The 144,179-nt window shown below is 37.3% G+C and overlaps 1 protein-coding gene and 1 non-coding gene across 2 annotated transcripts; both read left to right on the top strand.

Moving 5' to 3' along the window:
* The first annotated feature begins 40,457 nt into the window (after positions 1 to 40,457).
* LOC149262823 (callose synthase 5-like) lies at positions 40,458 to 123,451 on the top strand. The gene is made up of 43 exons (XM_089425310.1): positions 40,458 to 40,773; positions 41,299 to 41,592; positions 41,687 to 41,787; positions 43,082 to 43,203; positions 43,332 to 43,428; positions 43,588 to 43,698; positions 43,908 to 44,036; positions 44,177 to 44,269; positions 44,376 to 44,467; positions 44,685 to 44,811; positions 44,994 to 45,131; positions 45,237 to 45,313; positions 45,543 to 45,630; positions 45,727 to 45,855; positions 45,957 to 46,074; positions 46,467 to 46,801; positions 47,018 to 47,070; positions 47,548 to 47,608; positions 47,729 to 47,810; positions 47,923 to 47,972; positions 48,180 to 48,266; positions 115,491 to 115,613; positions 115,748 to 115,842; positions 115,997 to 116,081; positions 116,169 to 116,329; positions 116,600 to 116,723; positions 116,821 to 116,915; positions 117,059 to 117,197; positions 117,428 to 117,579; positions 118,224 to 118,333; positions 118,441 to 118,566; positions 118,687 to 118,755; positions 118,844 to 119,033; positions 119,389 to 119,500; positions 119,633 to 119,752; positions 119,859 to 119,974; positions 120,107 to 120,190; positions 120,860 to 120,972; positions 121,089 to 121,318; positions 121,482 to 122,279; positions 122,380 to 122,430; positions 122,629 to 122,814; positions 122,917 to 123,451. Exons 2-43 carry the CDS (start codon positions 41,424 to 41,426, stop codon positions 123,145 to 123,147), a joined length of 5,769 nt encoding a protein of 1,922 aa, XP_089281436.1. The 5' UTR covers positions 40,458 to 40,773; positions 41,299 to 41,423; the 3' UTR covers positions 123,148 to 123,451.
* Positions 118,684 to 118,761, top strand: LOC149262824 (small nucleolar RNA J33). The gene has a single exon (XR_016261407.1). It is a non-coding gene; the product is annotated as a small nucleolar RNA J33 (small nucleolar RNA).
* Positions 123,452 to 144,179: the final 20,728 nt, after the last annotated feature.

Raw genomic sequence — 144,179 nt, 5'->3', positions numbered from 1 at the left:
GCATCCGGAGTCAGTTTTAGAAACCATAAGAAGCATTGGAAAGCTGGTTCAGAGATATTCCTAGTTATAGGGGTTAGAATTGCTTGTGTACAATGTCAGTCTAAAAAAATCATTGTGTAATCAACTCCTTTTCATTCCTAATAAAAACAGTCGTCCATCTTGAAAGCGGACCCGAAGACGTAGTCCATCAGGGACGAACTCTTTCATCAATCTCGTTGTCTGGTATAACTGTGTTTTTACTGTTTTCACTTCTATTATGCATCTATCTTGTGTTTAATTAGTTGTCATAAAGTCTTCTTGTCAAGCAATTCTTTCATGATTTCCGTGCTTTGAGCTAACATTCAAATCATTAATGGTTAATCAATTCTACATTAGTTTAAGTCTATGATCACATTCAGATCACAAAAGGGACCTATTCAACTCATTTTTTTATTTCTCCATTCATTATCCTTCGCCATTCCACCATTCCTTTCATTTTTTCACTCATTTGACTCAGTTTGCAATGGTTTTTCGTTTTCTACAGGATTCCCTATAACCTACAGGATCCCCTGAAAACCTATAAGATGATCCTGTAGGAATTACAGTGGCTTGGGAATCCTAAAGGAAGTAACCCTAGGGAAAGGAAATGACCTGCCCATGTCAAAAAAATAAATTCCTACATCACCATCTCATTACCATACCACTCTCCACCTTGATCACCCCTGCATTCATCATTAAAAAATCAGTTTTCAATTTTTTTTTACAGTTTTCAAGAAAAAAACACAGAGAAGAAAGATGAGACAGAGAGCAAGGGAAACAACACCTGAAGGTTCTTTTTCATTATTCACACACCCCTAAACCTCCTCTCTATCCATGTTCATCATCCTTAGGTCCTAGCAGTGGAATATGATTAAAATTTTTGAGGGAGAAGTAGCTACAGGACATCCTGTAGGAAATCCTGTAGCAGCCTATCCCACCAAACAAAAATCATAGGTTGCAGCAAGTTTCAAGCATGGAGGTCCAAGTGCAGAAGAAGCTCCTCCGAAGCAGCAGCAACATCATTGAGCAGTAGCAGCATCATCATCCTCAACACCAGGTACCTTCACATCAAGAAAATCATCAAAGGACAATATATAAAAAAGGAGAGAGGGAGAAATCACATGCAGCCAACATACAACAAACACCTCATTTCTTCAACAAATTGCAGCAAGGTATTATTACCACAGGTAACATCTCACTTCATTCTCTCATTTTCATAATGTAATCAAAAGATGTAAATATTGTGAATGAGTTGGTTTATAAGTGAAAGGTGGCCAATTATCTTGGCCACCTTCATTCAGTCAACAAGGAAAAAACAATTAGTCCTCACACACGTGGCAACAGTCAAGTCAAAGAAAAGGAGGATGAGGTCATAAGCAGTTAAGACTACAAATTACTAAAGTGGGAGTTGATTATGAGGTGAGGGGAATGATGATGTGGTAGTGGGGACCAATGGTCCAAAAATAGAAATTCGTACCTTGGTTGCCAACATACCACCTCACTCAACTCGACCATAAGAGGAAATAAACATTGATCCCCATGCATACATGCATTCATCTTCTCGAAGCTCACTTTAGAAACTTCACTCTCAGCCCTCGAGCAACCTATAGGAGAGGGAAACTTCATTTTTTCCTGCGCAGGACCTCCTACAATATCCTACAGGATTGGCAGTGAGAAATTTCAGAGGAGAAAACACAGGGGTTGGCTACATCAAGCATTGTAAGGAGGTAGGCTCTACATTTCCTCCCATTTTTCCAAGTGAAAGGAACAAATAATATTCTAGTTTGATTGAAATTGATAGCTATGTAAGGGAATTTTATCCACGGAAATTTCAGTCCCATTTCCTCCTTCATTAGAATTTTGTATCATACATCTCTGCTCCTCCATTCACCAGAAAAAATGATAGGGGGTTTAATAGAAGGGAGCCCATCAACATTGTGAGTATTCACCAACACCCTCCTGTGCTAGAAATATTCACAAGGAATAATTGGATGGGGTACTTTGAGAAATTGACGGGGTATGATGATGAAGTAGCCAGATATTTTTCTCTCTCCCTCATTCCATTGACTAGGACCCATGCCACTGTTGTGGTGAGAGGCCTTTCCATAGATATCACTCCTAAACTCATAAGTAGAATTACCACACTTCCCTTAGGAGTGACTTGGAGAAAGGAAGATAAGGTAAATAGCCAAACTACAAAGAAGAAATTCTTTCTAGAGGGAGAGGAGGCCATGGAAGACAAGAATGGAGTGAGAAGAGCAAGCCTACCATACCCCTGGAATGAAATAAGCTACCACCTTATCAAATACATATCATGTGAAGGTAGGTATAGTGTGGTATATGGATACCACTTTAGGCTTCTTGAAGAATTGAGGTTTGGAGTAGATACACCTCCTCACCACAGACTCAACATACCCTACTTCCTTCTTCAATCCTTGATAGATATGAGCATAAAAGTGAAGGAAGGAAACTACCAATAGCTGGCCCATCATGGGTTAATTAGACTCATCATAGAATATTCCCTCCACAACCTTAGAATTCCTATCACATGGGAAACTTTCAGAGACATACAGATAGAGGAGGATATAAAATCCCTCACATATGAAAAAATCCCTACTACCAGTGAAAGGGATGAAGAGGAAACTGAAACAGATGAGGATCTAGAGAGGGATGAAGAGGAAATAGATGAGGAAGAAGAGGAAAAGAAAGAGAAGGAAAGTGGTGAAGAAACAAAGGAAGATGCCAAAGAGAAAATTGATGAACAAGGTGAAGAAGAGGAGAAAGACAAAGATGAAAAGGGGAATAGAAAAGAGGAGGAAAAAGATAAGGAGGAGTCACCCAGGGTGTATCCGGAGCCCACTGAGAGAGAGGCAGTAGCTACCCTCACTTCCCTTAGCACCCCTATCAAAAAAAGAGGAAAAAGACAGAGACAAACCCCATTATACTTTAGAAAAAGAAAGAGTACAAGGATAAGGCAGGGAAAACCTCAAACTCCCAACAAGGTTCCCATTGTTATTGAAGACTCACCTAAACGGCAAGAAAGGATGGCTCCTCTTATTAAAAATCAAGGAGAAGGATCCTCAGCACAATCCTCCCCTATGTCTCCTATCACTTATGAGAGAAGGCCTATGACTAGATCTACCTCATCCAGGGAAAAGACATCCTACATGATACATAGCAGGACCTACAGGAAGCAGAGACAATCCTACAGGAAACTCTACTAAACCTACAGGACACTCAAAAATTTGATAAGGAATGGAGTATGCAACAAGAACCAAAGAAGGAGGATCCAGAGCTAAGGTAACCTAGTCCTCAACCTAACCTTGACTCCTACTACAGATTTATTGAAGGGGGCAGGGTCATTCCACAAAAATTTTCCATCCCATTAGTCTTTGAGCTTGAGAAAGAAAGAGCTAGAACACATAGATGGATGTAGATTTACAATTCCAAGGGAGTAGAGGACATAGGTCACATGGAGGAAAAGATCAAAGAGATGGGCAGAGAACTAAGCAACCTGAGGGATAGATATGCCATAATGAAAACTCAGTTGGAGGAAGAAAATGCATGGTTGAAAGGATAGTTGCAAGAAAAAGAGAATCAATTGGAAACCATGGCCAATCTATCTTTAGAGGCAATCCAGTGTAGGATGTTGTTGGTTAGGTAAATCCCCTCTGCGGACAGAGGCAATCCCACTAGCTTAAAACAGAACTAGCCACAATCAATCCACGCTGCCACGCAAGTTCCTAGTTGTACATTAAAGGTGAATTAAGAAGACCAACCTGGATTCCAACGCTATAGTCGAAGCAGAGTTGGTGTTCCCGCTCCCTCGCTCCGGCAGGTCACAATCCTTGCGATCCTTGCAAACGGACACCTGCACATGCAAAGGAAGAAACAGATACAAGCATAAAATCCACCAAGGCACAACTATATTTCAGTCAGAAAGGAAATAAATCAACATCACTATAATAGACAATGATATTGGAACTATAATGACAGTCGTTCATTAATTAATAATAGACAGGAAAAGTTACAACCAAGGTTCTGACGTTGAACCTTTCCTCTGGCTGGGCGAGCAGCTATATGCCTTGCAGTAGACTTCCTCTCTCTCGGACTCCCGGCAGCATAACCTCTCTAGCATTACTCCAACAACTCAAGAACTCAAAACTACAACACTTCGGAACTCATAAACTTGGAACTAGCTTGTCTAATGCATGAGGACAGGCTTTTATAGATGAAGAAGGGAGAAAGATTCAATGCACCAGGACACCCATTATGGAATGGAAACATCCATGAAAAGCTACTGCGGATAGATATGATGACTCTCGAGCTTTATCAGATGGATTTTTCCCTCAAAGGACTTCATGATCTGGGAGGAAAAATCATACAGTCATGCTTTTGGCAAAAAACATTACTAAACTCGACTGGCGCGGGCATTGTTCTAAGACAGAGCACCAATGGGCGCGCCCCTTTTTGAGGATCTGAGTTATTGGCGCGGGTCAGACATTGGGTACCTGCGCCAATGGGAAAAGGGCACTTTTCAGGGATAATTTGCAGAAGGTGTCTTGAGGGAACATGAAGTACATACTCAGGGGAACATAGTGCAAGTTTTTTTAGGCTATGTCACTGCTCACAGGTCCCGAAATGCATCCTCCAATGTACTGGAATCGGGGCGATAGGGACGGTGACCAACGGTGACAAATTACTATGTAACAGATGCCCCCAAAGCATGAGGCCCGAGCGAGAGAGAGGGGTGAAATGCTTTGCAAGAACACATATAGCTGCTGCCGAGAACCTGCATTGAGAGATACTATTGATAGCTCAAATACATGATGTACGTGGTATGGTCGCAGCCATCCATAAGAGAGTACATGATAATTTAGATCCATAGTATGGACGCAGCCATCTGGGTAGGATCAATGAATTGACTCAGGTATGGTCGCAGCCATCCAGTAAATGAGTCATGTATCAAGAATCACGCCTGGATTACAACAGACACAATCCAGGGTCTTGCGCTCCATCTCGACCCAAACAGAAGTACAAGTTCAAGCATGCGAATATGTGAGCTGAAGTCGAACATGCATGAACATCGTCTGATTACCAGTCAATATTTGGAACTGTTAACAGACGCGAGAGGTACCACCAATAATGACAATCGCCCTCAAGGTACTATCGGTACAATCTACGGAGTGCGAATTAGTGATCTAACGTCGAACACCCGTAGAATCATTCGATCGGAGGCCAGTGATGAAAACCTCGCGTCGAACACGAAGAACCTTCCATTGAGGCATGCAGGCTCCAAGGCACCGGAAGGGAGTCTCTAGGTCAGCTTCCTGGATAATGAGCTGAAGTCGACAGGAAGTGACCTTGATCGAAGGTGGGCCATAATGTTTCCCACATCATCGACACGAGACAGAGAGATGATGTTGTGAATCAAAATTGTATGAGCTATCAGAGGGAGGTTGTTTCTTTGCAGAGGTCAACTTCTCTTGAACATACTAGCGGCACTAGAGTGGAGTTGGCAGTATTTGACATCGACGGATCAGAGGTCATAGTGACGAGGCAATGAGCAGATGAGAGGTCAAATAGGATTACCCAATCTCACGGAGGCAAGTGAAAAATAAGATGAGATGTCCCCACCCAGACACGAAAGCAGAGGAGTGCCATGTTCAGGAGCGACATACTACCGACACAACAATAATTATGGTTCCAAAATTTTCTTTTCCCCCACCATTTCTGGCGAGTACCCCAATTATTTTTAACAAGCTTGATGGGGATAGCATATGCTTGTGGTGCGTCATTTCGACAAAATCCGATGTCATTAGGTTTTAACGAGTCTAACAAAGGAAGAACTCGACGTCTTTTCATATTTAGAGAATTTGAAAAGACAGCGAAAAGGAAACTCCAGGGGTGTCCTTTTTCGTAAAGTTGTGTCTCTCGGGCCCGAAAAAGTATAAAATAATGCCCGAAAGAACCGCCCGATCGTTACGATCGAGGAGTACTTTTCATAAATAGTGATTTCGACCTGAAAAAGTAAAAAAGTGATCAAAACCATGCCGTTTCGCAACCATTGACGAGTTTGAAACGACAAAAACCCGGTAATATTTTTAAGTTTTAACGGTCGACAAAAAGAACTTAAAACGACCACCCCTTATTTACGTTTAACGAGTCAAGGGGAGTAACTCGGCAATCTTTTCCTCTTTAAATGGCCAGAAGAGAGCTGAAAAAAGACTTTCAATTTTATTCTCTTTAACGAGTCAAAAAGGGAAAAATACTCAGCAATCTTTTCATATTTTACGAGTCAGAAAAGAGCTTAAAGGCGACTCGTCCTAGAGGAACGAGTGGTATAAAGGGTAGCAACTGGTTCCGGTAGTGGTGGAACTGCTTAAAACATGTAATGGTAAAGAGGCTGGCTAATAAAACCACTCATCGCTGCGGTTCCTCAGGAAAGGAAAACAACCAAGTGAGAGCATATGATCGGCCAAAGAGATGGTAGCAATGGAATGAAACAACCAAGGCTCATCTAGCGGAATTTAGCAGATAAAAGGCAATCACGGGATGTAAATCAGGTATGGGTTCATTTTTACACAAGCTTGAACCATGGAGAACTTTGCTTGGATTCGGTTTCATGTTTACACAAGCTTGAAACGAAAAACTATGCTTGCTACAAATTTGCATGGCCCCAGCATAATAACGCAAATCGAGGTACATGCCCCCCAAGCTTCATTGCATTCAACGAGGTGGATGGAATGAAGGTTCACTCTCGAGATCTGTGAAAGACTCGACTTGTATTTTACGAGATCTTAATCAAAAGACTCGATTTGAAAAGGGAGTTGTTTCATTTTTTAATGAGGTTGACACAGTAAAAGAACTATCCTCATAACCCTTGTTTCATTTTTTAACGAGCTTGACATAAGACAAGGAACTATGCTCCGCTCGAACTTCATCATAACGAACAGGAAGTCGAGGCTTCCGAGAGTGTCAGTCCCGATGGAAGGGAAACATCTTGGAAGTCAGGGCCCAATGCCCCCAGGACACTATGCACGACAGCGGCATCGCTGGTTACAGGCATGGGATATGTGGCCACGTAGTTGACCTGCGGTGGGGCAGATGCAACTGGTGGATGACAACCAGAAGGGGATGATGATTGCGCAGGGGGGACCTGTGGACTAACGAACGATAATTGATCGATAGTCACAATTCTTCCATTGTGTGGAAAGCAAACCACACGGAAAAGTGAAGAAATGAGGGCCCCCATGGCATAAACATAGTCACGACCAAGGAGAAGATTGAAATCTAAAGCACCTTGGGTAACCCATACGTCTATATAGACGGTCTTGCCTCCCAAAGTAATAGGGAACTTTGGAAGGATCCCTAATGGTTGGCTAGTTCCTCCGTTAAAAGCCGTCAGATTCGATGCTACGGGCACAAGCTGTGGGGAACCCAAAGCTTGCCAAGTAGTGGCAGACATAAGACTAACAGATGCACCCTCATCCAAAACAGTGCCAGGTATTGCCTTGTCATAGGCGTGTACCGTGACCCAAAAAGGCACATGAGATGGGAGGCGGAAGGTAGTCAAACGTCTCGAGTTGAAGGAAGCGACTGAACTACTTGGTGGGGGAATCGTATGATTGCCCCCCTGCTCGGAAGAGAGCGCAGTAGGATTCTCAGATGTAGGGGTATTTCCAGATGTTGGAGAATCTGAGGAGACGAGAAGAACATGAGAATGATGCTCTTCCGAAATAGAGTGGTCGGCGGGTGGTGAACTCGAGTCGACACTCTTTCCGACCAATGGTTGGCCTGGAACAGGATTGGTAGAGCCAGACTCAGGAAGAGGAGGCTGGACAAGAGAGGAATCTTGGTTGATTTCTTTGTTAGCAGGGGAATGTTCTGTAATTGCAGAAAGACGTTGATAACCAGCAGGAAGTTGAGTTGAGGGAGCTGTAAGACTTTCCAAGACAATGGAGGCTTTATCCATGAGTGGACAAAGGTGAAGGGGATGATTGCCTTCACAAAGTCTACAAGGGATTCAAATCTTCGCTTTTCCCTTACCATTTCCAGCTAATAGAGTAGCATCGTCGTGAGCTTCAGAGGACGATGAGGGGCGGGCCGGATCGTGAGACCATACTTCTAAAACCCTGGGAATGCCAGGACAATCGCGAAGAAGATGGTCCTCCTTGCACAACTTACAAGGAAATTTGACCTTCCGCGGAGGCGCAGAAGGTGGCTCGACTTGAGTTGTACTTTTAACCTCTCGTTTAGGAGTCTTCTTCTTCTTCTTCGTCTTCTTCTTCTTCTTCTTAGCCACCTGGTTACTTGAATCCAGAGTTTCACCAGGCGAAGTAGAAGATGAGGACGCAGCAATAGGCGAAGAAGGGACAGGATCCACCTTGGAATCAACATGATGTCGTTCGAGTGGAGGAGTTGGTGGTGGAACAGGAGTTATCACACTCGAGACCACCGAGTTTGAAAACAACCATACGGGCAAACCGATGGTTAACCCAGGCAAAGATAAAGTTGCGATATACTGAACACCGACATTTCCAACAGCAGGAAATGGACGAGGGTTTCCATCAAGGGGAACACCTTGGCCGGTGGGCTCAGGGAAGGATGCCATTTGAGTGAGGAAAAACCCTACTCAAGCTAACGCAAGCAAAATTTAACCGGGTTATATGTGATCGTGGTCAAATAAATTTTAAGACACTGAACTTTGAACTTGACCTTTTCACTTTTTAAGAGTCGAGAAAAGGACGAAAAGATGACTCTAGTCTCCTTCGAATATTTAATGAGCACGAAGTGACAAGACGCTCACAGGCACCTTTTCATTTAAGGAGTCCGAAAAGGATCAAAAGTGACTGCTCTGGAATTCTTGGTAGAGGGTGTGCCAAACTTTTCGCAAAACCACAGAATACTTTTTAGGGTACGGGTGGTCGATCTTCGTGAATGCTGTGTTCACTGCATTGCGAATCGTAGGGAGGCCAACACGGCTTCCTATGGATAAAAGCTTTATTCCTATAGGGGTCTCCCAATGTATACGCGACGGTACGTGGGAGCACAGTCCGTATTGGCACCTATCGTTTCACCGTGGAGGAATCACCCAACCACTCGACGGTAAGCTACCAGGTTTAACGACGCTGGAACACGTCTCTAACCTAGACCTCTAGAATGTTTGCGTTATGTTCCAATACGTTGTTAGGTTCATTGAGTTTATTTTATAGTTTATCTTCAATTATGTTTCAGTTTTTTGGTCCTACCGTATGTGGTCTCTCCAAATTTCCTAAATGCAATCTATATGCCAAAATTATATCGTTTCATTCGATGAATTCTACCTACAGAAGAGTAGAGTTTTTTTTTTTTTTTTTACACAAACAAAATGATCATCAAGCAAGTAACAAAGATCCTAATGCAGCTAATAACAAGAAATAAAAGTTTTTCCTTTTCTTTTTAAAAGCGACAAATAGCAATAAATGCTAACTAATATAATGCAAAAAGCTCTTTTGTTTTTTGATTTTTTAAAATGGCATAATGCATGTAAACAAACCTCAAGAGATATCCACGAGTACAAACACAATTCACTCAATGGACATAGAACCAATTTAGAAACATGAAGATGAACTGTCAAAGTAAAGGAAAACACGAAGACGTTCAATGAACCATGTGATATAAGTTCAAATGAAGTCAAGCAAGATCCAAGCAAGCTAGAAGTGAATCACTCGAAGCATAGAATACCAACTTTTAACAACCACTAGATGAGTGCGGAAAACAACCAACAAGCTGACTGGATAATCAAACCACAAGGTCCCACAGAAGGCTCGACATGCAAAGCCACTAGGTACTCTAGGGTTGGGATACAAAATCGATAGAAATAAGCAAACAACTGAAGGATGAAGGTAACAACCAGTCGCACAGAGGTCCAACACACTCCCAGAAGTAGCAAAAGATATGGAAAAACAAAAAATCCGAGTTTAAGGAGCTTTCAAGTACCAAACTGGCAAAATTCACAGAGCTGGCACGACTGTGAATCTGCAACTCGCGCTAACAGTCAATTGGCGCGAGTCTTTATGGAGCAACATGCGCCAACTGGCGCGACTGTCAAAAGAAAAAATGCGCCAGCCGTGTTCACTGACCCAAAAAATAAATATAACAACCCAGGGTCTGATTGACAGTGCCCAGCAGATAGCAATTTCAAAACTGACCCAGAAAGTTCATTAACTCAGGCAAGCGAGAGAAAACTAATCATGCAAGACAAACTCCAAATAGCTTCTCCCCAGCGGAGTCGCCAAATTGTTGGTTAGGTAAATCCCCTCTGTGGACAGAGGCGATCCCACTAGCTTAAAACAGAACTAGCCACAATCAATCCACGCTGCCACGCAAGTTCCTAGTTGTACATTAAAGGTGAATTAAGAAGACCAACCTAGATTCCAACGCTATAGTCGAAACAGAGTTGGTGTTCCTGCTCCCTCGCTCCGGCAGGTCACAATCCTTGCGATCCTTGCAAACGGACACCTGCACATGCAAAGGAAGAAACAAATACAAGCATAAAATCCACCAAGGCACAACTATATTTCAGTCAGAAAGGAAATAAATCAACATCACTATAATAGACAATGAGATTGGAACTATAATGATGGTCGTTCATTAATTAATAATAGACAGGAAAAGTTACAACCAAGGTTCTGACGTTGAACCTTTCCTCTGGCTGGGCGAGCAACTATATGCCTTGCAGTAGACTTCCTCTCTCTCGGACTCCTGGCAGCATAACCTCTCTAGCATTACTCCAACAACTCAAGAACTCAAAACTACAGCACTTCGGAACTCATAAACTTGGAACTAGCTTGTCTAATGCATGAGGACAGGCTTTTATAGATGAAGAAGGGAGAAAGATTCAATGAACCAGGACACCCATTATGGAATGGCAACATCCATGAAAAGCTACTGCGGATAGATATGATGACTCTCGAGCTTTATCAGATGGATTTTTCCCTCAAAGGACTTCATGATCTGGGAGGAAAAATCATACAGTCGTGCTTTTGGCAAAAAACATTACTAAACTCGACTGGCGCGGGCATTGTTCTAAGACAGAGCGCCAATGGGCGCACCCCTTTTTGAGGATCTGAGTTATTGGCGCGGTTCAGACATTGGGTACCTGCGCCAATGGGAAAAGGGCACTTTTCAGGGATAATTTGCAGAAGGTGTCTTGAGGGAACATGAAGTACATACTCAGGGGAACATAGTGCAAGTGTTTTTAGGCTATGTCACTGCTCACAGGTCCCGAAATGCATCCTCCAATGTACTGGAATCGGGGCGATAGGGACGGTGACCAACGGTGACAAATTACTGTGTAACATATGCCACCTAAGTCCTATGCATTATACCTTAGGGAACAGTGGTTGCAGTTCCAAATCAAGACCCTAGCACAGAGAGGCACTATGCCATTCCAGTATTATAGATAGTTCATTGATCTTTTTTATCAAATAACATTGGAGGATAGGGCTAAGATGCCTGAGTTATATTTGCATAACATGGCCTTGACAGGTCTGAATGTATGGGACCCTAATGCAAAACTAGGGGATTTACAGTTAATGGCCTTGGCATCATGGATGAACCATGAGGAAGCGAGGGCTGCAGAAATGAAGAAGATATTGGCAAGGGAACAAACAAAGCCTCTCATGATAAGAGCTAAGCAATCAAATTTAATGGCTATCATCACCACACATAATTTAATTGCAAATGATCCTCAACTTGCACCCAGGTATCTTTCTACCCAAGAGAAAGCAATTACACATTTTAAGGATATGTTCAGACTCTTAGGGGATGATAGCATGCAAGCTTTCCAAAGGAGATGGAATACTCTGCGATAAAGTTTGAAAATCAGATAGTACCATTCTCCTCAAAGAATGAGAGAAGCACTGAACAGGACACCCATGTACAAGCAAACCATCCAAAGGCTCAAAGTCAATTAGATTGGCTTGAGACTCAGTCCACCACTGCTCTTGGGGATGTTAGAAGGAATGAAGGAAGGAAGAGGAAGAAAGAAAGTAGTGGGAGGAGGTAGAAAGGAAGGCAAGATTCTATGCACAAGAATAAGAAACCACAGTAGAAGTATGGGATGTTAAGGAGGCCACCAGGGCTATGAAAGATATGGATATTGATTAAGTTGCTCAGAGGATGAGAAACACTTTCAGTAGAGGGTGATGATGAGCCTCATCATTGGGTAACTATATGGACCTTAATTCACCTCCTATCTTAGTCAAATCAACTCTTCTTGCAATTTATTATGTATTTTGATTATATTTTTTTATGAGATGAGTCAAAGTGAGATATTATGCCTAGTGGACTAATGTGCATTGAATGCTAGTTTGTGAGAGAAAATAAGGGACTTTTGGCAATATTAAAGGTTGAAACTCGAATGGGACAAGGAAGAGAGATTGTAGGAGGTAAATCCTCCTCATTTACTCCTCCTTCATTCAAATATTCCCCCATCAATCACACTAGCTCAGAGTAAAATCAGCCAAGTCATGAAGATCAATAGGCAGTCGAGCAAGTGACAGTCAAAGAGATATTTTATCTCGATTTTGGGAGCCGAACCTCCCAAGATTTAAGAAAGTAGTTGGAGACTTCAGTTTTATAAATAAAGAGGCCTAGAGCCTCATTAGGATTCAAATTTTTGTTGTAAAAATACTAGTTATTTTTTAGCTCTAGACTTGTGGAAGACATTGTTATGTAATTTTCTATTTTGATAATGAGAATGAAATTTTTCTTAATCCAGTACTGAGTTAACTTAGAGGGTTGAAGCTCTTGGGTTAGGGCCCAACCCTAGCAGCAAAGGTTCCTCTTCTTGTATATGTATTCTTAGATTAATTTCACAAATTCATGGTTAAATTGTCCTTAGAAGTATTTCATTGCAAGTGGTGTAGATCCGATTAGTTTGTTTATTAGTTTTCTTCCATTTATGCTTTACTTCAGCAATAGGTTAGAAGGGATAAAAGGAGCATCAAAAAATTTTCAGTAGGTGTATTGGCTTCACTCCTTCCTTGAGGGATCATGATTTGAGGAAAGGACCCCCATGCAGCCCCAAAAAGACAGAATTCTACTTTCTCATAGAATTTAGAGTTTACTATGTTTAAGCTAGCATTTTGATCAGTTTGAAAGTGTAGGATCTAGCTATCTTTTCTTCCATATTCAGTCTTATAGTAGATCTCATAAATGATTTCATCTTATTCTGCAAATTTTCCTCATGCATGAAGCAGACAGCTAGCTCATTAAACTATGTTTTTCTAGCTTATTGAAATTCTTCTTGGTTACATGATTTTTGGGAAAATATAATTTTTTGATGTAGTGCAGGTGTTTCATAAGTAGAAAGAGATCTCATATCAAGAAACCTCCTTCCAACTTCATCCATCCATGATCATTCCTCACTTTCACTAAGACCCTCACCAATTTCATCATCTTTCAAGGAAACTTCTCCAAGCATGTTCAACAAATCCAACCATCTCCCAACCTTGGTTTTGAGTTCTGAGTGATCCTAGGCATTTTCTCACTCCATTCCATCCACCAACCACCTTCCCTAAGTCTTCCATCGCCTTCACCACCCTTCAGTTTTCTCTCGGCTGTATCCTGTAGAAATACAGGGAATCCTGTAGGTTTTTAGGACATCCTGTAGTGGCCTGTTTTGAGGCTGAATTGATGGAAACCATCTAGAAAGCCACACAAGGTCACCTAAAGGTCTCCCAAACCTTCCAACCATCCACCAACATCCCTAAGCCACCTGCCACATCACCAAAAGGGATTAGCTTTCACTTGTTTTTCCATAAAAAGATAAAAAAAAAACATATTTGTTGTAGCTATTTACATGCACAGTAGTAGAATGTTGATGCTTTGAATTTACTAAGATAGTTGAACTTCATACATGTTAATCTAGCATTCTTTCTGAAACATAGTCTCTTAGCAGTTAGGCAGGAAATGGTGTGTTTTAACATTGGATTTCAGTCTTTTTCCTTACTGCAGTAGACAAGATTTCTCTTAGAGTAGATTTCTCTTTCCCTCATCAGTAATCAAGCTTCTTATGAATCCACAAAAGTCTAGCTTGAAAAGCCTAGTGGTCTCTCGCCAGCTGAACAGTGACAAAAGGCAAAACCATCACTTTTACTTGTGTATACAACACTGTCACCTCCAATTTTGTATGAACCCCGGGTTGATAAAGTAAAGTTGGTAGTCCCAGGAGCTGTAGCATTCTTGCTCCAATACTGGTGCTCATTGCTAACCATGTGAGTTTGTAATCCACTCACACTGGTTTCACCAGACATCATGGGGATATTTGGATCTTACCCCCCAGGCAGTGGCACATCCTGTCCACTCACTAGAGGGGTAGAAGAACTTACTGAGAACTGACCTGATATTGTCGGTTGAATCGGAAGAGTCAGTCAAAACGACAAGACAAGTTGAGACGGAATGGTAGGTTGAACTGGAACTGACATGACTACAGTTTATACAATCAGTCAAGAGGTCGTGTTCTGAACGAATGGACTTGATGTATGAATAGTGCCGGAAGACCAGATGAGGTTCTGATACAATGTCGAGGCACTAGGAGTGCCCGAAACCAATTGAGCTAGAGAGGTATAACCATGTGGAAATATGGGCACACTAAACTTACGATAAGAGAGAGATGGGACTCTTCTCGTAAAATGGAAACCTTCTGGAGGGATCTCGTATCCCTGCTCACCATCTACGTGAGGAGTGTGTGTAGCGAAAACTTTCGAATGACCCGGAGAGGAGTCTGGGATCTTGCCTTCTGACTCCATGGACAAAAACAACTGGAAATGAGGAACCAGAGATTTTCGAGGAGATAACTCCAAAGGAATACCAGGTCAATCGTACATACTATATGGACGTTGTGTAGATATCACAACAGGATCGAACAATGGGTTCGGTGGATAAACAATTAGTCTTGGTGGACTTTCTAGAGTCTGTGGACTCTTAGGTGTTTGAATGGGATTATCAGAGGAATCCGGATCAGATTCTTGTGGTGACCAGGAATCTGATGGAGGTGGGTGAGAAGACAAAGGTTGGATGCTCAGAACAATTCCAAGTTCAACACCTTGATCCTCAAGCGACTGAGGAAGTTATGGATGAACTCCTTTGGAGGACCCTTCAGTATTAGACAACGAAGGGGACTATGAGATGGACTCAATTGTTCAGCCATGATGGCTTCCCCTCAACAGTAAAAGGGAAAGGAAACAAATTGATTAAGGCTTTAACAATATTGAAATTAACAAGGAATTACTCAATTTGGTCTAAGAAGCAACAACTTGGGATTTCATGTTTACTGTGGGAAGTTATATTTTAGAAACAAAAACAATTCCTTTCCATATTCTAAGAGTCAAGAAAAGGGCGGAAAGGTGACTCTAGTCGCTTTCAATAATTTTGCGAGCGTGAAAGAACAAGTTGCTCGATGATCTCTTCAAATTTATAGAGTCATAAAATATCAAATGACTGCTCTAGTGAATCTAAGTAAAATGAGTACCAAGTAACCGTGAACTACAATATACACCTCAACCAATAAAATGACCAAGGACTTGACGTACGTGCAGACAATCTCCCAAAATGTTGTGTTTGGTGTATCACATTTATAGGGTGGAAGACTCATCTTCCTATGGATAAAGGATTGCAACTTAGAGGGGTCTCCCTTTATATACACGACAGTGTGGGGAGCACAATTCCACGCTAGCGTTGTCTAATGCCGAAGCTAATGACAACTACTAAGGTTTAAAGACGTCGAAAAACATCTCTAACCTAGACCACTAGATATGATCGTTAATGTTTCAAATGCTCCTTAAGTTAATTGGTAGATTTTAAAGTTGATCTTGTAACTATGTCTCAATTTCATGGTCTTAACGATGTCGTTTCTTCTTAAAATGAAAACTAGATGATGAAATGAAATCTTTCAATTCGATGAAGGCTAGCTATGTAGGGAAGAAAATCACTAAAATCATGCATCAAACCAAATGCAATATGCATCTATGACCATCTTCAAATGCAAAATGCAAAATATGAAATCTAATCCTTCATATGATGAGAAAAAGCAATGCCAAATCTTAAAGCAAAATCTCTAAGATATAATGATGGTTTTTCTTTTCTCTTTTCAAGATGCAACAAACGTAATCTAGTGCAAAGGGAAAGAGAATGCAGGAAAACCAAGAAGTATGAAAATCATTTTCACATCAATGATTTGAATGTAACGCAAAATGTTCCAAAAACTAAGAAAAGAATTTCACTTTCACTTTCAGTTTGGAACATAAACAACTTCAAAGAAAACACTTCCTTTTGATCCAATGAGACGACTGAATTGTAATCTATCATTCATCCAATGAAGCTTAAGAAACTTTCACTATATCCTCTAATGAAAACAACTTAAGTCACAAGAACCAAAAGTAATCTACAAGCACGTCTGAACACACAAAGACTTTTGAACACAGGCAAACAATTTGTGATCGGAAGACTAACGAGTGTACTAAGGTTGACCTAGAAGACCTAGAACCCTAAAAGGCTAATCAAACTTAAAAACACTCAAGCCAAGTCAAAAGGAAGTTTCAAGAAGACAATGAGAGAGCCAATGAACAAACACACTGGTAAATCACAAGGAGAAGACAACTGAAACTGAAAATCATAGAGAAAACCCTAAATTTCTAAGTTTTCTGCAATCATCACACTTGTCAGCAATAAAGTAGTGATCATCGCTACTGTAACTAAAAAACCTGCGATATCATCACGACTGTCATGCTCATATCCGCAATGGTCGAGGAAAAGGACAAATAAATCTAAAATTTTAAAAACTAGCTCAAGCTAACAATCTTCAGACATCTACCAGGTAATGACATTGACTACAAGCAAGCAATGAAGTCTAAAAATCAATGGTTGACCAAACTCGTCAAAAGACACAGTGAAGGAGATGAAGGAAAATGTCATAGGCTCCCCAGCGAAGTCACCATTTTTTTGTCAAGGTTAATCCTCTCTGTGGACAGAGACGATCCCTCTAGCCTAATGAGTGGGTCTAGCAACTTGAGAGGACAATCAACTAGACATCTTCCTAGATTATGATTGAAAAATAGAATAAGAGAGGAGGCCTACCTTGCTCTGATGCTAATCCGATTCCCTTTGTTGAAATCCACGAATTGCTTGTGTCAAAGTCTTGTTCCTACTTCTTTAAGTGCTTATGTACCTACACAAACAACCGAGAGACAACAAAGCATACCAAAACTGATAGAAAATCCAATAATAATCTATTTAGTTGATTGAGGAATGCCAAACAAATACATACATGAACATATATTGGGAAGATGAACCAACAGTTGTATTATTATTTAAATAATAAAGGGGAAGCTTACAACCATAGCCTTCATGTTGCAAGGCTCTCCTTGAGTGGTAATCCAAGTCCAAGCCAAGAAACTTTCCAACATTCCTTCTCCAAGTCTAATGAATGGCCTCTAGCATAAGCTCAGCAATAAGGGTGCAAATGGACATTAATCAACCATTTGGGAAAGGTAGAGGGGGAATTTATAGGCTGGGAGAGGGAGTTGGACCTCCTCCAAAGATAGGATTAGGCCCACATCTTAAGGAGGTAGCCCATAGGGATGAGACCAAGAGATCAAATTAGGAGTATTTAACCTCATCTATGCGAAATCACCTCCAGCTCACCACTTTGGAAGCTTCTCATCCTCTTTGGGAAAACTTCCTTTTTGAGACCATCATGAGTATGAGAGAGAATAGAGCGATTCCATTGCTAGCTTAACAAGGTGCAATAGGTGATCATCGCGGTTTTGAGCTTCATAAGGGCGATGATTCTCATTTTAGGGTTTCATGAGCTATTTCTTCGAGGAAAGCTCTAGATATTTTCCAGGCAAATTTAAATGAGGGATCTGAGTTGTATACATTGATGAGTATAATGTATAATGATCACGTTTCAAGAACTTAAGGGTATGTCACAAGGAAGCATAGGAGGTGTGAAAAAATACTGTGTAACACACCAGTAACCCTCCAATTGAAAGGAAAAGGTCTACTACAGGATCCCCAAACAATGCTATAAGAAGCGGTTGCAATGCTACAAGAAAGATAGAAAGAGCTACAGGAAAAGAAACAGGGGTAGAAATAAGGTAAGGAAGCAACACCATAGGTACAAGAGGGGGAAACTTATCCAAATACTTTTGAGGAAGATTTTCTAGAGTTGCAGGAGCCTAGCCAATAGCCAAATCTGAGCTCCTACTACAAGTTCATTGAGGGAGGCAAAGTGTTACCGTAGAAATTTGCAATCCCTCTCTTATTTGAACTTGAAAAATAAAGAGTATGGACACATCAATGCATGAAAATTGTTAAGTCAAAGAACATAGAAGATGTGGGACACATGGAAGAAAAACTCCTAAATATGGGCAGGGAGTTGAGTGAATTGAGAGATAGAGAGTACACCATGAGACATAGTTGCAGGCAGAAAACACATGCATGAGGAGGAAGTTGCAAGAAAAGGAGATCCAATTGACCACCATGGAAAGCCTCTCCATGGAGGCACTTCAATGCAGGCTTCCATCCAAATCATATGCACTATACCTCAAATATCAATGGATGTAGTTTCAAATCAAAACTTTGGCACAATAAGGGACCATGCGATTCTAAGATTACATGAAATTCGTCGAGCTGTGTGACAAGATAACCCTTGAAGACAAGGACAAATTATCTTAATTCTACTTGCACAACATTGACTTGACATACTTGAATGTGTGGGACCCCAATGCGAAGTTGGGGGAGTTGCAACTGATGGACCTTGCATCATGGATGAGTCATGAAGAGGCCAGGGCTGATGATCAGGTGATCAAAATTATGCTCAAAAATCAAAGTGTCATAATTTTGTTAAACTTAGCTTCATATCAAAGAGCTCATCATTCTAAATCCAACGATTCGAATGTCACTCAAATCTGAGCTCGTATGCAGAAGTTAGAGCAAGTCAAAGGTCAAGTTTGACCTATCCACATGGCAGGGTTGGATGACATGGCAAAGCCCTTCAGTGAATGAGGAGGCACCAAGTGCCAGTCCACCATTGGCCCCCCCATATATCAAATCACAAGTTGTAGGTAGGAAGGTGTTTAAAATCAGCCCCAACACAGCTAGGGTTGCGATGAGATAAGGCAATTGCATATTGCAATCGGTGAAGGGAAGTCATTTCAATAATCGGCCCCCGATAGGTTCAGGTTTCGATGCGATATCGCAGATCACAATCACACACAAGTTCTACATATTTATGACCACTGACAAGACTTCACCGATTGCGATGAGCGATGGGATCCCGGATATGATAAGTTATGCATTATGGTTAATAATCCCATTGGGCTCACCGATATCACAATTGCCACTTTGTTCAAAAGACCATCCGTTAGGTTTTTACACCGATTGTGATTCATGATACGACTGATAGGTTATGGCCTGCCACGCGGCGAAATATCCACCCAGTTAGTGGATTTTGGGGCTAATTTGTAGGATCATGCCAGTTTTGGAGAAAATTGTGGAACAAATAGTGGGAAAACTAGGAGAAGTCATAAATTCTTCAGTTTTTCACCAAATTGGATGCAAAAAGAGGCTAGATAGCCACATTTTAGTATTCTAGACTCATTGGAGTAGGTTTCAGAATCATTTGAGCATTGTAAACACATATGTTTACACTTTTGAGCATAATAGAGAGGCCCAAGCCATTAGAAGTTGGACCAAGGAGATGTAGACCAGGAGGGGTGAACTCCTTTATCATGTGCTTGTTCTAATGTGTTTTTTATGATGCTCTGTACATGTTTATGTTGTTGTTCAGTTTTTGGTGTATGTTAAATTGATCATAAAATTAACATAAAAACTCTCCATATCACTTGCAAAAATAAATGAATCCTTAAGCACAATGAAAACATTTTTTTTATATTTTGAGGAAGATCTTAGGACTACAAACTAATATTTTGAATCAAATCAAGTTTGTCTCAGAGCACTAGGTTTTTTTTTAAGGAAGGATTTAATTGTTTTCAAGTTTATGTCATGCTTACAAGGTTAAAACCCAAAAGAGGTGAAGGAAATTTGGTTGGAAGCCCTGAAGTTGGGTCAAGGGAAAGAAGAGCAAGGTTGCCACAATCTCCAACACTAGTTCAAACTCAAATTGCAGTTGAGTCTTCAGAGACCATGTCTCATGAAGGAGAACCTACCATGACAAAAGATTAGAAGACCTTTAGAAAGGCTTTCTTTGATATGACAGACATGGTGAAGGTCCTATATAAAGAGAGGAATAGCAAATTGCAATGAGAAATTTCCCAACCTCCCAAAGGAGAAGGCTCTTCGGGAGGAGGTAATGGAAAAGGAGGTAATGGGAATGGAGACAAACCTCCACCCTCTCCACCATCTTATTCATCTTCTTCTTCACAAGAATCTTCACACTCTTCCACTAATACAACCCTTACTCATACTCCTCATCAATCTTCAAAAGGAGCTGGAAAATCACCTCTACTAAAACTTGATGTTATATTTTGGTTTCCAATGTACAATGGAGAAGTTAATGCAAAGAAGCTTGATAATTGTATTCATCAATTCGAGGTCTATTGCAGGATTCAAAACCTTCAAGATGATGACATAAATATTCAGTTAACTTCCTTGAGAATGGAGGGTGCAGCACTTGTATGGTGGGAATCAAAGACCCAAGAGGAGATTAAAAAACATGGTAAGATCTCTATTACTTTATCTGATTTCATTGCTTCTATAAAGAGAAAATTATACCCTTTAGCTCATATGAAAAAAGCTATCATGAATTGGAAAAAATTCAGATAATTAAAAGGTCAAATTGTGCAAGAGTATACTCAAGAGTTTAGGAGAAGAGCTCTTATGCTAGGAGTAGACTTGTAGTCACAAGATACTTTGCTGACATACATAGGAGGTTTGCATAGCTATCTTCGACACACCATCCTTATGTTTAATCCCACGAATATTTATGAGGTATGTGTTTAGGCTACACACCTCGAAGCAAGAGGGAAAAATTGTACAAGAAGCAGAAGAAGAAGCCATTCCAGAGTGGTGAAAAAGGAAATAATTCTAAAGGAAAGTAGAAGAAAAATGCTTTTGTTAAGAAAGAAGGGGGGAAACTTGTGTGCAAGAATTGTTCCAAAGAGGACCATGATGAAGTGCATTGCTGGAAGCTTCATCCTAAATTAAGACCGAAGAAATTTAACAATAAAGGGAAACATAAGACAAATGTTGTTGTACAACAAGACTTGAGTTCCGACTCAGGTGATGAATCAAATATTGCAGCCACAGTCACTAAGGGAAAAGTCGTGGCAAAAACAAGCAAAGAGGAAGTTGTGGTAAGCACCAGCGCAGTAAATAACTCCAAAAATGCTTCAAATGAAGAAAATAGAATTGAGTTGTTCCATATTAGAGTTATTTCCAAACACACCAAGATTGATATGTTGTTTGACAGTGGATTCCAGGAAAATTGAATTTCTACAGACTTGGTCAAGAAGTTGAATCTGGAAACCTTGCCCCATCATAAACTGTACCCATTGGGTTGGATAACCAAGGATGCAAATCTTCAGGTCACAAGGAAATTCGTTTTCAGGTTTGCTATTACTGCCAATTTCGTTGATGAAGTCAAATTAGATGTAGTGTCACGGGATATTTCTGGAATTGTGTTGGGAAACCCTTATCTGTATGACCAAAAAGCCGTTTTCCATAGATTTGAGAACAAATATCATTTGTGCAAAGATGGAGTGGAGTATATTATGAGATCCTATCATAGAAAGCTTAATTTGTCTTTATCAAGCACAGGGAAAATGAAGTGACCGGTCAATTCCAGCAAGAATATCTTGATCCTTATGATCAAGCAGAAGAATGACATGGAGTGTGAATCCTTTGCAGGTCGTGATGTGAAGCTAATATCTAATTTGGTTGATGTGGTCAATCAATATGGAGATATGTTTCAAGAACCAAAGGGATTGCCACCAAAAAGGGGAATTCAACACGAAGTTTAGCTACAGCAAGGCTTTCCACTCCCAAATATTGGTATGTATCGAATGTCAATTCTGGAAAGTTTACAAATTAAGAAACTAGTCAAGGAATTGTTATATAAAGGTGTAATGTGCCCCTATACTTTGCCATGTGGTTCGCCAATTGTTTTGGTACGCAAGAATTATGGAATGTGGTGCATGTGTGTAGATTATCAAGCTTTGAATAAAATTACCATAAAGAATTGATATCCACTGCCCAAAATATATGATTTGCTAGATCAGTTGACGAATGCAAAATATTTCACTAAATTAGACTTGAGAAGTGGATATCATCAAGTTAGAATAACTGAGGAGGATATTTGGAAGACTACTTTTAAAACCAAATAGGGATTGTTTGAGTGGTTGGTTATGCCTTTCGGTCTTTGCAATGCTCCAGCTACATTCATGAGAGTTATGAATGATATTTTAAGATCCTTTCTTGATGGGTTTGTAGTTGTCTATTTAAATGATATTTTTTTATTCAAAAAATCACTAGAAGAGCATGTTAAGCATGTGAGGAAAGTGTTGGATGTCTAGAAAAAAGAACAGTTATTTCTGATGATATCTAAATGTGAATTCGGGAAAACTTCCTTAGTGTATTTGGGCCACATAGTTGGAGGAGGTGAGCTGAATATTGACCCCTCTAAAGTTTCGGTCATTATGAATTGGCCAATACCCAAATCAGTCACAGAAGTAAGGAGTTTTCTAGGAGCAGCGCAATACTGGAGGAATTTCATTGCCAATTTCTCTTCCGTAGCAGCTCCATTGCATGCTTTGACCAATGTGAAGGTTGTCTTCCAGTGGGGACGAAAACAATAAAAAGCATTTGATGATTTAAAACAAAAGATTAGTTCAGCCCCAGTTTTAGCATTGCCAGATTTGAAACGACCATTTGAAACGCAAACAGATTCAAGTGACTACACCATGGGTGCAGTTCTTTTGCAACATGGTAAGCCCATTTCATTTCATTATGAGATTTTTAATGGCGTTGTTATTAACTATCCTACATATGATAAAGAGCTTTACGCATTGGTGCAAAGTGTGAAGAAAAGGAAGCATTACTTAATGGGAAAAGAAACCATCATTCACATTGATCATCAACCCTTGCAATATCTGCAATCTCTATCAAAATTATAACAATTCCACTTGGTAATCAGGTGCAAGAAAGGTATTTATAACAGATTTGTTGATATGCTTTCTAGATCAGTTGTTAATGTCTCCATTTTACTCAAGAATAATTATGTTTTGCCTGAAAGTTACGTTGAACAATACGCACATGATGCTGACTTTCAAGAGGTATATTCAAAATTGAGTCAAGGCCACCAAGTTGAGGAATTAGACTACCATATATATGATAATTTGTTGTATCATTTGGGAAAACTTTGTGTTCCACAGGGAGAGGGAGTAAATGTAACAAGGGAAGTGCGCACTTCTCTTATTGTTGTACATTTCGGTGTAAGTAAAACATTAGCAAATATTTAGAGGTATTTTTACTGGCCTCATATGCTTGAAAGTGTGTCATGTTTTATCAGAGGTTATTCCTTGTGTGCAGTCAGTAAGCCTAGTACTAGGAATCTATGATTGTACACACCACTTCTAGTGCCTTCACGTCCATGGGAGAGTGTTTCTATGGATTTTGTAGGAGGTATTCCTTTACCAAGAAAAGGTCATGATTATTTGTACGTATTTGTGGATAGGTTCAGCAAGATGTGCATATTAATGTCTTGTAAAAAAAAAAATTACAATTGAACAAATAGGTCAATTTTCTTTCAAAATGTATGGGTTCATTTTGGATTACCTACTTCTATTGTAAGTGATCGTGATTCCCAATTTTTCGAGAAGTTTTGGTCAAATTTATGGAACTTGATAGACACCAAGTTGAAGAAAAGTACAACCTTCCATCTACAAATAGATGGTCAAACTGAAGTGGTTAACACGAAAATTGTTCATTTGCTAAGAGGATATTGCAACAAACATCCTAAGGTGTGGGATGAACAGCTGCATTATATTCAACATGCTTACACCCAAGAAAAACAATCTTCTACTCTAACTTCGCCTTTTGAGGCATGTCTTGGTTATTTTCCTAAATCGCCTTTGGATTTCATCTTTGAGAAAGATGTAGCTATAGATGGACATAGCGACATAGACAGAGCAAAGAAACTCATTGAGCAAATTCAGTTGATTCACTAAATAGTTCAAGAACAACTATAAAATAGTCAAGGCAAGTATAAGGAAGGCATGATAAGCATCGTGTGGATCATCAGTTTCAAGTAGGTGATGAATTTTGGATTTACATTAGCAAGGAAAGGCTTCAAGGTGAAGGTAAAAAGTTGAAACCAATCTGTTATCATCCATTTAAAATTCTAGAAAAGATTGGTAATAAATGCTTTCAAGCTTGATTTCCCTTCATATATGAAAATTTATTTTGTTGTTAATGTTGAAAATTTGAGATTGTGTGAGCCTCCTTTGATTGAAGATCAAGGAGAGAATATGCAGATTCCCTCTATTAAATATTTTTCTCCAAAATTCCTTGATGAGCTTCAACAAGACATTATACTTGACAGAAGAACAAGGACAACAAAAAGGGGAAGTATTGATTATTTTCGAGTGGGACTCAAGGGTACAAACCCTTCAAAAGCCAAATGGATGGAGGTTGGAAAGGTGGGGGAACTGTACCCTCACTTGTTGGCCACTTGAAAGTGATATTTTGGGGTCCAAAAGACTTCTGTGGGGAGGAGTGATCAGGTGCTCAAAATTATGCTCAAAAATCAAAGGGTCAAAATTTTGTTAAACTTAGGTTCGGATTGAATATCTCATCATTCTAAATCAAACCGTGTGAACAACACTCAAATCCGAGCTCGTATGAAGAATTTAGAGCAAGTCAAAGTTCAAGTTTGACTTGTCTACATGGGAGGATTAGATGACATGGCAAAGCCCTTTAACGAATGAGGAGGCACCAGGTGGTAGTCAGCCATTGGCCCTCGCATATCAAAAATCACAAGTCGCAGGTGGGAAGGTGTTTAAAATCGGCCCCAGAACAGCCAAGGTTGGGATTAGGCAATCGCATATCACAATCGCAATCGAAAAAGGGATGGCATTTCAATAATAGACCCTTGGCAAGTTCGGGTTGTGATGCGATATTGCAGATCACAATCACACACAAGTCCCACATATTTACGACCACTGAAAATACTTGGTCAATTGTGATTAACGATGGGATCCCAGATGCGATAAGTTATGCATTCTGGTTAGTAATCTTGTCGGCCCGTCGATATCGCAATCGCACAATCGCCGCTTTGTTGACAAGACCATTGGCCAGATTTTTATGCTGATTGCGATTTGCGATATGGCTGACAGGTTATGGCCCACCACGCCACGAAATATTCACCTAGTAGCGGATTTTGGGGCTAATTTGTAGGATCATTCTGGTTTTGGAGCAATTTGTGGAACGAATAGTGGGAAAACTAGGAGAAGTCATAACTTCTTCAGTTTTTCACCAAATTGGATGCAAAAAGAGGCTAGATAGCCATTTTTTAGTATTATATACTCATTGGAGTAGGTTTTAGAAGCATTTTATCATTGTAAACACATATGTTTACACTTTTGAGCATAATAGAGAGGCCCAAGCTATTGGAAGTTGGACCAAGGAGACATAGCCCAGGAGGGGTTAACTCCTTTATCATGTGTTGCTTGTAATGTGTTTTGGATGATGTTCTATACATGTTTATGCTGTTGTTTAGTTTTTGGTTTATGTTAAATTTATCTTAAAATTAGCATAAAAACTCTCCATTTCACTTGCAAAAATTGATGAATCCTTAAGCACAATGAAAGCATTTTGTTTATATTTTGAGGAAGATCTTAGCACTACAAACTAATATTTTGAATCAAATCGGTTGAGTAGATGAAGAGAATAGTAGAAAAAGAGGAAAGATAGCCACTCTACCTCATATCAGAACAAATAAATTCCATGGTTGTTATTAGTAACCACATCATCATTTCTAATGATGCTCAACTTGCACCAAGATACCTGGCTACCCAAGAATAAGCCATCTCCCATTTTGAGAACACTTTAAGATTGTTGGGGATTGAGAGCCAACAAGCATGCCAGAGGAGATGGAACAACCTACCACACAGTCTCCAGATCATGGAGTACCACTCTCCTAAGAGATTGAGAAATGCATTGGAAAGGACACCCCTATATAAGAAGGTCATGCAAAGACTGAAGGTCAATTGGATTGGACTAAATCTCAGTCCACCTTTGTTGTTGGGTTTGTTGGAAGGTAGGAAAGAAGAAGAGGAAATAAAGCAGTGGGAATATATAGAGAAAAATGCAGGGTTTCGTCCTCAAGAAGAGACACCATCCGCAGAAGCCTGGGATGTTAGAGAGGCCACCACGGCTATGAAAGATATGGATATAGATTACTAGGTTGTTCAAAGGATGAGCAACAATTTCAGTAGGGGTGATGATGAGGCTCATCAATAGGTAAATTATATGGGTCACAATTCCACTCCCCATCTTATTAAATTGACTTTTCTCACATTTATTTACATATTTTGTTATATTTTTCTTAATGAGAAGAGTAAAGGTGAGTTACTATGTCATGTGGCCTAATGTGTGTTAAATGCCAGAATTGGAGCAATTTTGGGTTGACTTAAGTGTAGGAATTTGGAGTAGGCAAGAAAGAGAGATTTTAGGAGTAGGTATCCCTCCTTAACTCCTAAAATCATTTGAAGATTCCTCCACTCTATCTCATTAGCTTGGTATCACTGACAGCCAAGAAAGCCGAGTTCATTGGTAGCCAAGCTAGTGATAGTCAAGGAAGAGTTATTCTCAATTTAGGGAGCCAAGTATCTCTATTTTCTAGGTAGTTGTTGGTAAATCTAGTTTTGTATAAATAAGAGAGCAAAGGTATTGATCAGGATTCAATTTTTTGTTGTAGCCAAGAGGCCATTTGAGCTGAAACATTTTGAATGTTATTGTTATGATGTACTTGACATTTTTATGATAATGAGAAATTATGTTTTGATCCAACACTAAGTTGATTCAGAGGGTTAAATCTCTTGGGTTAGGGTCCAACCCTAGCAGCATAAGTTCCTCTTTTCTAGTTGTATTCTTAACTTAGAATGATAGTTAGTTGTTGAAGTTTACTTTCGTCTTTCTGTTACCTTAGCAAGTCACTTAAATTGTTGCTTAACCTTGTTTCCATTAGTTTAAAGAGGTAGATTAGTGTTGCAGTTTAGTGAAGGAAATTATACTAGAAAATATTGTGACAGTGGCCCCTATCTCATCTCCCTCATGGGATCATGATTAGAGGACCCCACTCTCACAGCCCCAAAAACAAAGTTTGTCTTTTGTTTATTGCATAGATTAAGTTTCATTCTTAGCTAGATAATTGTTTATGATTTCTTGGAAGCATCTGTAGTTGTTATCTTGTTTTCTTAAGGTTTTTGTAGCTTAAAAGGCAATCCATGTCATATATCTAGTCCTTAACAATAGATAGATCAACTTCCTCAAATTCAACTCATCTTTTCCATGTGGACATGTAGTGATTTATAAATGAAAAGAGAAACAAATTTTATTGCAGGGATTGTTGATCTGCAAGAAGGGAATCCTCCAACCAACTTCACCTAGGTCTTCTCCACCTTTTGTCGAGGCATACTAGCCCATAGTCTGAACCTCTGTTTTCCAGCCACTGTGAGCAAGCTACGTTAAGAAAATTCGACCTCCTTGGTGTGCTGGGATTGGCCTAGGGCTATATTCACTTTCCCTACACCTTCTACCACTATCAAGCACCCCTTTAACACCTCATCTCACTATTCTCACCCTCCAAAACCTCTTAGCTAACTTTATGTAGTAGTTCAGGACATCCTGTAGCAAATCATGACATCTTGTAGTAGTTTCTTATAGAAAACCTGTAGTAGCCTGTTTTGACCCTGTTTTGACATTAAATGATAGGATAACCTATTATAGGAGTAGGTTAACCCCTAAACTTGGACTCCATGACCACCTAGACTAGCCTTCCCATTCCTTTCCCTCGTGCAAGATCAAATAGCATTAGCTTTTATATTTCAAAAGTTAGCAATTAAGACTTTTTCTTCAAATGTGAATGAGATAGTTAATGTATGCATGTTTTAATTCTGAGATGATAGAGTAAATTTCTATTTTCAAGTAGTCCTGATAGCTAGATGATCAATTTCAAGATTGACATAGTTTCCTTTTTGCAAGTGATTTGTGTCATTTCATAGCTAGATGATTTAAGGCATTTCATAGCATTTACCATTTGGCAGTTTTCATTTTCTGAATAAACAATTATTTACTTTCCCTGCAATAGAACTAGCATTATATTCACTATCAGTAGTCAAGCTCCCCTTAGTTCAATAAAGGATTGGTCTGGAACCTTAATGGTCAAGTGCCCCAGTTTAGAAATAACATGAGTAGAATGATGCATTTGTTGTGTATATAGCACTGTCACCTCGAAGTTTGTATGAAACCTAGGGTTGATAAAGTAAAGTTGGTAGCCCTAGGAGTTGCAACATTCTTGCTGCAATACTGAGGGTCATCAACATGTTTCACTTTTAAGTTTCAATATGTGTTCTAGGTTCATATGGTAGTCTGTTATTTCATTAACATGATGTACATTTCTATGTAGGAACATATGACAATTCTGGGCTTTTTATTTTATTTGGTATATCGATATTCTTTGGTTTCTTTTCAAAATCTAAAGTGGCTTTATAGGTTCTAGAATGCTTGATCTTTTTAGGCTTTCTTTTCCATTCATGGGCATATAGGTAACTTGTAGAACAATTAATATTAGGGTGCAACGATATTATGGTTTTTGCTACCCTTTGATCAAATTCCTCTACCTCACTAGTTGTGTCATGAAATATGGAATTTATATGGTACAAGATATTTGATAAGCAAGGAGTATTTTAAAGCTTTCATTATTAAAACCCAATGATTCAGACTTTTAGATATCTATTGTAGAGTAAAATCTCCTTCATGAATGTCCATTATGATCAATATATTTCTCATGGGTTATACCAGGATTCTAGTGTTCTTGATACAATATATTGATTTGTGAAGAATGTTGTTAAATCATTCATTTCTTGATATTCTAATTTGTGTATCCCTTGAAAAGTTTCCAGTCTAATCAACCTGATGAAACTCAAGGCTACAATAGTCTTGACCAGACTTAGAAATATATGTACAATATCTATGGACCATCATCTAATGTAATGCGGTTCAGACGAGATAAATAACTGCCAAGTTGCTTCAGACAAAATGAATCACATGAGCAATGTTGCAAATTCTTTTCTGAATACTGCAATTACTACTGTAGTTGTTACCACCACAACTTCTAAGGTTCAACCCAACCAAGGGTAATGCATGAGGATGTGAACTATATGAATGACAACTAGCTCATGATGAACCAAGCTGCAAAAGATTGAAGCATGTTGAATAATATCAATAATGCAAATATTGTTGAAGAAGAAGTTGTCATAGCTCTAAGGTTGAGCATAATGAAAAATTTGGGTAATAACAATAACCAAACCAATTGGAATACTTGTAATATTCTCTCAGGCTACGTTCTCTATCTCCCTTAGGGCCAACCAACTATGTATATGGGTTACCAAATGTGAAGTGGGTCGTAAGGAACCAAGCTTCAGAAGAAGCCAATATGAATAATACCACCAACTTTCTTGACCATCTTTTTCGTTGTTGTCACCACCTCCATGGCTAAATAAATGAGCAGCAATGGTGACAACCCTTCATCCACTGATAGTAAGAAACATGCCTTTGAGGATGCAATCACACCATTCGAATTAGTTGTGCCAATTTGGTCTAGGGAAGTTGATCAATCGTTGGACCACTAGACTTCAATCTATCGTGGGGATGAGTTTGGGATTCCAACGTGCCAATAATATCATGCCTCAGCCATTTTCTATTGCAATAGACAAATGAGCTTCAATTGTGGAAAATCATGGAGACAAAGAAATTGTGAAGCATGCTTTCAAGGCTTTTTGACATAATTTATCAATATCATCATCTCCAAAAGCTGATGTAAGTGTCAATTTTGTCGACCTTTTCATAGGATATTGTGCAAAGACTACTAAGATCAATAGAGTTTGGGATAGATCTTGAAGACAAATTATATCTAAATGAAAAAATTGTGGATGTTCTTCCTGTAATAATTTCTTCTTCTTCCTTTATATTTATTTTCAAAATTATGTCCAACTTTTATACAATCACTAGTAGCATTTTTTGAGTGAATATTGAATTTGTTCATCATATTGAGTAGATGACTTATCAGTCCTTCAAAACAACTTTTATTAATAGAATAGAATAATTCTAGACATAATTTATGCACCATCTATGAGCTTTTAGGTGGTAACTGTGATTTGAACCTTTGAATTCTGCTAGAAATATTTGAATATTATTTTTATGCAAATATTTATGAGTAAGATCCACCATATTTATATTTATAGATACATTTATGTACTATGTAGTTAGAATGCTTGAAAAATCTCCAATTTTTTCTACAAAAACATAAAATCTTTGTATATTATTTTTCTACAAATATTTATGAGTAAGATCCACCGTATTTATAGATACATTTGAGAATTATAAAGACTAGCCACAGTTGTCGAATTTAATATAAAAATTCTATACTTGTTCAAAATATGGTTCCTTAATTTTCTCTCCATGTGTTGTGAGTGCCATTAGATCACGCAACAAGAGTTCACAGAGATGGTGTGGCAAGCATTGGTAACAACTCTAGAAGTGGTGAAAGAGAGTAAACATCAAATAGTTGAGACAAAGCATCTTATGAAGGCTTTGAAAGAGCAGAATAATGGCCTCATGCGTCGAATATTTGCCAAAGTTGGGGTCAACAACACAACTCTTCTTCAAGTAGCCGAGAGGTTCATTCAAAGACAACCCAAGGTAAGGCATTCTCTCATCTATTCATGGAACGTTTTATCTCAAACCAACAAAAATAATCTAAAAAGTCTCTATTTCTTTGTTTTCTATATTTAATGACTTTTTTCAGTTGTTATCTATTTGATTTTCTTAAATATTTATTTTTAACATTTGCATTTATATATTTGGTATTTTATGAAAATTAAGTATGAAGATGCATCTCAATAGTGAAACTTTGAAAATTTGTTGGAGTCCACAATTACCTATTAGATTTCGTAAACATTTATATATTTGGTATTTTATGAAAATTAAGTCTAAAGATGCATCTCCATAGTGAAACTTTGAAAATTTGTTGGAATTCACAAATATCTATTTGATTTCGTAAACATTCATCTATAACATATAGATTTCTGAGTTTGTTTATTCAAATATTAACTCCATCTGCTATACATGTATTAGTTCATTATTCCTTCTTGTTTGTTTGTATTTATGTATTAAATGATTCAGTAGAAAAGGGAAACAAAATGGAGAAAATGAAATAGAATGAACCTTGAAAACGTAGTCAGAAGCTATGGAATAGAATCTTTAACCGAGAAATAGAAACAAAAGAGAGAACATGGTTGGATGAAGATGCAATTATTGTGAGTGATGAGGAATAAAGTGTGTGTCATGAGGATGATTGCAGTGATGATGATAAAGACTTTGAAACCAACCATAGCACTAATGCTAGTCTGTCTTTTGTTTCTTGGTGTCTCGGTGCAGTTAGATCAATCTCTTCATCCTTGGGAATATAATAAATTTCACAGGGGAATCGAAAGGGCACTTTGACACAAAGAACCATTGTTGCTGAGTCTTGATATGACTGTTTGCTGCAATTTTGTGCAATGGAAACATTGTTCCCCTGTCTTGCAAATCAAGCAAATCCAAATCTTGATCCCTATAATTATTATGCATGAAGCTATGGTGATTACTAGACTGATACTAGATCTGTTGATTCACAACTATGAATGATAATTTTGATTATATATATATATATATATATATATATATATATATATATATAGAGAGAGAGAGAGAGAGAGAGAGAGAGAGATAAAAAATTCTTGTTGGTTGAATACTAAATTTGGGAGGTTTTCTATGATTTGAAGACTCATTATGTTTGCATTGTTTTCTGTTGCTAGGACTCCCTAGCAATATCGTTTTCTATTAGTTGAATTCAAAATTTCTCCCAGGGGCATAATTGATCTTGGAAATGATCTTTTGATGATGTAAAAATACTTGAATTTGTAATTTATATGGCATTGCAGAATTGATTTTTTGATGATGTCAAAATACTTGAATTTGTAATTTATATGGCATTGCAAATAAACATTTGTAATCAGTTGTGGAGACAATTACTATTTTAACGTTTTTCTTGAAAAAAAAAATTGAAGAATATGCAAAGATGCCAAATCTTCTGATTACATGAATGAACTCTCCACCACTTACAATTGAATATAAAACCTACCTATAGTTAATTTAATTTTACTTCACTACCCGAGTCTTTATGAAGCATTGGCAATTGCATAGTAATTGCACTCACAAATAATTTTTACAAATAAATTTATACATAAATAGGAATGGAATGTCTTTGAGTAGTGACTTGATTCCTAGATGTATATATTCTACCCTCTGAATTTGAACTTGTAACATTTTACAAGAAGGCACGTGTTCTTAACTATTAAACCCACTCAATCTATACCTAAAGTAGGTGTAGTCTAACTAATAGACAAAATCACTTTTTTTAAAGAGGTTTGTTTTATTCAAATAAGTACAAAGTAAAATTAATAGGGAGAGGTTAAAGATAGAAGTTATCTTTCGAGGAATTAAACTATTCCAAGGGGTGTCGAATATCAACCAACCTTCACATAATCCTGGTGATAACATCCTATTGGTCAATAAATCTCTCTTCCATCCAAAATTGGGGCTTATCCCAACCTAGGATCAACCTACGTTGAAAAACAAGAAAGAAAAAAGAAAAAAAGTACAAGGTAATAATAACAACCGGTATAGATCCATCATAACCATGAATATACCAAGTATTGAGAGAGATCAAATCTCCTGATGTGCAAACTTCTTTTGAAATGTAACACTGGAAAAAAAAAATTGCACCTCAAGAGATTTAATCCCTTTGGTGCTTGATAAGTCTATGGTTAAAATGGATCTATATCGGTTCCACACACAGACACACAGTGTCCATCTGTAATTTTTCATTGTTTAAATTGAATTTTTGAATGCACAAAAGTATACATTACCTTCGTAGTCCCTTTGGTCTCTAAGACTCTCTAGACTATACAACTTAAACTTTCTTCCGAGAAATCTTTGCTAGATTTTAAGACAACTGACCAAAAAAATATCAATTTATATTAAGAATTAAATGAAGTGCACATCTCCTTTTCATGAGGAAGTAACTAAAATATTTCACTTTTTAGTTACTTCTTGCTTTTAAACACACACACATATATATATATCTGAGAGGATATGGTGGCAATGGAGAGTTTGGAGAGGTTTCTAAGGTTTGGAGGTATAGGATAGTAGGTGAATACTCAAGACTTTAGGTGGTATTGAATTTTTTTAGAAGGTTTGAGTTAGTGGAGAGGCACCAGGGAAAGCAGGTTATAGGAAGCACTGGCCAAAACAAAAGATTTTTTTTTTTTTTTACTAGGGTAAAAGTACTTACCGGTCGTATTAGATTTTACCATGGAGAAATACAGTGGTATTGGTCATGCCTCTGATGATTTCCCTATACCATGGGAGTCAATGACAACTCATTATGCACTTGGAACTGATTGGGATTTGATTGAAGCTTTTTCGATTGTCATTACCGAATTTTTTGTGCCTCAAAATTGTTTCAGCGAACCATATCAATTTGGATCTAGCCTTGGAGGTCAAGCCATTTCGAATCAGGGATCTTTGTGGAGGTTTAGTATTGTATCAGGGATGGGGGTTTCTTTCAATGGAAATATAAAATGACAAAGCCCAAATCTACCTTTTAAGACATAAAAAATGACAAAAAACATTCCCTCATTTGGGCTCCTTTCAAACATCATCAATCATCACTTTAGTGGACACCGGGATGGTGGTTTTCTGCAAACGCTTACATAGGTTTCCATTGATAATTCCTCGAAGGAAAAAGGGGGAATCGGGGTGGAGACTACACATACACTCTCAGTAACAGAAAAGTGGAAGAATATTTCGACAAGCGGGGGGTTTGGGTTTTCCATGGGACGAGGATTAGCAGATGAGAGGGGTGAAGAAGTTGACATGGTTGAGAAGTCTCAAGAGGAAAGAGATACAAATAATGGCCTGAGATTTGAGGTGGAAATGTGTCCAGGAGGAGGTCATGGGAAGAGGAAAATAAAATTTTACAAGTCAAGGGAAAGAGTAAAAGGGTTGGTGCTATGAGAAGACGTTCGGGTGGAGGAAACCATATCCATGGTGAAGACAATCATCCAAGGAAAGGCCAGGGCTTTATTTTTTGAGATAGGAACACTAAAGGAATGGGTTTCAACGAAATGGGGGAATACCTCAATGAGGGCGATACAGGTGATAAAACTTGCTCAGGTTGGTTTATGATGCGGTTTGAAAATGCTAAAGCGACTTTGTGGGTCCCCAATAGGAACTAGAGCATCAATTCGACACCCATAGTTCTCAAAAGATGGTCTCCCCTTTTCGATGCCAGCAAGGAGAAGCTAGAAATGGTACCAATCTGGGTAATATTTCTAGGGCTCCCAACCCATCTTTGGACCTTGGATGTTTTTAAAGCAATTGGGAACATGTTGGGGGATTTCTTGGAGGTGTACATGTCGTTTAATGAAACAAGCTGCCACGTGGACGACGACGAGAATTTTGTTTTGCATGAACCCGAAAGAGGGGGCTATTCAAAGATTTGGAGCTTTGTTGTTGGGGAATTTCTTACCATTAGAAGTTGTATTATGAAGGGATGACCTTTGATTGTAGAAGATGCCACAAAAAAAGGGCATGTTATGAGGGATGGCCCTCTCCCATACAATGATAAGACACTCAACAAAGTGAGAGGGGAGGAGGTGACGTTGAGATCTCCAAGGACGGATGGGTGCTAGCTAGCTTCAATTGACAGAGGCACAAAGTCCACTCTGGCAAGATTACATCAGGGCATTAGACAGATCAAACATTAGGATACGTGACCAAGAGGACTCACTTTTTCGGATACACTCATCCTTGGGGGTTTATACTTCAAAGGCGGGTTATGTACACCTAATATCTGCCTCCAGAAATGAGAATACAGTTTTATGGTGGGAAAAGCTTTGGATACTGAACTGCCCTGCTAAAGCAAAAATATTTTTATGGTGTGTTTTGGAGAATAGGTTTGTGACATGGGAAAACCTCAGAAAATAAAGGAAGGTTCGAGCTAGTGCATAGTATGTAAAAACAACGAAGATATGGTTGAACATCTCTTCTTGGAACGTCCCTTTGAAAATGCGTTCAGGATGGAGTGCAAGACTAGTATGGGCGGTTCCCAGAAGGGCAAGGCGAAGACTTTAAGCAGGCTTGGAAATCTTGGTGGGAAAATGCCCCACACAAAAAACTTTGTAATTTACCCCCCTTGGTCTCTTGGGGAGTATGGATTGTGAGGAACAAAGAAACATTCCCAAACATTATTTCTTCACCTAATATGATGGAAACAACCATTATGGCCATCTATATGTCTATTCCCATTACAGAGAAGGAATATGTGCCTTGTATTATTATTGTTGAGGAAATCAATCACTCTTTCCCTTTGGTATATTTTGATGGAGCGTCTGATGGGAATAATTCATGTAGAGATGGAATAGTTTTCCATATGCAGGAAGATCATGTGTTCAAACATCATATTGGCCTTGGCCAAGGAACCAATAATTTTGCCGAATTACTCTCATTGAAATTGCTACTTTTCTTTGTAGTTGAAAAGGGTTGTTGTAGACTTCAAATTTTTGGGCATTCCTTACTAGTGGTTAACTAGTTTAATGTTGTACAGAGATATCATTCTTTTGCTCTTCTCTTACCGCTTAAAGAGGTTTTACATATGAAAACATCCATTGAATTCATTGTTTGTCGTCATATCTACGGGAGAGGAACTTTATGGTAGATGCCCTCTTTAAAGGGGGGTGTGGGATAGGCTCCTGGTTCATGGATGATCACATGATTGATATATGGTAGCATTTAGGAATATCTACATCCTCCTTCCATGGAGGGGGGCTAAATTTTCATCTACTTGTCAGTCTCTTCCAGTTCTCGCCCTGGTTTTTTTCTAAAGATGCAGATATAGGAATTTGATGACCATATCAGTTTTTTTGCATGGATTTTTGTAGGTCCTTAAATGGATGTTTTTGGTTATGTTTTTATTAATCATAGAATTAGATGCGAACTGGTGTGCAAACAATTATGTGCTGATGTGTACAGTCAGTTCAGAATATGGATGATGGCTTTTTGTGCCTGCCTTAAGGAGCATTTTTAAACAATCTATGATTATGTCTTAGATGATTATCAAACATTTATTGGCATATGTTTAACAAATCTGATCAAATAGTTACTAGCTTATGTTTTTAGATAGTCTGATTATTTGATTGATGTTTTCTTGGGCTTGCTTTGATAGGTAGCTTTTGTCTATCTACGATAGCTATACATGAATGTTGATCACAACATTTCCAAAATGTATCTTTTTCATTTACTTTTGCGTCTTTTTTATGAGGATATATATATATATATATATATATATATATATATGTATGTATGTATGTATGTATGTATGTATGTATGTATGTATAGTTTAAACTTCCTATATTGAAATATTTATAAGGAAAATATAATATTTCTAATTTACTTTTAATTACTTTCTCTTTATAAAATTGATGTAAAATTATGTTACTGAACATAGACATGGAAATATTTTGTTAATGGTTTTGAGAGTGCAAATGACATATTTTTACCTCACATGTCCTTACTGGGAATTTGAGTGAAATCCCCTTACTTTATAGCCACGATTAGGATAGTGACCTTTCCTCCCAAAGCGTTCCAAAGACAGATAGAAATAAAGAGAATGGTTTCCTTCATACTAAGTTGTAATATTAACAACTAATTGAGTCTGCAAAATGAGAGTGGGACCATTGATGTTTTATAATGCTTTTAATTAAAATGAACTAAGTATTGATATTCATTTTTGTTTGTTTTTATTATAGCTTGAGTGGGACCATTGATGTTTTATAATGTTTTTAATTAAAATGAACTAAGTATTGATATTCATTTTTGTTTGTTTTTATTATAGCTTGCATAGTTTTTTATTTAGAATATACATTATTTTTACCTTAAAAGAGAGACGTGTCAACTCGAGGTTGAACGTAGAAGGAATTGCACATCTCCCTCACACTGAGTTGTAAAATGCCTCTCTCGGCTACAGGGAAATGAGAGAAGAGGGAAGTTATTGATGTTTTATAATATTTTGGTTGTAGAATATGCCTTTAAGCCATAAAGAATTAAGTGACGAGTAAGATTATTGATGTTTTATAATGCTCTGAATTAAAAATAACCATATATATATATATATTTACATTTCTATTTTATTATAATAAAGGATATTTTTATTTTAAAAATAATATATATATATATAACAACCCCAAATTTAACAATTTTTTTAATATATTTCCTTCACAAATATAAAAATTATATTATTATAAAAAATTAATAAATATTAAAATAAAATATATTTTTAAATATGATAAAAAGTACTTGATATTTTTGAAATATATTTTTAAATATAATAGGATTATTACAGCCATAAACTTAAAACACTAGAGATATAGATATGCTGATCTTTCCCTCGTAAGAAATATTGCGACACGAATCATAAATTCTATCTTGCTTAGCATTTGGCCAAGCTGCATAAAATCACATGGAAAAGAAACGTATTGCAATGTTCGTTGGAGGGTTGAAACGAAATATTGATAAGGATCATATACGACAAATATTTAAGTACAACCTCCCAAAGGAACATAATTTGATTTGATTGACTCAAAGTTTCAGTTTCCGTTTCCATTTCCATTTACATGTAACATAAATTAGTTGGATGATAAGTTGTACAAAAGATTTTATTGGCCAATGGCACGTGTACGTAGGAAAGCATTCTTACTTGATCTCTTTTTCCTGTATCTAATTTTTTTTTGGAATAATTTATTATTATATTGTTTTTTGTTTGGGTTTTTTTAAATGGTTAAAATTAAAAAATAAATATTAAATTGAAAATTTTGAAAATTAAAAAAATAAAATAAATATAAATTGTTTTTTTAATTAGTTGATAGTTAATTTTATATAGTTTTAAAATGAATTATAAGATATAAAAATTATATTGAAAAAAAAATTATTTACTAAGTGTCATAATTTTGTATAATAAGGATCACTGCTCACCATTTTTATGTAAAAATTTCATTTGGATAGCTGCTCACCATAATTTAAGTAAGTATTTGAATAAAAATAGTGGGCAGCTATATACATGGCATTCTTTTATAAAAAAATTCCTAATAACATTTATTTTCAACATATGTCTATTTGTTACAAAGGAATTTCAAAATATGTTAAAAATCTCACATGGTAAAATGTTAATAACTATAAGCTTTCTATATTTCTATAATTTTAATAAATTCATCCATTAATTTAATAAAATTTAAAAAAAATGTTATATATATATATATATGTATTTTCCATTCATAATTTTAGTGGTTAGTTACTTTTTGTATCTAATGTTATATATTAGACTTGTTACTCATACAATAATTTTATTTTATTTCCAATTTCTTTTATAAAATAAATTAAAAACATTTAAAAGTACACAATTGAAAATTTTGACCTAAATGAATCATATGCCTTGTTATCAAACTTCAATAGTTCTTTGAGGGTTCTTCAACCATAACAACTTATATCTTCCGCTTCCACCTAGTGTTGTTTAAACTTTTAAACTTTTCAATATTTATCCTTCTTATATATGATAACATATTTTGATGATTGAATTGAGGCTTGTGTGATCCATATCAAGTTTATGAGAGATTTTTCGAAATGAAATATTTTGATGATATTAATATATAACATGCAACTCATGCCATCTTTACAACTTGCACTTTTTTTACAACATGATTGGTTTAATATCAAATTATGATTCTTTTACTGCAAATTCAAATGGATGAATATTCAAATTGGACACCAAACATCCAAAAATATGAATTACAAAATCATCTAGCAAAAAAAACCAATTACAAAAGTATCCCATAGAAAACGAAGTAAAAAAGAACCCAGTCACACTCAACCAACAAAAAGCCACTAACATTGTAAAAACACACATACTACAAAGATCAAATTATTATTCACATTTTATAAAGCAACAACTTGATTGTGGATGTTACAATTAGTCATAAGTTTAGAATTTAATATATTATTGCTTGATATACACATTTATCTTTACATTAATATACTTTAAAATGAGAGAATAAAATTGTGCATTAAAAGGTAAAACATTTGTTCATTGAAGTCATTCAACTCAAGTATTACATGTGGGTAGTATATACAAAATTAATGACATTCTTAAAAAGTAGTCATTAAACTATAACTCATCTGTTATCTACATGCTTTTTTATATAATTGGGTGTTACCCACATAATAAAGTTGTTGCTACTTTATTCATAATATTTAACCTATTTAACACAATTGTCCTTTTGTTTTAATTTCTTCATCGTTTGTAATATGAATTTGAAATTATTGTTTTTATTGTTTTGGAAGAGACTTTGATATTGTAGTTAATATGAATTTGAAATTATAGTTTTTATCGTTTTGGAAGTGTGACCTTGAGGGCAGGCCATAAAGTTTGAAACCATTTATCTATTTGTATCCATTTGTGTCATAGTCGTTCTTATCAAATTACTCCATTACTCATAATTGTTTTTCTTGTAAATGGTTCTCTGAGAGTTATATTTTTTCAAATTAAATCCCTCTTAAAATTTATTATTATTTATTTTTTATTATTTTATATATAAAAGTTATTTAAATATTTTAATATTTATATATTAAATTTGATTAATATTAAATTAAAAGTAATTATTACACAATAATATTTTTTTAAATAAAAAATTTATTAACATAATTGTTATATTAAATTTAAAAATAACACACTATACTCTAAATTTAATTCAGATATTTAAGAAAATCAATTTTGTATTTTTTAATATATGAATAAATGGATATAAAAATTTACGCAGAACCCTTCTGATTTTTAATGTCTAGGTGCAACTTGCAAATATTGCCAGCCGAGCAAGAGAAAGGAGCGTTAGGATTTGGAAAAGAGAATGTTGAAACATTAACCGTGAAAGCCAGTAAGGAAGTTAAGTGTCATAAATAAGTAGAAGGTAGAGACACCGAAACTGCCGGTGTTGTTGGAGAGGCCGTTGGTCCAGTCCAAGTAGTGGCTTGCTCAAGTTGCAACTCACTACCGCTTCAGTCACGCGCCACCCGCTACACGCACGTTGTTGCTATGTTTCCCTTATCAGCTGTCCACCTCCCTCATTCACAGCGGCGGAGGTCACATGAACGAGCTTCTCGTCATCGTATCTACACTGCACTTATTCACAGTTCTCTGCTGCAATAATTGCGCTGTTCCAGCTCTTGCTGCTCCAATTTATATATACGCAGGTTTCTTACAATTCTTTGTGGCTTTCAGGTCTCTGAGCAGTTTCAGATCCTGCCACTTTGCTGGTATGTGTAATGTTCAGATCCTTCCATCTTTCCTTACAAAAGATTAAATCCGTTTGGGACCCATTTCGCTCTAGACTTTGATTCTGTCTTTATTCATTTCATTATAGATTTTGATTTCAAGCTGCAATTTTAACTGTTAAATTTTAGTTTATAGAATCTTGTAGGCGGAATTCCCACAATAATTTTATCTTGAAATTCAGCTTGAATTTCTTTAAATTCGCTTTAGATGAAACGATTTATTTATATGTCATATAACTGCATTCAGATTCACTGCGCTTGACAGGCCTATGTTGAAACTTACTTGCAATTCATTTATTTCGATCGTTTATGTTTATTAAGGTTCATTTCGAAATTCTATAACATTATTCAAGATTTAATCGGATATGTGCAAGACTCAGTTCATTGAAATTCATTCTCATCTCTTCAGGACTCTTTAAAGATTTTCTTGAATGCCAGCGAGCTTCGAACTCGTCCTTCGCTAATGGTTCATGGTTAGCTAATTTACCTGTAATGTCCTGGTTGCAGGAATCGGCCTAGAAACTGTCCCTCAAAAAAGAGCCTTTAAAGGTTTTGCATGCAGGGAAGAGTGTTTGAGAAAATTATTCTTTTGTTGACACTTACCGTGACATCCACTAGTTAAAGTCTTGAAAATGACAAGTTCAAGGCGTTTATCTCGAAACCCAACGAGTGTAACAGGAGGCACATTTTCGACAGAAGTATTTGACACAGAAATCGTGCCTTCGTCTCTTGGGAGCGTTGCTTCCATTCTTCGGGTCGCTAATGAAATAGAATTGGAGCGGCCACGTGTTGCTTATCTCTGTAAGTAGGGTGCGAAATAATTACCTAAGATCGTTATCTGGCGTATGAATTCATTGCTACTCATCTGTTTTTTTTTGGCATTTCGTTATTTCAGGTAGATTTTATGCTTTTGAGAAAGCACACAGGCTTGACCCAGCCTCTTGCGGAAGAAGCGTACGCCAATTCAAGACTGCTCTACTGCAACGTCTGGAAAGAGTAAGAATTGTTGAAGTACCATCTGTTGACTTTGTCTTATGCTTTATATGCATGTTTTCAGATTTCATTTTTATGATTCTATCTTCGAGTACGCTTTTTTTTTAATTGTATTCCCTCGATCTTTTATCTTTGATTAATGGACCATCACCCTTTATCGTCTGTGTTTTTTTAAACCCTTGCCTTCGATTCTGGCTCTAGGCAAAAGAATACCAACGAAATCCTAAATCAGTTTTATTTTTGGCAGATATTAGTGTAGCCAGAGATACTTGGATGGAAGCGATTTACACCCAATTCCATATGCATCGTTCCATCGTTCCTTTCTTAGTATAGCCTTTCTTAATCTAGCCTTCCGTATAGTGGATCAATATGACTGTATATTTTCTAGTCACTCTAGTTAAAAATATTCATTGATCTGACTTATGCAGCCTAAATTGACAAGACTTGCTCCTCCCTATATCTTTATCCAATGTAATCAAAATTAGTGTTCCAATTAGGTATCGGTTCTTTTTTGACATCTCCATTTTACTTCTAGTTAAAAATATTCATTGATCTTATTTATGCAGCCTAAATTGACAAGACTTGCTCCTCCCTTTATCTTTATCCAATGTAATCTAAATTAGTGTTGCAATTAGGTATCGGTTCTTTTTTGACATCTCCATTTTACTTCTCATCTGGCAGTAACGCTCATCTTTATTTTCTCACGGTAATATGATACATAAAGATATTTTGATGTTTTTGAGGGGTAATCTTAATCCTTGTTGTAATGGCGTCTAAAAAAAGTTGAACTATGAGGAATGCATTATATGTTCTTTGAAGGTTTCTTAAAGTCCAATTAGAATGAGCAGCTTATTTGCAATAATTTCTGCTTATTTGTAATAAATCTCAGATGCAAGTTCAATTGGGTTTAGCTTGTGTGGTTGGAAGGAATGTTATTCTTTTTTTTAGTTCACTTTTTTTAAGTGACATGTTGAGTTCTAATTATGTTAATGTAATGGTTTCAGGCCTAGTTGTTGTTTGTGATTGTGCCCTGAAAATTCCAGGGTTTATCCTGAGTACCATCCTACCCATCCTTGAAATGAGAGGATGTACTCTGAATTTCCACTCACATGTAATCTTAAAAATATAATAATAATAATAATAATCTAATTTTAAGGTCAGCCAAACTAGACACCAGATTAATATATAAAAACTCTTGTTTATATCTCAAATTACATCCCTACCAAATATGATGGTTTTTTTTAATAGTATACCAACTTTCATAACTTTATACCATGTGCCTACTGCTCATTAACAGGATAATGTGCCAACACTAGCTGTGAGAATTAAAAGAAGTGATGCACGAGAAGTTGCGAGCTTCTATAGACAGTATTATGAACAATATGTCAGAGCACTTGATAGTGTTGAACAGGCTGACAGGTAACTATTATTAAAGATGGACATCGTTTAAATTGAATCCCAATATCGGCGACAATTATTATGATCAGGAGTCTTTTCCATTTCTCTTTATTGAAGATATTTTCTCTAAGGATCCTGTATCTTGGTAGGGCTCAGCTTGCAAAAGCTTATCAGACTGCAGGAGTTCTTTTTGAGGTGTTATGTGCCGTCAACAGAAGTGAAAAAATTGAAGAAGTGGCACCAGAGGTAAACAGAATGATTATATCAATCATCATTATTATAATTGAAATAGCGGTTTAGAAGTAACATTAATCTGTATTCATTATGCCACACTATTCATTATACCACATTATCAGGGTTTTCTTCAAAAGTAGCTTCTCAAGTGATATTTTGGTTAATGGGCAGATTATTGCAGCCGCCAGGGATGTCCAAGAGAAGAAAGAAATATATGCCCCTTACAATATTCTTCCTCTTGATGCTGCCGGTTCTTCACAAGCCATTATGCAGCAGGAGGAGGTAAGTACATTCAGAAAGGCATACAAAAGAAATGTGTTGTAACTGCTAATCATTCACCAGTTCATGTTTATTATAGTAGATACCGCACCTTTTGAGTGCATATACTTGTTTATCATTTCCTTGTGTAAGCTATGCAAAATATTATGGTGCATCATTAGGTTGTATATATTTTATCTTATATCTTTGAAAATTATGGACAATTTTCTCAGATAAAGGCTGCTGTAGCATCTCTACGCAACATTCGTGGCTTGAATTGGCTCCCCTTGCTTGAACAGCAGCAACAGAAGACAGGAGAACTAGATCTTCTTGATTGGCTGCAGGCTATGTTTGGTTTTCAGGTCAAATCTTCTAATAATGTTGACACTACAATTGACAAGCCAATATAAGCATGCTTATTTTTCATTTTAATGAAAATATTGTTCATTGGGACAAATATTGTGACAAATTATTGCTTTCCATGATAACTTCCTGTATCCAGAAGGACAATGTAAGAAACCAAAGGGAACATTTAATATTACTGCTAGCCAATGTTCACATCAGATTAGTACCAAAGCCAGAGCCTCTGAACAAGGTTGGTATCCTTCTATTCTGACAGAGATATCTATGTTTTGCTTTTGTATGATCAAGGTGGATGTGATGAAAGTTTCTTTGCCTAAATATTTCTCTTACATTTTCAGCTTGATGAGCGCTCTGTAGATTCAATAATGAATCTTCTGTTCAAGAACTACAAGAAGTGGTGCAAATTCCTTGGTCGCAAGCATAGTTTATGGTCCGTTATGGCATAATTTGTTTTTGGTGTTTATTGTTCTGTATGTCATTTAGTATTCGTTTTAAATTTCTTCAATGCATGGGAGCTCTTTTAAGCAGTTTAAAGACCTTCAAGGTCATGCCTAATATATACCAGTGTCCTAACCATGGATGGTAATGACTAAACACCACATATTGATTGGGTTTAATTTTTTTGACTTTCGTCTGTACCTTATTAGCTTACCAAAAGTACAACATGAAGTACAACAGCGTAAATTACTTTACATGGGACTCTACCTGCTGATATGGGGGGAAGCTGCAAACATCCGCTTTATGCCAGAATGTCTTTGTTACATTTTTCACAATGTAAGTACGCTGATCATATGTTCCTTTAATTTTTTCCTAGATATTAGCTTTGTCTTGTTTTCTCGAAGTTCTAGATATCTTTTCCACTGTCATTTGATATCTGGTATGTATAATATGAACTGCAAAGAACTGCAGAGTTACACAACATTGGTTGTGAAGATAGTGTTTCTATTTCTTTGTAGATGGCCTATGAACTGCATGGCATGTTGGCGGGAAATGTAAGTGTTGTCACAGGAGAGAACATCAAACCTGCATATGGTGGAGATGAAGAATCCTTTCTCAGAAAAATTATAACACCTCTTTACCACATAGTTGATGAGGTGCCTCATTATTCATTTTTCATGTCAGAACTTTTCTGATTAGATGAAGTTGATGCCAGGATCATAACTGGATTGGATGCGTGTTAATCATTTTGATGTTTTCAGGAAGCTAAGAAGAACAGGAATGGCACAGCACCCCATTCAGCTTGGTGCAACTACGATGACCTCAATGAATATTTCTGGTTTGTAGAAAATTCGTAGTTGTTTTTTGTTTTGTTTGCAGAATGTATATCACATTATATTACTGCACACATGAGTACATTAGAGTATACGTGGCATAAACATCAATATACTAAGCTGTGATTTTAAAGTAAAACAAACAGTTTTGCAATTCTGATATTGATATTGCTTGCAATTTTGGATGCAATCCATTGGTTTTTAATCTTAAATTTATTGGATGAAATTTCACAGGTCAAGTGATTGTTTTCATCTTGGTTGGCCTATGCGTGATGACAGTGATTTCTTCAGAACATCAGTAAATCCAGGATCTTTGACACGTGTATGCATGAATTTCTAATCCAAAAGATACGTTAATAAGAGGCAAGGTATTGATGTGAAGTAGTTCTAAAATCCATGAGTATTTACTTGTCTGCAGTGCCAGAAGGCATCTATAAATGTCACAGCAAAACGCACTGGAAAGATAAACTTTGTAGAGATACGTACATTTTGGCACATCTTTCGAAGTTTTGACCGAATGTGGACATTCTACATTCTAGCATTGCAGGTATGGATTCAAGCAATCCAGTATATAGTTCTCATTATTGTAACCAGGTTTCATCGTTATATCATACCTTCAGAAAAATGAAACTCATTTATATTGTGCAGGCAATGGTTATTGTTGCTTGGAATGGATCTGGTTCTCCGATGGATATTTTTCAAAAGGACCTTTTTGAGCAGGCCTTGAGTATATTCATTACAGCAGCAATACTTCGTATTATTCAGGGTAAACATATCAAACTGAGTCTAAGAGATTGCTCCTGAATTTCCAATTTTTAAGACTGTCTAACAAGACGAAGCCATCCTTGAATTCCAAACGATTACGTCCAGTTGTAACAAGCTATCCTGTTTCAGTATTATCTAATATTTACGTTTATAGCTTTTACATAGATCAATGTTGATGCATTTTCACAACTTTTCTCTATCAAATGAGTACATTATGTTTTATTGGATTTTTCATCATCACAATTTCTTGTATTGATGACTTTTAAAATAATCAACATTCTAAAAATTTAAGCATGACATGGTTAAATAAGTCTAAGGCAATCATGTGCGTAATTTTACTTGGACCCCACACAATTTAGAGTTTCTGACACTAATATTTCTTCAAATTCTCAGGTGTCTTGGATATTATTCTCAACTTTAAAGCTTATCACAGCATGAGACCATTTGATATGTTCAGGCACTTTCTAAAGCTACTTGTTGCTATTGCATGGGTTATTATCCTTTTGACATGTTATGTGCATACATGGGAAAAGTCATTTGGGATAATCAAGACTATCAAGTTGTGGCTTGGGCAAACAGGAAAGATGCCTTCATTGTATATATTCGTTGTTGTTGTATATTTGCTCCCAAATATACTGGCTGCTGTCTCTTTTCTATTTCCATTGTTGAGGCGATGGATTGAAAGTTCAGACTGGCTCATTATAAGGTTTCTCCTCTGGTGGTCCCAGGTATCCTTTTAAACCTCCATATGAAAGTATCTTGTTTGATAGAATTTTTGTCATAATCTATGTTTTTTTAAGAGAGATTTTTAAAATAGATTTACTTTTACGTTATAGATGATAACCATCAGCCTTAGTTTTAAAGATGGTTTATTTAGAAACCTGTCTTTTATGTCAGTAAGTTATTTTTGAGGTGACTAACCTAGCAGAGGATGTGACATGTAGCCAAGATTATACATTGGAAGAGGGATGCATGAGAGTCAATTCACACTCTTAAGGTGAGTTCCCATGCTGCCTTTGGGGTATTTAAGTAATTGTAGGAGCATTTTTTTAATCTTACATTTATTTATTTTGAAAGCGTTTCCTTTACTCTCGAAGCATTAAAACTGGCCCATAGGAAGTGTGATTCTCTCAAGGAGGTATGGCACCATGACTGGACCTCTTAAACAAGAAAAATGGCCCTCAAGGGGAAATCCAATGATCACAAGCACTTCTGTGCAGCTAAGCTTCCGTGAGAGGGCATGCACTATTCTGTCAAATTCACGCAGGATTGGGACCTGGCTCCAATTGTTTATATGTATTTCTGGGGAGTAAAATTTCGATGGGTTCCCTGACATGCCACTAACTTCACTGCCGAACTGTGAACCCATTAATAAGTTCACCTTTATTAATATAATAGTCAAGGTATTCATGTGAAAATGAAATTAACTGAAACTGTACATGAAAGATAATTCTTTCATCCTCTGTACTTGCAGGTATACTGTTTTCTGGGTGCTTCTACTCATCAGCAAATTGACTTTTAGCTACTATGTACAAGTAAATGGAAATCTGCTAATATATTTAGGCTCTTGGAAAAGTATTGTAATAATGCATCTTTTGAGAAAACAGCTATTAAGTTTTAAGATTTAACCCTTTTAGACCATTTTGGCAATGCAGATAAAACCTCTTGTACAACCAACAAAGGACATAATGAACATAACAGATGTTCATTACGTATGGCATGAGTTATTCCCAAATGGTAGTGTATTGGATGTTTGAAACATTTTCCATTATAGTTTTACTTGTTTTATATTTATGTATTAGTTCTGATCTTCTACTAGATAGTGATTGAAAGTTTGTTTCATCTGCAGTACCAGGAAATATGGGTGCAGTTATATCTCTCTGGGCTCCTGTAATATTGGTACGTGACATTTGATGCATCACGCTGCTTTCAAGTATATCATGGAATTTGTTCCTTTTGGATACAAATACTACCCTCCAAAACTTCTGTCACTCGCTGCAATAGTCACAGTCTTGCAGAAAAGGAAGTAATTATATTTTCTTGAAATGTAATCTATAATCTGGGTACAATTGAAGATTTTAGCAATGACTTGTGCTTCCATTACAGATCTACTTCATGGATACCCAAATATGGTATGCAATTTTCTCCACATTATCTGGTGGTATTTCTGGAGCTGTTCGACGACTTGGAGAGGTATGGGAACTTCTGTATATATGTGTGTGTGTGTTTACCCATACATGATTATTATTATCAAGATTTTGTACATGTTTTTTTTGGTAAGTCAGATTTATATTTAACAGAATAGATAGATAATACAAAATGTGGGGAGCCTAAAGGCTTTTCCAGTTAGAGTTTAGAAAATATGGTCCAATGATAACCGAGCTTTCGAGGTGGCCATTACTGAAGCAAAACCTGTTTGGACCAGCTTGGAGTATCTAAAGTTGTAAACCAGGATACCATTATTTCAACTCTATTAAAACATCTCTTTTCGATGATCAAGGCTTAGGACATTTGCTATCAAAAAACCTGGAAAAAAGGAGAGCCAAAAAGGACATTACAAGAGGAGTTTCTGCGTACTGTTAAACCAGGATACCATTATTTCAACTCTATTAAAACATGTCTTTTTGATGGTCAAGGCTTAGGACATTTGCTATCAAAAAACCTGGAAAAAAGGAGAGCCAAAAAGGACATTTCAAGAGGAGTTTCTGCGTACTGTTAAACCATGCTGGAGGACTCATTCCCTCTCCTCTGCCTTCCTACTTCGTTTCCTCCACTTCAAATTTCATTTTAAGTCCAAGCCATTAAGCAGAAGATCAAGGGTACTTTTGTTGATGCTTATTGTATACCTGCTGTTCAACATTCACTATTATTTGGGCTAGCATGTTTTTAGCTTTTGTTAGTTAACAATAAGTAAAGTTTGGGCACTTTTGAACCTTCTACTGCATTTGTATTTTTCCGGATCTGGTAATCTCAACCGAATTGAGAGAGGGTTAGAAGTTTGTTGTTTCCTTGTACATCCATGACATGATTAGTGTTGCATGCAACAACATCAATGCTTGAAGTGAGAGGTCCTCTTCAACATGGCAGGGAATGAATGAATAAACCATGATTGATACCATTCAATTCACCCTTACTATATTTGCATACAATCATTTGGTTAATCTTTTCTAACATTTTATTTGGAAATCTATCATTAGACAAGCCAGTGAAGGCAAAGCAACCTTTCCTCAAGATGAAGCAACAGTGAGAAAGAAAAAATGGAGGCAGTGGTTGATGTAGAACGAAATCACAGCTTACCACCAGCCAACAACCTCACAACCTCACTCTGCTCTCACATGCACACAAAAGCGGCACTGCGGGAAGAAATGAAAAACACATGCATGCAATCACACACAGCTGGAAAGAAATAAACATGCAGATTTATTTTTATTAACTAATACTAATTTACATGTGCATAGGAAGCCTCTTGGGCTATTTCCTTTACCATAATCACAAAAGAGCTTTGAGGGCCTTCTTTTGTTAGAGCCACATAACTTACCAGGACTATGAGGGTGAATACCATTTTCACAAAACATAGACCACCTGCTGATCTCAATACCTATAGGGCTTACAACTTGCAGAACCAAATTCTGCTTAGCAATGACAATTCTTCTTTGCTGGTCTGCTGCAGCTCCTTGCTTTCTTCACCTCTGCTGGCAATTTTCAAACAGCTGGTGTTCTTTGGCAATCGCTATAGGCTGTTCTTCTACATCATGAATCTGCTGCGAGTTAATCTCTTGTTTTCCCAAGATCTCAATTCCTTGGATTTGCCCATCTTTCTATCTTCTTCTTCTCCCCATGACTATACCTAGCAAGTTGTTGGGGCCAAGGTGAAAAAGGTGATTTTAAAAAAAATTTGGCTAGGTATGGAGAAACCGCGTGGTAAGGAGTAAAAAGGGAATACCATGCAAAGTAGAGGTTGGTGGACACTGCGTGCAGCACAGAAGCAGACAGGTATACGACGCAAATGTTTTGACACACCACATTGATGTGCGCCAGAAGTAGTGAAGACCGTCACATAATAGAAAGATGTGGCTGTCAGCATCCCACTCTCCAGCAGTATGGCTCAGTTAGCTGTGGTCAAGTAGTTGGTTGTGATTCAGCACATTATGGTCAAGCAGTTGGTTGCAATTCAACATGAGAGTAGACATCTCATCAGGGTGAGCTGGTTGAAGATTCCTAGGAGTGCGATGTTGGAGATTGGGTTATATAAAGTGTTGTTGCCACTTCCATTTTGCTTCTTGATGCTTTTCTTAATACTTCTTGGTTTTGTTTCGATTCTCATTCTGCTAATTGTATTGGGGCTTGGCTTGATATTATGAAATGGACCATGATGGTCTATCATGACAGTCTGATTTTTGTCATCTGGATTTTTCACAATCTGATTAATTCTATTATGAACTGCATCCTTCTTTGTGGTGAAATTCTGAAGCAACTGATATACAGGGAGTTTTAAATGCACCAGTAGAGTAACATCATGACCATATACAAGCTCAAAAAGACATTTTCCTATGGAACTCTCTTCTTTGTAATCCTTTGTGCCCTTAATGCATACTTTATTTTACTATCCCATGTTTTCTTGTTATCTCCCACTACCTTCTTGATAATGGTCATTAAGTTCTTATTGCTAGATTTTGCAATAACATTTCCTTTGGGGTAGTAATTTGATGAATGGGATAAGATGTTAGTTTATGGATTTTTTTGGTAGCATCGAACAAGTGTTCTAGTCTCAGATGGTGCTAAGAGGCTAAGGAACGCATAATCTCCATATCTAGAAATAGTTTCCTGAGATATGGATCTGAAGAACTTTAACTAAATTAATTAGCCAATAATTAAATTATTTCCTAAGTTCAACTTAGGGAAGCTAGTTAGTTAAAGTAAATCAATTAAGGATGTTTGAGATTGCTCTAGAGACTTCTATTGATGAAGTATAATTGATCTTAGCCATTGATGGAGATTTAATCTGGGTCGCCGAAGTCTCAACGAGAGATTATAAAAGGACTCGAAGGGTTGGAGAGAGGACACATCGAGAATCAGTTATCTTGGCAGATCGAGCTACCTAGTTCAAAGCATTGAGGGCCTAGTTCGAGCCAGAGGGAGAGCAACAAAAAATTAGAGAGCGGGATTCCAGAGAGTTTTCCAGTGTTTCCCCAGTGCTGGATTAGCAGGAGATAGGAGGCCGAATTATCTACAAAGAGGGCCAAAGAAGCCAATGTGAATTGCGATAAACCCTAGTGTGAGTTGTAGGGAGAGCCACAATTTAGCAGCTAGAGGCTAGATACATTTTGAGGGGGAGGTGCGAGTGGTTTCTAGTGACAGAGGGAGGCAAGACAGCTCACTTGGAGCCAATTTCAAGGCAGTGCAAATTTTTCAGGGTCAATAATACGAATTCTAAGGTGCATTGTGAGTAGCTAGTGTAGGGTTCAAGCAGGACAGAGGAGGCCAAGTTGTTTTGCAAAGGAGATCTAGGATCTCCAAATATTTTGCCAGTATATTTGTCGGAGGATTGCCAGTTGGGTCATTTAGTCCAAAATAATGATGTTATTATTTTTATGTGTGTGCATCTATTTCTCAGTTCTTGATTTTACTTCCACAACATATTTTATTTGTGAAGAATTGCAGTGTGATTTATTCATTATTTGTCGTAAAACAAATAAACTGCTAATCGATTAGAAGAATAAACTCCAATTGCTATAGTTTAAGGAAATTTCACATGGTATCGGAGCATTATTGATCAGATTGGAGGCTCAGAGGCGAAATATTAGCAGATCGTGCAATTTCAGAGGGAGATCTGAAGCATAGGGTTCAGATCTTCGTAGGCTAAGCTACGGGTGTGAATTGTAGGGACAAGAAATTTGATTTCTAGATCTAGTTGGAGGAAAAGTTCAAATAGCCTCAAATTTAGAGTTTGCAATCAATGTGGTTATCAGGAAGCAATTTCGGTGAGCGGATCAATTGATTCGTTGAGTAGATCTAGGCACAAAAGATTTGCAGCAAGGGTTGCAGTTGTAGATCTGCTCTGGGAAGGGAGGGAACAACACACAAAAATTATACCTGTTAGTACTCCATGATTCCTTTTAGCTTGAAGGAAAAGGGTCACAGAGGTAACCACAAACCTCTTTTGGTTGATAGATTGGTATTCTCCAACCGGAGGGGGCTCCCTCATTCGGAAAACTCAAAGATAAGAAACTTTGAAGAACAAATTCTATCAGAGACCAGATCTGAAAAGTGTTTGATTTTTTGATTGGGGATTGGTGAAGGATTTTGGAAAAACTAATGCATGTGATCATGACCTCCCTAGTTCATCATGTCTCTGCATTTCCCAACTAGTTTCATATACAAAGGTTTGATTAGTACACACCCCGAAATAGGAAAATAGTCTGTAGTATAGTGGAACGTGAAAATAAAAAAAATCATCTACAATAGCAGAACAAATGAAATTTTCGTTACTGCAATTTCAATGAATGAATATCAAGAGGAAGAAACAGACATTCAAAGGCATAAACATTTCATTTGCAACTGAAATATTCGGTACAACTAAATAAGAGCATACAAAATGAATTCTAATGAAGTTGTTCCATTACACCTTTAAAGCAGATTAGGAAGAAAACATGAATAAGATGACAGATAAACTAGAGAATGACAATTTCGAAGCATCATACCACAATAATCTTTGTAATGCTAACTGGAATAACTTTAGCATCAAGCATATTCATTAATAAAGATCATAGCATGTGTCTACAATAGCTCAGAACAATGTTCAAACCAACAACAACCTGTTCTATATGTATTGTTTAGTTTAAATAGATCTAAGACAAGGAATAATAAGAGTCTAGATACATTGCATCATTGATCCAAACATTGGATCGAACTGAACCCAAAAAGAGGAAAGCTTCTGCTGTTTTAGTCCTTTTCCTCAAAAAACAAAAAACATAAAGTATTCTTGACTTTATCTTAATATAAAAAACTAAATCCCTATAAAAGAAAGTCTATCTTCGAAGAATATCTTCATGAAATGAAACAGCAAAAAGAAGGATAGTTGGTTGTTGACTGTGCAATGACTACGTAGCAGCTGCGCAACAACTATGATGGCACTTTTTTCTTCCAAAGATGGCACGTGGCTGACAACTGATGGTCTGAGTTGGCTGCCACCTCTGCTCCATGTTCACACCTTTAAACTCTAACAATTGGCTTCTTCCCAATGCTCGTGCAAGTCTGTAGGTAGGGCCTACGCAGCGACTGCATAGAAAACTTTCCAGACTGCTTTTTATATGCCCTCCAGTCTTAACAAAACATAACCATACTACTGTAGGCTGCTCCAAATATCAGAATCATTCCAACACACTGATCAAAACAACATATACAACTTTAACCCAAAAAAGAAGTACCCTTAATGTGCAATGTAAATATTTTGAGACAAAAGCTCAAATTTCAAAACTTCAAGCAATGACCTGTTACCTCCTCTTCCTTTTGCTAGAGGTCTTGCTGGTGGAAGATTGGGTCTTTGAAGCTTGAGGTGTGGGATCTTTGTGCTTAGTGGGCACTGGCAGAGTGAGCTTTGTTTTAGACAGAGCCTTAGATCTCAACCTTGGCACTCTTCCAGGTGAAGGTGCTTTGGCTGCCTCCTTGTACTTCTTAAGCATTCCCCATGCCTTGTCTAAACTCTTATTCATACTCCTCAGCTTTTCATTCAATACCAGGTTCCTGACATAGAGGTTTTTGCATTGTTTTCTCACAAGAATTGACCATTTAACAAAATGTTTACCTTTGTTGAGAGCTCTGGATGCCTCACGTACTTCCTTGTCACAATTCTCCAGTAGATGCTGCATAAATTTCTTGTAATTCTGATTCTCTTGCCTGAACCTCTTAACCTGCTCCTGACTCTCCTCGAGCTCTTCTAGACATCTCTGATACTCTTTCCACTGGTCAAAATGTGGCTTACCAGGTGCTTGAGCCACCTTTTTCATTTGCTGCACATAACTTAGTTTTGACTTGGTTGATCTAGTTGTAGGCCCACTGGACTCCCCTCCAAGTTCTTTGGCCTGTTCAACAAATGAAACATGTTTACCTTTGTCCTTAGCAATGGGTTTAGGAGGTGTCTCTGCCCTTTCTTTTTCCTCAGCTGCTTGTTGAGCTACTTCTTTCAAGTCTATGTTCTTCCTCTTCAAGAAAGCTATCTTCAACTGATATTTGGAAAGAGCTTCTTTCATCTTGACCATCTTAGGGTATTCTTCCTCATATTGTATGGTATCTTGCTCATATTTCATTGGATCTTCTTCTTGTTCAAACTGGATTGATTCATCCTGCTCCACTATTTCCTCTTTTCTGTCCTCTTGTTCTTCTTCTTATTTATCTTCTGAGATTTATGTTGTATCTCTGAGATAATAATGGTCAGCTATTATGCCAGAGCATCTAAGATAAATGTTTTGGGGGTTTTGTTTTAATTTGGGAGACCAATGGATGAAACAGATATAGAACTGATGTGCCTAACCTCTTGAATAATATCAATATCTCAGCAGAGGGTTGTTATAAATATTTACACAGTGATATAGCTTTTAAGATGATGAGCAGAAACAAAAAAGTAATATGATTGCTACAGTTTTCAAATTGAAAGCTAAATAATCATAAGTATGAAAACCTTTAAACTATGTTTAAAGGTTTGAGAAAATACACACGAGCTTACAAAAGATGATGATGATTTATTGATATTGAGAGAATTAATTAAACAAATAGTCCATTAACTCATTCTCTTTATAGATTATCACTTCATAAAGCTTATAGGAATAAATTGAAATACAATTATTCCTACCTAGTTATCTCTGCAAGACAAAAGTATATGAAGAAAAAACATAATGAATGACACTGGAAAAACTTACAGGAAACACAAACTGTGTAAAATAGAATTCAAAATCCTTTGCTTTGTATTAATGATCCAGAAAGATTAATTACATCAGATGTCTATAAATGCTTCTTCAAGGGTGCAACCCTTAATAACTCGTGATGAGATTTATTTATACAACAATAGGTCGAAAAATATCCTGAACTACTTTTACAAAAATAGATTATTTACACAATCAAAAATAAAACTGGCTAATGATCTGGCACTATTTTGGTGTTGCGCTATTTGATGACTATTACTGAAAAAGTTGAGAAGTGGTTGAAGCTGGCTGACTGTTTCCTCAAAAACTTAATGTTGTTCAATTATCCTTAACCAAGTAAATTTGTTAATTCTTCCTAGCGTTTATCTGGGATAGAAATCTTTGTTACCCTCCTGTAGATTTCATCAATCTCAGTGTATTTAGTAAAACTAGGTTTTACCAAAAATATATGCTTGATTTCATCCAAGATGAAGAAAGAATCCATGAGTGTTTTTACTATGAGAGTTGGTGTTGCTGATCCTTTGATATTGGCCACTGACGCTGCATGGGTGCCCACCTTTGTTAATTTCTTGACATAATCCTCAATGGGCATCAATTTATCATTAATAACCATCATAGAAGATAAACCTTTGCTGACCAAAGGTTCAATCTTGTTGAAAATTCTCTGAACTATGTTGTTAACATTACTACACTTTTCTTGTAGCTGAAGGATGAGATTTTTGTTAGTGATAATCTTCTTTACCTCTAATATTGTTGCAGTTTTGTCGCTTATCCTTAACTCCTCAAGCTCATAGCCATCCTTGGAATTCAAAAATTTGATTATATCAGAGGCAGTCTCTGGCATATCTTCCAACTGCCTAGTTATGGATTCCACTGCTTCCTTAGCTTTTTCCAAGAGATCTTTTTGATTGAATATTATCTTAATGGACGGCCAAATCTCCTTGATTGCCTTTGTGATTTCTTCACACAAAATTTATTTTGTTAAACCCAACTTGTTTCCTATGAAAGAATATGTGAGTTCTTTCTTCAATATTTCCACTTGGCCTTTGAGTTTGTTTGTTTCAGTTGTGTGTGAACTGTCTGATATAGACTTCATAAGTTGTAATTCTTTGAGTTCATCCTTTAGCTTATTGATTTCTCCTATCTGGATAGACAGGTTCTGAACAGCTTTAGTAATTTGTTCAACTCCTTTTGCTATACCTGTTGCTAATGTAGTGGTTGTAGTAGAAATTCTAGTGATGGGAACTGCTGCAAGAGAGACTACATCCGTTGAAGTTTGAATGTTCCTGATAGCTTCCTCATTCTCCTTAACCAATTTCTCCATCTGCTCCAACATTTGTTTTATTTGCAAATTCTGTTCTATGATGAGCTTCATCATATATGACTTTTGAGTCTCCGTCTCCTCGATTTCTTTGGCCATTGGATCCTCAGATGTTGGTAGTTTCAGCTGCTCCTTTAATGCTGCAACCTCAGTGTTATTTTTCTTAATGAGCTCCTCTGTAGCATTTATGTTTGAGGGATCATATCCCATCCTTAGCACTAGATTTCCCAAGGATTGAATGTTGGTATCCTTTTCTAATGAGGAGACCTTCTCCAACTTTAATTGTGACTGAATGTTGGCCAATGTAACCTGCATCTTTGACAAACTCATAGCAGTGTTTGTCAACATTGAAGCAATCATCTGTCTAGTTCGTTTGTGCATCTCAATTTGATCAATTGGATGCACATCCTGGACATTAAACTCAAAAGAAGTATGTTTCTGGTATTGTCTTGCAGTTCTGGGTTGAGGAACTTAGGCTGCAAGAAAGCCATTTGCATCTTCCCCTTCTCAGAGTCAAAGACTGAAAGAAGCCTGGCTTGAGAGCTGGAAGAATGCTTCCAGAACTAGGTGTAAGTATTTAACTTCAATTCTTCATTCTTTCTTTTGATTTCAATAAAGACATGGAAGATGTCTTCCTCCTTATTCCCTAGAATGCCTCCAACAATTTGGACTATCCGTTGTTCATGAGAAGTGGTAGATTGAGTTGGAGATTGTATAGACTGTTCACTAGACTGTGAATCAATATTCATAGAGACTCTTTGTTTCTTTTTTCTGTGAAATACCTTGAGGCCTTGGCTTGTTGCCTCTATTACAGGTGAAGATTGTTCTTCCCTCCCTCTCTTGGCTGTCTTTTTCTATGCAATTGGAGTTTGCATATTTGATGTAGAGACTGCCTGCTCTTTAGCCTCTTGGAGGGTATTCTCTGTCCATTCCAATTGATTCTTGAACTATTCTATCTCAGGCCTAGCTGTATGATGATGTGGTGTGAACTTATTTTCCACCCTGAGTTTGTAAATGACTCCCAATGGGTCATATGACCAAGAGAAACTGAGAGAAAATTTCATTTCTTTTAACAAATTATCTGCTTCCTCCCCTGTTTCCCTGGTATTACAAATGAAGGGACCAACTTGAGCTTTGAGCTTAAATTGTGATTTCTTTTTGGCAGCTACAAAATGTACTTCATCTGCATTCAATCTTTGCCTCAAGTACTCCAGTGCAAAGATTCTAATAGGGAGGTACTTTGGCAGTTTGTAGGGTGGAAGCTCACAGCCAAAAACCCTGATTTCTGTGTAGTTTTGGTAGCAATACCAATCTCCTATTGCAGCTTGATCCATGAACTGAAGTTCTTTGACAATCTCCTCATTGATCCTTGGTAATGTGAATTCTTCTTTCTCCTTCATCCCTATTGAAGTCCAGAAAATCACTGACTGTTGTTGTCCTTCTTCATCAAGTTTCTACAAAGGAAATGGGAATTTGTCTCCTTGAAAATATATAAAAAGATACACAAGTACTGAAGCATACTTGAATACTTCTTCAATGTTAAATTTGACAAACTTCTCATGTATGGTTTCAGCTATGAAATGACTGAGATCATAAATAACAGTAGGCTTAGAATCAGAAGAAAACATGGATAAGAAATTAAGGATGGCTTCATGGATAGACTGATCAGAGTGATAACCAAGAAAATAGGACAGGATAGTAGTAATATGCCTAGTTCTATCAGGAAACATAGATGAATCATAAGGGGGATTTCTCTTTGGTAGAGGACTACCAATTGCTAAAAACAGTTCCAGGGTCTGGGATCTCTTGGTAAAGTCCAGTTTGTTATAAGCTTCTATCAGGTTTTCATGGGAAAAAGGATGAGTTGGTATAGTGGCAAGGGCCTGCAACATTTTCTCAATTGAATCAGCATTAATGGGACAGAGGATTTCTCCAGTAGGTGAGATAATGGCTCTCTGGCTGGGATCATAGGATTCTTGGCATTTTCTCACAAACTCTGGAGCTCTGCGTATTTGTGGAAAAATATAGTGTGGTAATTGGGATTTCCAGAGCCCAATTTCATCACTCTAGTCAATTAGTTTCTCTTCCCACCAACAATAGATTTCAAATAAATCAAATTGAGAAGAAGTCTTAATGATTTTGCAATCCTTGTCAACTAATGGAGTATGCTGGAAATCAACCTGTGGGAGAATTAGAGGATTTGAAACTTCTGCAATTGTTTTTCCCTTAGGAGGCATTTTGTCGAACGAAACTGCGGACTGTAAATGACAGAATGATAAAAGGAGTTACTAGAGTGGAGACAGGTAATTGACAAGTGGACCTAGAAGATGTGCTTGCGAACTAGACAAGTGGTTGCTAGAATGTCAAACAGTGGCTGAGCTTTTGAGCAGGTGGGCTTGAAGAATAATCTTGGTCGCAGAAGTTAACTGTGTAACCTTTGAAATGTATGGCAAAATGTTTATAAAGAGAAAAATGGAGTGGGAGGGTGGCGCCGAAAGTTTGAAAGTTCATTAATTATCCAACGGGTTAATTAACGGACATCTGGTTATAAATGCGCGGGAGCGGAAATGAATGGGTAACGGATAGGCGGCAGATGATTGGACGGGAGATATGAAGTGAAATGTGACGTGGAGGTGACATGGGGCGGCGGTAAACGACTATGAAGGATACCGCGTTTGGGGGTAAGACGGAGTGCTTTGTGGTTTTAGGATTTCTAGTCCCGAAAGACTAAAAGGTGAGTTTTGCGGTTTATGTAGGTGGTATTAAAGACTGCCCATTTTGAGCCCCCCGATAAACTTTGGACGACGAATGAGGGCAGAAAGGGAGTGTGGGCTGTATGATTGCGGAGGAGTGTGCGGGATGAGAGACGAGGTGGAGGGAGTTTAACGTGTGAGAGGGGATTGAATGGTGAGGTCACGATATGATGGGCGGATGCGGTGACTGTGGGTTCGGGTGTTTTAATGAATGGAATGATAGCATATAAATGAAATAACATAAAGTCAAAACTTTGGTTATTCAAACTCCCGTCATCAATATGTTTCCTAATGTTTTGATCTTTAGGAAATAACCATTTCAACATCTCAAACTTTCACATTTCTACCTACCCTTCTATTCCACCTTTCAGAGTGCATTTGAACTAGCAACCCAATATTTTCTTTTTATGAACAATATATCTCTATACCTTATTCCCTCTTTTTGTTCAGATTAAACTATTGAGCCAAATTATTTTCTACCTATGAGAATTAATTTAAAACAATTCTGTATAATTAGATAAAATAACCTAGTGTGGCATCTAAACAAACTGCACACAACTATTATTTTTCAAACTAAATTTAGAACAAAGTAGTGGCATTTAGATTTGCAACACTTTCAGAGTTGATTTCTTTTTCTTTTCTTTCTAACCTAACATTTTATTTTGGCTTCATTTTCTAGGGCATCTACCCTAACATTTTCTTTGATATGGACATATTTATCAAAATATTTTCCTAACATTTTTTATTCAATATTCTTTTTGTCCACATCCTATCTTAACATTTTGTAAATATATTTTCATTTTTTGTCTAATTTATTCTAACTTATCAAAACCAAAAAATGCTACAACATTGGCTCCAACTGGGGACTGCTTTCTCCTGTAGAATGCAGAGAACCTGCAGATCCATGTGCCTTCTCCTTGGGCTATGGAGTCCTTTGCTGTAAAAAATCTCACTAACAGCTTGAAAAGTAAAAGAAACCGGAGTTTTTATAATGAAATGAATTCCAACTTCTTAGTATTGAATGAAATGTTTGAGAAACCTTCCATTTACAGGATAAGTGGAATATAGTCCCTCAAGATTTTGTAGCACAAAAGTGTTGTTGCCCTTCACTTCAGCAATTGCTAAAGGACCAAACTATAGGTTATCAAACTTGCCATGCTTTCCCTTTCCTCCCTCCTGGAGTCCCATCTTAGAACTAGGTCACCTTCCCTAAAGTCCCTTTCCCTAGCTCTTCTGTCAAACAGGATTTTCATCTTATTCTGATATTTCTTCAATTTGTATTGAACTTCATCTCTATTTTCATTTAGTTCAATAATCTGATTTATCCTTCTTGAAAAATCATCAGGTTCATCTGTTGAGTCCTGCAAGAATTTTAAAACTGGGAAAGCCAAATTGGTGGGAAAAATTGCATCTTTCCCATAGACTAACTGAAAAGGAGATTTTCCAGTAGATGTTTATTTGAGGACTTTGCGAGGCCATTACCTTGAGGGTAGTATGGAGTTGAATGATTTAACAGAATCTGATATTTCTGACAAAACTCAATCATTTTAACACTAGAGAATGATGCTGCATTATCTGTGACAATTTGAGTTGGGAAACCAAACCTAGATAAGATATTGTCTTCAATGAATTTAATTACTATTGAATCGGTAGCATTTCTTACTGGAATTGCTTCCACCCATTTAGTGAAGTAGTCTGTTTTGTGAGGATCCATCTATGTTGATTACTTGAAGTGGGATGGATCTCTCCAACAAAATCTAATCCCCATTGAAGGAAAGGTGCTGATATTACTGATAGTACTAATGGAAGAGTTGCTAGTTTCTGCTTACCAACAAACATTTGACAAGGAACACAACCTTTGACCTTTGCCCCTACTTGCAAGAACAATGTTGGCCAATAAAATCCTCCCCTTAAAATCTTGTATGTTGTTGCTCTCCAAGCATAATGTCCTCTGCAAAATTCTGTATGAAACTGATCAATGATTCCTTCAGTTTCTAATTCTGTTAAACATAATAACAAAATATTCAGTGGATCTTTCCAGTACAAATTTGCATTTATGATGCAGTACTTGACTGCTTTCAATTTAAGAGTTTTACACTGGGCTTTGGAGAATGATGCTGGGCATTCAAAATGGAGTAGAAAATTTACAATGTCTTGATACCAATCTGACAATAGAAATTTGTCATCAATATGTAAAGGGTTGATCTGATCTGAAGGTAAAGGTTCTTGTGGATTCTTTTCTTCAGGTTGAAGAGAAGGTTCTTGTGGATTCTCCCCTTCTACAAGGACAGAAGGTTCTTGTGGATTCTTCCCTTGTAAAATTAGGAAAGGTTCTTATGGATTCTTCCCTTGTGCAAGGACAAAAGTTTCTTGTGGGTTCTTCTCTTGTACTTCTAAAATAGAATTGATTCTAAGCACTTTGTAGTTGGATTCTACTAGAAGCTTGGCTAATCCTTGACCTTTTACTAGCTTTGTAGTTTTGATAGTTAGATCAAACTCAAGTATTTGAGTGATCCACCTACCTCTTTTCCCATCAGTGTCAGGTTGAGTTAAAATGATTTTTACAACATCATTAGGAACATAAGCAGTAATAGGTGAATGTAGGACATACATCCTAAAAGATTTCAGGGCTTGAATGAGGGAATAGGCTTGCTTCTTGATTATGTCATACTTAAGCTCGACATCTCTCATAACCTTACTGAAAAAGGCTATGGGCTTGTCATGGGAATCTTCATTCTTTTGTAATTGAACAACAACAAAGGTTGTTTCTGAGGCAAAATAAAAGATACTGAATGGTTTAGTATAATCAGGGTTGGCCAAAGTGGGAGCTTCAGAGATAAATTTTTTGATCTGATCAAATGCATGCTTGGAAGAGACAGTCCATTTAACTTCATGATCCCTTCGGAGCATGTTAGTTATATCTTTTACAATCTCTGCATAATTTGGGATGAATCTCCTTAAAAAATTAATTTTGCCCAGAAAAGCTTGAATTTCTTTCTTGTTTCTAGGTAAGGTCAATGTTTCAATGGAAGACACATGATTGGGATCAATTACCACTCCTTCCTTTGAGATTATATAGCCCAACAGTTTTCCTTCTTTGATAGCAAACAAAGACTTTTTAGGGTTCAATGATATCCCAAATTTCCTACACTTGTCAAAAACTTTGATCAAGTGCTTTAGATGCTTTTGATCAGATTTAGAATAAACAGTAACGTCATCAAGATAAATAACCACAAATTTGTTTACCTGACCCATGAAAGCTACATCCATAGCTCTTTGAAATGTTGCTCTAGCATTTGATAAACCAAATGGCATTCTAGTGTACATAAATGTACCCGATGCTGTAGTGAAGCCCTGTCTGCTGGATCAACATTTACCTGATTATAACCTGAAAAACCATCAAGCATAGAAAGTCTTTGTGCTCCTGAAACCATTTGAAGTAACTGATCCATTTTGGGCAAAGGGTAATTATCCTTTAATGATGCTTTGTTCAAATTTGTAAAATCCACGCAAAGTCTGATTTCTCCATTCTTCTTCCTAACCGGAACTAAATTTGCAACCCAATTAGAATATCTAAGAGGGAGAATGATTTGGGCATCTAGCATTTTCTTAATTTCCTTTTCTATAGTTGGTAGAAGGGCTGGATTAATCCTCCTAAGTTTTTGTTGATAAGGTATTGCTTCTAGCTTCAAAGGGATCTTATGCTGTATTAATGAAGTATCATAGGTTTTTAGATCAACATAGGTCCAAGCAAAAACATCCTTATAATTTTGAAGTAACTTAAGGTATTGAGTTTTAATCTCAGGGTCTAGAGATGCACAGATTTTGATGCTTTTGACATCATCATTTGTTCCAATGTTAATTTATTCTATGTCCTCTTCCAAAGAAATGGACTGAGGATTTCGGAGGACATCATTTTGATCAAACAATTTTTCTAAGGGTATCAAGCCTTTGGGAATAAAATTGTTAGACAATTGAATAATATCATGATCAACAATTTTTGAATTGAAATCTGAAGTATCATTCTCACTTGTATTTTCATTTATTTCGGATCTATCTTCATCAATTTGTAGAACAGAAAATTGATCTACAACTTGCAGAAAGGATTTCAAATGTTCATCATCTTCAAATATCTGCCAGTGTTTTAGATTGTCTGGGATAGATGATCTATACTTGACTTGTATTTGGTAGAGTAAATTAGTCTGATCAAGAATTTTAAATGAACTAGAAGAAACAGCCAAGGCATCTGCATGAATATTTTGATCTCTTGGAATATAAGTCAAATTAAAAGCATCATGGAAGTTTTCAACTGAATCCCAAACTTCATTTCGGTAAGACCTAAGAGTGGGGTGTTTAGTCTGGAAAATATTTCTCACTTGCTTGATAATAAGTTTTGAATCAGTAAAAACACTTAAGTTTTGAACCTTTAAGCTTTTGGCTAATTGCAATCCCAAAATGAAAGCTTCATATTAAATCATATTGTTTGTAACTTCGAAGTTGAGCTTACATGATTGGGTAATGTTTTCTTTTTCTGGTGATATTAAAACTACTCCAGCTCCTACTCCATCTATTGTGCAGGAGCCATCAAATAATAGTTTCCATATATCAGTTTGATTTGGTGTTGGACTTTCAATTACATCTTCAATTTTAACCTGAGTTTCATGCACTTGTTTTGAAGAGAGTTGAAAGCAACCAAAATCTTGGTCAATTGCATAAATGGGATGGTTCCTTGGCTGGTCTGTTTTGCAAATAGTGTGTGCACAAATCTCACCTCTCTATATAATCTTAGTTGTTCTCCCCCATAAATTGGAATAGTAGCATAAGACATATCCATCTGAAGAGTTCTCCTTAATTTGGCACAACAAGACCTAGAAAGGAGCATTCCAAATTTGGGAGGGATATTTGTGACCACTATATCAAGTACTACACTTTTCACTGGAATTTGGGCAAGGGTGACTACTAAATCCTTAATCAATCCTAAGCAAGGTACCCTTTTAGAATCAAAGGTGTACAAGTCATGATAGGATCTAGTTATGTCAAGTTTCAAATGGTCCATGATGGTTTTTGGCATGAGGTTATGTGATGCTCCAGAATTAAGCATACAATTATACAACATGGAATCATTTGTCTTAAGAGTTACATAGAAAGGAGGCACTATTTCATCTATCATATCTAAGCTAGGGCCAAAAACAACTGCTAGTTTTTCATCTTGCAGATTGATGATATCACCTTCATCATCAACCGAGGTATTTTGTATCCATTTGGAGACCTGATTTCTATACCCAGCATTTTTAGAAAGTTTTGAAAGAGGAATTGGGATTTTAACCCTTTCTAACTCTTTTTCAACATTAAATGTAGTCAAAGCATTTTTGTCATTTTGAGGAGTATCAATTGGCTGATCTAATGGTCGAATAAAAGTTGTTTGAGTTTGAGCAGTTTTGGCACGAGGTTCATTTACTGGAGTTTCCTTGGGTGGTCTTCCAGGGCCAGGCCTAGGCCTAAGGTCATATCTTTTGTTCAACTCTGCAATTAAAAATTCAGATAAGGCATGGTATTTTACTATTTAGAAACCTGTGAAGATTCTTGATCTTCTTGAACCCGATTTTTGTGGTGTAAGAGGAATAATAACTGTTTGATCAGAGGAAGTATCCATATTATTTATATCTTCAGTGATAGTCATAGTATTATCATCAGGTTTTCGATCATCTATCAACAAAGGAGTGGGAATATGTTGATCATTACTAGGTCTCTGAAGAAATGTACTTGTGGATTTCTTTTATACTGGCCTTGATTTTGATTTTGGGGTTTGGTAACCATTTGTTGAATTGTCCTAGGTTGAGTCTCAATCTTGGAAATTCTATTAGATAAATTTCTAAGAAGAGAAGTTATTTCATCTATTTTAGAATCTTCAGTTTTAGTCTTTAGAGGAACTAGAAGCCTTTGGTGTCGATTTGAGTTTTCTTTGGGTCTTTTCTTCTTTAGCTTTCAAAGAAGTTGAAGCAGCTCTGTTTACTTCTACCTCAATAACATTTGTTTGCATATCTTCAAGAGTTCTTGAAGTTCTCTATCAGCATAACAACAAAATCATCATCAGAGGCTTTAGAAAATCTAGACTTTGCTGCTGCTACAGGGGGTTTACAATCAGGGGACATTTTATGATAAAGCTTATTGAATCTTTTGATAAAGTTTGATATAGGTTCACCAAAATTTCTTTTAAATTCATTGAACTCAGTGAGAAAGTAAAGAGGATTTTTTTTCACACCCCACTGGTTTTTAAATATGTTTGTAAGTTCTTCCCAATTTCTAATGGAATTTGTAGGTAACTGCCTAAACCAAATTCTTAGATTTCCTTCAATTGTTTGTACAAACAACCTCATGTAAACATTTTCTTGTTCAATATTCATGTTATCTGCAAAATCTAAAATGGCTTGAAGATGGGCTTCAACAGAGGGACCAATTTCTCCATTATATCGGGGAAGGTATTTCAAGTATCCAGCTGGGAATGCATCGAGATTAGGAGGTAAGACTAAAGCTGCATATCTAGCCTGTACAATAGGTTGGAAAGCCATAGTGGGAGGTGGTGTATGAGGTGTTTGTGTGGATGAAGAAGTTGAAGAAGATGAAGAAGGGGTTGAAAAAGGTGATTGAGGGGGTGAAGAACTAGTTGGAGGTGAAGAACTAGTTGGGGGTGAAGAAGAAGGGGATCTCCTGAATGATTTCAAAGGAGTCTTAAGAACTAACTTCTGGACCTGTGGATGACTACCCTCCTTTGTTTCAAAGAGTGGATTTAAATACACAGAGAAGGTCTCTTCAAGTTGTTCAGAAGTAGAAGCTTGAGGTTGTCCGAAAGTGGGAGGAAATGAATAAGTGGTAGGGGATATGAAATCTGTTGGTTTGTATTCTGGTAAATTAACACCCAAATCAAACTTAGTTTTAGGTGATCCTGGTGGTAGTGAGGGTTCTGGATGAGATTCAAATGAATGAATGAGGAATGTTGATTTAAAATCAACTCCCCTGTCTAAGAGTTCAGCAACCCTAGGTGATAGGTGGGAGTAATCTGGATTGGATGGAATGTTACTATAAGGATCAAATGATGCTAAATCTTTAGAGTGCAAGACTGAAGAGGAAGAAGAAGAGGGTTGATGCCCCCTTTTAGAACTGGATTTTCTCAGAATTTTTTCAAGGTCTGACAGAGGATCAACTAAGTCAACCTCTGAATGAGATCTTGTGTGCTTAAAAGGTGTCAGTTTGGGAGAGTAGAGTCGCCAGGTGAAGGATTTTAACCTTTCTAAACCTTTAATCACCTTAAAGAAATAGAATACATATTGTTGCCCTAGGAAAACTTAATGAAATTCGAATCCCCGGCAATGGCACCAATTTGATGTTGTATCTCTGAGATAATAATGGTCAGCTACTATGCCAGAGCATCTAAGATAAATGTTTTGGGTGTTTTGTTTTAATTTGGGAGACCAATGGATGAAACAGATATAGAATTGATGTGCCTAACCGCTTGAATAATATCAATATCTCAGCAGAGGCTTGCTATAAATATTTACACAGTGAAATAACTTTTAAGATGATGAGCAGAAACAAAAAAGTAATATGATTGCCACAGTTTTCAAATTGAAAGCTAAATAATCATAAGTATGAAAACCTTTAAACTATGTTTAAAGGTTTGAGAAAATACACATGAGCTTACAAAAGATGCTGATGATTTATTGATTTTGAGGGAATTAATTAAACAAACAGTCCATTAATTCATTCTCTTTATAGATTATCACTTCAGAAAGCTTATAGGAATAAATTGAAATACAATTATTCCTACCTAGTTATCTCTGCAAGACACAAGTATATGAAGAAAAAACATAATGAATGACACTGGAAAAACTTACAAGAAACACAAACTGTGTAAAACAGAATTCAGAATCCTTTTCTTTGTATTAATGATCCAGAAAGATTAATTACATTAGATGTCTAGAAATGCTTCTTCAAGGGTGCAACCCTTAATAACTCGTGAAGAGAGTTATTTATACAACAGTAGGATGAAAAATATCCTGAACTGCTTTTACAAAAATAGATTATTTACACAATCAAAAATAAAATTGTCTAATGATCTGGCACTATTTTGGTGTTGCATTGTTTGATGACTATCACTGAAAAAGTTGAGAAGTGGTTGAAGCTGGTTGACTGTTCCCTCAAAAACTAAATGCTCCCTCAAAAACTAAATGCTGTTCAATTATCCTTAATCAAGTAAATCTGTTAATTCTTCCCAGTATTTCTTATCTGGGATAGAAATATTTGCTACCCTCCTATAGATTTCATCCATCTCGGTGTATTTAGTAAAACTGGGTTTTACCAAAAATATATTCTTGATTTCTTCCAGGATGAAGAAAGAATCCATGAGTGCTTTTACTATGAGAGTTGGTGTTGTTGATCCTTTTATATTGGCCATTGAAGCTGCATGGGTGCCCACCTCTGTTAATTTCTTGACATAATCCTCAATTGGCATCAATTTATCATTAATAACCATCATAGAAGGTAAACCTTTACTGACCAAAGGTTCAATCTTGTTGAAAAATCTCTGAACTATGTTGTTAACATTGCTGCACTTTTCTTGTAGCTGAAGGATGAGATTTTTCTTAGTGATAATCTTCTTTACCTCTAATATTGTTGCAGTTCTGTCACTTATCCTTAACTCCTCAAGCTCATAGTCATCCTTGGAATTCAGAAATTTGATTATATCAGAGGTAGTCTCTGGCATATCCTCCAGTTGCCTAGTTATGGATTCCACTGCTTCCTGAGCTTTTTCCAAGAGATCTTTCTGATTGAATATTATCTTAATGGACGGCCAAATCTCCTTGATTGACTTTGTGATTTCTTCCCACATAATTTCTTTTGCTAAACCCAACTTGTTTCCTATGAAAGAATCTGTGAGTTCTTTCTTCAAGATTTCCACTTGGCCTTTGAGTCTGTTTGTTCCAGTTGTGTGTAAACTGTCTGATATAGACTTCATAAGCTGTAGTTCTTTGAGTTCATCCTTAAGCTTATTGATTTCTCCTGTCTAGATAGATAGGTACTGAACAACTTTAGTAATCTGTTCAACCCCTTCTGTTGTACTTGTTGCTGATGTAGTGGCTGTAGTAGAAACTCTGGTGATGGAAACTGTTGCAAGAGAGACTACATCAGTTGAAGTTTGAATGTTCCTGATAGATTCCTCCTTCTCCTTAACCAATTTCTCCATCTGCTCCTCCATTTGTTTTATTTGCAAATTCTGTTCTATGATGAGCTTCATCATATATGACTTTTGAGTCTCTATCTCCTCGATTTCTATGGCCATTGGATCCTCAGATGCTTGTAGTTTCAGTGGTTTCTTTAATGCTGCAACCTCAGTGTTCTTTTTCTTAATGAGCTCCTCTGCAGCATTTATGTTTGAGGGATCATATCCTATCCTTAGCACTAGATTTTCCAAGGATTGAATCTTGGTATCCTTTGCTAATGAGGAGACCTCCAACTTTAATTGTGACTGGATGTTGGCCAATGTAACCTGCATTTTTGACAAACTCATAGCAGTGTTTGTCAAGGTTAAAGTAATCATCTGTCTAGTCTGTTTGTGCATCTCAATTTGATCAATTGGATGCACATCTTGGACATTAAACTCAAAAGAAGTATGTTTCTGGTATTGTCTTGCAGTTCTGGGTTGATGAACTTGGGCCCGCAAGAAAGCCATTTGCATCTTCCCTTTCTCAGAATCAAAGACTGAAAGAAGCCTGGCTTGAGAGCTGGAAGAATGCTTCCAGAACTGGGTGTAAGTATTTAATTTCAATCTTCATTCTTTCTTTTGATTTCACTAAAGACATGGAAGATGTCTTTCTCCTTATTCTCTAGAATGCCTCCAACAATCTGGACTATCTGTTGTTCATGAGAAGTGGTAGATTGAGTTGGAGATTGTATAGACTATTCACCAGACTGTGAATCAATATTCATAGAGACCCTTTGTTTCTTTTTCCTGTGAAAGACCTTGAGGCCTTGGCTTGTTGCCTCTGTTGCAGGTGAAGATTGTTCTTCCCTCCCTCTCTTGGCTGTCTTTTCCTGTGCAATTGGAGTTTGCATATTTGATGTAGAGACTGCCTGCTCCTCAGCCTCTTGGAGGGTATTCTCTGTCCATTCCAACTGATTCTTGAACTGTTCTATCTCAGGCCTAGCTGTATGATGATATGGTGTGAACTTATTTTCCACCTTGAGTTTGGAGATGACTCCCAATGGGTCATATGACCAAGAGAAACTGAGAGCAAATTTCATTTCTTTTAACAACTTATCTGCTTCCTCCCCTGCTACCCTGGTATTACAAATGAAGGGACCAACTTGAGCTTTGAGCTTAAATTGTGATTTCTTTTTGGCAGCTACAAAATGTACTTCATCTGCATTCAATCTTTGCCTCAAGTACTCCAGTGCAAAGATTCTAACAGGGAGGTACTTTGGCAGTTTGTAGGGTGGAAGCTCACAGCTAAAAACCCTGATTTCTGTGTAGTTTTGGTAGCAATACCAATCTCCTGTTGCAGCTTGATCTATGAACTAAAGTTCTTTGACAATCTCCTCACTGATCCTTGGTAATGGAGTGCTGCTCATAAGGTTGAGGGCTGGATGAATAAATAGTTCTATGAACTGCTTGTATGTGAATTCTTCTTTCTCCTTCATCCCCATTGAAGTCCAAAAAATCACTGACTGTTGTTGTCCTTCTTCATCAAGTTTTTGCAAAGGAAATGGGAATTTGTCTCCCTGAAAATATATAAAAAGATACACAAGTACTGAAGCATACTTGAATACTTCTTCAATGTTAAATTTGACAAACTGCTCATGTATTAATACTCATGTATGGTTTCAACTTTCAACTATGAAATGACTGAAATCATAAATAACAGTAGGCTTAGAATCAGAAGAAAACATGGATAAGAAACCAAGGATGGCTTCATTGACAGACTGATCAGAGTGATAACCAAGCAAATAGGACATGATAGTAGTAATATGCTTGGTTCTATCAGGAAACATAAATGAATCATAAGGGGGATTTCTCTTTGGTAGAGCACCACCAATTGCTAAAAACAGTTCCAGGGTCTGGGATCTCTTGGTAAAGTCCAATTTATTATAAGCTTCTATCAGGTTTTCATGGGAAAAAGGATGAGTTGGTATAGTGGCAGGGGCTTGCAACATTTCTCAATTGAATTAGCGTTAATGGGACAGGATTTCTCCAGTAGGTGAGATAATGGCTTTCTGGCTGGGATCATAGGATTCTTGGCATTTTCTCACAAACTCTGGAGCTTTGTGTATTTGTGGAAAAATATAGTGGGGTAATTGGGATTCCCAGAGCCCAATTTCGTCACTCTAATCAATTAGCTGCTCTTCCCACCAGCGATAAATTTCAAATAAATCAAATTGAGAAGAAGTCTCAATGATTTTGCAATCCTTGTCAACTAATGGAGTATGCTGGAAATCAACCTGTGGGGGAATTAGAGGATTTGAAACTTCTACAATTGTTTTTTCCCTTAGGAGGCATTTTGTCAAATGAAACTATGGTCTGTAAGTGACAGAATGATAAAAGGACTTACTAGAGTGAAGACAGGTAACTGACAAGTGGACCTAGAAGATGTGCTTGTGAACTGGACAAGTGGCTGCTAGAATGTCGAACAGTGGCTGAGCTGTTGAGCAAGCGAGCTTGAAGAATAATCTTGGTTGCAAAAGTTAACTGTGTAACCTTTGAAATGTATGGCACAGTGTTTATAAAGAGAAAAATGGAGTGGGAGGGTGGCACCGAACGTTTCAAAGTTCATTAATTATCTAACGGGTTAATTAATAGACACCTGGTTATAAATGCGTGGGAGCGGAAATGAATGGGTAACAGATAGGTGGCAAATGATTGGATGGGAGATATGATGTGAAACGTGATGTGGGGCAGTGGTAAATTACTATGAAGGATACCCCGTTCGGGGGTAAGACGGAGTGGTTTTTGGTTTTGGGATTTCTAGTCCTGAAAGACTAAAAGGTGAGTTTTGTGGTTTATGTAGGCGGTATTAAAGACTGCCCATTTCGCCCCTCCCCCCCTTGCCGATAAACTTCGGAAGTAGAATGAGGGCCGAAAGGGAGTGTGGGTCGTATGATTGCGGAGGAGTGTGCGGGATGAGAGATGAGGTGGAGGGAGTTTAATGTGTGAGTAGGGAATGAACAATGAGGTTGCGATATGATAGGCGAATGCGGCGGTTGTGGGTCTGGGTGTTTTAATGAATGGAATGATAGCATATAAATGAATAACATAAAGTCAAAACTTTGGTTATTTGAACTCCCGTAATCAATATGTTTCCTAATGTTTCGATCTTTAGGAAATAACCATTTCAACATCTCAAACTTTGACATTTCTACCTACCCTTCTATTCCTAACATTTTTACTTATCCTTTCAGAGTGCATTTGAACTAGCAACCCAATATTTTCTTTTTATGAATAATCTATCTCTATACGTTATTCCCTCCATTGGCTCAAATTAAACTGTTGAGCCAATTTATTTTCTACCTATGAGAATTAATTTAAAACAATTTTGTATAATTGGATAAAATAACCAAGTGTGGCATCTAAACAAACTGCACACAACTATTATTTTTCAAATTGAATTTAGAACATAGTGGCATTTAGATTTGCAACACTTTCAGAGTGGATTTCTTTTTCTTTTCTGTCTAGCCTAACATTTTAATTTTCCTTCATTTTTTAGGGCATCTACCCTAACATTTTCTTTGATATGGACATATTTATCAAATTATTTTCCTAACATTTTTATTCAATATTCTTTTTGTCCACATCCTATCTTAACATTTTGTAAATATATTTTCATTTTTTGTCTAATTTATTCTAACTTATCAAAACCAAAAAATGCTACAACAATTTCAACAACTGAGGGACTACTCCCTCCACACTCTTTTTGGTCGTTGACCTAGTCCTAGGCCTCATCACGAACTCTTCATTCTTGACTGTCTCTTCTACTTTAACTTGAAACTTGGTGGTCTGAGATGATGCCACCTGAACCTTTGGTTCCTGAGTTTTCTCTTTTCCTTTTGAAATCTGCTTCTTACCCTGCTTACCAAGTTTTCCTATGGACTTCTTGCTAGGTTTTTCATCCTTTCTTCAACCAACTTTGTCTCTTTCACTGTGTGGGTGACCTTCTTCTCATGTGTTTCATGCACTTCTTGTTCCTCCTCACAAATTTTGACTGATGAAGATTCTGTCTGTGGTAGTAAACCAATGCTAGATAGAAAGTTTGACCAATAAATCTTCTTATCAACTGCAAACTTGACCAAAATTTTAATGAGGGAGAAATGGAAAAGACTAGACATATGGTTATCCTTCTGGAGCTGAACTTTTGTTGCCATCCTTTCCAGACTTTTGAGTAAGAAGAAAGGTAGGTTCATGGGTTTTTTGTCTGTGAAATGCCATAGAAGCCTCAAATGATACTGGTAAACCCTGCTAAATCTTCCCTCACATGTAAAATATCTTTGAATAACTTTTAAAAGCTCATTGTAATGGTCTTGAAGGTATATGGTGGGGAAGTTGTAGCAAACTTATTGCTAAACTCAGGTTTGACAAACTGTTTGAAAGCTGAAATATCAAGCTCATCACCTTTGAACCACTTTTCACCTACTGTGGGGAGGCTTGTGGCATCTGCAATGAGTTTTTCTGTGACAAGAATTTCCACATTTCCCAACTTAACTCTGTTATCATGGAAGTTTAAGGAAAACAAGCTAGCCAGTCTTGTGTTATGACCCGCTTTTTGATAGAATGGAATGCAACCAGCATTCTCGAAGGTGACTCTAATGGTTGGGGAGGAGTTTATTAGGTTTAGAGTGATGGGCTCAATGCGTACAACATCCCCTCCCTTTCTGCTAGTAGTAGGAGCCATTAAACCTAACACTTGGCAAATTCAACTTAAACATTATGGCAGACGACGTGTACAGGACAAAGAATGAGAGATTCAACAATTGTGACAGGCAAAACTCCACTAGACAGTAGTACTACACAGTGATGACAGAGTAGGTTTATAATATTCAAGTTGAGCGAGAAAGAATTCTATTTGACCTTATAACTTACCCTAGCCACTCAGCATTGAAAAATGACCCCGATTTCTCATTTAAAAGACACAACTTCAAGCTTTAAGGTTTGATTGTATGCGTCGCTGACAGGGTGTGCGCAGTGAATTTTTCAAAGAGAATGCAATAAGAGAAACAATGTCCTTAATTAGAGTGTTAAACATAAAATTTACAGGCTGTGCAACTGACTCCTACCTCCCACAAACTGAAACTGATCCGTGTTAGCACTGGTAGCTTCAGGGACACACTGTGCAGCGGTTGTGTAGCGCTCTATGTAACCACGACACAACACAATTTTTTGAAACTCTCTGCAACCTGGCCTTCAATCTGTAACCAGTCTTCAAATCTCCTGCATGATGAACCAATACATTTGCCTATGATCAGAAACAATGAAAGTGGCGACCTCCTGGATTGCTTTGATTATGATTCCTAATCTTTGATGATGTAATTAAACATGCTGTTTAATTGGCGCTCCACCTGAAAAGAAATCATATTTGAATTTGGGAAAAAGATGTGGGTATGATGACCAGAGTTCGTGTATGATGTATGTGGGTGATGTTCACTCATCATACGAAATGATGTTTTAGCAAGGGAATTTAGGCCTAGGGTAAAAGGGGATTTAGGCCTAGAATAGAATAAGGGATAACATGAATATTTTGGAATAGGAAATAGTTTGAAAGAATAAGGGGATAAGGGGAATAGGATAGGTAGGGCTTAGGAAACAAATAGGGAATAAGGAATGGGAAATTTTTTGAGGAAAATAAAAGATATTAAAAAAGGGAGAAAAATTGTGATATTTGTAACCATGCTACTTTAGACATCATCCCTTTGACTGTAAACACATGTTCAGGTGAACCCTCTAACAAACCCTGACTCAAAAATTATAATGACAACTCTCAAAAACTCGAACACCCCTTCCCATTATCGATCAAAATTTTGATGACCAAGTTCATGATGACTTCCGGGGTAGTGGTTGGTCGAACTCATGACAGTGAAATTGTTTGTGAGTTTGACCTGTTCCATGACAACAAAATTATGGATTCGAAGACATTCGACTACTAATAAACTGACTGACTCTAACTATACCCTGGATTTCTCTAGTAAAATTCTCAATTGTCTCTAGTATGACCGGAAATATATTCGACATTCACGAGGCTACGGATTTGTCTTCCAAATTGGAGGATGAATTTGCTTAGATAGCTTTCCTCTCTAGCTCAATTTCACAGGGTGTCTGGTATATAGTCAATGGTGCGTCAACTCATATGGCAGGAATTAGAGACTACTTCTCCAACTACAAGGAGGAGGAAATGGACAATCAGATATTGATGGGAAACAAGAGTAAATTTAATTCAATTGGGAGAGGTACTATTAAGATTCAGAGGGCATCAGGAGCAAGCACCAATGTTACAAATGTGTTGTATATGCTTGTCTTAAGCATGAACCTAATTTCAGTGTCCCAACTATGGGATAAGGTATGATGTCCAATTTGTAGGGAAGAAGGTGTTCATCAAACACTGTAACTGGAAAGAGGTGAAGTAGATTGGAGTTCGTAGCAACAAGATTTACAAGTTGCAAATTAACTCTCCAAAGGCACCAGTTAGAAACAGTAGCAGTGGGAGAGACCTGAATGAACTATGGCATAGGAGAATGGGGAATTTACACCATGGAACACTTAGGATGCTTAGGGAGACAGTGGCAGGTGTTCTAGAATTAAGCACGAAACACGATGATTTGTGTAGAGGGTGCGTACTTGAGAAATATGCTAAGGAAACATTCCCAAGAAGTGATAGTAGATCAACTGGTGTGTTACAACTTATACACTCAAATATTTGTGGCCCTATGTCAAGGAAGTATTCCAAGTTCCAAGAAGTGATAGTAGATCAACTAGTGTGTTGCAGCTTATACACTCAAATATTTGTGGCCCTATGTCCACTAGATCTCTTAGAGGGTACGAGTGCTTCATCACATTCATCGATGACTATTCCAGGAATACCTGGATCTATTTCTTGAATACTAAGGATGATGTCTTCATTCGCTTCCAAGATTTCAAGGCTCTAGTGTTGTATGTGCCCATCTTAGGCATGAACCTAATTTTAGTGTCCCAACTACAAGATAAGGTATGATGTCCACTTTGTAGGGAAGAAGGTGTTCACAAACACTGTAACTGGAAAGAGGTGAAGCAGATTGGAGTTCATAGCAACAAGCTTTACAAGTTGCAAATTGACTCTCCAACAGCACTAGTTAGCAACAGTAGCAGTGGGGGAGACCTAAATGAACTATGGCATAGGAGAATGGGGAATTTACACCATGGAGCACTTAGGATGCTTAGGGAGACAGTGGCAGGTGTTCAAGAATTAAGCACAAAACACGATGATGTGTGTAGGGGGTGCGTACTTGAGAAATATGCTAAGGAATCTTTCCCAAGAAGTGATAGTAGATCAACTGGTGTGTTACAACTTATACACTCAAATATTTGTGGCCCTATGTCAAGGAAGCATTTTGAATAAGTGACAATAGATGAACTGGTGTGTTGCAGCTTATACACTCAAATATTTGTGGCCCTATGTCCACTATATCTCTTAGAGGGTACGAGTGCTTCGTCACCTTCATCGATGACTATTCCAAGGAAAACCTAGATCTATTTCTTGAATACCAAGGATGTGTTCTTCAGTCGCTTCCAATATTTCAAGGCTTTAGTGGAGAATACGACAAGAAAGAAGATCAAGGTACTTCGCTTGGATAACGGAGAAGAGTACACAAATAGTGACTTCACGGGTTTTTGTCCAAAGGAGGGCATCATGGGGGAGTGGACAACTCCATACAATCCACAACAGAATGGATTAGTGGAGCGGAAGATCAAGTTTATAGTTGGGGTGACAAAGGCTATGTTGTATGATTAGGACATGCCCAAGTTCCAATGGGCGGATGCGTGTAATAAAATAGTGTATATAGAAAACAAGCTTCCTCACAGGACGTTAGGGAATATATCACCAGAAGAAGTCTTCTCAGGGAAGAAACTAGAAGTTAGTCACTTTAGGATCTTTGGAAGCGTAGCTTACATATACTAGATGAAAAATGAACTAAGTTGGATCAAACTATAGAGAAGGGATTCTTCGTTGGGTATAGCAAAACCTCAAAGGAATATAGGATATATATTCCTAGCAGCACGCAAATTATCATGAGACACGACGTGGAGTTCATGGAGGATAGGGTTAAGAGATCCCGCAAGATGTTGGCAAGTGATTAGACTGAGCTATAGAAGCTCCATTGGTCCAACAACAGGGGAAAATGTAAGGACAACAACAAGGACAGTCACATGGATCTAGTACATTTACCAGTACGAGCACGACCTCGACTGTAGGAGACCCTGTGTGTTCATAACTAAGGGAGCAACAGAGGCAGGATGAGGAGTTGGTCGATCCACCCACCACTAGTGGTCGAACCAGCAGGGAATTTCTTCAGACGTTGAGTAATGCAGAGGAGTTCATAGGAGCTCCTAGGACGAATAGGAGAGAATGCATACAACCAGAAAAGTATCAGGCATTGGTGGAACAGGTTGTTGAACCTTCCAGCAATCAGGAGGTTGCACAACATCAGGTGTGGGTAGATGCCATGGTGGAGGAGTATAGCTCTATTATGACGAACAATGTTTGGGAGGTAGTGCCGAGACTTGTGGATAGGTCAATTGTGGGATCTTGGTGGATTTTAATATCAAGTACACTACAAATGGCAGCATGGAGAAGTGCAAGGCTAGGTTTGTGGAAAAGGCATATGCACGAAAGGAAGGCAGGGATTATGAAGAGACCTTTGCCCTAGTTTCCAGATATAGGTCCATCCGGTTTGTTATATCTCTAGTAGCACAGATCGGATGGTAGATTCACCAGATCGACATCAAGACAACTTTCTTGAATAGGGTGATAGAGGAGGAAGTATCCATCGAACAACCAAAGGGATTTGAGACACATGAGAGGGGCAGACATGTGTGTAAACTGAAGAGAGATATACATGAGCTCAAACAGGCTCCTAGGGCGTGGTATGGTCAGATTGACAACTGCTTGCATAAAATGGGATTTGTGAAGAGTGATGTAGATCCCAACCTTTACTATTTGATGGTAGATAGTGCGGCACTCATCCTAGTGTTGTATGTGGATGACCTCTTTCTGAATGGGTCATCAAGACTCATAGAGGACTGCAAGAGGAACCTGGCAGCAGAGTTGGACATGAAGGATCTAGGACTAATGCATTACTTCCTAGGCTTGGAAATATGGCAGAGGGATGGGGAGATCTTCCCTGGTCAAGGAGGATATGTTGGAAAATCAAGGTATTTGTAGATTAATGTTGATTCTTCTTACTTGATAATTACTTGTGATATTTTTTTGGCATTTTATTATTTCTTTTTGCTTCTTCATCCTGAATTATCAAAACATGAAGATCACAAAACATGAAGATCAAAAACCACAAAGAATAAACAATATAGGGTCCTGCCAGGGAAAACGCCCACAACTGGGGAAAACCCGAAGAATCCTCTTCTTATAGAATCATATCAAAATGAGACCTCCAAGACCCAAAGACCGGAACTCCTTCAACCACCAAGTCAAACCTCCAAAAAATTTCTTTAATCAAGTCAACGTTCTCCAAGCCAAAGATGGTCAATCTGCTTCAAGTCAAGAATTTTGGTTTTGCAATTTAAGGTTTGCAACTCATCCTTCAATCTTTGACCCTTTAACAGCGGCAGAAACACTATTCTTCTCGCTTGTGTGAGCAAAACAATCTAAAATTTAAGTAGTCTTCTTCTTCTTTGGATTTCCCTTCCTTCTATATATTTCACACATTCTTCCTTCATGTCTTTTGCACAAATTGAGCAAGCTTGTTTTGTGTCAAATGAGGATTAGGTCTTCTCTATATATAGTCATCCAAGAGAGCAAATAGGTTCCCTAATAGGGATGATTGGACATGGCTAAGTTGACTTGGGCTTGGAGGAAAAAATCGATTTTCTAGAATTAAAAATAATTTTTCTTTCTTGTTATTAAATGCAAAAATGGGTCTTTTACATACAACAAGGACTCTTTTGACTCATTAAACCCTAGGAGCATGAAGAACATGCTTGACCTAGACTAGACTTGAGCATGAAACCCATAATTAAATAATTTTTTTTTTTTTTGTTTACATGAAATACAAATCAATACAAGTACAAAGATAATTATGAAGGCCTAGTTACTTTTCCAACACTCCCTCTTAACTAGGGAGGTATTCATAATGACTTAATGAGTCTATCTCAAGTTGAAATATTCTTGTAAGAAGGGATCCAGATTGATAAGCATCAATGATCATCATAGCCAACATTTTCACATTACCAAGGCCTTGACAGGTACACTCTATCTCTCACAAGATCAGGGTTCGATGTTGGGAGGAATTCCATGGGACACCACACCACCTCACCGAGGTACATACTCCACCTAGGATACCCAGAGTATGTCTTCCACTGGACCATTTCCCTCAAGGAAATGTCTGTCCAATGGACCACCTAGGATACGGGGAATATGTCTTCCACTGGACCATACCCCTCAAGGAAATGTCCATCCACTGGACCATTCTTTATCCAAGTCCATGAAATTGACTTAGAATCTCCATCCTAATCCATCACAGTACATGACTCAAGAATGTTTGTCCAAGATGCTTATCCAATCCACCATTCTCCTTATCTATGTCCATGTACTTGACTTAGGATATCAATCCTAATCCATCACAGTACTTGACACAAGGAGAATCATGTTAATTCAATCCATTATTCTCCCTATCTGTGATGCATGCATTAGACTTACGACAATTAGTCCTGGCCTAGTACATGACACGGAGAGAACTGGTGTCCAACCTTACTCTCTCTCAATTTGAGAGGATAAATGCATGCTCACTCCCTCTCAAATAGGGAAAATTCATCAACAAGCCTCAACTTGTGTCAAAAGTACTCATACTTCCCTTACATCATCTACCTATTATAATTGTAGCTTCCTTAACTAGCCCTCTTATCACCGAGTTTGCTCATATTGCAACTTCTTGAACTAGGGCTCCAAATATGCCTCCTAATAGTCTATGATTTTGTACTTGAGGTCTTCATGTACTACATCCTCACTGTGTCCATCACTACTTCCTGCACTGCTTTCTGCCTTGAAGATAGTCCATCAGACAATTTCTTCAATAGACTGAGTATCACAAGGTTAACCAATCCATTGTTTTGAACACAACTTAGCTGACCTTTCCAATAAGTCTTTATCAGTTAACAAAATGCCATAATCTGCCCTCTAGTTTCTTTTCTCATCTTTCCAAAATAGCCAACTCCCAGGGTCTTCAAATAAACCTTCTTGTCAGTCTTCTAGTTGCCTCTTAGATGACTGTCCTTAGCCCTCTCACTGTCTCATTGTTGTTTCAAATTAACACTCCTTAGGGCACCAATCGAACTTCCTTTCAATAGTGACTTAGCTTCTCCAAGTTTACAAATGTAAGGTCTTCCAATCACAACCCACTTGATAGTGAATGTCCACTACTTCACTGTCCTTATAGTTTTTCATAAATCTTCCCATACAATAGTGAACCAACTCTTTTATTCATTGTATAAAAAGCTTCTTCAAGTCTTCCTCTGAGCCTATATCATTCAACCCTATCTAGGGCTTTTTTGTAATTGCAATGCAAAACAAAAGACCCTCACCAAAGGACCTTCTTCCTCCGTAGTGTCCAAAGAGAGATGTGACCTAGTTTTGGAAAGCCTACGAGATAACTTGTTCTCCAAAACAGGCTCTTCTTTCAATCTGCAATTACATGGAAATTTTGTCCCTTCTAGCCCTTGAGAATCTTCTTTCCAACCTTCCAGACCTTGGCCAAATGTCTTTCAAAGATCAGTTCCTGAAGCTCAAATCGCAACCTTTCCTAGCAGACCTATAGTTCTCCATAGGTTTGGAATTAGGGCTCTTTTGAACACGTACTTGCTGCCCTTCAAAAAACTCAGGATGTCCAACACAAGTTGACCTAAACTAGGACAAACCATCCATTAACAAAAAATCAATGCAAAAAGAGTAAACATACCCTTGTTCCTGCAACTACTATTGATCCTCTTGTCCTCGGGTTCCGTGCAAATATGAGCTCTGGTTAGGGCACAACAATAACCTTAAAATCTGCTCCAAAACCTACCTCAATACCTTCGTTCTCCTCCACTCATCTGTGATATCCTTAACTTAGTTTGTAGCCTAGATTAGGCCTCTTCCTAGACCTCTTGACTCTCCCAAAAAGAAAGTCATCCACCTGCAATCTACTCAAAGGTCTACGGCCCAAAATAGATGAAGAAAATACCTTAAGCGTTGCACAAGATTTCCCATATTTCTTCTTCAAATCTTCGGTCTGCTCCTTTTCAAACTCAACCCTAAAATCGGTCTCAAGAAGACACAAAATAATGCTCCTTCTTTCCTTAGCTAGAGTCCTTTAGATTTTGATCCAATTCAGAAAAATATATTTGATGTTGTTGCACTTTGGATGGATCAGATTAAGGATTCCTTAGCAGCCCATCTTGACTTTCAAAACCAATCTTTACATGGACTACATCTTAGAAAGAAGTTGAATTGTTGTCAAACTTTGGAAGAGATGACCCACATCATCAGAGTATCTCATGCCACAGTCATACATTCCCTTTGGGAGAGACAACACATATCATTGTAGAGATAAAGTTACCTACTTTCCATATGAGACCGTGCTACTGTAATTCAATGCCACTGTATTATTGCTACTATAGAGTTTTAGCGAGACTATGCGCCACAAAGTGCAGGGTATGCGAGGGTGATGTGACCATAGCGAGACCATCCATTAGACCTTGCCATCATTACTGTCTTACTGTATTATATAACATGTCAATGTCGTGCCTAATCAGATTGTGTCATTCTGCTGTTTGTTGTTTTGGGAAATAACATTTTCATTCACATATTGTAGGAGCTTGGATCAAACACATAGTAATTTCTTATATCTTAGTTTGGATCACTTGTATCAGCAGAACTATTTCTGTCAAGAGGAAGAACTTGGATGTGTGTCCAACATTATTGGTATTACTTCACAATGAAACTTGCCTCCATAGAATGTAATCCTTAAGAAACTTGTAGTTTTGTAGCCTCAAAATTTCGAATATCTTTTCACTTCAGAATTCGCATTTCTATTGAATTACTTGGAAGTCGAATACTAGCCAGGACTTGCTAAAGTATGTCATTTCTTCTTCTTGCCATTAATCGAGGAACTACTGTAGAGGTATCTTCAACTATGCCAATAAGAGTGATCTTCAAATTTCTTCTTTTACTGACCCTAACTCTGATACCATGTTGGAAAATCAAGGTATTTGTAGATTAATGTTGATTCTCCTTACTTGATAATTACTTGTGATATTTGTTGGCATTTTATTATTTATTTTTACATATTCATCAAGCAATTATCAAAAGCTGAAGATCACAAAACAAAAATGGTATTCACTTCATAATGAAACTTGCCTCCATAGAATGTAATCCTTAAGAAACTTGTAGTTCTGTAGCCTCAAAATTTCGAATATCTTTTCACTTCAAAATTTGCATTTCTATTGAATTACTTGGAAGTTGAATACTAGCTAGGACTTGCTAAAGTATGTAATTTCTTCTTCTTGCCATTAATCGAGGAACTACTGTAGAGGTATCTTCAACCATGCCAATAAGAGTGATCTTCAAATTGCTTCTTTTATTGGCCCTAACTCGATACCGCGTTGGAAAATCAAGGTATTTGTAGATTAATGTTGATTCTCCTTACTTGATAATTACTTGTGATATTTGTTGGCATTGTATTATTTCTTTTTACTTATTCATCAAGAAATTATCAAAACCCGAAGATCACAAAACACAAAGAACACAAGATATAGGCTCCATGCCAGGGAAAAACCTGAACAATCCCTCTTCTTATAGAATCGGATCAAAATGAGACCTCCAAGACCCAAAGACCAAGACCTCCTTCAAGCACCAAGTTAGCCCTCCAAATTTTTTCTTCAATCAAGTCAACATTCTCCAAGTCAAAGATGATTAATCTGCTCCAATTCAAGAATTTTGGTTCTGCAATTTCAGGTCTGCAACTCGTCCTTCAATCTTCGACCCTGTAACATCTATGAAACCCTAGCCTTCTTGCGCGTGTGAGCATAATAGTCTAAAATTCAAGTAGTCTTCTTCTTCCTTGGATTTCTCTTCCTTCTATATCCTTCGCACTTTCTTCCTTCATGTCTTGTGCAGAATCTGAGCAAGCTTGTTGTGTGTCAAATGAGGACGAGGTCTCCTCTATATATAGTCATCCAAGAGAGTGAATAGGTGCCCTAACAGTGTTGAAATTTTAATGTTTTATGTTGCTACAATCACTTAAATCTAGAACTTCTTTATGCTGCAAAATAAGTTAAGTAATTGTAGGTAGAACATAAACCATATGCACAATGAAAGACAACCAAGAACTCAATGAGACATAGAGAAGTTAGGTCAATGACCAGTGCAAAACCCACAGGGGAAAACCCAACCAGATTCCTTTTCTATTAGAAATCAATTGTTCAACTTAGATACAAAGTACAATGAGAGAATGAAGAAGTTCACCCAAATCTGAAGAATATATTTGATAGCAGTAGCTGATGCAAACACTGAATCACTTTTGATCTCCAAGATTTTCACTTACTCTCCAAATCTCTCTCTCTCACAATCATCTTCAAGTCTCTCCAACTCTCTCTGAAGTTCGAATTCACAATGCACAATTAAGTGGGGTGAGATGTATGAGACACATATATATAGGAGGGGCAATGAATCATTGACATAAAGGAGGAGCAATACACATGCCTTGAGGAGGAGTTACATATGCCAAAATAGGATTGTAACTTATGTCGTAAAGGAGAGAAGTGTAACTTATGCATTTAGGAGGGAAGTATACCTTATGCATTAAAGAGGTGTGAGAGGAATATTTTATGACAAGTCATAAAAGTATGTAAGAGAGTGTAAGAGGTGCGTAAGAGCATTAAAGAGAGAGAGAGTAACATATGCATTAATTGAGGGGAGTTACATATGACATGATTGAGTCTCATGATTGAGAGACTTGAATTTCCTTTTAATAATAATAATAATAATATTGATGATTAAGTCGAAATTGAATTATTATGATTGATTGATGATCAAAAGGGATTTTCCATCAACAATGCTTGATTAACAATTGATGCAAGGTGATTTACTATTTTGGAAAGTCATACTTGAGACTTTCTATTTTTAGAAATTCTACTTTTAGACTTTCTATTTTTAGAAATTCTATTTTTTAGACTTCTATTTTTAGAAATTGTATTTTTATAAATTCATCTCTGAGCTACTAATTTTCAACACTCCTTCTCAACTAGGGAGGAATTTATTTATGCAAAAAAGATATTTTCTTTCTCTGCTCATCTTTGTTCATCCTTTCTTTGTATCATCTCGAACAATGATGTCTCACTCTAATGAAGAAGAATCATCAGAGGGGAGATTCATCCATAACCCTATATTCACTTGGGGGCAATGCCATTTGCCAACATATGACAAGGATCTCACACAACCAAGTCTCATCTCTGCTTGGGGGGATCCACTTGTCAACACATGACAAGGATCTCACACATCCAAGCATGGAAAATTTTAGGGGCGAATTTTCGCCCTTCGGCGAAATTAAGGGGTTTTATATTTTTATTGGGCAAATATTTTGTATCACATTACATTGTTACAAATCGCCTCAAATTTATTTTACAAAAAAATTAGGTATGGAGGTTAGCCCACCTTATTTTAAGGGAGAGAGTAAAAAAAGTAAATTTAGTCCTTGAAATTAGGAGTTACAACCTTCCATTTGCCCTAATTTTCAAGAATAGGTATTTATGATAGTTATTTCACCCTCCACACTCGGTGTAAAAAAGGTTTTTTCTTTCATTTTCTCATATTTCATGGTATTGGGGTTAATTTCGAGAAAATGACCTTATTTTTTGGAACAAATGGTCACAAAAGAATAATTCATTTATTTAAAAATTCAAGTCTCTTATTTTCATGTTTATTTAAAGATTGAATAATGTTCTTGCTATATTCCAAGTTTGCATCTGTTTAGTCATAATCATATAAAGAATAATGGAAAACATTTTTTTTTATTTACTCCATAAGTCACATTATATTTACGTGTAAATAAATAAAAATATAAATAAAGTGGATTATGGTAAATAAATAAAACCTCTTTTTATACTTACTCCAAAGGTTGGTAAATAAATATAAATATAAATAAACTAGAGGTATGGTAAATAAATAAAACCTCTTTTTATATTTAGTCCATAACCCTATTTCTATTGAAGAAGGCTCAGAAAAGAGGTTTTATTTAAGTGAATCCTATGGGCCAAATACCATATTTATAAAAGAGGTATGGTAAATTAATAAAAATATAAATAAACGAGAGGTATGGTAAATAAATAAAACATTTTTTTATATTTACTCCAGAAGTCACATTATATTTAAGAACACTCAAAAAATGTGTTATATTAACCCATTATAAAGCCTAATATTAATATTAATAAAAAAAAGATGGCACATGGTATTGACCCATGGTATTCACTTGGAATGTAGGCTATTTAAAGGAGGGAATTAAACCAACGTAGATCCATCTTTACTTTGGATCTACTAAGCCCCGGGAGGGATCAAATATCGTGATAGATAGAGTGAAAAAATATTTGATCCTCGGGCTTGGTAGATCAAGGGTAAAAATGGATCTTGTAATTTAATGTCACTTAAACATTTTAATTTGGTTAAAATAAAAAATAAAATAAAAATCAATTATTAATTTTATTAATTTTTATAAATTACTAATAGTAGTTTTTAAGCTCCAGGTTTATGATAAACCCATGGTAATATCATGGTATTCATGTGAGCATAGACTATTCAAAGGGGAAATTCTATCCGCTTAGATCCATCTTAATTCTAGGTCTACCAAGTGCTGAGAGGGATAAATAGATTTCATCCCTCCAAGAGTGGTAGAAGTGGAGTTAAGATGGATATAGGTTGGTTTTTATGATAATGAAGATATTAAATAGACTTAGGAAATTATATTATAATAAACATCTTAAGATGAATGGTTAAAGCTATATTTAGGCACTTCACAAAATTTAATAAAAAATACCAATATCTCCATTAATATTGGTTTTTCTGATTTAACAAAAAAAAAATCAAAACAGTGAAATCTTATCACTCTTTCTGCATCACCCTCGCAGAAGAGAGATAGTCAGTGCCCAGATTTCCCACCATTTTTCAAATGTTCTCAATATGATATCTTCATGAAAAAGTTAAGGTATTGATGTTGGATTAGTTGTTTGAAAAATATGCTGGTTTGTACAACCTTTCATCTTCTCTGTTATTCTTAATTTGTCGTAATCTAAGTCACCTGACACGGGGATTCGGGACACGTAGGATTCGGGATTCGTGGTGTCGGATTCGGGACACGCTGACCCCTCGTAACAGGACACGTTATATATTATTTTATTAATATATATATATATATATATATTAAAAAATTAGATATTATCATATTTCTTACACAAATTTTAATTTAGTAGACATATATATACATATATTTACATCAAATATAAATATATTATATGTTATATTTATATGATATAAAATATATAACATAAATCGACAATAAATTAAAAATGTGTAGTCCTCACTCTCAAATTTACCATATATATTGGACATTAACATATATTGAGCATATATATAATTAACCCAACGATCCCCACACACCCATGTCAACGCTCATCCATGTCCCTACCTATCCACGTCAATACATCCACGATGATCCCACTCCTCAGTGGTCACCATGTCATTTGTGGTCCCAAATACCCACACGATCATTCGTCCATCAGACGTGCAACAACGAGTGCGGGTTTCACAGAAACATCGAACATCTTGATCACGTTCAAGTGCTCATTGATCATGATTTGTTTGCAAGTCTGCCCTCAAGTCGGTTTTATTTAACTCGATGTGTCCCTTCATATTCAATCAAAATGACTATAAATATAAGCTCCGGATGATTCATTCCTCATCGAATTTTAACGCAAAAGATACATATGGTTCACAACTCGTGAACTGAGGAAATAAGATCAAATGGTTTCATAAGTTGATGGCAATTAAGACTTCTGGAAGTAACAGTAACACGCCCCTTTTAAGTTTTAAGTTTTAACCTAGCAGCAGATCCGAAAACGAATCCGCAAACCAGGACTCGACAGGAAATTCGTGACACGCTTTCGAATTTAGAACACGCCCCTGGACACGACGTACCACAAGAGGACACGACGAGTCCTGTCATCATGACACGTGTCAGGACAGAATCGTGTCTGATTCGTTCGATTCGCGATTCGTCCAGGGTTTTGGACGAATCCGGTTTCATAGTTCGTAATGATCTATAGGGGTTGGGCCAGTGCTTGAAAAATATGCTGGTTTGTACAACCTTTCATCTTCTTTGTTTTTCTTAATTTGTCGTAATGATCTATAGGGGTTGGGCCAGTGCACCATATTGTCCTAAAAGGCAGAGATTGTGCACCAAAAAGGAAATTAATCCACGTGTTACAACGTTGTTAAAAAATGCAAGACGTATGAAGCTAGTGAATTGTGCTAATAAGAAATTTAGATTGGGAGAGACGTAATTAAATTTTATTATTTAATTGAAGATTTCCAATTAAAATAATAATAAATCTATATGTATATATTAATATATTGATTGGAAAGCTTCTGACAATGGTCACTTCTTTCCATTAGATCCCCTTCAGGCCTTTGGGATACCTACTACTTTCTTATATTATATAGTTGGGGCTTGCTACTTGTTGGCATGTTGGGGTAAAAAAAATGTGTTTTTTTTATCTCGCAGTTGGAGTCTATGGAATAAGAAAGAAATTTGATAGCTTGACAAAAGTGGTACAAAATATGTTTTTTTCATTTTTTATTTATTTTTTTTATCTCGTAGTTGGACTCTATGGAATAAGAAAGAAATTTGATAGCTTGACAAAAGTGGTAGAGAAAAGATTAATCTCTCCTACCTTGACAGAACTGGTGGTCAAGATCAACACCTACAAGAACTTTGTTGTGGAATATTATCAAAACTAATAAAAGGATATGAAAGGATGTACAGTGAGAACCTTGACAAACATGGCCACTGAAACTTGCAACATTGTTTGTAGGAAGAGAAAATTATGTTTCTTTTTTCCAAACATGTATGTTAGTATATTACAATTTAATGAATATGTTTTCCTATAATCATATATGGTTTCATACTTTAACAAAAAATTCGCCAAGACTTCACTTTTTATTATTCAGTGAAAGATTTGCCAAGTTCTTACAAGATTTTATAATTCAGTGATAGATTCGCCATGACTTTACAAGATAATATAATCCAGTGAGAGATTCGCCAAATATATATATATATATATATATATATATATATACATATTACATTATTGATAAAATCACCTCCCATTTTTCCTATGTATAATGGGGATTCGCCCATTTATTATACATATAAATTTAGGGTGGTTCTTAAAATTTTCCCTGCATCCAAGTCTCATTAAATGTAAAGTGGTGGAACACCTACATCCTAGACAAGTCACACAGACAAGTCTCACAACACCTATTGGCCAGATAGGTGGCTCTTCCCACGTCCTAGACTGTGGGTCGGATGCATACTGAGGCTTATTCTTGTGGCACACAATACACAAGAGGTCCCTCATCCTCAGGAGCTTTCCGGCATCATTCCCTAATCTTGTGAGCTTTGACAGGGGGAAAGGCATCTCAGTGTTTTCGATCAGCTGTGACCACTTCTTAGAAGGTTCACATCCATAAGTCCAAGCCGCTCTCTAAAAACCAAGAACTTTGCTTTCGGTAAAGGCTTGGTAAGAATGTCAGCTATCTGACTATCGGTCACAATATGATGGAGCCCCACTGCTTCTCTCTGCACCATACCATGGATATAGTGATATTTGATCTCAATGTGCTTGGACTTGTCATGGAACATAAGACGAATCCCACTCTTATTGTCACAATATATAACTGTTGTGTTTGGAACTTGCTCAAATAGCTCTCTAAAGAGCTTCCTCATCCATACTGCCTCACAAATAACCATGCTAGCAACAATGTACTCAACTTCAGCTATACTCAGTCCAACATACTTCTGCTTTCTACTCATCCAAGAGATCTTGGCAAATCTCAAGCTAAAGAAGCACCTAGAAGTCTGCTTTTTATCAACAAAGCTACCAACCCAATCAACATCAGTATATCCATGAATTATTACATTTTTAGTAGTATATGTCAATCCAATATTGATGGTACCATGCAGGTATATCAACACATGATTTACAACAATTCAATTGCATGTGATCGCTTAATTGTATATTGGCTCAGAGTATTGACTGCATAACATATGTCTAGTTAGTGTTCACTAAGAACATCAGTGCCCCAATTAGTTGATGATACTTAGAAGGATTTGCCAAATCAAGACCTACAACTTCACCGCATAGCTTCTTGAAATTCATTTCCATTAGAGAATTCATGGACTTGCATTATGTCATACCAAATAATTTCAGTAGCTTGACAACATATTTTCCTTGAGAAAGGAAAATCTCACCATGTCTTTGCCATATTTCAAGACCCAGAAAGTAGTGCATCAAATGAATATCGTTCATTTCAAATTCAGAAGCTAACTCCCTCTTACACTGGAGGATAAGTGGTTCACCACCAGTCAGAAATAAATCTTAAACATATAATACCAAAATCAAAAGGCATACCTTGGACTGTCTTGAAGTAAAGATTTGGATCAACATTACTTCTATTTAAACCAAGCTTCATCACAAAGCTACCAACGCGGGCATACCAAGCTCTTGGAGATTGCTTCAGACCATAGAGGTCTTTCTTCAGTCTGAACATGAGTTTTTTGGTCATGTACTTTAAAGCCTTATGGTTGCTCCACAAATACTTCTTCCTTGAGGAAGCCATGCAGAAAAGCAATCTTCTCATTCATTTGGTGAAGGGACCATCCTTAGCTAGCAGCTAGAGCAACAATAGATCAGATGGTTGTATAATGGAAAACAAGTGCAAATATTTCATCATAGTCTATCCCCTCTTTCTTAGAGAACCCTCTAGCCACAAATCTAGCTTTATATGCCATCAACACCATGTTTAATTTTATACAAGCATTTAGAAGACACAACAGATTTACCTTGGGGTCTTGGAACCACTTCCCATACATCATTATGAATGATGGACTCATATTATTCATCCATTGCATCTTTCCACACTTGAGCCTTCACAACTTCTTTAAAAGTGCATGGTTCAACTTGAATAATGTTGCTCATGGCTACAACATATCCCTGGAATTGGCATGGTTTCTTGCTTTCTCTGAAGGTTCCTGTGGGAGCATCATGTCTATCAACATCCTGTAAAGTGTCATGAAACCGTAATCATCTTTTTCTAGCACATGGAGAAGGATCCAAGGAGTCCATGGGATCCCTGGGTTCATCAACAAGATCAAGCTCAAGCTTGGGATCTTCTTGTGCATCTAAGGCATCATCCTGTGTTTCAACATTAGCAAGAGGAGGAGTGTCTATGACTTTTCAAAATTTTGCATCTTCATCAAACGTTATATCTTTGCTAAACTCTATATTTTTTGTCCAGGTAGATATATTCTATAAGCTTTAGAATTTTCACAATAACCAACAATCATACCTTTCTTACATGAAGCTTCCAGCTTGGTACTCTTTTCCTTTGGCACATGAAAGTAGACAGGGCAATCAAGATCCTTAATTGCCCATTTTGTTCTGGTTTATATATTACGATGGTCTCTTTTCTGATTCCAACTTCATTGCAGATGTCTTGAGCTCTTGTCCACTTCATGTCCACTCAATTCATGGGATGGCTCAACACCTTCCTCAATCTTGATACAAAGGACTTGGTTCTCACATTCATCAAATGTACCTGTTGATCCCTGAACAAGAGAAAGAGCAATAGTAGCAAAGCAAACAAACATAATGAAAGTATACCAAGTGATGAGCCACGTATTTATTTCTTTTCTAGAAGTGAGAGTGGCTCTTTCATTGCCCTTGCACCAACTTCCTCTTGGAGTTTACTCTTCCTACACTATTTTGCACCCTGATGATTTTCAGGATTTGTTTTTTTTTATCGCATTCTCATTAAGAAGTTAGTGAAATAATCATTCAAATACTCATGCAGGAAAAATAACCAATGATCCATAAAGATAAATCTAAACAAGAACGGTGACACAAAGAAACAAAATAAGACTTGAAAATACTTTGGCATTGAAGGAAGTTCTTAGCTCCCTCTTGAGCCGACCTATATAGGTTACCATTGTCCATAAGTCATATGTCATTCGTAGAAGAAATGCATCTTCTTGATCACCACTTGGAAAACTCCCTTATGATCCACTCTAATCTTAGGTATTTCGGAAACCATCTTTCTCACATGAGGTAATGTTTTATAATGAATATGAGTGAATTTTTGGTGCCACAATTCAATTGATAGTTATTTATCATAAATCAATGCATAGATAGGTCTTCCATTAATTTTATACAAATCTTCAAATCTTGATTCCATAGTGAAGGTATGTAATAATAATTATACATATTGACTTCATTGTTTGCAATGATATTAGTTATAATCCATCTTTGATTGTTGCAAAAGAGGTTAATTTTAGAAAACTATCATTCCATTTTTTGCAGAAGTCATGATTCTTACTTGCAACCATTATTGTTAGTAAACTTCAATATCAAAATTACCAAAACCCATAAGATTATGACCATTCTCATATAATGAGCATTTAATTTCTATCAATAATTCTTTCATAATCTTCTAAGCATTATACTTCTTTTCAAGACAACACTTTCTTGCACATGCATAAATAGAAACAAAATTTCTCTTTACTTTTGCATGCATTAACAAGTACCAAAACCACAACTATTCAACACATGCAACACCTTAATTACTATTTGCAAAATTACTATCATATCTTGAGTTTCTTGGAATCTTGGAAGAATGGTAGCAGTGAAATTTCAGCAACAAAATTTAAGTAGTAAAACTTCAATAGTAAAATTACAGCAATAATATTTCAATAGTAAATTTCAACAATAAGATTTCAGCACTAGATTTCTGCTGTAAAATTCAACAGTAAAATTTTAGTTGTAAAATTCAGCTATAAAAGAGGAGATATTTTAGCTGGAAATGAATAGCAAGTAGAAGGGACAACAAGAGATATTTCAGCAAAAAAAGAGCTGCAAATGGATCAAATAACAAGAGATATTTCAACAAAAAAAGCATTGCCAATGGATCGGAGAACAAGAGATATTTCAGCAGAAAGAGAGATGCAAATGGAGCGGATAGAAAGAGATATTCCAGCAGAAAGAGAGCTACAAATGGAGTTTTTATTCACCAAAGCTCTGATACCATGTTGAAATTTTAATGTTCTATGTTGTTACAATCACTTAAATCAAGAACGTCTTTATGCTGCAAAATAAATTAAGTAATTGTAGATAGAACATAAACCATATGAACAATGAAAGACAACCAAGAACTCAATGAGACACAAAGAAGTTAGGTCAATGACCAGGGCAAAGCCCACAAGGGAAAAATCCAACTAGATTCTTTTTCTATTAGAAATTAATTGTTCAAAAAAGATACAAAGTACAATGAGAGAATGAAGAAGCCCCCCAAATCTGAAGAATATCTATGATAGGGGTCGCTAATGCAAACACTGAATCACTTTGGCTCTCCAAAATCTGCTCTTACTCTTCGAGTCTCTCTCACAATCTCCTTCAAGTCTCTCCAACTCTCTTTCGAGTTTGAATTCACAATGCACAAGTAAGTGAGGTGAGATGATATGAGACACATATATATAGGAGGGGCAATGAATTATTAACATAAAGGAGGAGAAATACACATGCCTTTAGGAGGAGTTACATATGCCAAAATAAGATTGTAACTTATGCCATAAAGGAGAGGAGTGTAACTTATGCATTTAGGAGAGAAGTGTAACTTATGGATTAAAGAGGTGTAAGAGGAATATTTTTATGACAATTCATTAAAGTGTGTAAGAGAGTGTATGAGATGAGAAAGAGCATTAAAGAGAGAGATGAATGAATCCATTGAGAGAGAGAGAGAGTAACATATGCATTAATTTGGGGGAGCTACATATGACATGATTGAGTCTCATGATTGAGAGACTTGAATTTATTTTTAATAATAATAATGATGATGATGATGATTAAATTGAACTATTAGGATTGATTGATGATCAAAAGGGATGCTGCATCAACAATGCTTGTTACCAATTGATGCAAGGTGATTTACTATTTTTGGAAAGTCATACTTGATACTTTTTATTTTTAGACTTTCTATTTTTAGAAATTCTATTTTTTAAACTTTCTATTTTTAGAAATTCTGTTTTTATAAATTCATCCCTAAGTTTCCAATTTTCAACAAACAAGGCTGACTTAACATGGCAGGGCCGACTTGCGCTTGGAGGACAAAATTACTTTTCTAGAATTAAAAACAATTTTTCTTTCTTGTTACAAAATGCCCATGTGGGTCTTTTACATATGACAAAGACTCGTCTAACACCCTAAGAGCATGAAGAACATGCTTGACCTAGACTTGAGCATGAAACCCATGCTTAAATAAAAATATTTTTCTTCTTTTACATGCAATACAAATTGATACAAGTACAAAGATAATTATGAAGACTGAACCTAGTTACTTTTCCAACAAGATACACTACATAGATTCTGAAGAGTTTCAAGATGCAGGATTGTATGCCTATGATTATGAACTGGAGGAGATCGATGCATCAGAGGATGAGGACGTTGACCCAAATTTGTATAGATAGTTCATTAGTTCCCTCATGTATTTGGTCAACACTAGACCAGATATCTGCTTCGCGATCAACACTCTTAGTCAGTTTATGGTGGGACCTAAGAGAATGCATTGGACAACAATGAGGCATATACTCAATTGAGTATGGGTTGAGGTATACTCGAGGTGATGGTGTCAGGTTATGTGGTTATACAAATGAAGACTGGGCATGCAATTTAGTGGATCGAAAGAGAACATCTAGGTCTTGCTTCAACATTGGATCAGGGGTTGTATCTTGGTGCAGCAGGAAGCAAGAGTCTGTGGTGCTAAGATTTGCAGAAGTAAAGTACATGGACGCTAGCATGGCCATGTGTGAAGTTATTTAGCTTTGGAAGCTACTAGTGAGTCCGTTCATTTAGATGATGGAGGCGACCAATATCTTCTATGATAATCAAAGTTTGATCAATCTCTGTGAGAATCCAGTGTTTCTTGATACGTCGAAGCACATAGACATACGATACCATTTCATCAAATATTGCATGTAGCATGGAGCAGTCAAGCTACAACATGTTCCCATAGAGCAACAGGTTGTAGACATACTCACAAAATCTCTAGGGAGAGCTAAGTTCATATATTTCAGAGAACAAATGGGTATAGTGGAGAACACATTCCTCACTAAGAGGGAGTGTTATTTTATGGATTTTTGGTAGCATCGGATAGGTGTTCTAGTCTCAGATGGTGCTAAGAGGCTAAGGAACACAAGTTCTCCAATATCTAGAAATAGTTTCGTGAGATATGGCTCTGAAACACCTTAATTAAATTAATTAACCAATAATTAAATTATTTCCTAAGTGTAACATCAGGAAGATGGTTAATTAAAGTTAATTAATTAAGGATGTTTGAGATTGCTCTAGAGATTTCTATTGATGAAGTCTATTTGATCTTAGTCGTTGATGGAGATTTAATCTTGGACATTGAAGTCTCAATGAGAGATTGTAAGAGCAACTTTAAGAGCTGGAGAAAGGACACATTGAGCATCAGTTATCTTGGCAAATTGAGCTACCCAGTTCACAGCTTCACTGAGGGTGCAGCTTGAGCCAGAGGGAGAGCATCGAAGAGAGGGAGCAACAAAAAATCAGAGAGAAGGATTCTAGAGAGCTTTTCAGTGTTTCTCTAGTGCCGGATTAGAAGGAGATAGGAGGTTGAATTATCTGCAGAGAGGGTTGTAGAAACCAATGCGAATTGCGAGAAACCCTAGTGTGAGTCGCCAGGAGATCCACAATTCAACAACTAGAGGTTGGATCCATTTCCGGTAGGAGGTGTGAGTGGTTTCTAGTGACAAAGGGAGGCAGGATGACTCACTTAGAACCAATTTCGGGCAGTGTGAATTTTTTAGGGCTAGCAGTGAAAATTCTAGGCTACAGTGCAAGTAGCCTGTATGGGGCTTGAGCAGGCCAAAGAAGGCTGAGTTGTTTTGCAAAGGAGATCTGGGATCTCTAGATATTTTGCCAGTGTATTTGCCGTACGATTGCTAGTTGGGCATCCAGTTTATTGTACTCTCAAAATTTGTTGCATAATAATAAGATAAACCCTCATTTGTTGCACCGGTTTTACCTTCAGGGTTTTTCCGGAGACATTTAATCCTAAATAATGTTGTCATTATTTTTATGTGTGTGCATCTATTTCTCAGTTCCCAATTTTACTTTTGCGGTGTATTTTATTTATGAAGAATTGCATTGTGATTTATTTGTTATTTTTTGTAAAAGAAATAAACTTCTAATTAGTTAGAAGAATAAACTCTAGTTGCTGCAGTTTAAGGAAATTTCACATAAGATAATGCCATACATGAAGCAAAAAGATGAAATTTTTGTTGATATAAAGGCTTTGGAATTGTTAGTTGTAATTTAAGCAGGCACTCCAAACCTTGTTATAGCCTTATCTTCTATGAAAACCATTTCAACCTTTTCAGTAGCATGTTTGGTTGGGATGGCCTCAACACACTTTGTGAAATAATTTGTTGCAGTTAGTAGCCAAGCATAGCCATTACTTGAATTTTCTTTAAATTGCCCAATAAAATCAAGACCCCAATGTTGAAAGGGTGCTTCTATTACTACCAACTGTAAGGGTAAGGCAGCGAATTTTTTTTCCTAGTGAATAATTGACAAGGATGACAACCACTAACATATTTGTGAACATCTACAATGATAGTAGGTCAATAATAACATACTCTAAGGATATTATGGGATGTTGTTTTCGCTCCATAATAACCCTCGTAAAATCTTGCATGGAATTTTGTCATGAGTTTCTTGGCCTCTACTTCATCAACACATCTAAGGATGAAGCCATCTGGATTCCTTCAACCTAATTTGTCTTGGATGATGCAATATTTAGAAGCCTTTAACCTTAATGACCTTCTTTTGTGACCAACTAAATGACTTGGGCAAGTAAGGTTTTGTAAATCCCCATACCAATCCAATTGTTCCAACCTCTAAATTTTTGTAGAAACTTTCGGTTTTGATGAGGCATTCTGGAAAACCATTCCCAAGGCCCTTTCATTTCCCTCAGTGAGCATTTGAGCCAAGCCTTGACCTTTGGTCAACTTGGTGGGTCTAATTTCGAAATCATATTCGTGTATCTTCGTTACCCACCTAACCCTAGCACCTAAGCAATCTGTTTGTGTCAAAAGATGACTTACCACTAAATGTGGAACAAAAGCTATGATCTTTAATTACTCCACATACACTCTGAAATGCTTAAGTGACTTTACTAATGCATAGGCTTTCTTTTCCATGATATGATACTTCAATTTTGAACTCGTTCATGAATGCAATTGGCTGCTCTTGATCCTCATCATTTTTCTGAAGTAGAACTCTTGCATTGATGTCTTCAGTTTTAAAGGAAAACACAAGGAGACCTTTGGAATAATTTGGACTTACTAGCACAGGATCTTTCACAATTCATCCCTTTATATCTTTGAAAGCTTTTTTCCCTTTGTCACCCAACTCAAATCTCACATCTTTATATATTTGTGTGTGTAATTTTAAATCTTTTAAATTTATTTGTATAGTTAAAATTTATAAATTTAGGAGTGCATGGAGAGGCTTCACCATTTCTGCAAAATAAAGAATAAATCTTCTGATAAAGTTAATCTTTCCCAGGAAATCTTGGATAGCCTTTATATTATGGGGAAGGGGGTCTTTTCTATAGCTTCTACTCTTTCCAGATCAATCCTTACCCCATCCTTTGATATTATGTGACCCAACAATTTTCCTTAAGTTACTCCTAATATTGACTTTGTTGGGTTTAGAGAGATGCCATATTCCTGACATCTGTCAAAAATTTGCCTAAGATGATGTATGTGTGCTGATCCATCCTTTGAGAAAATTGTTAAATCACCTTGGTAGATCTCAATGATCTTTCCAATCAAAAACTTAAAAAGGCATAGTCCATAGCCCTCTGAAATGTAGCCACAACATTTGACAAGCCAAAAGGCATCCTCAAATATTCAAAGGTCCCCGATGGTGTGGTAAATGTAGTCTTATGATGATTCCCCTTTTTAACCATGACTTGGTTATATCCTGAAAACCCATCTAAGAGTGACATAATTCCAGACCCTGTGACCTTTTGAAGCAAAGTCTCCATGTTTGGCAAAGGGTAATTGTCTTTTTTGTATGCCAAGTTTAGATTCCTGAAATTAACACATAGTATGATGGATACATTCTTTTACAACCACCAAGTTGGAACACCATGTAGAGTGCCTAGTTTGGGCTATGATCCTCGTTGTTAACATTTTTTGGAGCTCCTTTTGTACCAAAGAGGCTAGCTTAGGATTAATTTGTCTTAACTTCTGCCTAAAAGGCTTGGCATTCTCACCCTTGAGAGGTATGGTGTGTTGGATCACATCTTCTCTATAAGCCTTTAGCTCATCATATGTGAAAGCCAACACATCTCCATACTTTTTAGCAATTTAACCAACTGATTTCTCTCTTCCTCAGTTGTTTCTTTTCCAATCTTTATCATCTTGGGATCTTGTTCAGTCCCAATTTTTACGTCAACGTGATCACCTGGTTCAGTTTTATTTTCACTATTCTTCTTTTGTCCATCATGTCTATCAAAGAGTTTCTCCAATGCAATGAGTCCCCTAGGGGTGGGGCTTATCTCGGCTTCATCACAATCCTTATACTCACACCCATCTTCTTTGTAACCAACTTGAAAGCTTGATAACTCATGCATGTCATTTATGAACCTTATTGCTTGTTTGTCATCATTGAAAACCCGCCAATGATCGATATTGTCAGGTACGAAGCCCTAAATATTATTTCCATTTTTATTTTTTCTTTTGTCAACTCCTATGTAAGTTGAAGTGTAGATGCAACAAAGGCCAATTCATTTGCCTTGTTGTTTTTGTCTCTAGGTACTGCTTCAATGTTCAAGGCATCAAAATAATCGATGGTGTCCTACACAACCTTTTTTTACCTTTTAATCCTTTCACTCTTATATGAAAATTGATCTTTTACTTGAAGAATAATTAAGTTTGAATCACTATTAATGTTCAACAATTTAATCTTTAAGTCTTTAGCTATTTCTAAGCCCAATAAAAGTGTGCCATATTCAGCCACATTATTTGTGGCATCAAAGTCTAATCTCAATGCAAACTTGAAGATGTGCCCAAGGGGGAGATATGAGAATAATTCCCGCACCTTTCCCATACTTTGAATGTGCTCCATCAAAATACATATGCCAAATTCCATTACCCTTCTTCTCCTCAACTTTGTCTTCCAAAGGTGCTAAAGAGTTAGACAACTTTGCATAACCACCCAATTCATTTGACTCATAGACTATTTCATTGTTAGTCTCCTTGGGGTTTCAACAAGGTATTTCCTTTCCAACTCTCTAAGCCTAACCATGGTGTTATCAATGCTAGGAATGGTAGCATATGACAGAAGCCTCCCCAATGCATCTGGCACATCTATCACAACAATGTACATGGTGATCATGATGTCTGGTTAAGCTGAAAAATGCACTTGAAGTCCTTGATTAGCCCATATACTTCAATTTTCTTGGAGTGTTGAGATTAGTAGAGCTTGGGAGGTACTCCAAGCCCTAGGGTTCGGGGTTTGGAGGAATGAGCACCACAAACGTGCGTTGTGGGCTTAGAACCCAAGCTTGGGGTTTTGTACCCAAAGGTGTGGAGCCAAAACCATGAAGATTTTTATTGGTTTGACTCTTGGAGATGGAAGAGGACTCTTTGAGAAGAAAGAGGCAACTTTAAGCACCAAGATCGGAGCTCTAGAAACAAAGATACTTTTTTTTTATATATTTTTGTTAGGGTAGTAGCACATAAGACAAGTCGACATAGCTTAGTTATGTGCCCTCAGGGCTGCGTTGAGGCTCAAGTGAAGTGTATAAATAAGGAATGCGTTGGAGCTCATTAGGCACATCTAAGGAACATCAAATCATAAGATTTTACTTATGTTTTGGGTTGTAGATCAGGGGTAGACCTCAGTGAAGGAGAAGAAGTCTTGTTTTGGCATCTTTTATGACTGTTTGAGGGCCACATAGATCAGGAGCAACATCTAAGTTATTGTGGACAAGTTCTGGGCTTTTTGATGTATTTTGTGTGTGGGAAAACCTCTATTTGTAGGCTGCATCCTCTGTAATCATTGGAGATAGGGTTGATCCTTGTACCCTAGCTTGGGAAGGTGTCGTGAGGCCTAAAACAGGGCTGGTGTTACTCTAAGAAGGTAGCAAGTAGGAGAAGAAGCAAGAAGGAAGGGAGTCACAGCTGTGGAGAAGGTTTTGGGAGGAGAAATAAGGTGTTGAAATAGGCTGACATCAACCCTAACCAGGCCGAAACCTAAAGCAGGAAGGACAAACCTAGAACAAGGTATGTATTGATGTGTATAAGGTTGATTTGTTGCTAGAGGATAGGTCCAGATTGGACAAGACTTGGTTGGGTGTCTCAAGGTTGTTGGAAGGTAGCAAGTAGGTGCTCAAAGGAGCCCTAAGTATAGTCTCTTGAAGGACAAAGAAGACTGCTAGGAGAGGCAGATTTGTGTATGCTCAGGATTGACCCTTGAAGGACAAAGAAAGGAGGTCAAGGGAGCAAAATGGAGCTGAATAGATGGCTAAGAATAGTGCTAGATTGGAGGTATTAACTCGGCCCTCCATAAGATAATTTCTTCCTCAAAAGAACTTGATTGCTCCAATAACTTGTCCTTTAAAGTAATAAACTCAACCTCCACAAAGATCTTTGGCTTCTACAACAATTCGACCTATATAAAATAGATAGACCAGCCTCCAAGATGAAGAACATAGCTTTAAAGAATTCAGCCTCTAACTAGAGATTTTGGCCTAAGTTGAAGGTGAATTTGGGCTACCAAATGATGATGAACTCATCTTGCAAAGACGAAAAACAAACTCGGCCTCTAGAGTGTTCATCTAGGCCTACAAATAAGTGGTGACTCGACTTGCTCTACATTAATAAACTCAACTTGCAACTTGGCCTTCCAATGATCTACAAATAATAAACTCAACCTCCTAAGGAAATCATGCCTCCCACATAAGAACTCGGCTACAAGAACTCAACCCTTAGAGGAGAATGGGGGTTGTCATGGGACCCCTCGAATTATGGTGGTCGAAACAGGAAGGTCAACTTTTGAATGGCATAAATTTTGCATACAGACTCCGTGTCAGACTAGGAGGTAACTCCTCAAATGTAATTGTATTATTCATTCAGGTTATTCATTATTATATAAAGAGGGAGTGACTATTCAGTTCATCTCCCGATGACTCTCCATTTCCTCTATTATTTATTTACACTAATTACAGGTGTTCACCCAATCCCTATGATTAGGTGTCAACATCCCCCCCCTTAATATGAAGGGATGTTGGTGAGTCCAAGCATCATTCTGAATCTTTCAAGCTTTTCTCTTCCAAGCGCTTTGGTGAAGATGTCTGCAATCTGCTCATTAGTGGAACAATGGCGAAGATGGATTGTTTTGGCCTCAACACGATGTTGAATCAAATGATATTTTGTATTGATGTGCTTCGTTCGATCATGGAACTTTGGGTTCTTGGCCAACTTTATTGCTGAGGTATTGTCAATCATGAGTGGAGTCGATTGTACTTGTTTTACCTGCAAATCTTCAAGAATTTTTCTGAGCCACACTATTTCTTTTGTTGCCTTGGCTGTTGCCACATATTCTTCCTCTATTGTGGAATCTGCTAGAACTGATTGTTTGCGTGATCTCCAGGACACAACTCCTGATCCAAGACTCATAGCATAACCTGAAGTAGATACCCCAGTTTCTTTATCTCCATCGAAGTCTGAATCAGAGTATCCAATCAAGCTGAAGTCGCCCACCTGTGTATACTTGATTCCAAAGTCTTGAGTTCCCTTCAAGTACTTTAGAACTTTTTTTGTAGCAGACCAATGTCCCTCACAAGGCTTTTGCATAAACCTGGAGAGGATTCCAACAACAAACGAAATGTCTGGTCTAATAGTAGTTAGGTAGTAGAGACTTCCTACAAGCTGTCTATACTTTGTTGCATCCTCAAATTCTTTTCCTTCAATGGACGTGAGCTTTAAGTTTTGTTCCATTAGAGTAGTCGAAGGATTGCATTCACTCATGCCAAACCTGTTCAACAAATCTCCAATGTAATTTTTTTGAGAAAGGAATATGGACTTCGGATGTTGAGTTACTTCAATACCAAGATAGTAATGAACATAGCCCAAATCAGTCATTTCAAAACCTTTCCTCAATTCCTTCTTTATGGATGCAATGTAGCTCTCATTGTTCCCTGTCATCAAAAGATCTACATATACCACAAGATATACAATTGTTTTGCCAACCTTCTTGACAAACAAAGTTGCATCATCAAGATCATAATGTTTGAAATTGAGTTTCAGAAGATGCTCAGTTATTTTTTCATACCAGGCTCGCGGTGCTTGTTTGAGGCCATACAAGGATTTCACAAGTTTGCATACTTTATGTTCATGTCCTTTCACAGCAAATCCTTCAGGCTAGGACATAAAAACATTCTCTTTTAGATCTCCATTCAAGAAAGCCATTTTTACATCCATTTGATGGACTTTCCAACCGTTCTGAGCTGCTAGGGCAAAGAGTGTCCGGATGGTAGCCCATTTTGCTATGGGGGCAAAAGTCTCCTCATAATTGACCCCTTCCTTCTGTGCAAAACCTTTTTCCACAAGCCTGGCTTTGTGCTTGTCAAGTGAGCCATCAACTTCATACTTGTTCTTGTAGACCCACTTGCAGCCAATTGGTTTGGTTCCCAATGGAGGATCAACTAGCTTCCACGTGCCATTCTTTATCAAGGCATCATACTCCTTTTGCATTGCTTCTTTCCATTCATCATGAGAAGCAACTTTTTTGAAGGATGTTCGTTCAAAATCTGTAGATAAATTCAATTCACAATCATAAGAAACATCCATATCAACAAGTGAATCAGAGTCATCTACATCACCTCCATTTTACCGTTTTGAATTTCTAGTCTTCCAATCTCATCAGGATGAACACTTTCAAGTGTCTTTGTCAGCCACTTTGGGGGGCCTTTCTGAGATGGTCCAGGCTGCTCCTTTGATTGAGTTGGGACTGAATCAAGATTGAGTCTCCCAATTTTTTCAATCACATCACTCAAAGTATTATCCATTGTTGGAGTTTCTTGTGGGGGAGAGAGTGTTTCAAAAGAAGATTCCACAAGTTGATCTAGTATAGGAATCCCCCCTTCAAGATGTGGAATCTGATTATCAAATTCTTGAAATGATTTTGCATTTACGAATCTATCTAAGCTATCAAGTTGCCGCTCAACAACATTGTCAGTTTTGGATGATTCAAGAAAGATTACATCTTTAGATACAACAAACTTTTTATTGAATTCATCATAGAGGTAGTATGCTTTGGAGGTGTTTGAATACCCCGGGAAGATACACTTATGACATCTTGCACCAAGTTTTTTTCTATGTACCTTTGGTATCAAGGCATAACATGTGGAACCAAAGACCCTGAGATGCTTTACGAAAGGAATGTATACATACCACATTTCATAAGGAGTCTTCTTTCTAATAGCATTAGATGGACATCTATTCTTTACATATACAACACATAGAACTGCATCAACCCAAAACATCAATTTTTAATTTTTGTAAAACATCATGGAGCACACCATATTTAAGATTGTCCCATTCATTCTTTCAGCGACTCCCTTCTGTTGGGGATTATAAGGCACAATTGTTTGATGTTTGATCCCATGTTGGCAAGATAGTTTTCAAATTCATTTGAAGTGTATTCTTTTCCATTGTCAATGCGAATAGAGCCAATATGAGATTGTGCATCATTTTCAATCCATGTATGAAAGTTCTTGAATGTTTGAAAAGCATCATATTTGTTCTTCAATAAATAAACCCAACACATTCTAGTGTAGTCATCAATAAATGTCATCATATATTTATTTCCATTTGCAGAAGGAACATGCATTGGACCACATAAATCTGAATGAATGAGTTCTAGTTTTCTATGTGCTCTGGAATGTGAATCATGAAAAGACTGTTTGCTATGCTTTCCTAGAATGCAAGCATCACATTGCTTAAGTTTCCTAGGAATTGTAGGCAAACCAGTAACACCATTTTTCTTCAACAAGCGGCGGCTGTCATTGTTCAAGTGTCCAAATCTAGCATGCTATAATAAACTTGATGGAAATGTACCTTCTTCATAATGAGAATTGTATGAGAGGTTTTTGCATTGTGCAGCTTGAGAAGCCTTTCTTCTTCTATCCCGGTCATGACAAGTGAGTGGTCTGATGCTTTTCTACCTCAAGCTTTCCATCAAACATATGAATGGAGTGTCCTTGCTGGCAGATGTGGACCAAGGACAACAAGTTTCTCTTCAACTATGGGAGATATAGAACATGATGTAGAAGAAAGTCTGGAAGACTAGGCAATTTAATCCTGATTGTGCCAAGACCTGATGGCTTGAGTTTTGATTTGTCTGCAAAGTATACTGCTCCATCAACATTGTCAGTAAATTCTTCAAAAAAATCTCTTCTAAAAGTCATGTGGCAAGTTGCTCCTGAATCAAGCAACCAATCATTTTTCCAAGAAGCAAGTGAAGCATTAAATAAGTCTTCATTTACTCCAATATTAGAGTGTGCCACAACATAGTTCAGGTGCTTTACCTTTCTCCTTGTCATTAGTTTTACCTTTAGGTTGGTTTCTTTCCTCCTCAATTCTGTCCCAAGGCAACTTGCATGTGGATGCATCATGTGATCCATCTCTTTTGCAGCATATGCAATGCAAATCTGACTTTTCTCCTTGAGAGTGTCCCCCCTGCCTTTGAAATTTCTTCCTCTTCCTCTTCAACCACCTCTTCCTCTGGAAGAATCTTGAGAAAGATTCTTTTTTCTATGTGCAAGGCACACAACCTCTTCACAAGACTGAGGAGTTGTCTTCTTCCCAAAAGCTTTCTCTCTTTCAGCAAATTTTTTCACAAGGGAGAGTCAAAGGTAACATCTTTGAGGTTTCCATTTGCTTGCAATGAGTCAAGATAATTTGAGCAAGTGGGATAAAGTGCCTTGAGAAAAGCTATCAGAGGAATATCCAGTTCAACATTAGTGACTTTGATATCATGCATAATAGATTTTACTTCTGATGTAAGAGCAAGAGGATCATCATTTTGTAATTCCAGGGTGAACAATTTAATCATGAGTTGAACAACTTCAAGTGTAGAGTGTGAGTCATAAAGTTCGTTCAGTTTTTGTAAGGCTTCGAAAGCATTTGAAAATGGCGAAATATGGCGACTCACCTCTTCATTTACTGATGCTGAAATCAATGCATAAGCCTTGCTATTCTTATTTTCCCGAATGGCGAATTCCTTGTCTGAGGTAGGCTGTTCTGGCTCTTTGTCTCCGTTTCCAACACACACTCCTTTCCACATCTCATTAAAAATGAGAGTGTGTTTGATTTTCCGCAACCATTCTAGATAGTTCTCCTTCCCGATGAGAACCACTCCCACAATAGATATCAATGAATGCATTGTAAAATATTTGTACTGTAAAAAATACTTTTGGTGGAAAAAAATGTAGTTCTGGTGGTTAGAATGCAAAAAAAAAAAATGTAATCTGATATTTATGGGACAGAGGTATACCAACGAGGTATGGCAGCGTTAACCTCTATATGGAGAGGAATTAATGGGACAACGTGGAGGCACAGAAATTAATAGGACAGCGTGGAGGTGATAGCGCAACAATTAATACAACAGTCAATCATAATATGACACAATAACCAGGGAGGTGGAAACAAAATTGTTGGATTTTCAATGCATTTGATAAAATGTATTCAAAGGGGGTTGGTGAGAGGAATCTTGCTGAAGCTCCAAGAGGTGTATACCATACGTTATTGTAACGGGGACTGGGAGGCGCATACCATACGTTGTATGATTGTTGTAGGTGTATGACTGGGTGCCCACTGCACCAACGTAATCAACTGGGAGTGTGGTTCACTGTATATGAGTGTGGGAGCAAGCGTGGTATGGGAGCGTGGTTCACTGTGTATCAGCGCGAGAACAAGTGTAGTATGGTTAAGTGGAGCTGTATTAACAACCGCAACCTTATTAACACCGGAAATGCATTAACTGCAACTGTATTAACACTCGCAGATAACATGCGAAAAAAAAATGTGAATGGGAATGGAGTTGGGCAGTATGGGTGGTGTAACACAATACCCATAACCATGAACCAACATATAGTCATGCTAACAACATAGTGCTGCCAATGACACAACACACAGTCTAAAAAAGAGGAGTTGGCATACCGTTCACCTTGATATATCAACGAGCTCCACAGAATACCAACAAATATACCAGACAACTCCTTCGGCTTCAATGCACCAGCGTTTAATCTTTCACAGCTTTCACGCAGAGATTTGGGACACCAGGGTTATGCATTGCAGGACAGATTTTCTGTCAAAGGAGAGGGGCAGAGGACAGACTGCAAAAAAATGGCAAAAGGGAGTTACAAGGGCAAAAAGGGATGCCAAAAATGGAGCTGGCTCTGATACCATGTTAGACTAGGAGGTAACTCCTCAAATGTAATTGTATTATTCATTCAGGTTGTTCATTATTATATACAAGAGGGAGTGACTGTTCAGTTCATCTCCCGATGACTCTCCATTTTCTCTATTATTTATTTACACTAATTACAATTGTTCATCCAACCCCTATGATTAGGTGTCAACACTTCGATTAAGGCGTTTCTTGTGTTGTTCAAAGGGTCTTTGTGTGTAGAATACGAAAATATGGTGCACTCTAAAGGTGCAAGGTTTTACCGCCAAAAAATATTGTTTGATGCCTCAAAATGCTCCCTGAAGGTTTTAGACCCCAATTTGTTAAAATGGGTCCCATGAGTAAAAATGGTCCTATGAGCTGATTCCTCCACGTTTTCCACTCAAAGCATCAAGATTGATCATAAACAATATAATGATCTAATCCAGATCACACCCCCCCATTTTGAGAGTATTTTGGTCCCCAAAAGATTCAACTAAATGAGGTGACAAAATTTTCCATCCATCTTCTCTCAGGTTTAACATTTAGCCTTTCCTAGAACCTATCCTTTCAACCCCAACTGCCAAAGGTCACATTTCCCCTGTCTTATACTTCTGGACCCCTTCTGCAAAACTGTATCATCTACCAACTCTTACCGAGTATCTGGTGCCTAACCCTCTGCAAAAGGTAGGACCTATTCCTCTTCCTCATCTAGCATGGAAGGCTCATAGAGTTTCAAATTGTCTACATTCGCAATTGAGTAAATGCGCATGTATGGGGGTAGGATGAGTCAATAGATGTTATCTCCTACATTTTCCAGTATCTTAAAGGTCTCATACTGTAGATCCTTGATTTTCTTACCAAGATCATGTAGCCTCTTCTTGTTCAACTATAACTATACTATGTTTCCCACCTTGAACAACTTCTCTATTCTGTGTGGATCATACCTAGCCTTCTATTTTTCCTATTACTTCTGTATTTTCTCATGTACCTGTATATGGACTTGCCTGATTTTTTCTAAAAATATTTTTGCCCTTAAGGAACCCCCTATAAGATCTCCCTCGCTCCTCCTTGTTTCCCATGTGCAATATCCAAAGGTGAAGGTGGAAAATATCCAAAACAAGTTTCAAATGGAAACTTACCAGTAGATGTGTGGAATGCTCTGTTATAAGAGTGTTGTATATATACCATATTTTCATCCTAGGTCTTTGAATGCTTTTGATTGTAACCCCTCAAAAGTTGCACCAAAGTCTTGTTGACTACTTTTGTTTGCCCATATGTCTGTGGATGAAATGTTGTAGACCTCTTCAACTTCATGTCCTTCTTCTCCCACAGTGTAGTCCAAAATGCACTAAGAAATCTTGTGTCCCTATTGGAAACGATGCTCCTTGGGATTGCATAGTGCACCTAGACTTCTCCAAAGAACAAGTTTGCTACTTTTTACCGGCCATTATAGGAAATTTTGGCCTAAAAGTGGCCTCCTAAGGAAAAATAATAAAATAATGGTTAAAATAATAAAAATAAGAGTTATGAATTTTGGAGGGAAAAGAAAAAACTATTTTTTTTAATTGTATTTTTCCTTATCTCCTTATAGGTTTACTCAAATTTCAAATGTACAAACTCGTTGGATGTGGAATTAAATTCCACATCCAACAAGTATCCATTATGCATACTTTTGAGAAGACCCACATTGATAAAAATTGAAGATACATTAAAAAACGTTTTTAACACTCTTTTTTAATGTATCTTTAATTTTTATCAACGCGTGTCTTCTCAAAAGTATGCATAATGGGTACTTGTTGGATGTGAAATTTAATTTTGTATCCAAAAAGTGTCTACACTTGAAATTTGAGTAAACCTAGAGGGAGATGAACCAACAGTACAATTAAAAAGAGTAGTTTTATTCTTTTCCCTCCAAAATATTCACATGTATCTCATTTTAAAATTAAAAGGATTTTGATTGGTTTACATATTATGACATGAAAATTACATGAAAATTTCATTCACACTTTTAAGTTAAAATTTCCTCTAATGTGATGGTCTTTTTACAGGGCATCAAAACACATCATGTTGAACTTATCAACTACCATGAACAAGTAGTCATGTCCCTTCTTGGTTGTTGGTACACCTACAAATTCCATGGAAATTCTTTCCCAAGGATGAGTGGGTACATGTTAGGATGATATAAATCGTGTTTCAGTTACTAGACTTGTTGGTACAAGAAAGCATGCGTCCTCTTATGAACTTAGCTACTTGTTCTTGCATCTTGGGCCAATACAGATACCACTGCAAGTCGGCCATTGTTTTTCCTACACCAAAGTGCCAAGTAACCTTGGAGGTGTGAGCCTTTGTGATAAGCTACAATTGCTCACCTTTAGAAACATATAACTTATCTAGCCTGTAGAGTAACTTAGCCTGGAGATGGTAGTCAACATTGTTGTCACCATCATGCACATGACTTTGGATTTGCAACTGTTGAAACACCTCCTTGAAGTCTTCATCCTCTAAAGATGCATCTTTGTATGCATCGTGGGTGAATAGATCCATGTGCATTAAAGTTACCAAAGCTATGATCTTTGATGTGGGTGCCTTGAAAGCATGTTGGCCAACTTGTTTGTGTTTCCCTTGTATTTGATCACTAAATGAAACTGTTGTAGAAACCCCATCATTTGTAATGCCTGATCTGTTGTAGCTTACTTTGGACCTACAAGTGCTGTAGTGGCTCATGATCTGTGTGGATTTCAGTTTCTTTTCCCATCAAATAGTGTTTCCACTTTTTCACAGCTTGCACTAGAGCATAGAGCTCCTTGTTGTAGGTAGGGTAGTTAAGAAGTCACCCATGAAATACTTCAAAATGGTAGCATACAAGCCTTCCTCTCTGCATTAAGACCACTCCCATAGCATACCCACTTGCATTTGTCTCCACTTTGAAGGGTTGTTGCAAGTCTAGTGATGCCAAAATCAGTGCTTGATTAATATTCTTCTTTAGCTCTTCAAAGGCCTTTTGTTGACCCTTTCTTCACTGAAAACTCTTGCCACTTGTTATGGCGCAGATTGGTGTTGCTACTATTGAAAATGAAGCTATGAATTTCCTTAGGTATTATGTCATCCCTTTGAAACTCCTAACCTTAGAAACAGTAGTAGGCACTGACCATTTCATGATGGTCTCCATCTTGGCGAGATTTGTCTTAAGCTCTCCTCCACCTATCACATACCTCAAATACACCAAATATTGTTGTGCAAAATCACACTTCTTGAGGTTTGCTAGTAGTTGGTGCTTCTTTAATGTCTCTAACATTTGCATCAGATGTGAGATGTGCTCCTCCTAGATAGCACTATATACCATTATATCATCCAAATAGACAATAACAAATGAATCTATAAAAGAGTGCATTATATCATTCATTAACCTCATAAATGTAGCTAGTGCATTACAAAGGCCAAATGGCATGACTAACCACTCATACAAACCTTGCCTGGTTTTGGAAGGCGACCTTCTAGGTATATTCTTCTCTCACTTGACTGTGGTAATATCCAAACATTAAGTCTAGCTTGGTGAAGTATTTCACTTGTTGTAACTAATCCAACAGATCATCTATATGGGCAAGGGGTACCTGTTCTTGAGCGTAATTTTGTTCAATGCCTTGTAATCTATACACATCGCCAAATACCATCCTTCTTTAGCACAATGATGATGGGTGACCCACATGGTGATGTACTCGGTTGAATGACTCCTTGTTCAGTAGTTTTTGCAACTATTTTTTTCCCTCACTTGCTTCTACAATAGATTGCTTGTATAGCCCAATGTTTGGTAAGACAAATGCTAGATCTTGTGCTCCACTTCCCTCTTGGGTGGTAGCCCTTTAGGCTCTTGTAACACATCCCTATATTCTTATACCAACTCTTCTATTTGTTGTTTCTTTTTCCTAGTACACCCCTCCAGGGATTCTTTTGCTCTTACGAACTCTTTCACACACTATATTTCTCTTCAAAACAGTGAAACATGCTTCTTTCTAGAACTGATCAGTTTCTTGGCTTGGTTGGCACTTACTAGCGAAATTTTCAACTAGCCTTTGTGTGCATTGATGGTGAACAATTTTCCATCCTTGATGAGCCGATACTAGTTGGCTTTTGATAAAAACATAGTTTATTACCTAAATGGCTCTCCAAGTGAGATACCTGGAGAGTGTATAAACACTCATACACACACAATACACAATTATTCAATTAGGAGAACAACCTAGTACATATAGGCTTTCTCACAATCAGGGTGGTTTCAACCACTCCCTAGATAGTAGGATCTGAGACCTAATATAGAGTCTCAATCCTATCATCATCATAACAGTAATCTAACTTTAGCTTTCTCCATTAATTCCAACACTCCTGCTTAATGGAGAAAGGGTACTAAACAATAACATATGCCTGCTAGTCTAAGTCTCAGCTAGGCTTACAATTAAAACATGAAACAACTTGGTAACAAAGGTTTTCATTTTTGTCTTCTTGCAGCAGAGCCCATACTTGTTCATCTTGAGTCGAGGCTTCATCTTTACTTTCCTCGCCATGAGGTAGTGATGTACCTTCACCTCATATCTTCCCCAGTGATGGAAAGCTTTAATTTCTATTCTCGCCCTTCTCAAGATTGTGACAGGCTGGATAGGAGAATTTTCCCTCTCACTATTTCTGGTGTCAACCATCTGAAAGTAACCTATAATGTCTTCATCATTCATTGATGTAATGTCTGCACACACAAAAATATTAATGAGATCATCACAATTTAAATTTAAATTCTCTCAAGCTTTGTCTTCTTCTGCCATGTCTTTGCAATCAGCTTCATGTGGCTCATCCAATTGATCTCCAACACTTTGTTCTTTTTCACACCCTTCTTGAAGATCAGCTCGTGAATCTTGCACAACAGACTGTGCTTCTTGATTCTCGTGGTCATCAACAGAACCACATTTTTCTGAAATTTCTTCTGACTTGAACATACTACCCATGCTAATTCCAAATGCGAACATGAGAAAATCATCATCATTAGAATCAAAAATATCTAAAAATATAGACATGTTTTTAAAGTCCGGCTTATCTCTCTTCAAGATTTCTTTTCTACTCCACACGGTCCTCGAGCTCCAACAACCCCGTTACCACGCAGGCGGGAAACTTCTCCCTTTGGCAGCTCTTCAGTTGTAGAACTTTCTAGACTGTGGCTTTTGTGCTATGAAGGTGTTAGTGCCCTCGTCTCTGGCGACGAGCAACTACACGACCTCTCACAAGCTAGAAACGTTCTCAATATCTAATTCTAATGCACATATTTCTGAAGATGGGTTCAAATCAGCAAGAACTTTCACATTTTCATTGTGGCATATAATAATTTAGAAGAAAATTTTCCCATTTGGTTTTCAGATCTCCACAACCTGCACCTTCTAGGTTACTCAAAACAATAAAATTTCCAAGATAAATCTACTGGCAACAATACCTGATCGTTGCTATCCAAATGTTCCCCTTATATCAAATAATAACTCATTCAAATAATGAAAGCCCTTCAATTAAAAGAACTCAATTTTTTTTAATTAAAGCTTTAAAAAAAAAACCTTTAATTATCTGACCACCGCAATTAAGGGACCACCACAAGAAGTAAAAAAAATGGCACATTCAGTTTTCACCAACCAAATTCACCAAGACGGCCAATTTGTTCGATTTTCCCGATTAAACGCAGGTCCAACGGGCTTCCTCCAATCACGCGGCCTCCTGAATGTTGCTGCAACCTACTCCTTGCAGCTCTGCTGGCGTTACTTTGACAGCTCTCCACGCAACTACCTCCTTTTCAATGCAGATCCAACGCCCTCTGCTTCCACACAGGATCCAGCGCCCTTCTCCACGCAGCCAAACGACAGAGCCTCCTTGGCTTCAATGGCAATTTTTCATTGTTGTTGATCTCCTCACAGCCAGCCAAGACGCAGAGAACAAAAACCAGCCTCCTCTATTCTGTCGGCCTGGGTTGGTTTGAATCCTTCTGTCCAAACTAATCCCTCTTGGTGGGAGACTCTTGTATGCGGCCTAAGTGCAATCCTCACCAGCATACATACACAGCCACCACGCAGCTACCAGGTAGCCCTCACAGCCACCGATTCCTTAACGGTTGCGTTTATGACAACCAACCCGCAGTGGATCCACTCCAATCCACCAGGTCTCCATGGCAGTCCGCTGGTCAATGACCTCCACCACACGGCCTGTCCACTCCAATGCACGCAGACAGTGACTCCAGTTTCTGGTAGGATTCATGTCTGCCATACACCCGCACTTGTGCCTCCGTCCATGAATTCGAGGGTAAACCACATAAATAAAATCAAAGCAAAAACTAGTTGTAAGACAAATGCAGCTTCGACGAAGGAGGAGAGGTCTTTTGCTATGGGGGATACGACAGGGTTCATGGGAATCATGATTTACAAATGGTTGACATGGGTTCTCTTGTTGTTTTCATGTCTGCTCCTTTCCAGAATTTTCACGCTTGCACAACTTAGAGACATAAGGCGTGCATATCATCAATGGACGTCGGATCCCACCTCTTCCAGATTGATCGTGCCAGAGGCGGGTGTTAGAGTGGCTTCTTCCTCCCGGAGCAGAAACAGATTCCTATCTGCGCAGGCACAAGTGTTTACCACACCTTTTAATGTTTGTCTACACGCTGCTTCCACGCAGCTCACACCTCCAGGCATCCAACGAGGCCTCCTCAGACGGCAGCGGGACTTAGAGGATCGACACGATTTATCACCACGGGTTCGCGAAGTTCTTTGCGAGTGTACACAAGTTAGCTGTGACGAACCATAAAATGAAAATGTATGGAAGAGCTATAGTGGATCGGTGCGATTGGCCCTCCAAACCACACGACGACGTTGCCTTAGTCACGCCTTTCAAATCCTCTACAGCGTACATGTCCCTCTGTCTTATAGCTCTGATACCATGATAAAAATAGAGTTTATTACCTAAATGGCTCTCCAGGTGAGATACCTGAAGAGTGTATAAACACTCATACACACACAATACACAATTATTCAATCAGGAGAACAACCTAGTACATATAGGCTTTCTCACAATTAGGGTGGTTTCAACCACTCCCTAGATAGTAGGATTTGAGACCTAAGATAGAGTCTCAATTCTATCATCATCATAGCAGTAATCTAACTTTAGCTTTCACCATTAATTCCAATAGCTCTTTGCATGAATATTGCATCCAGCATGTACATGTAGGGACTTCCAAACACCACTCCACATACATCAAGAGGAACTACATCTAGTTCTACTTCATATATAAAATCAGCACTAATCGCAAATCTAATTTTGCACTATTTTGTTACCTTCATTTTTGCATCCTTATTTACCCATCCCAATGGATATGGGATTGGATTTCCTGTATAGCCCAATGTTTGGCAATGAGGATTCTGACAAAAGCTAAATCTCTTGTTCCACTTCCCTCTTGGGTGGTATCCCTTAAGGCTCTTGGAACACATCCCTATATGCTTATAGCAATTCTTCTAGTTGTTGTTTCTATTTCTTAGTACACCCCTCCAGGGATTCCTTTGCTCTTACTAACTCTTTCACACCCCGAATTTCTCTTAAAAATAGTAAAACATACTTCTTGCTAGAACTGATCAGTTTCTTGGTTTGGTTGGCACTTACTAGTGAGATTTTCAACTAGCCTTTGTGTGCATTGATGGTGAACGATTTTCCATCTTTGATGAGCTAATACTAGTTGTCTCTTTGCACGAATATTGTATCCATCATGTACATGTAGGGACTTCCAAACACCATTCCACATACATCAAGAGGAACTACATTTAGTTCTACTTCATATATAAATCAACACTAATAGAAAATCTAATTTTTCACTATTTTGTACCTTAATTTTTGCATCCTTATGTACCCATCCCAATGGATATGGGATTGGATGATCAAGAACTTCCAACCCCAATTTTTTTACCATATCTATGCAATGAGATTCACCTATGATCTTGAGTCAAACAAAGCGTCAATTTTTTTTCTTTTCACCTGTATCTTTATAAGGAAGGGCCTGATATTTTCATTCTCTTCCTATTGCTGAAGGCTACTCAAATTCACCTCCTTCTGTACCAATGTATAGATGATCTTTTCATCCACGTCTGAGTTGCTTTCAACCTAGTTTCTTGAGTTAGTGGCCATGAGATTCCTTTTCTTATTATATTTCTCTTTGTTCTTTAAGTTAAGATTCAGATGCAACTTCTAGCACTTCTCCTTTGTATGACCATCAATGCTATAGTGGTTGCTAGGATCTTTGCATTGGTGTGTTGTAACTGTCGTCTTTTTATCTTTTCCCTCTTTTCACTTCTTCTTCCCCTCCTCTGAAGCATCCTGGTGCTCCTTTTTCTTTGATCCACTTGATTCCCCTTTCTTCAAGCTTACGTTCTCCAACTATTGTGCTTGTACACAAGTCTCGTCCACCGATCTGGGCTTGAACAACATCACTTGCTTCCATAGATGGCTTTGTAGACCCCCGAACACTTGAGGAGTACATTTGGGGAGACACCCAACATTATGGCCATATTTCTATATTCTATGGTGTATTGTTGTACACTCTGCCCTTGCTTTTGTCTGAAGAAGTGCGCCACTAAATCCACTAGTCCTCTACATATCTGATAGGGTAAAATTGTGACTTTATGAGGGTTTTAAATTCCTCCCACTTAGTCACTCGAGGATCTCCCTTCAACCTCAAGGTCTCTATGTGGCTTTCCCACCAAGTCAGGGCATGGCCCCCTAATTTTAGTCTCACAAATGAAATCTTTTGTTCTTCCTCTACGTCATGAACACTAAATTAAAATTTTAATTGTTGCAACCAACTATTTAGCTTCAGAGCATCGATTTCACCTTGGTATAGCTTGAATAGGGACTCTAAATGATTTATGTCACTCAAAACGGGTTGATCTTTTTCACGTCCTTTATTTGGTCCGTTCTCTATTTTTTCTCGATCTATTGATCTACCCTATAATCAAACCTTTGCGTTAGAACTCACTTCTTATCCAAATAGCCCAAGCTTATTGGACAAGGCCACCATGAGGAGATTCACGTTATGGTTTATATTTGCAACTTGTGCTTCCATTCACAAAACCTCTCCTCTGTAGGATTATGAGGATTATTCACAGATTTATCAAGCATAACGAGGGTTTTATGACTTTTGGTTTAGTTGATCTAAATTGCCTTCAAATCTCCACAATATAACCAAAGAAACTTGGCTTTGATACGTATATGATTTGCAAATTGTCATGGATATTCCACTAAACAGTTTGTGACAACAAATATGATAAAATTATACTTAAAAATCCAAAATCTAAGCTACGAGCATGCCTTGATGGATTAGGGACATTTGGGTACCCAAGGGAGGATCCTCAGCTAACTAAGAACCCATCTTGTATATGAGGCCCTAGAGAGATCCTAATTAGCACGGGAGAGACCCAAATGGGTTGGTCAATGCACCTACCGTAGCAAAACATGCCCACCAATGAGGGGAAAAGGTGAATTTGGACCCCATGATAGCAACTTAGAAACCACAATCACACATCTAGATCAAATAAGGGCACTTGGAAGGGGGCTTCAGCACATTGTGAGCCAGTTCTAAGATGGATACGAGGACCTTGGTGTTGTCCTAGGGTATCTCTTGTGTAGCTAATCCACCATGGAAACCCAGCACATCAACAATATCCAGTGAGATATGTGTATGGTCAGTACAACGTGCAGAAACCATACACTTTACAGCTATTTGGCCGTTACAGATTAATGCATATTTGCATAAGAAAGATAAATGCTTTGCAAAACAGGTTGAGTTAATTTTTGCAGCATCCTTTTGACCTTGTTGGGAGCACTAGGCCCTGGATTGTGTACCTCTTTTAGTCCTCATCTGCTTCAGAATATTTTTGATCCTTGGACTAGATCATTTAGACCAGCATCGTGGAACAACCTGCCTGAAAGAGGCCATTCCTTGTACTTCGCATTTCTTAAAAGAAGTGAAGATTTAAACCCTATACCTCCTGGATCGAATCAGCAACTAGCTCTGTAGCATCATGCCTTTACAATTCACTCAGTATCTAGCCATCCCATTATCTTTGGCAACAACTTTTGTTATTATTATTCCCTTAGCATATCGACAATTTAACATCTATTCTTGTTACAATGCCATGAAAAAATACCAAACTTGTGATGAAGAATAAACATATCTTATTTGTAACTTTCAACAAGAAAATTATCAGGTAATTTTCTGGGTTTTGTAGAAGAATTTCAATGTACATCTCTCAGTTATCTTCTTGACCACAGATTCGGACTCTGAGCATGTTGAGATCAAGGTTTCACTCTTTACCTGGTGCTTTCAATGCTAATTTAGTGCCATCTGAAAGGCCACTACGTAAAGGATTTTCTCTTGCTCGGCGTTTTGAAGAGGTTAAGCAAATTGTCACACTTCCTCCCAATTTTTTGCATTGAAAATCACTTTGAATTTTATCAAAATATTGTCTTTCAACAACACTTTCTACTAAATTGATTGTAAATCTTATATATCCACTGTTGCCGTTCAGGTTTCTCCAAGCAGGAGGACAGAAGCTGCCAAGTTTGCACAACTGTGGAATGAAGTTATTTCTAGTTTTCGTGAGGAAGACCTCATAAGCAACAGGCAATAAAATTTGATTACTGGATAAGAGATAACAATATATAATTTTTACATATCAGCTTATAAAAGTTTTCCATACGCATATCCTGCTTATACTTTCCAAAGTCCATATAGATCTTCTGTGCAATTAATGTTGAGGTAGTTCACATGCATGCAGAGAAATGGATCTTTTACTTGTTCCATATTCATCAGATCCAAGCCTGAAGCTAATACAATGGCCACCATTTTTACTTGCGAGCAAGGTTCTTAGTCCGTTAATTATAAATTACTTTATTTAAAAAGATATGTTTGCCTCATTCCTGAAAACGTGCAATCTGCTGAACATGCAGATTCCAATAGCATTGGATATGGCAGCTCAATTTAAAGCTAAAGATGCAGATCTCTGGAAACGGATATGTGCTGATGAGTACATGAAATGTGCAGTTCTTGAATGTTATGAATCATTCAAACATGTTTTGAGGGTACTAATTGTTGGTGTAAATGAGAAAAGGTAAGGGTTATAGGAAGACAGTTTAAATACAAGTCATATTTTCAGTTTAATTGGCTTGAGGAGAACAGCTGTGAACATTATTTCTTCGATCTTAATTCCGCTTCATGATTCGCATACGTGTTTTCTGTCCATATTGGTTGATTTGTTTTTATGAGAAGAATTCTCTGCTTCTATCGCAAGATTGCATTAGGGAACTGAAATATCTTAAGGTTTATAAATTAAAACTCAGTTGAAAATTTGGGGTGTCTAATGTTTCCTTATTTTTAATAGGATAACAGAAATAATAATAAAGGAAGTTGAGGCTAATATATCAAAGAATGCACTTTTAGCCAACTTCAGAATGAGCGCTTTGCCCATAATCTATAGGAAATTTGTGGAGCTTGTAGAAATATTGGTAAGTTTAGCTTGAAAGCACCTCCACTTTTATGTTTTTTTTTACACATCTTGCATATTCTCTTTGCAGGGATATCTAAAACAACTGTGTAATGCAGAAGACAGGTGAAGAATCGATGCGTGACAATGTGGTATTGCTACTTCAAGATTTGCTAGAAGTGGTGACACGTGATATGATGGTTAATGAGATTAGGTGAGAAGTGACGTCATTGGTTTGTTGTGGAAAGTGGACAAAAAAAATTCTCATCTAATCCACTAGATGCATATGTAGCAAACTTAAAGTTGAGCTTGCAATCAGAATTTTTTCTAAAGTTTTTTATTTCTTGCTCCTGTTAGAGAACTTCTGGAGTCTGGCCAGAATGGAAGTGATGACTTCATTCATTCACCCCAGACAAATAGACAGCTGTTTGCTGTTACAGAACCCAAACCTGCTGTTGTCTTTCCACCACCAGCAACAGCCCCGTGGATTGAGCAGGTGTGTAATTTTTGTCTCATAAGAATTACTGCTGTATTTAACTTTCATTCGGGGGTATCTGAGGAAAATTTTCTAGTGCAAATTACATTTCTGTGTTATGCCACAAGTATTTTGGCTTTAGTTGCTGTTAACGGTGAAGAAATTTTCCATCTGTGAAATGCCACACATTCTAATTGCACTTTAATGATATGCCACAACAGTGCTAATTGCATTTTTGTGACATGCTACAGGTAAAAAGACTTCACTTGCTTTTGACAGTGAAGGAATCTGCTATGGATGTACCTATGAATCTAGAAGCAAGAAGACGAATAGCATTTTTCACAAACTCATTATTTATGGATATGCCATGCGCACCTACAGTGCGAAAAATGCTTTCTTTCAGGTTTGTATATCTTTATTTTTCCATTAACAACATTGTTGTAATTTGTTGATACATTAAAAAAACTCCAATTTCCATATAAACTACCCATTTTCTATTTCTATCTTGCTGGACATACATGCATGCATATAGGGTGGATTGATCTACTTTTTCTAATGAAATCATTGTGGGGAAACTCAAGGGATGTTTCCCCACATTCTTGGATGGCATCGCTAGTAAAACTGTCATCGTAGACCAGTGTGCCTAACCCAGGGGGATTTGAATCACGTACCTTCTGGTACAGAACTAGCTAAATGCCCAGCAACATTGGCAACAATCAGTTGAGTTGACTCCTTGTGCTTGGATGGATTGAACTTATGTTAGAACTGTCAGCAAGTTGTTCTGTATTTTTAAGAGGACTGAGTTAACCCACTTCATTGTTTGACTTCCACAGTGCAGTGTTTTTGACACACATACAATTCTTGCTGTAGAACATATAATGAGACGTAAATGAGCAGTGAACATAGAGGATTATCAATTTTGACACACATGCTTGCACACTTAGAATTGAATTTAAGAATAAGTTGTGTTGGATCGTCTCATAGACCGGAAAATTATTTAGTGATATTGCTGATATATTTCCATTCTCATTATTTCTATTTTTACAGTGTTCTTACTCCATACTATAGTGAGGAAACTGTTTATTCAAAAAATGATCTTGAACTTGAAAATGAAGATGGAGTTTCAATTATCTTTTATTTGCAAAAGATTTATCCAGGTTTGTTGATGCCTTGGCTAGTTATTCTATATTATTTGACATTATTTCGCAATTCACACTATTGGCTATGCCTGGATTAAATTGATATAATGTCTTGTTTTAAGTAGATGAATGGAATAACTTAATGGAGCGTTTAAGTTGTAAAAGGGAAGGCGAAGTATGGGGAAGTGAAGAGAATGTGCTTCATCTTCGCCATTGGGCTTCACAAAGAGGTCAAACACTTTCCAGAACAGGTAATATCGTGTCCTAATGTTTCCCCAATTTATTTCGTCAATTTTGATTCAATGAAGTATTATAAATTAGCTTGATTTGGATTTTAAATTTTGGTAAATCACATAACTGAATTTTTGCAGTACGAGGCATGATGTATTATAGAAGGGCGCTAAAGCTTCAAGCTTTTCTTGATATGGCTACTGAAAATGGTGATGTTCACTCCTTGAATTACTTTTCAAGAGAAATACACAATGTGGTAGATTCCAGGCATAACCATTGATTTTCAACTTCTTTCAGAGATTTTAGAAGGTTACAAGGCAGTTGCCTTTCCAACTGAGGAGGATAAGAAGAGCCAGAGGTCATTATGGGCTCAGCTGGAGGCTGTAGCTGACATGAAGTTCACTTATGTTGCTGCTTGCCAGGACTATGGTATCCAAAAACAAAATGGCGACCGTCGAGCTACTGATATTTTGAATCTTATGGTTAAGTATGTATTATGTATCATATTAATCATATATAATGTTTCCTGCAAACATAGTCAGGGACTGCTGTTCATTTTTTTCCAAAGGATAATCTCATGGGGAAACCTGAGGAATGCTTCCCCACATTTGTGAATGGAATACATACTAAACTTGTTGGCGTAGATTACCACACCTCACCTAAAGGGATTTGAACTGGGCACTTGCTGGTATGGAACTAGTGAAATTTCCAGCAACATTGGTGACAACCAGTTAACCAGTTAGACTGTGCACTATGCAGTAACTGCTGTTATGCCAAATATATTCTCTCTTTAATTTGTCATTGGTGTATCTGTTAACTTCAAGCACATGTTCTCTATTCAGCAATCCCTCGTTACGTGTGGCATATATTGATGAGGTTGAAGAGAGGGGAAAGGACAAAGTTAGCAAGGTTTATTATTCCGTCTTGGTTAAAGCTGTTAATTATCTGGATCAGGTATATCATCCACAATACCTTTATTGGCTTTAGACTTTAAAGGTTGACAAGACTCTGGAGATTACTTTGACAATTGAATATCTTGTCATTATCTTTATAGCTTTTGGGTATCTTACAATCTCCCAAATACAGGAAATATATCGTATTAAACTTCCAGGACCTGCGAAAATTGGTGAGGGGAAACCAGAAAATCAGAACCATGCCATTATTTTTACACGTGGAGAAGCACTGCAAACTATTGATATGAATCAGGTGGTTAATTTGTGTAAGTTTCAATAAGTGCAAAATTTCTAATGATTTCTATCTAACAAGCTACTAATATTGATTTTCATTGTTTCATGATTTTGATTTCTTGTAGGACAATTATTTAGAAGAAGCTTTGAAGATGCGTAATTTACTTGAAGAGTTTCATGAGGAGCATGGTGTACGCTCACCAACAATTTTAGGAGTTCGTGAACACATCTTTACTGGCAGGTGAGGTATTGTGACGATGGCCAGAATGTTTGTAAGCAGGTGCTAATTACATGTTTTCATTTTGACTAATGTATTATGAAAAAATTTCTTCAATATTTGACCACACAACACTTCTATTCTTTTGCTGTGCAGTGTATCCTCATTGGCCTGGTTTATGTCTAATCAAGAGACAAGTTTTGTCACAATTGGTCAACGAGTACTGGCAAGCCCTTTGAAGTAAGATGCATTCATCAGCTCATTTTTACTTGATGAAAAAGATTAGTATTGTTATGGTGATTCTTTTCCTTTTCAAATCAGGTATTTGTTGTATGTGCAATCATTGTTTATGATGTCATGGGCAAATTTACTCAGGCCATTACTTGAAAAACGTCAGAACAATTGTACAGTTGTCCCAAAAATATCACTGGATTAAGAATGGACAATGTTGCATATTTTCTGGGATCTGTCATTTTCAAATCCAAATTCCATACCATAAATCTCTTAAGAAGTCCATTGATAAGGAAATATTGGGAGTTAACATATTCTAGTTTTAATTTTGTTCTTTTTTATATTAATTTCTTTTACCTCCACCAACTGGACATGTCAAGATGAAATATGGAATTAGTTGTCAATCACATCCCTCACAATCAAAGAAAATCGATAATTTCATATTTCATGGTTTGAAATTCAGTACACATTCTATTGTTCCATCTTCCATCTTCATGAACTCCAAACACACATAATTTAATTGTTGTGAAGTTTAGACAGGTACCAACAACCTAAATTAATATCATATGGAAAAGAATGCTAAAGAAAGCCAAACTGGAGTTGGCTACCTCATTTTCTTGTTCAAATGTTTCCTTCAACCTATATTTAAAAAGAAATGTATTTCCAAAAATGGTGCAGGGTACGATTCCATTATGGCCACCCTGATGTCTTTGATAGGATCTTCCACATCACAAGAGGAGGAGTGAGCAAAGCTTCTCGTGTGATTAACTTAAGTGAGGACATTTTTGCTGGTACTTTTCTACCATCCTCTCTTTGTTGTATGATTCTATGCATTCGCATATCTGCATTCTTCTTGCATTAATATAAAATTATCCTGACATGCTTATTATATGATTTGTGCAATCAGGCTTCAACTCAACCCTAAGACGCGGCAATGTTACTCACCATGAATATATTCAAGTGGGAAAAGGCAGAGATGTGGGATTAAATCAAATCTCTATTTTTGAAGCAAAGGTAGCCTGTGGAAATGGAGAGCAAGTGTTAAGTCGAGATATCTACCGTTTAGGACATCGGTTTGATATATTCCGAATGCTTTCATGTTACTTCACAACTGTTGGGTTTTATTTCAGTACTTTGGTAAGTAAATGAGACCTATCCCGGGGTTTTGTGGATTTCTGGTACCATTCTTTTAATTTCTATTAACAATAAGGTGAACTGTAAAATTTAGTAAAAACGAAAATGAATATATCAGAGATGTACTTGTCTGATAATATAATAGCAAACACGTTTGGTTGTGCAGCTGGTTGTCCTCACTGTTTATGTCTTTCTTTATGGACGGCTGTATTTGGTACTGAGTGGATTAGAAAAGTCACTGGTTAACCAAGCAGATATGAGAAAAAATTTTCCTCTTGAGGCAGTTCTTGCATCGCAGTCTCTGGTTCAGATAGGTCTACTAATGGCCTTGCCAATGGTTATGGAGATTGGCTTGGAACGAGGCTTCCGGTCTGCATTAAGTGATTTTGTTATCATGCAGCTGCAACTTGCCTCTGTCTTTTTCACATTCTCTCTGGGTACAAAGACTCATTATTTTGGCAGGACAATTTTGCATGGTGGTGCAAAGTATAGGGCCACTGGGCGAGGTTTTGTGGTGAGGCATGAGAAATATGCAGAGAATTACAGGCTTTATTCGAGGAGCCACTTCACAAAAGGACTGGAGCTGATGATGCTTCTCTTTGTCTATAACATTTATTGCTCTGCTGCAAAAGATTTTGTCTCTTACCTGTTAATAACACTTTCGATGTGGTTTTTGGTGGTGACATGGTTGTTTGCTCCATTCTTGTTCAATCCCTCGGGTTTTGAATGGCAAAAGATAGTTGAAGATTGGGAAGATTGGACCAAATGGATAAACAATAGGGGTGGTATTGGCATCCCTGCAAACAAAAGCTGGGAATCTTGGTGGGAAGAGGAATATGAGCATCTTCAATATACTGGATTCTGTGGACGAATATTAGAATCTCTTCTTGCCGTCAGGTTTTTTTTGTACCAATATGGCCTGGTGTATCATTTAAACATAACAAATGGAAACAAGAACATCATTGTAAGAAGTTCTACCGATTTACATTTCAAAGGTGTTTTTTTTGCATTAACTTTAACAACCTTCTTTGAATGCTGTTGTAATGCTGATGGCTTGTTTCTAGGTCTATGGGCTATCATGGCTTGTTATTTTGGCTGTAATGCTGGTATTGAAGGTAAGTTACTTACAAATTCAGATCAAAATGCTGTTATAAATTGGTTTTGAATCACATGGCCAGAGCCTGCTTCCCGAGTTGTTTCCTAGATCATATAAATTGCTCATCATTAAACTCATAATTTGTATGTTAAGTCCAATAGAGGGACGAAAAAATTGTGCTTTCCATTTCTTAGAAATGGACTGGACTGTTTTGCAGGTGGTGTCTGTGGGACGAAAAAAGTTTAGCGCAGATTTCCAGCTAATGTTCAGACTACTCAAACTCTTTCTATTCCTTGGATTTGTCATAACTATTGGAACACTATTTTCTGCCTTCCATCTGACTGTAGGAGATTTATTTGCAAGCATTGTAGCCTTTATGCCAACATGTTGGGCTTTACTACAGGTACCTAATTAAATTACCCATATTGACAATATAGCGATTTGAATAGCTTACAAGGGCCATAATATTTATAACTTAAACGACTATTTTTTTTTTAAATTGCAGATAGCACAAACATGCAGACCGGTGGTGGTTAAGATTGGTTTCTGGGATTCGATAAGGGCTCTTGCACGTGGATATGAATATGTAATGGGCCTAGTGATTTTTACCCCTGTAGCAGTGCTTGCATGGTTCCCTTTTGTCTCAGAATTTCAGACTCGGTTGCTATTTAATCAAGCTTTCAGCAGGGGTCTACAAATATCCCGTATATTGGCTGGTGGAAAGAAGCATAACTAATTTGGACACATATATCTAATAGAAAACAAATTCTTTGTTTGATCAAGGTTGGTTACCTTCCGCATTTTAGGCCATCATCATCTGGCCATTCATTTGATTTTAAGTACTTTGGGTATCTCATTACATGGATACATGGGTATGTGTGATGTAGGATGAAACAAAATTGTACACCTTGTGCAAGGCCATTATCTGATCCATCCGGATGCTTACTGGTTTTACCCTCTATTGAGCCAAGAATCATTTGGCAAATATTTTGGCTGTTCCTGTGTTGATGAATTTAAATATTCTGTTGAAATCTGCGAAACCATGTCAGGTCATGAATGATTGCATGTGGGTTGAGCCCTCATCTCAGTATTCGGTTAGCCCAATGAGCTCATCTTTTAGAAATTGCATTACTCTCTATAAGTAACTTGACAATGACTTCACCAAAATAGTTTTGAACAAAAAATAGATAGATTGAAAGTTTCTCTACAATACCGATATCTCAAATCAACAATTGGTTTAGGCACATAGCTGCTTAGTACCTGCCTACTATGCAAAATGGTAATTAGTAGCTAAGCTGCCTACGTCTTTTATAGAAATGTTTTAATATATTGGTTTTGCATGGTTTAAAAGCTAGAATAATTTTCAAACAAATTCAACATATAAGGTACCGTGATTGTCTATTGGACTATTGCCCCTTGGCCAGGTATTAACTTTCCACAAATGCAAGTCATATTATAAAATAGGGCCTGCCTCAAATTCGATAAAGTAGGCCATTGGCCAACAGTGTTGAAATTCTCCAGATGTACAATTACCCACCTGTAGCTTAGGATAACTGAATTGTACATTTAGAGAGATTTGATTTAAAATTGTGCACCTAGAAAGTTGGATTTGTCTCAACCTTAATTAAAATTGGAATTGTCTCAACATTCATCAAAATGATCCATCTTGCCCAAACGAGTTAACAAGAAGAATTGTATAATGAACAGTTTATTGTTGATATTGTAATGCCACATGAGATCGCATAAATATCTAAATCACACATTTGAATTAATAAGATTGTAGTTTTGACAAAGTGAAAGTGGAACATGTTCCTTTTAACATGAATGCATCTAGATAAAGATTATGCGGGGAACAAGTTCCTTCAAGTCCAAGAACTTGCACAGTTAAAATGACAAGGTAGCTATAGGATTAATTTTTAATAAATTGGTGAAAAATCAACATAATGAAATCACATACCACATTTACCAAATAACTTGGAAAGGCTAGAACATCTGACTTTCCAGTACTTCAAAAGTAAAAATTGTACATGCTGCTTAATTACAAGTTTTGATTGTACATGTTGCTTAATTACAAGTCTCTGCACCAAAACTTGGCAGATATTTTGATCTTATATCTCTAATATAATTAAAGTTTTCAAATTTTCGAATTATTTTAGCAGCTATCCCAATAAAATCGGGATGCAGGTTTCCACTTCATAGATGACTATGAGTTGACTTGGACATGAAACAAACTTCAGTAGTGTTCGTAAAAAAATCAAGAAACCACCATCCGTAAAAAAATCGTTTCAGCTATCCTTAGTTCATCAATACAAGGAAAATGAACCAAAGGTTCTGGATCTGGGGGGGCAACATGATTCAGCAAATAGAAGATCATCACATCAAAACATTATTTGAAGATCTCAAACATAGTTATAAAACTTGGCTTGACAAAAAACCTGACAAGAAAAGAGTGAGAGTTTGACCAAGACTCTACATTCTACAAAATCTCCATTTTACCACAAAGGATAAAAATTAAAGATGTGACCATTTCACTTGGGAAAAGCTGGGAAATAGTCTGCTAACCCTTAAGTACTTGCAAGTCAAACTTGGAGATAGAAAGTCAGACATACCACAAGATTAATATTGATTGTTTTATTTCTGGATCTGGGGGTGCCACATGATTCAGCAAATAGAAGACCATCACATCAAAACATTATTTGAAGATCTCAAACATAGTTATAAAACTTGGCTTGACAAAAAACCTGACCAGAAAAGAGTGAGAGTTTTACCAAGACTCTACATTCTACAAAATCTCCAATTCACCAAAAAGGATAAAAATTAAAGATGTGACCATTTCACTTGGGAAAAGCCTGGGAAATAGTCTGCTAACCCTTGAGTACTTGCAAGTCAAACTTGGAGATAGAAAGTCAGACATACCACAAGATTAATTTTGATTGTTTTATTGGCCAAGGAAGGTTTAACTGGTCATTTGTAACACAAAGTCTCAAAGAAGAAATTTGAAAATAAATTAATTATTAAGCCTACTAATGAATACATTTATTTTTCCAAAAACTGGAAGTTCTCATACATAACCACCAATGTTGGAAAGATTTTTTAATTCAATACATTCATATGAAGAAACACAGACACGTATATAGAAAAAGGGGATAATCTGAAATCAAATAAAATATTGAAACCAAATTTCACAGTTTCTTTCACATTAATATAAATGGACTTATAAAAGATGTATAGCAGTGCTTACCTTCAAAAATAATGCTAGAGCTGGCTCGGATGTTACATTTTCACATAGCCTCTAGATGGCATCCATAGAATCGAGTTGTCTTTTGTCTGCTGGGAAAATACTCCCGAACCCTTCCAAAACTGGATAAATGACCTTTATAAAACATTAAGTCTTCAATTCATTCCATAATAGGCAGTTTATCCCCTAAATGAGTATCCTTTAATTTTTGACCTCCATAATAGGCAGTTTATCCCCTAAATGAGTATCCTTTAATTTTTGACCTGATTCAAGAATGTTACCCAACATAAACCATGTTAGAACTTCTTGAGGAGATCTTGGCAATGATGGGGAGAAGTGGGCTTGGAAAGAGTATGCCAAAAGTCATATGAAACAATATATTTTAATTAATGTCCAATAGATGATGAAAATGTATGTGAATAGGACTAGGAAGTACAATTAGTGATACAAATTGTAGGATGAATCCTAGGGTGGCAAGGGGAGTTGGGGTTCTCTTCAACCCTAGAGGAAAGATTGCATTCACTTTTTCATGGACTCTAAGCATGGCCTCTAACAACCAAGTGGGAGCGTATGCTCTATATCAAGGGTCACATTATTCTCCTTCCACAATATTCATAACCTTATCATTATTGGCAATTCAAAAAACACAATGCACGTACATTTGGGCTTGAATTCTCCTAATTCCAGGTTGAGTTCATTTTTCCATTGCATTCTATTGTCACTTCATTCTATCTCACAGGTGGATTTCTTCTTTGTCCTTAGAATTAACAATCCTCAAGCTGACCTATGGGACAGTAAGGCACTTAAGTGGGTGAAATATTGATTAATGGCCTATATCTCACTCATTAATTAAGGTTCATTAAAATGGAATCCAAGTGGTAGGTCTACATCCTCATCACCTCACACAGGGGACATGCTCCTTGTCACCTCTCATTAATAATCCATGCACAACCATTCATTTTATTCAACTCCCATGCCTTCACTTGAATCGTGGTGGTATCATTAAGTTTGCAGTAGATATGTCCATGTAATTGAGCCATTATTGTGCAAAGTGAATTGATTACTTTATGGGAAAAGCCATTATGGGTCAAGTGGCGAGCGAGAATTCGTTTGTTTGGTAGAGTTTATCTCCTTGATCAGTCAATCTGGTGCTACCACTCCAGTGTTCCCCTTATTTGTGTTATCTTTTGTGATTTGCGATGGCCTCTCCCTAGTGGCTCTAGGCAATCTTGCTCGCTTCATTTTTGATGGCTCATTGTGAAGTTGTTGAACCTAGGATGGCTTTCAGTGAACATAACGGAATTGTTACCAACCATTTGGCTAGATACTATCAAATGAAAAATTTTGAGGCACCCTTCCAAGATTTTTGGTTCTCTTAGAGAAATCTCTAGGGTAAGTATGATTGCTTAGTCTATTTGGGGTTCTTATTTTCCATCTTGAACATGTGGGAAGGTTGAAAAAACTTGTTTCCTATAGCCCTCGAAGCCTAGTATCAGAGTGTGACAATATTGATCTACCAACTTTCATAAAACCATTTGAACTAGGGAGTGTGGTGATGCTGGAAAATAGAATAGTAGTGGGAGGGGGTAGGGGTTGAATCAATGTTGTTATGCGGAATTTACTACTGCGGATATAGTTATCTTCCCTAGACCTAGTGGATTAGTCTAGAACAACATAAAGAAAAGAATATAAAGGTTCCCTTAGAGAAATTGAAGAATGGAAAGAGGCTTACTTGGAATTCGTTGCAAGATTTACTTTCCTCTCGTCCTGTAAGCTTCAATCATAACTATAATTGATATAATTAGAACCTGCACATACAATCAACACAAACCAAAGATATATGACATCCATGTAGCATTATCAAATTACTCTATTCAATGGATCTACAAGGTATTGAAATATATGAATGTAAACATAGCATAACGCTTAGGAAAACGATATACTTTTTTTTATTAATATGAATAGGAGAAAATTTATAACCAAAAATAGTAGTTGATCTTGTAGAGATCTCCCTAAGTTGACTTGTCCGTCCTTGTCAAAAAGCACACCACAATGTCACCCTAATGCATGAAGATGATGACTCTCTTAGATTCAAGGCAGCAACAGGAGGGCATGCTTAGTCTCCAAAAGCAAACCTTGATGTTGTGGATGATTGTAAATTAATAGGAGAGGGATGGTAGCTTAGGAATTCTTTCCATTTACCGATATAGGCTTGAGATCCACTTAAGAGGGGAAGATGAGCTCAAGGGATAAGAGGTGAAATATCCAAGGTAGGATCAGATAGGATTTGAACTTCTTATCCAAAATAAATGGTTAAAACAACCTCTGGAAGCTTCTGGAAGAGGAAACTTCGGGATCCATTTCAATTTTTCCGAATTTCTAGAATCAGCGCACCCCTAGCAAGGAGCAAGTAATTGCTGATCAACGTTGGTGCAGAAAGGAGAAACTTGTTGCTAAACGCAGGTCTCTAAAAGGGCAAGGTGGGCTGTGTTGAAAAATGCAACAAGAAAATCCTAATTTAATTTTTTCCTTGAATTAAATTGTAATTGTAATTCTCATATCAACTTGTAATAGTTAACTAAGTTAATTTGACTTAGTTGGCTTAGTTAATTCGAGTTGGGAGTCTATTTAGAGTCATGTATAGTGGTTCCTAAATTTTGGGGGTCTAGGTTGAGTTCTATTGATTTGTAATTATTTAATTCAGTTTAACTGAGTTAAATTCAGTTAAACTAGTTCCAACTAATGGATGAATTAGTGGGAGATCCAGTAGCAGGGTGTAACTTGCAGTAGTGGGGTGTAAAAAGCACTGCTCAACCAATACACTGAATATTCACCCATAATTAATTCATGCATGTCAGATCAGAGAAAGACCCAATTGGGATTGAAGTTCAAGGACAATGTACTATCAGTTGTATAATCATCTAAATTGTATAGGTGGTGCATGCAATCAAAGAAAGGCCGATGATGGATTGTGTAGTTATGGATGATGAATTTCCCAATTAAATATGGGATAATTCCCTAGGAAACTGCACAAGGAAATAGGATTTTGGCAGGGAGTAGATTTGGCTAAGTATTGGTTGGAGCTTGTTTGTGAAGTAGTGAGATAGATTGAGATAGTGCAGACGTTGCTCATGCTTGAGAAAAGCATTGTAATCTTCTCATATTTTTTGATTAATGCAATATACAGATAGCAGGGGTTTTTAGCTGTGGCTTTCCCCAAAAAATTATTGTGTTGCGTGATTGAATTCTTTCTCCTTTATGCTTCGTGATTTCATCGATCAATTATTGTTTCCACTGATGAGTAGAGTAGATTCAAGTTAATTGTTTTAGCATATTACAATCTACAGTTTGAATCTACAAGGAATTTTTACATGGTATCGAAGCTAAAATCACTATAGAAGAGGAGAATATGAGTTTATCTTTTGTAGGAGAAATTGAATTTGCAGTGTCATACTTTAGAGCTAGCAGGATGTCGTTCTATACATTGAGACTCGAATATGCCCTTGAGGGTAGTTCGAATTATATTACTTGGAAGGACAGGATGGAGGTAGTGTTGGAAGACAACGAGCTTAAGGAATTCATAGACAAAGACATTCTGAAGCCAGTTGATGCTTAGGATCTGACGGAGTGGAGAAAGTGTGTGCCAAACGCGATAAGGATTATCCTAGAAGAAGTTTGAGATCATATTGTCTCGAACCTCCATGGTAAAGAAACTCCATTTGCAATGTGGAAGGCCTTGACAAACATGTTTCAAAACAATAATGACCACAAGAAGCTGACACTGAAGGAAAAGCTCAAAAAGATCAATATGGAGTAGGGCAACACAATACCGAAGTACTTGACCCAGTTCACCCAATGTCGAGATGAGCTCGGAAGTGTCGATGTTATAGTTGTTGAAGACGATATGGTGAGCTTAGCACTTCTAGGCCTTCCCAAGAGCTGACACAGTTACCAAGACTCGGTTAATGGGAGGGAGAAGCTACCAAAGAGAGAATGGTTGTGGTCTGATTTGGTACAAGAAGAGATTCAGTGGAGCACCAGAGATGGATCCTCATCCAAGCATTATGATGAGGAGGGTTGTGCCTTAACTGGAAAGGTGAAGAAAGGGAAGGGGAAGTCATCCTATTCCAAATCAGATTCCAGTCAGGGCAACAAGAAGAAGGACATGTCGAAGATTAAATGGTTTCATTTTCACGAGCTGGGACACTATGCCACAAAGTGTCCACACAAGAAGGCTAGTAAGAATCCCTCAAGAGGAGCGGCAGGTGAATCTCTTGCTTCACAATTCGAACTTGATTTCACCCTCAATGCTTGCATGGTGACATTGGTGATGGGTAGTGTGTGGTACTTGGATAGTGGAGCCTCATTCCATATAACCGTCAACAAAGAGTTCTTCAGTGACTTGGAGGATAAGGACCTCCAGATGCACATCGAGATGGGAGATGATGGGAGGTATAACATGACCGACATTGGTATTATTACCTTTCAAAGGGATTTTGGTTCTCCTCTCATATTAAAATATGTCATATATGTTTCGGGTTTGAAGAAGAATTTGGTTTCAGTTGCCATGTTGGAGGATCATGGCTACGATGTAATATTTAGCAAGTGAAAGATTTCCTTTGTCACATAGCCTCAGGATAAGTGAAGCGGATCAGGGTTTGGGTGAAGAACCTCTATAAATTGGATGTAGAAGACCGCACTGCTTTGAGCAATAAAGAATAGAAGGTGTAAAGCTGAGACATTTGTGAGTTGTGGCATAGAAGATTGGGTCACTTGCACAATGGAGCTTTGAAAATCATGCAACAAATTTCTACAGGACTTCCCAAGGGTACACTAGAGCAAAGAGAAACATGCCAAGGGTGTACATTGGAGAAGTACACCAAAGATTCCTTTCATGATATATACAATCGAGCACAAGCGATCCTTGATCGAGTTCACTCAGATGTGTGTGGACCGTTCTCAATAGCATCCATGACCAAGCACAGGTATTATGTAATATTTGTTGATGATTTTTCCCATAAGTGTTGGATTTTCTTCATGCAGAAGAAAGATAAGACATTCACTAAACTTTGTGAATTTAAAGAACTTGTCTAGAAATATACTGGTAGTAAAGTTAAATCTCTCAGAAGCGATAACAATGGAGAATATGTGTCGAATGAATTCAAGAACTTCTATGCATCAAAAGGCACTTGACAAGAGTTAATAACACCTCATAACCCACAACAGAATGGGGTGGATGAAAGGAACAACATAAGTTGTGTGGGAGTGGCACGTGCGATGTTACATGATCAGGCCTACCATTACACTTGTGGGCTGAAGCATGCAACACAATCGTTTATTTGCAGAATAAAATCCCTTATCAAATTCTCGGGATGAGTACACCAGAAGAAGCTTTTTTAGGTAAGAAGCTAGATGTGGCACACTTCAAGATCTTTGATTCATCAATATATTGTCATGTTAACAAGGATGCATGGAAAAATCTAGAGCCAACAACTGAGTTGGGTATATTTGTGGGGTACATTGATACACATCACAAGTATCATGTGTACTGCCATCCAACAGGATAACAATGGTTCGTAGAGATGTGAATTTCAATGAAGAGAAGGCCATGAGATGATCACTTGAGAGGGAGTTTCAGCTACATGCAAAAGCGGAGCTCTTATCTCCAAAGGAGGAACCTTAGGATGATGTGGAGAAACCACATGCAGAGGAGCAAATAATGGAAGCATCCACTCAAGCATAGACTTCTGGAGATGGAAGGAAGCGCACTAGAGAGGCTGACAGATTTATGCATGATGCTAGAGAGAATGTGAGAGAACCCACATCACAACATAGGCATAGGAGGTCACTAGATCATTACACAGGCTACATGGCTTTGATGAGCGAGAATGTAGAGAATGAGCCATAATCATTCGAGGAAGCAATGCAACAACCAATATGGGTTGATGCCATGGTTGAGGAGTGTGACTCCATTACCAGAAACAATGTTTGGGAAGTGGTCCCAAGACCATCAGACAAGTCAGTGTTGAGTTCTAGATGGCTTTACAAGGTAAAGCAAGCAACATATGAGATTGTGGAGAAACAAAAGGCCAAATTTGTGGCCAGAGGATTCTCTCAGGTGGAGGGAATTGATTACGAGGAGACCTTTGCTTTAGTAGCTAGGTATTCTTCAATCTGATATATTCTAGCACTGTCAGTGCAGATGGGATGGAAGATACATCAGATGGATGTGAAGACAACATTCCTCAATGATATGATTGAGGAAGAGGTGTATATTGAGTAGTCAGAAGGATTTGAGACCTTCAATGGAGAGTCACATGTGTGCAGACTCAAGCGAGCACTGTATGGACTAACACAAGCATCATGTTCTTGGTACACCACGATTGACAACTATTTCACGAGGTTGGGATTCATCAAAAGTGAAGCAGATGCGAACCTTTACCATATTGTGGTTGAAGGTAAATTGTTAATTATAGTATTATATGTCGATGATTTGATTCTAACAAGTGATGAGAAGCTGATAAAATCTTGCAAGAGAATTCAAGATTAAGGACCTGGGGCTCATGCATTACTTTCTTGGTATGGAAGTATGACAAGGAGATGAAGAATTGTTTGTCTCTCAGGGCAAGTATGCCAGTGAGATACTCAATAAGTTCCACATGGAGAGCAGGAAACCCATGGAGACTCCTCTACTAGGTAATTGGAGGAAGGAGGATCCTACTTCAGGTGAAGTAGTGGATGATACTATTTATAGATAACTTGTGGGTTCACTTATGTATTTAGTGAACGCACAGCTGAAAATGTGTTTTGCAATTAACCAACTTTTTCAAGCCATGGTTAAGTCAACCAAACTCTATTGGAAGGCAGCTAAACATGTGTTGAGATACCTTAGAGGCACCACTTAGTTTGGTGTTCAGTAAAAACATATAGAGGGAGTGAAGATTCAAGGTTTCATAGATTCATATTGGCTAGGGAGTCCATTCGAAAGAAAGAGCACATCAGGGGGAATCTTCGATATTGGGTCAACAATAGTTTCTTGGTACAACAGGAAGTAGATATCACTTGCACTCAGTTCAACAAAAGAGAAGTACATGGTTGCTAGTCAAGCAACTTGTGAGGCTATCTAGATAAGGAAGATCCTTGTTGGGTTATTTGGTTAGCAGATGGATCTTTCTGTCTTTTACTGTGAGAATAAGAGTTGTATTAGACTCTCTGAGAATCCAATTTCTCATGATCGGTCCAAGCATATTGACATCTGGTATCACCATCTACTAGATTGTGTGCAGAGAAGAATTATGTTGTTGGAGTACATTCCCACATAGGAACATGATGCATATATTTTGACAAAGGCATTATCAAGATGAAAATTCAAGTTTCACAGGGTAAGGTGCAGGGTAGCAGATAATCCCTTTCTTGTTGAGAGGGAGTGTTGAAAAATGCAACAAGAAAATCCTAATTTAATTTTGTCCTTGAATCAAATTAGGAATAATTCTAATTCTCATCGCAACTTGTAATAGTTAACTAAGTTAATTTGACATAGTTGGCTCATTTAATTCGAGTTGGGATTATATCTAGAGTCATGTACAATGGTTCCTAAATTTTAGGGGTCCAGGTTGATTTCTTTTGAGTTGTAATTATTTAATTCAGTTTAACGGAGTTAAATTCACTTAAACTAGTTCCAATGGATGGAGGAATTAGTGGGAGATTCAGTAGTGGGGTGTAACCTATAGTAGTGGGGTGTAACTAGCACTCCTCAACCAATACACTGGAGATTCACTCATAATTAACTCATGCATGTCAGATTAGAGAGACCTAGTTGAGATTGGAGTTTAGGGACATTGTACTATCCATTTTATAATTATTTGAATTATACACGTGGTGCATGCAATCAGAGGAAGATGATGGATTGCAGAGTTATGGATGAGGAATTTCCCAATTAAATATGGGCTAATTCCCTAGGAAACCACACAAAGAAATAAGAGCTTGGCAAGCAACAAATTTGGCTAAGTATTGGCTGGAGCTTGCTTGTGAAGTAGTGAGATATATTGAGATAGTGCAAAGGTTTCTCGAGCTTGAGCAAAGCATTGTAATCTTCTCATATTTTTTTTATTAATGCAATATATAGATAGCAGGGGTTTTTAGTTGTGGTTTTCCCCAGAAAATTAATGTGTTATGTGTGATTGAATTCTTTCTCTTTTATGCTTTGTGATTTCATCGATCAATTATTGTTTCCATTGATGAGTAGAGTAGTATCAAGTTAATTGTTTTAGCATATTACAATTTGCATTTTGAATCTACAAGGACTTTCTACACGTTGGACCTTAAAAGCACTGATTTGAAATAGTCAAACCAAGGAACTCAAGGGATTTGGAAGAGTCATGCATATGGCTTTGTGTAGGGATGATGACAAGGTGTTCACGAATGTTGATTGATCTAGTTTGTAGGCCTATTGACCATATGCGACAAAATGACCTATAACAGATTGCCTCCTAAAGTGAAAAGTCAAAAACAGTGGTTGATGATTGAAGTGATTTACCTTGTGATAAGTTTGGATCAAGAGAAACTGGTCGATATCATCATCTATTACAATAAATTTACATCATGATATCTTTGTTGAGGGAGGCATACCCATGCTCAACACATAAGCTAACATTACATGTACAATGATCAAGAAGTCACATCCACTGATGACAAAGTGTGGATCCATGATTAGATGACTATCTGTATGATCATAGCCATCATGCTTTGTAATCTTGCATTAATCCTAAAATCACAACCCAGATGGATGGAACTAGATCTGGGGTCTTCTATCTCATTCACTCGATTGTCTGATGTACAAGTCTAACCATGCGAATAAAGGAGCTAAAGTCGAACATGGTAGACACCATCTGATTACCGGCCAATGATGTAAATCATTAACAAATGCGAGAGAAACCACTGATGATCTTAATGGCTCTCAAGGTACAACAATATAATTTTTATGGTGTGAATGAATGAGTTGAAGTCAAACACCACACATAATCTTTCAGTCCAAGGCCAATGATGAAAACATGTTGCTGAGAGTGATGAAATTTGTCATTGATGTATACAAGTCCCAGGATACTGAAGGAAGAGTTTCCAAGTCAAATTCTTGGATAATGATTTGATGTCGATAGGAATTGACTCGTCATAGGAGGGCATTGATACACGAAACATGTATCATGACTTGAGACATAATGACGTCAATATGGAACTGGTTCAGGAATGACATACATGGAATGAAGGCTTAAGTGTATCGTAGCAGATATCAAATGAATGACTTCTTTTGAACATATGGGTGACACTAAATGGAGTTGGAAGCATTCACCCAAAACCAAAAGTGGAGTCTTTGATATGGCGTGATGAACAAAAAACAAGTAGATTTCCCAACCCAACAATGATGAAGATGAAGTGGAAGGGTGTCATGTTCAAGAGTGACTCAGTGCCATTCATAGGTGGAGTACCTTATTTCCCCAATTTCTCTAACCATTTCTGGTTAGTACCTCCTTATTTTTTAACAAGCTTGAGGAGGATAACATATGCTTGATCTGTAAGTTCATCCTTTGGATGAATCCCTCTAAGTATCTTTAATGAACCTTGAGAAGAAGTGGTTCGGTCCCATTATGTTTGACGAGTCCATCGTTGTTTGTTGGTTTTACGAGTCCAATGAAGGTCTAACTCGACTCCTTTTTCATGTTTAGAGAGTTTGAAAAAGAGGAAAAAAATAAAACTCCAAATGTTGTTTTTCGTAAAGTTGTATCACGAGTCCGAAAAGGGAAAAAATGATACTTAGGAGAACCTCTTAGCCATGTTCGACTAAGGTATTCTTTTTTCGTAAATAGTCTATCTCAGTTTGGAAAGTGGTTAAACTTATATTTAGCATACGTCTTTTCATTTACTTTAACAAGTTTGAAAAGACAAGTGCTTGACAATATTTTCAAGTTTTGGGAGTCTGAAAAGAGCTGAAAGAGAACTCCTCCTGGAGGAACGAGTGGTATAAAGGGTAACAACTGGTTCTGATCATGTTGGAACTTCTCAAAACACTTAGAGGTTAATAGGTAGGCTAATAAGACCACTCATCACAGTTGTTCCTCAAGAAAGGGTAAAGAAACCAAGTGAAAGAATATGATCGGCCAAGCAGATGGTGATGATGGGATGAGAAAACCAAGGCTCATCTGGTAGAAATAAGCTGATGAAAATGGCAACCACGAAGGATAAAATAAGAATGGTTTCATTTTTACACAAGCTTGAAACATGGGAAAACTATGCTTGAGAGTACTTGAAAGTAGTTTAATTTTTACACGAGCTTGAAACAAGGAAAAACTATGTTTGATAGTAAGTTTGCATGCCCCCAACATAATGACTCAATTTTATGGTCATGCCCCCCAAGCTTCATTTCATTCAGCTAAGAAAATTACCAGTTACTAACAGGTGGATGGAATGAATATTTTTTTATGAGATCAAGTGAAAGACTCAACTGGGAATTTGCTAGATCTAATCAAAGACTCAAATTGGAGGGAGATTTTTTTCATTTTTTAACGAGATTGACATAGGAAAATAACTATGCTCAAGGGACCTTGTTTCATTTTTTAACAAGCTTGATGCAAGAAAATGAACTATGATCTAGGAACCTTAATCATGACCTCCAAGAGGCCATGGCTTCCAAGAGGTTCTTATCATATGGGAGGAAAACACTCTGGAAGGGATACATATAAAGGGATCTAATGGAAAGATCAAGATCCAATTCCCTTCGTACATGATGCACTACATCACCTACTAGATCATCAGTAGACATGGGCAAGGAATAGGTTGCCATATAATTAATCTCTGGTGGAGGAGATACTACTTGCATATAAGGACCATTTAGGGATGTTGGTTGATTGGGATTCAAACTAGGATCCATGAATGAAAGCTGGTCAATGGTCATGATTCTTCCTTCATGTGGGAAATACATCACATGAAAGAATGAAGAAACAAAATCTCCCATGACATAAACATAGTCACACCCAAGGAGTAAATTAAAATCCAAAGGACCTTGGAATACCATCACATTGATATAGATAGTATTTCCTCCCAAAGTAATAGGTAATTGAGGAAAGATCCCTAACGATTCGCTGGTTCCTCTGTTAAAGACCAACATATTATGGGTAATGGGCACAAGCTATGGAGAACCAAAAGCTTGCCAAGCAGTTAAGGAGATAATACTAACAAACACGCCTTTGTCTATGACTGTGCTAGGTATGGGCACATTATAAGCCTGTACTATGATATGTAAGAGCTTGTAAGGAGGAAGATGATATCCTACCAGTCAAATCCAATCAAAGGAGGTGACCATACTACTTAGAGGCGGTGTCATGGGAATGGGAGAATTTCCCCCTTATGTAATGGAAATGAGAGGATTTCTCCCTTGTGCTTTGGGAACGGGAGAATTTCCTCCTTGAGACATTGGAATGGGAGAATCGCCCCCCCAGTTCATTGGAACCTGAAGAAATGAGAAGAATCCGAGTGATATGAGACTCACTCTCTATGGGAAAGGTACGATCAACTAAAGGGGGAATCAAGTCAACTATGTTCTCTGCCAATGGTTGGTCGGGAATAGACTCATGGGATTCACATTTAGAGAGAGTGAGATTGATTGGATTTGGATTCTTATCAATCACTTCATCAACTAGTGGAGGATTAGGGGAAGGCTTCCGGTATCCAGTCGAAAGTCGTGGTTAAGAAACAGTAAGGTTTTCCAACACTTTTGAGGCTTCATTCACATAAGGACAAAGGTGAATATGATTATTCCCTTCACATAACCTACAAGGAAACTTAACATTACCCTTCTTTTTGTGAAACTTATGATCTCTAGTCAATGTTTTTTCACCAACATGATCTCTAGAGGCTGACGACAAAGGTCGATGTGAGCTTGTGGACCACACTTATAATACCTTGGGAATACTAGGACAATCTCTAAGAAGGTGGTCAGCCTTTACATAAGATGCAAGGGAATTTCACTTGCGGGGCTAATTGGAATATTTTTCCATATTAGTTTCATGGGTAGCAATGGTTGCTTGGCTTCCCCCCTGCTTATTTTGCTTCTTCTTCTTCCCTTTATTCTTCGTCTTAGCTTCTTGGCTACTAGCATCAAGACTTTCTCCAGGCGAAGAGGAAGAAAGGGATGAAGAAACGACATGTGAAGAAGGAAAAGGGTCAACTTTAGGATCAACTGGGGTTTGATGTTGTTCATGTGCAGAACTTGGTTGAGAAGTAGTTTGGACATGTGGAACCATAGGGGTTGAAAAGAACTAAACTAGAAAACCAATGGTAAATCCAAGAAGGGACAATGTTGCCATATAAGGAGCACCAATATTTCCAAAAGAAGGAAAAGGACAAGGATTCCCATCAGAGGCATTTCCTTGATTGGTAGACTCAGGAACTGTTGCCATTAGTCTCAACCTAAGATCTACTAAGGAGTTGTTCCATGGTCAACTAATTGATTTTAGAAATTAAATACAAAAATTAAAACTAAGGGGTAACTAGCCAAAAGGGTTTACCAAGAAATTGTGAACTGCAATATTACACCTTAGAGAACCAAGGATTTATGTACCAACATACAATCTCCCTGAATTCTATGTTCAGTGTATAACAATGTACAAGGTGGCCAACTCGGTTACCTATGGTGGGATAGAAACCTAGTGGGGACTTCCAAAATATACCCGTAGGTACGTGGAAGAACAACTCGTAGTAGCGTTATCTAATGCGTAACTGTACGATGAGCACGTTCCCATATACTTTTCATGTGTAGATCGCCATCTGATATACCTGGAGGTACATGGGGAACGATCTAATACACTTACATAAGTGGAACGAGATATCACCCTCAGAATGAAACGCTAGCAAAAAACGACAGCTTCTATGCTTAAAGATGTCGAAACACGTCTCTAGCCTAGACCTCTATGTGTGTCGTTAAGTTTCAAATGCTACTTAAGTTAATTGAGATGAATTTCAGAGTTGATCTTGAATTATATTTCGATTTCAAGGCTCAAAAATCGATGTCACCTAAACACACCTATAATGCAACTAATGTTACAAAAATAAATCTTTTCATTTTCGTTTTAATAATGAAAGACCTAACTAAGTAGGGGAAGAAGAAATCAATCAACAATGCAACAAAAAAGTGATGCAACAATCAATCTCATCAACTTTACTATTCTAATCAAAATAAAATCCCTATATGCAATGCATGATGCATGAGATTTTTCTTTTCAATTCCACTTAATTTTTAGATGAAAACTAAGATGCTTGCCTAATCACTGATAAAAGAAACTATTCAAAATGATGATTGAAACACCAATTCTTTCAAGCAATCAACGATCAAGCAATTAATTTGCTAATGACCTAATTGACAAGAACAAATAAAATTATAAACAAATTCTTAACAAGGAACTCAAAACCAAAATCAAATAAGATGAAGGCTTTTGAGAGACCAAGACACACTCAGGGACACAAGGAGAACTAGCTGGAACAAAGTTAATTAGAGAGAAAATCACAAAAATACAATTTTTTACATGAACCAGGGGTCAACGCAGGTGTTGAAAGGGTACTAGTGCTCTGCACCACAGGTGCAGATGAGGCCGCAGAGAGCTGCAATGCTCTACCTCTAGACCAATGGGTGTGCTAATCAAAATAAGACCAAGTTACGACACAAAAAATCAAATGAAGCTCAATGAAAGGCCTTCCTAGGGTCAATTTAGAACTGGGTGAGGTAATGGAGGACTGTTCAAGAGGTGAAACAAGTATTAGGGACAAGGAAACCACTAAGGAAATTAAACTATCCCCATTTGAGTTGCCAATTTGTTATGCAGAATTTATGACTGCAGAAAGAGGTATCTTCTCTAGATCTAGTGTACTGGTCTAGAACAATAGAAAGCAAAGAATATAAAGTTTCCCTTAGAGAAATTGAAGAGTGGAAAAATGCTTACTTGGAATTCGTTGCAAGCTTTACTTTCCTCTTAGCTTGTAAGATCCAATTGTACTCCCGATTTCTATAATTAAACCCACACATACAATTAACACAAGCCAAAGATCTACGACATCTATGTAGAATTATCCAATTACTCTATTCAATGGATCAACAAGGCATTGAAATATATGAAAGTAAACATAGCATAATACATATAGGAAAATGATATAGTCTTTGTATTAATATGAATAGGAGAGAGTTTACAACAAAAAATAGTAGTTTATATTGTAGAGATCTCCCCAAGTTGACTTGTCCTTCCTTTTCACAAAGCACAACTCATTGTCACCCTAATGCAAGAAGATGCTAACTTTCTTAGATTTAAAGCAACAACGTGAGGGCATGATCAATCTCCAAAAGCCAACCCTAATGTTGTAGATGGTTGTAAATTTATAGGAGAGGGATGATAGTTTAGGAATTATTATCCATTTACAAATCTAGGCTTGAGATCCACTTAAGAGGGGAAGATTAGATCAAGGGATAAGAGGTGAAATCTCCAAGATAGGATGAGATAGTATTTGAACTTCTTATCCAAGATAAATTGTTAAAACAATCTCTAGAAGGTTTTGGAAGAGGAAGTGTTGGGAAATTATATGAATGAAATATCACAACAATATTAAATTATCAACCAGGGAGTCGTAATCAGTAGAGCTGATGCACTATACATGTCGATAACAGATAAGTTCCTATGCCTGATGAGTATAGCTTAGATAGAAATCATTCAAAACCAATACTAACTTCCTCACACAATTTGAGAAAAACTTAGAAATAAAATCTTAATAAGCAATGTAATCTAATGGTTCTTTCTCAGGTAACAAGTCTATCGATTTACAAGCTCATGAAACAGAAAGATGGATCTAACTTTGTTTTCTTGTAGTAGTTGATCTTAATAAAATCAATTCACTGCATTAAATTATTAAACAAAGCAACTAGAACTAGTACAGGAAATGTGTGATAAGAGTCTTCACTCATGGCGCATGTAGGCGAATGGTGAGATCTCTGATCTTGATCTTCTTGTCATTCGAAATAGCAATCAACAATGAAATGTGAAACATTAGAAATATTGTTTGCATTCATGAAAATAATGAATTGTCACTCAGAATTTACTTACACAAAACCATATTGAAATTGCATCAAACACTAAGACACTCTCAAACTATATAATAACTTGAAGAATAACTTGCCTTGATGGCTTCGGTGGGCCCTTGCCGAGCTACCAAGGAAAGCTTGAAAAACTTACAGAACTAAGAAATGGATTAACACACTGAACTTAATAATCGTTGCTCATATCATTAATTTAAAGAGGAAGATTACAAAACTTAATGGTTCAACAACATAACAGTATTGTATGAATATTTCTCTCTTTTGCTATGTCTCTATCCAACTCGCTTCAACTGGCTATCATCTACAGGCCCTCTCTTATAGAGAAATGGTCATTACAACCAAGGTTACATAAGATAATATCAAATCATTGCAGTTGAGCTTAGTTTACACATTCGGCTTCATCCTCATGACATGAAGTGCATGAGGAAGAAGCATATCTTGATTTACTATGTAGGGATGATGCCTTTGACAAACAATTTCCTTGGTCCCATCGAAGACTGTTTGTTCAATCACCAATCCTGGAAGATGAGATCTAGTACCGGAATCACACAGGTGCTGGAATGTGGGTACCAAAATCACACAGGTTTTGGAGTGCGGGTATTGGAAACACAAAGGTGTTGGAGTGTGGGTACCATAATCACACAGGTGCTGGAATGCGGGTACCAGAATCATGTGTTGGAGTACGGGTATCGGAATCATAGAGGTGCTCGAGTGTGGGTACCGAATCACACAGGTGTTGGATGGATGCATGAGTATGGTGAGGACAGGTACATGGTAGAAAAAAGCACGAGTAGCTGATCAGGTGTTGGATGGGCGCACGAGTACCGGACAAGAACCTGAGTACCAGATTGCTATTGTTGGTACCAGATGAGTAGGAGCACGAGTACTTGATCGCTACACTAGTACCAGATGAGTAGGAGAACATCTATGTGATCCAATCCAATTAATCAGAGAGTATAAGAAATCAAATAATTCTATTTCTACTACAAGAAAACATAAAAATCAAGCTTTAGATATAAATTACCTCATATATACACAAGGATGCTAAAATTCGTGTTTTTGAAGAACGTAGGCAAGTGGTGAGAAGGTTTCAAGGTAAAGTTGGTAAAACATAGAGGATAATATGGGGTATGAAAGGCATAAAAAAGGAGACTCGATAGGAAGCTTTGGGATCCTTTTTATTTTTCCCAAACTTCTAGAATCAATGCACCACTAGCAAGGAGCAAGTTGTTGTTGATGAGCGCCGCTGCAGAAAGGATAAACTTGCTGCTGAACGTAGGTCTCTAAAAGGGCAGGGGAAGCCGAGGCTTAAAAGAATTGATTTGAAGTAGTCAGACCCAAAAACTCAAGGATTTGGAAGAGCTATGCTTAAGGCTTTGTGTAGGGATGATGAAAAGGTGTTCACAGATGCCGATTGATCCGATTTGTGGGCCTATTGACTAGATGTGATAAAATGGCCTATAACAAGTGTTATAACCAATTTTAATAATTAATACAAAGATTTACAATTTTAGAAAATGACCATGTTACATAGCAACGCCATAAACATCATAAACATATGAGACATTGATTTTTACATGGAGACCCATAAAGGGAGAAAACCACCAATATTATTTTTAGTTTTGATGTAAATGTAAGCACCAACTCCTTTTTACACCATATTATGTAGGCACCAACCTACAAGAGGCTATAAATTCTTTTTCTTTGCAAGCACCCACTTGTTAGAATCACCTACTCTCATTGTTTGTAGGCACCAACCTACTGAATTTTTTCAAACATCTACTTGGAGGAGACACCAATCCCCCAATAAAAGATATAAGTAAACTGTTATGTCTTCTTTCAGAAACACTCTCTTTGTTTCTGATTCACTCAGTTTTCACTTACAACCTTTGTTTTGTCTTTTTGTTCTTTATCAAATTTAGACTTTTGAAATTTGACAACTTTCTCACTATCTTTTCATGTCCATTGTTTCTCTCTTTCTCTCACATTGTTAATTTGATCAGAACAAGAGAAAAAATTATTAATTTCAATTCGAAGAATTAGTTTATATTAACCTTCTCTCATAAAATGTGTCTTTTTGCATTCAAAATTATTAGGAGTTAAATCACTTCAAATTCATGAATTTTGAAATTCGTTGGTCATTATACAACACCAAGATTTTAGATAAAATGAAGCACCAAACACCAAATTCATTTTAACTCAGAATGCAACACCAAATTTTGAGGAAATTCGAAGTGCCAAACACCACAAATCATTTTAATTGCAAATTTAGTGGAACGCCAAATTTCTAAAATTATAGTCATGATGATTAGCTCCCTGTTCTATGTGGTCATAGGCTAGAACCACATAATTGAGACTATAAGTTCTTAACCTTTTTCGATGCATAATCTGATATCCAATCATGTGTAAATAGTGTATTTGTGCCATTATGCTAGGAGACCCATACTTTGGATACCTTCATATTTCATCAAAAACACCTTCTCTTTGTTGCTTTGGCTTTGTTGTAGGACTCGAGGCTATGAAAGTGTTTCAAACAGTGAAGGATAAACTATTTTCATGCCATAATATATAATCCAAGATTTGTTCTAATGTGTCAAACTCTTGCACCCCCGGATTGTCTAGATGTCAGGGTACCTTAGTTGTGTTTTGAGATTTTTTGGACTCACTACCCAGTCATACACCAAATCACTTAACACTGTGAAATGTTTTGAAACACAATATTATGGCGCAAATCATGAGGATCTTCCACATCATTTTTCTATTTCATCCTTCCACGTGGATACATTTGAGTGGTGCCACATGTCACATTAATTTGTCCCACTTGGCCATCTAAAAGATCCAAAATTACCTGCCACATGTCAAGTGTACAGAGTGTGTCACATCATCACTTGCCACATCATTGCCACATCATCTACATTGTCTAATTATGCTCTACCATATGTCACTATTTCCACCTTATGCCACTTCACCAACCACGTCATCTTCCATGTCATTCATTTGTATGAAGGAAAAATCCAAATTCAGGTGTATTTTTCGATTTTCCTTTTTAAAAATTTCCAAGGGTCGGATGCATGGATTCAAAAATTAGGTGACGAACAATGATCAGTGGAACCTGCAATCTAAATCTGAGTCAATTTAAATTTGTCACTATGCACAGACCACCAGATGTCTCAAATGTTCCACAAGTCTGAATGACCCAAATATGTCATATGTCCCGGATATGGTTGGATAAGTCCAGTATCAAGCTTATTTTAGTCATGCAAAAATTTTCCTGCGCCTCATATTTCTCAAATGATATAAATGGATATGGATTTCTCCAAACATCCAGATAGATCTAGATTTCTCCAAACATCCAAAATTCTCCAAAAAATTGGATGAACCCGAATATCCTAGATGTATTGGA

This window comes from Pinus tabuliformis, chromosome 6 (assembly GCF_031772625.1).
Source record: "Pinus tabuliformis cultivar Carrire ecotype Pingquan chromosome 6, CPIR1, whole genome shotgun sequence".
Taxonomy (NCBI): domain Eukaryota; kingdom Viridiplantae; phylum Streptophyta; class Pinopsida; order Pinales; family Pinaceae; genus Pinus; species Pinus tabuliformis.
The sequence above is the reverse complement of the archived record's forward strand: the minus strand, read 5'-3'. Positions and strand labels throughout refer to the sequence as shown.

What these genes read in the sequence shown, in the direction of transcription:
- LOC149262823 (XM_089425310.1), top strand. Translation starts at nt 41,424, where the DNA reads ATGACAAGTTCAAGGCGTTTATCTCGAAACCCAACGAGTGTAACAGGA. An exon ending in TACTGCAACGTCTGGAAAGA is followed by an intron (nt 41,788 to 43,081) that starts GTAAGAATTGTT and finishes GCTCATTAACAG; the next exon opens with GATAATGTGCCAACACTAGC. An exon ending in CATTTTTACTTGCGAGCAAG is followed by an intron (nt 116,082 to 116,168) that starts GTTCTTAGTCCG and finishes CTGAACATGCAG; the next exon opens with ATTCCAATAGCATTGGATAT.